We start from the raw sequence: 142,766 nt of genomic DNA, 5'->3' as shown, positions 1-142,766 counted from the left end.
AACAAGCTCTCGAGATTGAATAACCTCTCCTGACATAAACATGTATGTTATACAATTTCTCAACAATAACAATGCTGTGTGTCAAGGTCTCATTTCAGGCTACATTAATGTTTTCTTACCTCTTCTGTGTAGTCTGGTATTATTTATTAGCCATTTAGTTTGCCAATAAGATGTATTGAGTAAATATACATGCAAGTAAAGGACAGGAGCAGTAAAAGTAAATTGAAAGTGTTTTTTACCTGTCATGGGTCCGCATGAAGTCCCACGATTTCTTTGTACCATTCTGCGTAGAAATAAGATGACAATAAAACACCATAAATTAAAAAAAAGTATGATCTCATAGTAATTCTCAAACACTGCTGGGTTCCAGCTGCATCAATCAAAGTGTTTAAAAAGATAAAGAGTGCCTACAGTTTGCAATCAGTGTATTATAACCTGTTTTATTTCATATGACTTGCATGACAAGATATCAAATCCCCTCTCATTTGGTTAACAAGAATATTTGCTGCACAATTAATGTTGTCTTATTGAAAAAAGTGCACCCAATAAAAACATCTGCAGATGCAAAGCAAAAGAAAAGCACCACGAAAAACGTGTTTTCTTTTTATGCCTTGCAATTGCCTCACAATTGCAGAGAGAGATTCCCGATAACTAAACAATAAAACCCTTAAGTGACAGAAGTTGTTGTGTTTGAAAGCCCTGTGGACACATCAGCACATTGGCATAACAGGCAGCTTCACTCTTTCAGTAAATTTCCATCTGTATAATTATGATCAAGCTGCAAAGGAGGTGTGTTACCCACACAAAAGACAGACAAAAATATTTCAGAAATCACAGGGCTTCAATTTATAGCTTGTGACACATGCATTGTCTGGCATGTGACTCTCATCTGTAAAATGATGAGCTAACATCCTGAAAGTTTGGTTTCCTTTCTTTTACATTATTTTCATTAAAAATGGCTGGAAAAGATTTTAGGAGTTTGTTCCGAAATGTATAAAGCCAAATTTGTTCAATGGAAAGCTACATGCTCTAAGCTTTGCTGCTTTTTGAAAATATAAAAACTGGCATATCCACTTCTTTTAGCATGTATTGGCCAATACATGTCATTGCTTCAATCAACTGAATTCCTAAAGCTACATTTAGCTACATGGGTCAAAATGTCAGGATAAGGCTCAAGGTCAACCTGCTTTCTACATACAGCAAGGCCAGTGTAAAGCTAGCATGACCTAATGCTACAATACTCAAGGTGAAATAATACCAAAATGTTTGTCTATTTCCAGCATTTACTCAGCCAATACAGTGGCACTGAAGAATAAGTCGGGCAGATGAAAACAACATTCATCAAAGCTATAATTACATGAGTAATGGAAAACAGCGTTTTTTTCGTCTGTTTTCCGAAAACAGCTGAAAAAGCAGGAGTAACTTCCAAAGAAAAGGTGTGCCAAGCTTATAGGATCATTACCAAGAAGACCTGAGGCCATCATTGCTGCCAAAGGTTGACTTCTTACTTGTCATTTAAATAATTGGTTCATGTACCATCAACAAGCTCTCCCTGTGTGAAATAACCACATTAACCTAGCATATTCCTATCTCTGCATCCAGTGCTGTTTAAATATGGTAAAGTTGGCCTACATTTTCTATGCCTGAAGAAATATGGCCTTGATTCAAATTTAGGCTGCACCTCCTCTCCACCTACGAGCTCTTTCAAACGCAGGGATGACAGTTTTACTAGAACAGGCTTATCCCAGCTACAACACACGGTGTGTTAGTGAGCTGTTTTCAGTACCACCCAAGAAAAAGGGAGGTGGTACGGCTAATTTCACTGATTCAATCAGACAACATAACTGCTGTTGTAGCAACATGATTTGTGGTTAAAGCTGCAATATGGAATTTAAAGATTTCTATCTGAAAGGGAAAAGTTTAATCACAACTACTTGATTGTGTGGAAGTTAATTTCCTTTCAAAGCATGTTCCACAAACAAAATCAGCCCAAAAAAAAAGAAGAAGAAAGAAATGAGAACGGCAAGCTTGGAAGGAAGGAAGAGGCTTTATTTAGCACCCATATTATCAGTTACTCATTTCTTTTTTTTTTTAAAGTTCATTCATTCATTCAGGGTTTCATCTGTAGCGTAGTAACTAAATGGCTGGGGCCTTTCTGTATAGAATTTTCATGTTCTGTGGGTGCTCTGGTTTCCTCCCATATTCCAAATAGATGCAGTTAGTGAGGTTAGGTTAACTGGTTATTCCAAATTGCCCATAGGTATGAATGTGAGCACATGTGGTTCTCTGTCTGTGTTAGCCCTGTGATAAAATGGCGACCTGTCCGGGTGTTCCTTGTGACCCTAAATGGGATAAAGCGGAAGAAAAAAGATGGATGACTGAATGAAAACAATGCCTTAGATCCCAGTCTCTCCATCCTACAAACTGGTCAGTGACTCTCTGGGAACTACAAATCCCTTGAGATAAAATGTATATTCCTTCACCAAATGGCAAGTGACTGCTGGAACTAACCAGGTATAATTAATCATAAAGAGGTATACGGATTTCACCAAAAAACAAACAAACAAACAAACAAACAAAATAGCAATACGACTCAAAACTATGATATTTACAAGACCAAAAAAAACTCACATTTTAGGAGACAGTTCTGTCTTATGTTGATTACTTTTGCTTGATAAATATTTTGAAGACAAGTGAATATCATAATTTGCGCTGTACAATAGCTGTGTTACTACATTACTATCCCCTCTGTAAATCTGCGTCTAAGCAAAGGAACTAAAATGCACATCAACAAAATGCAAGCTACTGCAAGAACACGGCATCCAGCGCATGATGTAAGAGGTCATAGTCACATGACCTTAGCATGAAGCCAAGCCAGGATAATTCTGTTCATGCACCATTAACTGTCCTGATTTGGTGTGAAATGGAAGCATAAAACATTTATGTTCATTTATTTGGCTCCACAAGTAAAAGACTGCCCACTTACATATGCAATTTTACTGCATACTTTTATTTTAAAGCTGAGATAGCAACACTCAGTGATTAACTGAAGGCATTTTCTGTGTCAAATAAGAGAGGAATTCCTGTCAAAAGATCATGAAAGAGTGAAAAAGTCACTGCAATGAAGTCACTCAGAAATGCTGTAAATAAAAATACATTTTTACTCCAATTGCAGTGACTAAAAAAAGAAAAAAAAGATAGAACAATGAGAGTCATACATAATCTCATGTTCAGCCATTATTAAAGGCCTGATATTATGTGATTAAAACACTGCAGACATGCTGCGGGTGTAATTACTCACTAAATCCTTCCATGTCAGAAATTGGTATATGTGTTTTACATGCCATCATATGAAACCAAGCCCTTTCACTTCTCCTTATGAAAGCAAAGCTGGTATGGTGATGGAGTGTGTGATAAATCATTTTGTCATGACTGAGGTAGGGATGCACGTCTCGTAGCTTGTTGCTTTATAAAAATGCTTGGCTCTGGAAAATGCTCTGCTGAGGCGGAGTATTTTTGCCATCACTGAACGTATTACATGGAAATTGCAGGGTATTTGCATAAGTAAATGGTTACAAATGCATGCAGTAGGGCCCCTAAACCCATCCATGTTGTTCAGAACTGAGCCTTTGTCAAACTGAGGCTATACATTGCATTGCTGTACAGCAGACACATTAAAATATACAATAGAGCTATACTTTGAGATAAAATGGCATTTTATAATCCAGTCCTCCAGCTACGGCAGGTTATGGTTAAAGTGGCCCTACAGCCAAGTACAAAAACAAGATCTATCACAGGACCAGAGCCTCTGTGTGAAGGCAGCTGAATAATCTCGAGAACCCCCAGAACAACCTGGTCAACCTCCCGGTACAGAAACACAAAACAAGAAGAATCTGAGCAAGATTTTAAGACAGAGACTGAACCTTCAGAAGAAAACCTTCAGATCTCTTGGAACAAATGCTAAAAGGAGTCAAAAATGCTTAGGTGGTCAATAATGCATCTAAAGGCTTCTGAATTTGCTCAGTGCAGAAGAAATGTGCAGGAAAGGTGCACCATCAGTTCAGAGTAAGCTGCAACTACTATACAGACATTTCTGGTAACAACACAAACTCAAGGTTATGAAACAGTGAGGATAAAAATAACATCCAAGAAGGTCTTTCTATTTAAAAAAGCAAAAAAGAACAAAAGTCATCTGGATTTCAAGATTAAAGAAATACCTTAATGTTGTCAGCAATTTCAGACAGCACCACAAAGAGACTAGCAAACACCTCGAATAGGGTTTGTTTACAGTACATCACCATTAATTGGCCATGATTACTGTTAAAAACACTGTAGATACAACACATTTATCTTCCAGCAGTGACCTACTACATAAGGTAAAACTGCACCGCATGAATGTGTCAGCGCACACACATTCCCTCTTTAGTCTCCTGTCACCACTCACAGATGGCGGGGTTCCCCTCATTACTCAGGCCACTTGCTGAGAGAGGGGAGGCGGGGACAGCTTGAATGGCCCAGGGGAGATGGAGAATCATGGCCGACACAGATTACGACAGAGAGATTAGCCCACGGGGGGAAAGAGAGAGACACAGGCAGAGAAAGAAAGAGAGAGAGCAAGGCAAGCAGAAGCAGGCTACACAGGACCTTGAAATTAATGTGGTCCCTCTGGCTTTGGCCATCCGAAATGACAGGCTCGTACGTGAATGGCTGTTGTAGGGAGGGATGTATGGTCTTGATCTTTTAGGTGCTTAAAGTCTAATAACCATCACACACACACACACACACACCTTCTATGCTGACTATAAAGCAGACAGCTGCAACAAGAATAAAAAAAATTAACTACCATCCTCAAATACAATAGCTCCCTTTGAGTCTCATCATGCGCGCTCCAGTTTTTTTCCTGGTTTCATTTATAGTCTCTCTGTTTGACCCTGCTGTCTCGACAAAGGCAGCAGGACTATCATTACAACGGTCAACGTGTTTTAAAAGTAACAAAAAGCATCTACACGTGCAGGGGGGGGAAAAACCAGCATGTGCAGTTTCTTCTCAAGGACGCAGTTTCCAAGTACAAACTGACTGTGTCCTCCAGTGAAATCCACAGAGAGTATATAAACCTCAAATCAAGGCCAGTATACATCAGTGCCATCACCAAACTGAACTTCAAACCTCCTGCCTGGTCTGTACCATACACACACTGAGCCATATTATTTTATTTAGATACTTCCATTAAAAATGTTCCAAAAGGTACAAACACCACGAACAAGGTTGAGTAGTCCAAGTCAGTGATACGAATTAGCAGACAAGAGGCTAAAGCAGTCACAACCACCGTGTTCCTAACTCTAAGCCTCACCGGACACAAAAGTAGTACCATAAAGCAAGCACAATACGTCATTCTTCTTGAAACAGGAGCTTTACTGACCTCTCAAAATTCCTTATAAAGTGTTGTGAATGTCAACTACTTCAGCTGCTACTGAAGGAAGGGTTGTCTGCCAATCTGTCTCCAGCACTACTGTTTGAAGTTGTATGCCAACTGCAGGAGGCAAGACAGCACTGTTGGTATCAATACTGTTGCAACTGAGTATCCAATAGTAACATTTTTAGTACTGATTAATATTTCAGTATTGATGTATTTTTTTTTTTTGACAACTCTGGTGGATTTTAGTTAGTTTCTGGAACTTATTCACAGGGGAACAAAAACTAGATGCTCTCTCTGGATCAACTAAACTGACCATAGTGCACCAACGTTCTATCTTCTGTCATCATTAGCCTAAATTGAGTCTAAATGAACATAACATAGTGCTTATGTTAAGGACATAGTGTTTTCAGTGAAAGAAAAGTTTCGTAGAGTATCGAAGAAATCAAATACTTTAACGCATTTATCTCATGGCAAACCTGTAAAATCAAATTTTGAAATAATTACAATTGATGGAACCGTTATTCATTAAATCTAGACTGTTTAAACTGTGATAACCCGTGTTGTTATTGTGTTGTGAACAAATAATTTTAATAATTATATCCTCCTGGAACTGTGCCCTTATTTATAAGCAGATAATCACTATGGCAATCAGTTAACTGCTGTGATTCAAGCACGAGCAGATAAATAACCATTCACGTAAGAAAATGTGCGCTTCAAGATCATAAAGATCTCATATTCATTCACTGGCTGAAAGACGCACAAGGTACATAATTCTAGATGAATAATTCAAATCATTATAATGAATAAATAGAAGGTAATTATCTCGCTCTAAGCACCAACTCGTGATTCGCTGTCAGCACGAGGCGACAAACATAAGAGGGGTTTCCCAGAGTCAACAGAGCACAATCACCTGCTTTGGAGAAAGCACCAATAAACACTAATGATGCAGAGAGTCTCTTATGCATGACATTATGTACTTTTGGAGTGTGTTGCTGTGAGTGTGAGTAGATTTCTGTTAATGGCCAATAGCAAAAGCTGAAGATGTACAGATGAACATAAAAGGATTGTGGGAGAGATGCTCCCTCGGCATGACTGAAAAGCCTTTGTGGGGAGTCTCTGAACAGCCCCTCCTGACGTGCAAGGCAGAAATGATGAGAATGAAAGAGAAGGCAGGACAGAGAGAGAAACACAGAGGGTCCACCCGTCATCTCTTTTGTTGTCCATCTGCTGTCTTTAGCCGTTCCACCATCCTCTTGACAGGCTTAACCTTCCCCCTCTGCTGTCACAGGTGTGTACCCCAAATGGGACAAACTCCCAAAAAGAGTACCATGGTACTTGAGTTTTTGGATTACACTGAAAACAACAATACAAAAAAGAAGCTTCCATACATGTAAACCACAATTTGTCACTGCAAGTACCAATTAAAAGCCCTTTTTTCTCATTTGTTTCCAAAACAAAATATACAAAAGAGTCTTTTTTGGCATGTACTAATTACATGAAACAGATGTCATTAACGTGCTCTTATAATCTACTGTGTAAGTAACGCAGCAGCTCCTAAGTTTTAAGAATGAGTTCAGCACCACAGTCACTATCCAGGTTTTACACAACCATATCCATAGCCCAGCAACAGAGAAACTGCACAAATATTTTGAAACCTAAAAATAAATTCATCCTGGACTGCCGCCCGTGTTTGGGTAAGGAAGCACTTCTCACTTTGCAAGGAGACCATCGGGACACAGTCATCACACTTTGCTTTTAGTGGGAGGACAATTTTTATAGTAAATTATTAATGGCTAACCTAAAAAAAGTCAATCAAAGTTCATTGGCGGGGACACTTTCGGAAGCCCAGACCTTCTCATATTTAAGATGCATATATAAAGCAGTGCAGTGAGGTAAACGATGAAAATGAATATCAGATTTTGGTCAGAGATAATCAGCACTGCCTAAATTATTTTACCACCACCTGGATAAGAAGCTAAAGGTGGATAGATCATAGATAGATGCTGGCATGGATGGATGAATAGTGACTAAAACTGCACCCGCAAGCCCCTGAGACACCTATGTCCTTGGATAATAAATATTATCGACCTACAAGACAATTGACTCTGCACAAGAAGCGCTGCAAAAGCAAGGACGTGTTTGAAACGATTAAGTCATATTTACACCTGAATGCTAACTAGGAATAACAAAGTCTAGTTAGAAAAAATGAATCCCATCAACATGAGCATAAACATTTTTCCCCTCTTTTAGGTGACTTGGAGATTAGCACTCGCTATTTCAACCTCACTGAACTGCATTGCATTCATATTCAGAAAAATGTGAGATAACTGTGGCACTATGATCTGAGTCACAGCGTGACTAAATGAATGACTGAATGAATAATTTGTAACTGATAGGAAGAAACAGTGAATATCATTATGGCACTGACAAAGAAACCAAATTTTATTGGGGATGGGAATCAAAACCAGTTCACAAGCTTATCAGTTCATTTCATCAGTGTACGCTACATCTCTCAAAACAATCAAACTCAGAGGAGTAGCTTTCCTTTTGCAAATACTTTTTTTCTCCTGTTTTTTCCCATGTGTTCAGGTGCAGTGAAAGTAACAACTGCAGTGCTTCTAAAAAAGTTAAGTAGGCTTATTTTTTTCCACACCTAAAATTGATGATGAGCCACTAAGAGAGTCCGTAAAAATACCTACAAGCAGAATTAGTAATCACATTAGCAAAAAATATACTGACTTATTTTCTATTCATCCTCACTAAGGAAACTTATTGGGCATGGTCAGTAACAGTCCAATCTTACTGATTACAGTCTTCCTCTTTTCCTCTTACCTGGTAGCTCTATATTCAACATCCTTTGTTCAATATATACTCACTATCCCTCCTCTGCACACCTCCAAACAATCTCAACCTTTCCTCTCTGCATCTCTTAATAATGCTGACTCAAATTGCTTGATAACTGAAAAACCAAATTTAGGTACTCAAAATAACTGGGTAAGCCTTATTAAACTAAAGCGTTTGAATATAAAGGCACATCTACTATGGTTTATATTTAAGACAGGAGCATGACGTTGATACTAACAAAAAGACTTATAGTTATATTTTCTTAATTGAAACTTAATGCAAAAGAGTGATGCTGATCTGAGGTAGGAGCATGTTTCTCTGCACAATGTTCTGTCCATGATCTGCACATTTTTGCAGGTCAATAAAACACAAACACACGCATAACACTTTAAATCCCGAAAGGATATGAAAAGGAAAAACTACTCAGTGTCGCTCAAACACAAGCCTGGGCAACTTAGCTCTCTACACATCTGAACTTTCAAAACCTTCGACCTTACTAGACCCACCAGACTGGGTCACTTTGACAGCTGAGATCAACAAGTCTCGCCTGTCTTTACAGTGCAAATAGCGCGAAAAAAACCCCTCTCTTTTCACGTTAAAAAGACCAACTCGAGCCATCTACATCTCCTCGCTCTAATATAAAGCATGTGCCTCTGTTAAACCATGAAAAAAACCCTCTGCAGTAGCAGCAGGCTACCGTTAGCATGGTAGCTCATAGCTCCCTGTTAGCTTAGCTGTCTCGTAAAACACAGAGGTAACTGCGTTTCAAACCAGACCAAATACAGACCTCTTTAGGTCGTCGTGGTGCATGTAATGCCAATTTTTGCTGTCAGTGATTGTGTTTAAGGTCGGCTTAGCCTTCATGTTATGCTAAAAAAATGAATGGGGGTGGGGGGGGGGTTGGGTTAGCCTACATCATCCAACAGCATCTACTAGCCGTTATTACTCAATAATAACTCACCTGGCTATAGTGCACCCTGAACGGCTTTAGATAGTCAGACTCTGTGCACGGAACCACTTCAATGTTGTTAATCTCTTCCATAGTTTACACTTGGAGCTTAGATTTGGAGGCTCACCGCTGTTGTCTGTCACCCGCACACTAACTGACAGTGAAGGAATGCCTACGGAAGCCGGGAAAGGACATGAGACTTGGCAGTAAGGGAACAACAAAGGGGGGAGTGAAATGAATGGCGTTAAATTTATATAACAATATAAATATATGTGAAATAAAGAAGAAAAGAACAATGTTTTATTGTTGCATCATCTTAGCCCCAGTTATCTTTAAATGATTAGTCTAGATTAACCTAAAGAGCCAAGGACAATGCAATATTGCACACTATACATTCTATGTCACTCACCAGTGCTGCCCATAATACTAGGATAAAGGATGTAGCTATCTTCTGATACCTGTTAGATGGCAAGACAATGTACTTTGTGCAAAGGGAAACGTGGTGGCTGATGACTGAAACCAATGAAAATGCAACAGCCTGCAGTTGTCAGCTTTTCAAAGCCAGCTACAGCAGTCAAACCATCTAAGGCTTCACTCACGCAGGCCTAGAGACTGTTCTGACAGCATCAGTCAAAACCACATGAGGTTCTACCCTATATTGACTGTTCATTTATCCCACCTAATAATACCACTTGGGTCAGTTCAGCACAGAACCCAAGGTTAACAGCGTTAAGTTAACTGCCTTTTGATCTGTGTGGATAGTTTTCCTCTGTGCTGGGTGAATTTTCCTTTTTTCATTACTCAGTCATGGATTTGAGCCCACTTTGATTGGCAGATGTTCTAAGACAGGCAGCTGTAGCTGATATGTGTCTGGAAGACAAACTATTACAGTACTGTTTATGTCTGTCCATCACCTGTACACACTTTTTTCCTTTCTCTTTCTTTTGCTACTTGGGGGATTTTTCCTTATCTAAATCAAGACTGTGAACACAGAGGGTATTTTATGCTGCAAAGATTTCTGTAAAGTCTCTTGAGGCCTTGTGCCTTGTGATATTGGGCCATACAAATAAAAGTTACTTTATCCTGTGAAAGATCACAAGAGACCGAGTGCTATTATCGTAACACAGACACCAATTTATTGCTGTAAATAAACCTGCTGGCAACTTTTGACATGTGAGTAAAATGTGAGCACTTGAATTAAACCCATAAGACATGAAGATAGGCTATGTTATTATAAGTCTTCTACAATTTTACTTGAACAGGTTTGAGCTTGTCATAAAACCCTGATCAGTACTAACAGGCTTCAAATAGGGTAACCAGCTGCTGATTGGACCCATAGCTGTAGCTTTCTACCAGCTATGAGCGGCCATGCAAGCCAGGACATGGTGGTACTCTGCCTTTATTATAAAGCTGGCATTCCGTTAATTCGTTCCCCTTTGCCTGCCTATTAGATGTCTTCACGAGGGAAAGACTTTCTAAAAAAAGGGAAAAAAGGCAAAGTATGCAGGAAAAAAATATTTGGATTGTACCTATATATCTACAAAGATTAAGCTAAGAATTAAACAGAAGAAGGGTTATGCTGTGTGTCAGTCTGCAGTCATGGGTCACATAGGGTTGCCAACCGTCCCTTAAAATACGGAATCGTCCCGTATTTCGAAACAAAAGTACACGTCCCGTATTGAGCTAATAAGGGACGCACTTTGTCCCGTAATACAGTGAGAATCAAAAGTAGTCTATAACTTTTAATGGAATTAACGCTTTGTTTGAAAACATAATTCCCAGCCCCTCTCCTGCTTTGTGACCAATGAGCTGACAGCACACTTATGACAATTCGAGTATGACAATTCAGATTACCGCTCATCTCATTGGTTGAGGAAAGGTCGCTTACGGAGAAAATACCGGAAGACAACCGATGACCACAACAACAAGCATGGCCAACAGGGAAACAAACACCGACACTGCGGTGCAAGTCTCGGACGGCACACTGTGCCTCCATAAAATGAAGGTTATAACAGAAAATCTGTCGCTCGCTCTCTCTGTCTTTCACTCACACAGACACACCACCACATCAACTTTGCTAAATTGCTAATGAAAAACATTGATCAGGCAGCTGTGATTGAGCAGCAGTGTAAATCCAACTATTTTCACGGTTGTTGTGGTCGTGATAATTTTGTGATGCCACATGGAAAAGGCTCGGATGAGCTTTCCAAAGTTCTACAAGTTGTGCCTCCATCGCTTGTGTCCAGATCACACGCTGCACAGCTGTGCTGCAACGTCTTTTTCACCGACGTTTACGTGTTTGCGCGTGAGCAGCTGCGGTGACACCCTCACGAGCGATTGATGATCGGGAGCTGGTCGTGAGGTGTTAATCGCTTCTCGTTACCCCACGTATACTACACGACGCACGATGAAGGCCAAAATCGGGCTGATCACCAAATCGGTCGCACGACTCAAAAATCGGCTCAAAATGGGCCAAAAATCGCACAGTGTGAGCCCAGCATTAGAGTAGCAATGTTTGTTCGCTCAGAGAAAGAAAAAAAAAAAGGCTGCAAAAGTACAGGGAGAAATGGGAAAAGGAAAACACCTGGCTGGAAAAGTGCACTATAAAGCGCACTGCACTGTGTGCCGGCGCACTTTTTCCATAGGCATGCTTCTATTGGTGGGCACATGAAGAACACGAGGGGCATGAAAGCTCGGGGAACCCTTTACCAATTTTTTGTCCGCCAGGCCACGGCAGAAGCAGATATGGTATGTAAACACTGGTTTGTTTTTTTTAAACCCTCTGGTTAAGGTTAATATGGGCATGTGCGGTGAATATCAGGGCTATGTGGCCAGAAGTGTGATAATATAATTTATTTTGTGTAATAAACAACTGCAAGGATAGATGATTACAACAAATAGATCACTAATACATAAAAGTAATACATAGATTAATAATGATGATGACTTAAGATGCGTAATCATGGGAACAAGTGGGTTTACAAACAGGAGCAGCTGATTAGCTTTAGAAAAGCTGAAATAATACCTCAACTGAAGCCAACTGTACTAAATGCACTAAATGTGCACTGTTACAAGAATGATTTTGTTCTATTGTTTTCTATTAATTTATATAATTTTAAGTTAAGTAGGACAGAGTTCTTTTAAAGAAAGATTTACTTATATTCTCAAAAGTTAAGCATGACAGGCTTCTGTTTAAGAAAGAGACCTGTTTTACTGTGTTAATGTTGTCATTGTGAGCTAAAAATAAATGGCTAAATGATCATTTGTTTCCCATATGGTCATATCACAAAGAATATGCATCTGCTTAAATCAAGTTCAAGTCAAATGGTTAAAAAATAATTTCACACACAAAAAAAGAGCTACCACACTGGGAAGGGTGAAGACAACTGGGTTGCCCGGCCCTGGCCACGAGGTGTCCCTTATTTATTTTTCAGGGAGTTGGCAACCCTAGGGTCACATAAAGGTGGCATAGCTATTACCAACAGTCTCAAATTAGTACTGCATTATTCACAGGCCGCAGCATGACTTATGTTATTGTCTGGCATTTTTTGCCAGAGGAAGCTGAAAGTAGTTCACTATTTTAATCTATCTAATGAAAGAGGGTTCCTGTACCTTCATATTTTTATACATGGTCCGTTCATCCATCTATCTTCTTCTCTTTATCCAATGCACGGTGGCAGGCGGGCTGAGCCTATCCTAGCTATCATGGGGCAAGAGGCGGTGCACAACCTGGAATGGTTGCAAATCAGTTCCTGGACTAACATAGAGAGACAGACAACTCTTTGTGTTCAAATATGGCCTTAAATATATTTCATGTACTAAAAATGGCATTGCATATTCTCTTTATGCAAGATTACGCCACTGATTAACACATACTGTAAAAAGTGCAAGGTTGATTTTCAAACTGCTATTAAATAGTCTTCACTGTCTTCATTGGTAAATATAAGCCTTTGAAATGTAACCGCAATGCCCTGAAAAAGTGAGAAAATTTACACTTTAGATTTGAAACATAAAAGAAAGGTTTGGTATTTTATGGGTTTCTGTTGCTCAGACTGGTGCAGAAAGTGCTTTTTGAAAGTCATAGGAACTTTGAAGTCTTATTCATCCTTCTTAAAGTCATTCTGTTATATAACAACAGCCACAGGTCCATTTTGTGTGAACCAGAGGCCAGGTATGCTGTGGCATTTGGGCTACATCTGAACCACAATACTTGCATTGACCCATGACAAGCCTTCTTTACAACATCTGGACCACATCTGGCCCCCCTCAGCATTAGCAAGTGCAGTAAGTGAGTCATTAGTGCCAGAAAGTAACCCAGATTCAGCCAAAATGTGTCCGTTCTCTGGGCCTGGCTATAGCTTTGACTGCTTGATTCACCAGAATGTTAAACTATTGCTTTTACAGCACATTTAGGTACTTGCTAGTCAATTTCCATGCTCCAGCCTTCTGCTTTGAGCTTAGCTATTGGAGTGACCCTTTTGCGGGATGGGGGGACTCTTAAAACCTCCACTCAACTTATTTTTGGATGAAACATGAAGACAAGTCCATCCTCCTCGCTGTGCTGAGTAATGAATAAGAGATAGGCTCTTTCTCACCAACGCTGCCTGTGAGGGCGAGGCAGCATGATGTCACCCTCTCACATCAATAACAGCCTTATAATGGAAAACAATCTGCACAGCTCCAATCTCGATGGGGCTGACTTCCTCCAACAAATGAGCACCAGTCCTCCGCCCACTACACAAGGGCAGGACGTAACACTTTTGCAAACTGATTTACATCTAAATAAATACAGGCCTAGACGAAACAATGTGCGGACCCAAAAGAGAAACCGGCGTCTCTCTGCTGGGCAAGTTCAATTTATATTGCCCAATCCGGCCAAGCTGCAGGGCACGATAAGACGGGAGGGACTGCTGAATTAAAGCATTGTACAGGAGTCACCGCCTCTGGTTTGCTGCCACACTTAGAAAAGTGAACACAAAGGGACTATAGCAAATGACAAAGGGGATAAAATGAGAGTGAAGTCTAAAAAAAGTAAAAAGCACAAAAGTCAACAACCAAGAGTAAGTGCAGCCAGTACTCAACAGTTGTAGAGGTTTCAAGGGAGATTGCAAAGTGACCATAGAAACACAATGTTATACACTTGCAGGGCAACATTGGAAATAATCCATATTTTTATGCCTCCATGCTGGAGAACACTGTTGTAGCAGGCGTTGTATTTTCAGGTCGTTCCTTCACCTGTTTGTATGATACATCTGTCTCACTGAAAGGTATATTCTTGGAGTACCTGAACATCCACGGGAACTCTGAAGTAATAATACTTAGGTGGACAAAAGCCAGGTTTAGGTGTTGTGTATGTGCCTAATTCTAGTTATCATTGTCAGCATGAAAATAGTGAAAAGACTAAAACCATCAATGTGTGAACTGATTTCTCACCAAGCTCATCATCTCTTCACCTGCTCTTACGGAGGACTTAAATTTTAAACATTACATAATTCCCTAATATTATCCTTTAAAATCTTACAGCGGCGTGATTGTTGGTGGCAAAATATCAGAGTATGTCTGGAACTGCAGAACTACTTGGCTGTTCCCACATGATCAGCTCTTGGGTTTATAGAGAAAGGTCCACAATAAAAATATTCAGTTCTCTGGCAGGGTAACTAAAACTGGAAAATATGTTGCTGGTCTGACAAGTGTCAATTTCTGCTGTAATGTAAAAGCACAGCCTTGTATGATTGATTCAGGCTGCTGGTGGTGTGAGCTGGTTAGAAATTCCAATTTTTATATGTTTAAGATATTCTCTGTAATTCCTGCAACTTTCATGGGAACCTAAAACGTTAAATACAACAAGTAGAAAGTTTATCAAAAAATTCAATGGTTTTTTTTTTCAGTTGACATATACAGAACTACTTAAAAAGATATTTATCAGTGCCATATGAACAAAAGACTCCCCCCCTTTCTTAAGTATATTTCCTTCTAGGAAGTGGAAATAAGGGAAGGAAAGAAAACTGAAGTTTGACAATACGCTGTTTTAAGAGGGTCGTTACATGTTTCAGTTAATAAGTACCACTTCACATGCTTATACTGATACTTTCAAGATAAATGGTCAATAGAAAAGACTATTTCACTTCATGTGAACTAACAATACAACAGTGTAAAAAGTCCATACATTTACAAAGAAAAGTCCTGTTTAGCTGTAAAAATATGTAATATTGTTAGATCATAAATGACCCAAAATCTTATCCTAATTTTTATTGCTAATGTTGCTGGATAACTAAATCTTCTCTCATGTTTTGATTTTTTTTCTTCGTTTTTTTAATTGTTTTATATTTCTTTATATTTACTATTGTTTCTTCCTAAAAGGTGAACTTTAATGCCATCACCCAACGATACTACTTCCTCTCTGAGGCCTCATTTGAACATAACCTGCACAAGAGGCCTCCAAAAGTCTTATCAGCTCCTCAGCCAGAACCCGGGGCATCCATAACGTGTTAATTCCATTCTTCCAAGAACATGTGGGTACAGGAGCTTCTCAGTCATGACCAATTATTGTCTGCATGCGGATGATGCAGGCCAGATCTCCTTGGACTATGTACAACTCCAAACCTGGAGCCTGTTGAAGTCATCAAACCTGGTCCTTCTGTCTGTCCATGTAGCTCATCCTACTTAGTATATTTTTATTTTATGGCATATTGATTGAAAATAAAAGTTTGTTAAATTTATGTAGATATGATTCACACCCAATAATATGTAAAAAAAAATAAACCAAAAAAATCAACACGACTTTGTGAAAGCGTTTAATTATTAATAAAATTGCGTTATTCAATGTTAAGAGTAGAACGAAAATCTTTTGGGGCCCATATTTTGAGTCACAATAGTCCAGTTTGTTGTTGTAAAAACTTTCCACTAACCTTTATTTCAAAGGTAAAAGCTCTCCTTTGGTCTATCCATAGCGTAGTTTATCAGTCAGGGTCAAGCAGGGATTTGGGCTGGGGCCTTTGGGAATGCACTTAGCAAAGGTGGCTGCTGCGTCGATGTTAGTGGGCTCAGGGTGTGGGTCAAGATGACCAGTATCCGTCCACCAAGCAGTCTGGACAATCAACCACTGCCGGCCTTGTTCAGGAGAGGCTCCTAAATCCTCCCACACAAGCCTGGATTTCAAAATAGCCCCATGTGTCAAAAGGGCACTCGATAACGCGGCACAGAAATGTGAACTCTGTGTAACAGAGGTGTGTGGGAAGTTGATGAAATGGCGAGGATGGAAAGAGTGACAGAACTGGAGTTTTCACATTGAGACACATTAAACTTTTTCTTGAGACTTAAATGTCAGATTTAAGCAGTGGGCTTTTAGACCCCACGAATTTGTTGTTTTGGTTTATCACTATCATTGTGTTTCTAGCTGCAGCAGGTAGTTGTTTCATGAAGCAAGTTCAGATAGCAAAATAAGGCTGAGGGAGAAAGGCAGAATGAATATTGATTTCATACCTGCAGGATTTATAAACATGCTATTACATCTTGGAAAAGCTTTAACACCACTTAATGTTAAAATTGTAAAATAAAAAAAGTATTGATTATTTCTTATGAAAACATGAAATAATGCTAAATAATAAGCCAAAATAGTTACATCATCAATTCATCTACATTAAAGCAAGCATTCCAAACTGATCACAATTCAGTTTAATTCTCACTGGATTTGGATGGTAAATTTAATAAGGGATTTTGAGACTGTATTTCAGAAAACCTGTGAGTGTGACTGGGAAAAAGTATTTGTATAAAGTACAAATACTTGGTTACTGTACTTAAGCAGAATTATCAGGTATCTTTTTGACAACGTTATACTTTTAAGCCTTACATTTTTACAGAAATATTTGTACTTTCTACTCCATACATTTTCAAAACATTTGGGTTAAGACATATGAGAGAAGTTATTCTTTCAAGCTATTGTGGGCCTTCAAGCATCAAACCAATTTGAGCCTGAACAGTACACAAAACATGAAAGGCAATCCTAATGGTGTATCAATCACCAGGGTTATTGCATACAAAGAGATGAAAGAGATAAAATCCATACAATTTATGCATAATTTATAACCCAACAGTCAGGGATTAAAGTGGGCATCGTTTTTTATGCACAAATGTCCATAAGCTGTAGTCGTGGTATTTCAGCATCCAGCCAGCTCTACAGAAGAGGAGCAAACATAAAGGGGAGCAACACTTTTTAAGTCAAGTCATTTAAAATGCAATGTTTCTATCAGCTCAACAAATATCAGCAAACACTGTGTGCAGTTTGTCCCACAATGTGTTGCTAGCTAAAACTCCAGCTGCTGTATTTCACAAGGAGAGAAGTGAATGTGAGATAACTTCACTCAGAGATGGAGAAAGATGTAAAAAAAAAGAAAAAAAAAGACAGTACTGCTCAGTGGTATTTAATAAACTGAAAATTTAAAGTTTAGATGTAAGCCCTCTTTTGTTAAATCATATCTTGGATCTGAGGTGTGTATTGACTGACTTTGTGTTATTAAAGGTTCCATGCAAATACTCTGCAGTTTAGTGCAGCATAAACAGGTTAGTCTGCTGTACTGTGAGGGATTTAAAGCAAAGAACAGTTTGTTGGACTGGTGCAAAGTGGCTGTGGTGCTTGTGGTCAGGGTTAGGTTACATTAAGTGTAATAGAGATGGATTTGAAATTAAATTGATGACGCTTAGATTTATTCACAGAATTCCACCTACATACCAACTGTATACTGTCTTGTATAAAGACAGTGTGAACAGTAGACCGTCAGTGTAGAGGGTGGAAATTATCCAGGACAACTCTTACAACTGCTTGCAGTTGGGTAAATCCACTGTATCTGTACTTCTATTAAAGAATGTCTGTATTCTTTCCAGACTTTTTGCACTGGCAGTATTAATTTAATCCATTAATGTGAAAACAAACTGTAACAAATTGCCTTGACTGACAGTGTATTGGCAGTCACTCTGACCATAGCTGATCCCATGAGCACTAACCTAGTAGGTTGCATAAAGAAATCCCCTCTGCAAGAACTGATTCCATTGTAATGGCAAGCTTCATCAATCAGGCTCTTATATTTTTAGAAGAAGCTCTCATTGTCGTGTTGCTTTGTTGCCCGTGTGCCCCAGGATGTGTTTCCCTGTACAAGATCAAGATTCCTTCTATGTCATCGTTCTACCAGAGAATAAGCATCTCACCCACAACAATGCTCTCAGTTGTTGGGGCTCCTGATACTTGTTTTTCTTCCGTGAATACAAACAGACCTGAAATGGCAGTTGGATGAAACATACAGATTTAGTTGAACTCAGCTGGAAGTTATCTGATAGATGAGTTAGGATTCCTTTCCATTCATATATCCTTGGAATCTCCCAAGGCCGACCCCAGCACAAAATAATTACTTTAATCACATGAACTTCTGTATCTTAACATACAGCATATTTTAGTGTTTTATTTAATTTTTCTGCACATTACACATAAATTCTCAATGTTTTATTATCACCTTATTACAAATGTTTTTTTCTGACATAAAATTTCAACTTTTCGTGACTAAAGTTTTTGCCTTTTTCTGTTGAATGTTACATTCTTTGCAAGTCAATGCAGAAGTGCCTTAACCCTGCATTTTTTCCAGGGACCAGCAGGGGGCGACACCTGTGGTAGCAAAAAGAAGTGCTCGTTCATTAGAAGCCATTGGAAAAATGATCCTTTTCCTTCTTTGGGCTATGACCTCAGTAAACATTTGCTGAGTTGTTTGTCTCTGTTTTAAGTCTTTTTTTTTTTTTTTTTTAGAAAGAAAACAATGTATGTTCTACAAATTCTGGCTCCAGTTGGAGTCAAATAGGAGGAATAAAACAGGAAATGCTTTAGAGTGGAGCCACTCTCAGATTAACCAATCGTAACAATATGAATATCTCGTGTCCCTCAGTGTCTTAGTCACGCCCACCTCTACTCATTATGGCCATTCAAAACCTTAAGATTCTGACAAAACAACAAAATGCTCAGCTTGTGGCTCCAAGACAGGACTTGTCTAGCTAGTGGATGACGTCATCATTCTTTCATCTTTTATATACAGTCTATATTATATAAAGGCTGTGGTCTAACATTGGATGACTCACTCTGGTCCTATCACATGCCACATCCTGGATTGCAAATATCCCTTTTTTTGTACATTTTACCCCTATTGTAAAATTACCGTTAAATAAAAACAGACTTTTAATTTTCACATTTTTATGAACAATAACCTTTCTAACATTCTCACATAGCAGCGGAGATCTAGGGAAGGTTTATGTTAATACTTTTAATATTTCATTCCTAATGAGATGTTGTATGTCCTCACAGAAGTATAAAAAAAGCAAATCTTTGTACTGGAGGTTCTGTGGTTGCTCAGACTATTGAAGCTTTATACTATGGGACAGCTGCTGTGGCTCCTGTGTTCCCCCGCTGAGAGGGAGCCTATTTTAACAAGCCAGACCTATTGTCTTTTCCTAAGAATGACCAGAGAATGTGGCAACTCCATGGGTCACATAGTCTTTATTTGAGTGTTGATGATTGGGGTGAGGGGCAGGACGTGGCTATGTCTCTGTCATTCTCATCACCATGGGTGCACATGCCATCAGAGCTAATTACCTGCCTGGAAGGATCAATTAGAACGCCCTCTAATGCCCCCTAACAACAATGCCCCCAACCTCAGCTTTGCAGTAGCGCAGGAAGGCTGTGAGTGGGAAGTGGGGAGAGGCTGATGGTGATAACAACAATGCTTAGTAGTAAACTGTGTAGTGACACAGCTCCCTACCATCAACACACTATCGCAGCAGAAAGCCTGCACATATCCCCTGTTGCAAAAACACCTTTAACCCTTTTGTTCATTCCCGTCAACTGGATATACAAAAGTTACATACAATCCTATTCTTGTTACGGAAATTTGGAAAACAGACCTAAATAAAGTGCTTATGTTCTTCATTTTCATGCATGTTTTATTTCTGGACTAGTTCTCCAGTGTGTCTGACAGATGGCTGCATTTAGATCTAAATACAAATAAACGCTCAATGAACTTTTCCATCATCCAAAACCAATTGTATTACCTCAAACCTTCTGTCTTTCTGATGTCAGTGAAGGACACTGATAGGGTTACTAAGGTGAAATACTGCTCCTAGATCAGAGGATAAATAGATTTGAATGAGGCCACATGAGGCCAAATGTTCCACTTTAGAGAATTAGGCCTTTGGTGCAGTGACAACATGCTACCACCTAATTTCATCCAAAATCACAATGTGACTTTATATTTGTCTCCCAGAAAGAAAAAGTGTTTAATCTCATATACCGTGTATCTCATACAAAGATGTGAAACATGTATGCTTAGGTTCACTTGGACCATCTCCAATCAAGCACAATTTTATTTTCTAATGAATTCTTTATAAATCAGTAAACTTTTGTGCGAAGTGTTGTTTTTATGTCTGTGCTTCAGCAAAAAAACGAACCCTTTAAATTTTGGTATAGATCGCGATCACGTTCTAGAAAACTCTAAGAAGGGGCATCACTTAAAAAGCAGCATCATCCTTGGTGGAGGATTTGCCAAGTGTCTAAATGCCCTTCTAGTTCTCACCTTCATGTGGTAATTACTAATTAATCACCTCCAATCTGTCCAAAACATCACTCCGAGGCTTTTAACTTACTCTCATAAATTCTCTCATATCACATCAGTTTTAAAGTGCCTGCACTGGCTTCCGGTCAGCTTTAGGTATCAATTTAAAATTGTGTTTTTTACTTTTAATGGCTCTCATTTATATTCTTGATCTACCCCACCACTTTTCTTCAAGCTGGATCCTTAGTCCGTAGACCTTTTTGTTATTCTACGTATCTGTCTAAAAACTAAGTGGGACTGTACATTCCAAACCTTAGCGCCAAAATTGTGAAACACTGTAAAACTCTTTTTGGAACTTTGTGGTATTTTTGAAAAACTAGCTTAAAACTCATCTATTCAGACATTTGGATAATGTTTTTGTGTTATTGTACTCATGCTTACGTGTTCTTACGTGTTGATTAAAAAACAAAAAAAAGCTCTGTAAAGCACTTTGTGACTGACTTCTTGTTTTAAAAAGCACTGTACTGTAGCTCTAAGACTTTCATAGTATTGAGATATTGAATCCAGTTAATTTTTGGTTTCTTCTTCTTGAGGAGCACATAGGTTTGTGAATTACATTGGTTATGCCTTACTCTTTAAACAAACATCAGGTTAGTATTTAGTGGCAAAGTTGATGGCTTGGTAACTGGTGAGCATTACAGCAGCAGCATCATATCAATTGTATGCTGCTGGTTGATCTGTTGACTCTAGTCTTCTAATGTGTTTAAGTACAAAGGAAAGCCCACTGATCTGAATTATTTACCTTTCAGGTGGTTTAATAAATGTTCAGTTGCTTTTCACCCGAATTTGTCCGTAACCATTATTTCATTTTGGGGGTAACACTGAAATTACAGTGATGAATACCCATGTAAATAATTGTGCAAAGTGGATTATTAGGCACTTTTCAGGAATATCCAACACATAATTATGGACAGTGAAGAAAGGCCATGCTAATAAGATTTAAAACATCAATCAGTCCATCCATTTTCTTAATCAGTTGTCAGTCACATGGGGGCATATCCTGACTGGCACAGGGTGAGCGGTAGGGTACACCGTGAACAGCTTGCCAGTCTGTCACAGGATTTAAAGCAAATTACATAATCATATAAGCAAATAATACATTAAGTCTGGAATCTGTTTTTAACGACTTAATTGCACAGCTAATAAGAAGGTCACATAACTGCAATAAACTGGTAAATACGTTAGAAAGGAAATCTTTTCAAGCAGGAAAGGAAGCAATGACTGAGCCACATTTCTTCTCAGGTATTTGCAAAACAAAAAGAAAACCAAGTGAAATTCAATCACGTAATATAACAAGAGTGACCTTGAGGAAAAACTTTGCTCCTGTTCTCAGTGTTGTATGATAATCTAATGACCGAATGAATCGCTCACACACATAATGAAAAATCCTTCGGTTGATCGATTAAAATCAAATTGAGTTGACCCTCAGGAGGTCAGGAGACCCAAATGTTGCTGTCCTCTATTTGGTTTGACAGCAGCCGTTGTTCCTGGGGGAGGAAGGGAGGACTTCATCTCCCCTTGTGGCTCACTCGAGGGTGACGGTTTGGAAACATCCACTTTGACCCTTGATGTCGGGGCTCGGGGAGTAGACTGTCATTGCCCACCCCCATCCGTCTTCTTAGAGGCTCGTCTCTGGCTGTTTGACCTTTCAGATGAACTCCGGACACTGTCCATGTCAGTCATGTCTTGGCTGAGAACAGAGCCAGGATCAGGCAAGATCCTGGCTCTGTTCCACTTTTTAGCAGCCTTTAGCCTAAACTGGATGCTTCATTAAAAAAAAAAAAAAATGTAGTCAAATTTTGGTAAGATAAGAGTATAGTATGATTTTTTTTTCTCCTTCAAACATGCCTTAAAGCAGCAGTCCCCAACCTTTTTTGCGCCACGGACCGGTTTATGCCCGACATTATTTTCACGGACCGGCCTTAAGGTGTCACGGATAAATACAACAAAATAAAACTAGTATCGGTACCGAAAAAAAGAAGATTTATTCATAACACACCTGAAAAGACCCAGGAAAACAGAGTTAACGATAAAAACGATAACAAAAATAACGCTGAAAACCAATAAAAACCCTGAAAACCATACATTTCACACCTGAGCCTCAACTCTCGCGGCCCGGTACCAAACGACTCACGGACCGGTACCGGTCCGAGGCCCGGGGGTTGGGGACCGCTGCCTTAAAGTATAGGGACACAGTATATAATATAGGTCCATAACCTGCATACTCTATCTACCTACAAACTACATATAACATCTTAAAGGTTTCTTTTATTTCAGGACAAACACTATCATTTGAAATGTGGGACAAAACTTTCTAAATATCTTGATTTTTTTTACTGAACAAAGGCAACAGCTACCAGAGCACCATATATTTCAGACCCATAGTGACCTCCGAAGTCTAACCAAAGTACAGCAGTTGCAGAGGAAGATGCATTTTGATGCCTTATTTGTAGAGCTTTCTTTAGCACATTTAAGCTTGCAGTTCAGCTGTTTTGCAAAAGTCAGTTTTTACCCTATGTCCTTTGCAATGCTTGAGAAATATGTTTAAGAATTAGAAATACTGACCATTTCAAAGACTTATTGAATCATTTGAGGTCATGGAAATTTTAAATTAAGCTTAATGAAGATGGATTATTCTCAGTGGTGTCTACTCACCTGCAATCTAATTTCACATTTTAATTTGTATTATTGATCATAGCACGTGTCACATGTTTCAGCCAATTTAACAGACACCCTGTTTTATTCTTTACTGTGATCCATTTTCAAACAAAGAAAATTGGGTGAAAATGTGGCACAAAATACTCGCACAGCCATTATAATGCAAAGCATGTTTATTTTACAGTTACTGCTGTCTAATAAAAAGGCCTGGAAAGAGAGTATGTGCTTATAATCATTTCAGTATAAACAAAATGAAGCGATACTGATATTTACATGTGGGAGGTTCAGCAAAAACTTCCAACAGGTGATGGGTAATGTCCACCATCTAGAGGCAACTCTGGGAACTGCACCACACCAATAATAGGGTTTTATGCTTTAAACTACAGTGACCATAATCGTGCAGTCAGTAATGCTGGGTTGTTGTTGTTTTGTTTTTTTTAAAGAGTTGGGATTTCAATGTTTGCAAATCCTTTTGCCTCCCAACATAGCTTTCATTTGAGCCAATTCATCTTTTTATTTTTTTGCCCATATTGGGACATTAAAGTCTGCAGAAACAGAACAGATTTGTACAGTGAGAACTGTTTGTGTGTACAGCAAAAAGCAAAACAGCACATCTTTCAAACACCAGAAGAAACAGACTAAGACTCTGTACATTATACTTATTCTTTGATTTGTAAAAGAATTTAAGTTTTTAGTTTTTCCCCTCTATACTGTACAACAGAGTTTAATTACAAACAACTAGAATCAAAATGTGATCCTGGACTCATTCCTGGTCTCAACATAATAACACTTCATGAATCTCTCTGACAGTCTTTGTCAGCAGGTTCTTGGCGGGAGTGAACGAAGCCACAATGTCTTCAATCTGTTGAATCCTAGCAATACACAAAAATGTAAAAATTTAATGTTATACTTGAAGATAATATATTATTCCTTTGACACGGTTACCTTCAATAGTAATATGCTCCGTAAAACAACGTAATTTCTGTCAGTATTCATTAAATAAACAATAGGTTTTTTAAATCTAAATTTCTTGATTTATATTAAAATTTTACTTACGTTGTGCTTCCAATTAAGTTTTTAAAGCTCTCTACTTGCAGGACACAGAAGTGGTTGATGAGAGAGATGCCAAAGACTACCTCAAATTTGGAAAATTTCTTCAGAGTGCTGAAGACAATGCGCACTCTGGAAGAATAATTGAATGTTATACACCTCAGTATTGCAAAATGCAAAACTGCATGCAGATGTGAATGATTTTTTTGGATCAAAAAGTGGAATATTTGTTATTTCTGTGAAGCACTGTAGTTCTTACTTGGTGTCCATGCAGCTGATGTCGAGTATATCCAGCCGTAGCCCTCCCCACAGTTTCAGGAGACGCAGTTCCTCTCCCAGAAGACGACAGCGACTCACCACCAGGCTGACATCATGGAGCAGCTGGGAACAACAGCAGGCAAAATACGTTACCACAGACTGTATAAACAATAAACATACATCTTCTGGGTCTCATCACTTAAGCTAAAACAGAGTAATTTAAACTGGCATTTGTTTTAATGGCCACCAGGGGGCGATCACTGCAGATGCAACAAAAGTATGCGAGAAACAGCCCACAGGCCTGATCTAATTAAACACAGGCACTTTTCTCTAGTGCTTTATCACACGCATTCACATTGGGAGCAACTCGGGGTTAAGTATCTGACCTATTTTACATGAGCCTGTTTCTGTCCTTTGTATGCATCTGGTGTTTATTTACACTTACCTTTGGTACTTGTCTTCTTGTTGGGTATTTCTTTACCCAGCAACTTTCACCTTCAATGTACTCGGAGACCAATTTGTGAACAAGGCGTGCATGGCACTGCGACTTCTCATCTGGTAGGAAACATAATTGCTTTCAGTACATATTCTTCATAGTAAGTGCAATTAAAGGTAGCCAAAGGCCATTAATTTAGCATGGCAGGTAGGATGAAAAGAATAACCATCTAATAACCATCCATCACAGAATGCTTCTTGTACTTATTTTCTTACCATCGAGTTCCAGTTTAAAAGTGATGTGTGTTATTTTCTGCTCAGTGTCGGCATCATTACCTTCAAAAGCAGAAAAACAAAGTTATTAGAGTGTGCCTTAAAAAAAAAAAAAAACCCAAACCAACAAAATTAAGCAAAATCTAAATTTTAATATTGTTCAAGGTTTGCGCAAACACTACTGACTGAGGTGCAACCATGAGTACAAGATATTCACAACTGTTAGAAACTGCTTTAAACTGTATGAGAAAACATGAAAAAAAGAAATACCATTGGCCTTTTCAAACACCAGCTGCAGATGCATGGTCTCATGGAGGAAAGTGAAGACTCTGCAGTTGTCCCTCATTTCTCTGAGCTTCCATTCATTCATCCTGATGTAAACAATGTACAAAACCAGTTTTGCGTTATCATATTTGTTTACAGGACTGGTCTAAAGCTGTAAAAAATGTTCCTGGTACTGACATATCCAGAAGGCCCATATGAATCTCCAGGTTCCTCGTTTCAGCTCGAAGCCTTTTGACTTTACTTGAATTCTGCTTCTTCTGCATCTCTAGTTCAGGTATTTGTCTTTAGCAGGAACAAAGAAAACAAAGAAGAAATAAACGAGACCGCTCAAAACTGGTAATTCTCAACATTCACTGCATAATTCAACGAAGAAGAAGAAAAAAGGATAGTTAATTTTAACCGACCTCTCATTATCAGCCGTCGTCTCAGTGACTCTCTTCATTTCTGTTAAACAAAATGAACCAGTAAAGGCACTTAGGACTTATTCAATTAAACTGACGTAAAATAAAAAACAAATAGATGAAACTGTATTAAGTTACCTTCCTGCAGCGACTTCAGACTTGGTTTGTCTTCAAACCCTTTTTCTTCAACTGCAGCAAATTCTAAATGAAGGAGAATATGTTAGGCTAAAGCAACACATCCAACCTACTTGTGCCCCCAGAGAAGGGTTTGCTAACAGGTCATCATCTTCCATCAAAACTACTGACAACTTTGGAAATGTGCCAGCAACAAAAGCAATCACATAGAGATTTGCGGTGCAGCACCATCTTTGCGATCGATTTCATCTAGCAACAGCCAAACGATAGAGAAATACATATGTTAGTGACTGAAACATTAGTTAATATCTACAAAACGAGCAAACTCTGTGGTATATCACAAACAGGAAAGTCATGTTTTCAAAGTAGCTATACCTGTTTCTAATTCACAAATACAGTCATCCAGAGTTTTTATCATCTCATCTGCTTCCTGAATTCTTCCTCTTAACTTCTGTTGCTCCTCCTGGAAACAAAACCAAAACAAAAAACAAACCCCAAAACAAAACAATGTCAATTTCATTTTGCATTCAAAGAAGTCCCCAATTTTGCATTTTAGTGTTTTTTTCTAAATGTGTGGAAGTTCTTACCAGATTCGCCTGCAAAAGATTTGAGTACAGAACCTCCTTCAGTTCATGTGACTGAACTTTGCTTGTTTTTCTGAAGAAGTTATTTCTCTCCTTTAGTTTAGCACCGAAAGATTTCAGCTGTTGATTCAAACAAACGCCGCATTGGGTGAATTGTGGGAACAGATGCCAAATTCATGTCACACACAAGCGCACAGCAAAGGCCAATAGCTAAATAAAGTTAAATAAAATGCATTGCAATTAAAAAAATATACACTGTAAATTACTTAATGTTCATCCTGCCCAAATAAATGTAAACATATCACATAAAAAAAAAAAACTTTGACTAATACCTTTTTATCTGAAGCATATCTCATGTCCTCCCACAAAGATCTATTGACAGTATTAAGAGGTTTGTTTAGATCCTGCATTCGCACCTTCAGCCTAGAAAGAACAAAACAGACATGTTTTTAAACTTCAATTGTAACGTATGAGATTAAACATAAAAAGAATTGTACAATTTCTAATGAGTTATAATTGTGTTTGTAAGCTACACCCAGTTTTTCCTTGTGATTTTGTCAGTTTACAGCGATACAGCGCAATTCATCTAAACCAGTGGTCCCCAACCCCCGGGCCACGGACCGGTACCAGTCCGTGAGTCGTTTAGTACCGGGCTGTGAGTGTTGAGACTCAGGTGTGAATTTTATGGTTTTCAGGGTTTTTAACGTTAATTTTTAAATTGTTTTTATGGTTACACTCAGTTTCTCTGGGTCTTACCCCGTGTGTTATGAATAAATTTTCTTTTTTTGGTACCGGTACTGGTTTTATTTTGTTGTATTTATCCAGGACACCTTAAAGGCCGGTCCGTGAAAATATTGTCAAACATGGTGCAAAAAAGGTTGGGGACCGCTGATCTAAACCACAAGTTTAGATGAATAAATGTATTTAACTACTTAATGTTTTCAGCATATTTCTGTAGGTTTAATCATGTGTACAGTATATGTTATAAAACTTGAAGTGCACATACCCTTCAACCTTTTCGTTGAGGTTAAAGACATCCGTCTCATAAACCATCTGTTTAGGACGACTGATATGTTGGTCTTTCAGTAAATCCATTGGTGAGGCCTCTGTGTCTGACAAAAACTGAAAAAACAACAAAAAGAAGTCACTATAACATAATATTTTTTTTGTGTATATATAATGGGGAAGTAATTTTTAACACAGAAGATTGACCTACTCTGCCAGGAAGGACACTCTCCCGAGGATTATGGATGACAAAGTCAATGCCGAAGAGTTTAAAGAACTCCAAGACCGTTATGGTGCCATCTTTGAGTTTCTGTAATCAAGGCATCGAATGCAGTCAAATATGAGGCAAGTGCACATTTTCAGATTTCAAATAAATCAATTTTTAAAAATAAAACTTCTTACCATCTGCACATCAACAGCACTGTCTTCAAGCTGAGATTCAAACAAGCTGTGTTTAAAAGCTAAAAAACAAAACCAAAAGAAAACAAAGATATTTAATAATAATAGTGTAAAAGGAAACATTATTTCAATCAGGAATACAAGATCTTAATGATGCCCATCAACGTCAAAGATAAGAACTTACTTGACTCAGATGCAGTTTCACATTTGATGCTGGCTGTGTGATTGCTGGAGGAATCTATTGTCTGTGTAGTCGTACGAGCTGTAGTAATATTACTGTCACACTCTATGACCTCTGACTGCAATGCACAAGAAGAAACAAAACACATGGGATAAAAGAAACCATATTAAAGGTAAATTACGTAAAACAGAGAAAGCTGACCTACCACTTCAACAGTCACACAGGATGTTTTCATTCTCTTTTGATCCTCCACATTAGTTTTATCTTCTGGCAGAAGTCTCTTTTGTCCATGAACAGGGCTAATGACATCTTCTTCAAACACAGTGTTCTCTAAAGGCTCGACCATGTTGAACTCTTGACTTTTCTGAGGACTCCTAGTGTCCAGTGCTTCTGACATATCTTCATAACTACCCAGCTCTTCATCATAAATATCACTAACATCATCATCAAAGTTGTTCAGCTCCTTGGCAACGTTGACGGTGATCGTCTTTGTATGGTCTCCTGAAGATTTCACTCTCTTTGACTCATCAGGTTTGCATTTTTGGGGCAGTTTCGGCTTAAAGCCTCCCAGTGAGATTCTTGACATAAGCTGTTTGGTCTTTGAGCTGAAAGGAGTTGTAGTAATAGCATCACTGGGATGCTCTGCTTCTATAAAACACTGAGCTCGTGCATTGTCTTCAGTGTTTACCAATTCCATTTCAGCTTCTGCCATAGTGACAGGTAACGTTTTATCTTTTGAGTTTTTCCCCAGGTCTTGTTCCAAATGATGCAAAGGTGCAGTGCAGTTATCAGTTACGACTACACTGGGAGCTGCACTTATCATGTGACTCAAACGCCTTACTTTTGACTGAATATCAGCTAAACTGATTCGTCTAGACTTTCGTGAGCACAATGCATCCACATCCTTTCCAGGAACCTTGGGTGAACTTTCCATATCCTGTGATATCAGACAAGCTGTAGTTCTTGGTTCAGGTTCTTCTGTGTTCTCCCTTTCATTTGAGTTAAGAGAATCTGGCACATTCATAATTTCCTGGTCATCAGGATTGGATAACCCCAAATCACCACTCCTCTGTGATGCAATCCCAGTTTGCCGCAAATGGTCTGAATTGTGATCTTGTGTGGAGGACAGGCGCTGAAGGGGGTCATCTGTGCACGTCTGACCCAAAATGCATCCTGTTTGAGCTTCAGTCATATCCATGCTCAAATTGATTTCTGTACAGTCCATCATGGTTGTACTTACTGGCTTCTTTATGAAAGATGAAACCAAACCTGGAGCTTCACTTTCAGTATTCATAGCAGGTTTCTGTGTTTTAAGCTGTATCAGTATGTCCCTTGGGTCAGTAGCTTTTTGAGGGGATGGTATATCATTGTCCTGTGATTTAATATCAGTCCATGGGTCACTTGTGTTTGACAAGTTTTTAAATTCTTGATATAAATCATGTGCTGATGAAGATATGTTTCCACGCAGACCACAGGCTTCACTATTTGATTTCTCTACTTTAAAAGAAAAACCCTGGATTTCCTGGATGGGCAGAACCTTTTGCAATGGTAGAACCAGGTATGGTGCAGAAACACTTGGAATACTTTCAGTGAGGCACTCTGTCATATCCATTGCTCCATCATTTGCATTGAACCTCCCCGTTTTTTCTTCGGAGGTAGGTGGAAAATCCACATTTTGATGTAACTTCTTGTCAAAATCAGTGGCAATCTTTACAGTGTGACTTCGTGTCATATCCATCGCTGCATCATCTGTACTGAACCTCACAGTTTTTTCTACATTGAGAGGTAAACTGTGATCTGACAGCAACTTTACATCGGTGGCAATGTTCACCGTGTGACTTTGTGTCACCTCCATGGCAGCATCATCTGTACCGAACCTCACAGTTTTTTCTCCAAGAGGAGGTAAAAGGTCTGAATTGTGATCTGACTGCAGGTTAAGGTTGGTGGCAATGTTCACCGTGTGACTTTGTGTCACCTCCATGGCAGCATCATCTGTACCGAACCTCACAGTTTTTTCTCCAAGAGGAGGTAAAAGGTCTGAATTGTGATCTGACTGCAGGTTAAGGTTGGTGGCAATGTTCACCGTGTGACTTCGTGTCACCTCCATGGCAGCATCATCTGTACCGAACCTCACAGTTTTTTCTCCAAGAGGAGGTAAAAGGTCTGAATTGTGATCTGACTGCAGGTTTAGGTTGGTGGCAATGTTCACCGTGTGACTTCGTGTCACATCCATGGCAGCATCATCTGTACCGAACCTCACAGTTTTTTCTCCAAGAGGAGGTAAAAGGTCTGAATTGTGATCTGACTGCAGGTTTAGGTTGGTGGCAATGTTCACCGTGTGACTTCGTGTCACCTCCATGGCAGCATCATGTATACTGAACCTCACTGTCTTTTCTCCATTAGCAGGTAAGAGGCCTGTGTCTTGGTGAGACTGCAGTTCTAAATCACTGACAATGTTCACTGTGAGACTTTGTGTAACTTCCATAAGGGCATCATTAACAGGAACCACTGTCTTCTCTTTGCAGTCATTGTCCACATCAAGCTTAACCTGAGAAAGACAGTATAGCAGAGCACATGTGTTCATGAAGATATGTTTCCACACAGACCAGAGGCCTCACTATTTGATTGACTTTTTATGACATCTCAGGTTTGTAGTAAAATTAAAATGTCTTACTGAAACCATATAAACTTGATAAAAATAAAACAAATGCCTTTAATGTAAGCAAATATTGACCAAAATGACCCTGTCTCTTTAAATTTATTTGATCCTTTGTTAAAACAAAGGCATTATTTGGTGCAGCTACCTGAATAAAACTAACCACAAAAAGATCAAGACATGTTTATGCTCACCTGCTGTCTTTGCACCTTTGTGTTTCCAGAAGTCTTCAGGAAGTTTTCTTTACCTTAAGGTGGACATGGTAAAACTGAGTGAGAAACAGCTACCTGACCATAACTTCAATATATAATAATTATTAAAACTTAACTGAGGCACTCTGTACATTTTCTATGTAAAAAAAACAAAACAAACAAAAAAGCCCAATAACTTTGCCGTTTTCATACCTTTACAGCTTGATAATCCAGTTGCTTTACTGTTCTGCCAGTCAGCTTTTCTGACATTACCACTTTGGGCGTGTATGCTTTGCGTGGGAAAATGATCCTGAAGACGGGCATCTGTAGCTGTGCCTGCATCCCCTTCCAAAATGTAGCCAGTTTGAGCTTCAGTCATGTCCATGCTTATGTCTGCTTTGGGACATACTGCATTTCCATTAGAATTCATTTTAGTAATCATAGGATTAATGCTGGAGGAAGCTGTAAGGTTTTTTGACCCTGGATCCAAACTATGTGCTGACAAAGATGTGTTCCTAGGCAGATCACATATTTGACGGTCTTGTTTCTTCTCAGAATTTACTGAATTGGATGCTGAATTACTGGCAGTGTTGGTAGTGAGGCCATAATTCTTATCCATAATACCGTCATCTGGAGTGAATCTTAAAGTTTTCTCTTTAGCAGGTAAAAAGTCAAAATTTTGGTCAGACTGTACTTGCAACTGGTGGATATTTACAGTGTGACTTCGTGTCACATCCATACAGGCATCATCTGCAGAAAATCTCACTGTTTTCTCGCTGTAGTTGTTCTCAATGTCAGGTTTGTTCTGTGGATGGGAAAGGAAATACTTTGAGTATACAGCAAAATATCAACCTTGATTTGGCAATATGTTCTATCTTCCAGACCAGCTAGAACAAGTATTGCGTTGAAAAATAAAAGGGGAAAATATTTAATCTCACCTGATTTTTTAGTGCCTTTGAAGATGAAGCTTCAATGCCTAAATGTGGAAATGGGTAATAAATAAATAGATTAGCTAAAGAAACCAGAACACTGCAAAACTAGTGAAATCATTAATTAATTGGTTGAAAATAAATAAATAAATAAATAAATAAATAAATAAATAAATAAATAAATAAATAAATAAATAAATAAATGAGAATCTGTTTTGGAAAATAAATTTCAGGAAATTAAATACAAAAGCATTCACATGACCTGAAACGAAGATTTAAAGTTTCTGTCATTTCCTTTTTTTATTCTTAAGCTCTGGTAGAGTAACTTTGTATGGATTACAGTTCAGTTTTGCTTTTCCCCCCTCTCTTACAATAGGTCTTGGTTCAGCAATTAAATTCATCTACTGTCTGAAATTGTGTTTAAGCTCCTCCTCACTTTAGATTACCCTTTTCCCCCCTCTCAGAAACAACAGGGTTCGAACAGCACCTTACCTTTATGGTTAGATGATTTGAGTGCTTCACTTATCCGCTGTCCTGAAGTACCATCTGCTTTCTTGAGACAGTGGGTGTACATGTCTTGTGGTGGAAAAAGAAACTGAAAAGGATCGTCCTGCACACCTTCCAAAACGTGGCCAGTTTGAGCTTCTGTCATATCCATGCTTAGTTCAGGACAGATGATAACGGCTTTAAAAGGCTCTCTAACATTTTGAGTGGTATTTAGTGGCAAGTTTTCTTTATCAATATCTGCTGATTTTTCCTCTGGAACCAAGGGACCACAGGCGATGTTTACTGTGTGACACCCAGTCATGTCCATAAACTCGTCATCTGCAGCAAACACTACTGTCTTCTCTCTGCATTCGTTTTTCGCATCAGAGCTCACCTGAAGAACAGAACACAAACAATTACTACATGCCAACCAAAACTTTACTTTGAAATAACAATTATTAGCATTCAAAGACAACATTTTAAATCTATACTATGTTACGAGCAACTAAAGACAAAACCTCCCATGCATGACTTGCTTATATGTTCTATTTCATCTAAAAGCAAAGTTTAAAAAAAAGAAATGCCAAACTTACCTTATGTCTTTGATGAGGAGCAGGTACGAGAGGATTTATCAAGGACACTTTATCTGATAATTAAAAGTGAAATGAAATTAAGGCCATTTGAAATTCCATTCAATTAGCATTAAAACTGATGAAGCATAAAATTCATACAATGCATACAGGGATAATTTCCTTGCTCTAGTATTAGACTTTCATAAAGTTGTGAGCCTAGACAACAAGATATTTATGAAAAATGGTCTACATTAAAGGAACCGTGGCAGAACACAAATTTGTCGTCTCTGCTTGGCATCCCATATTTTCTTCTTATCACTTATAAGCTGATGTATAAATGCTGAAGAGTTGTCCTTTAATTTGAGTGACAGACATAAATGTGATACCTTTTGGGTTGGTTAATCCTGATGCTTTACTGCTCTGCTGCCGTTTCATCTGTGAGTGGGTGTACATGTCTTGAGTAGGAAAAAGACACTGGAAAGGATTATCGTCATCATCACAGACTCCCAGGATGCGACCTGTCTGGGCTTCAGTCATATCCATGCTCACATCATCTTCTGGACAGAGTGCACTCCTGTAGGAGGATTCTCCAGTTTTCCTGGTGTTATGTGGTGTCTTCTCCATCACAGCAGAAACGGACACTGGAACTTGATTTTCTTTATCCAAATTAGGCCTTTGTGTTTTAATCTGGACCAGGGAGCCTTTTGTTTCTTCAGAGGATGCTTCAGCAGGAAGAGTCATCGTTATGTTTACAGCATTAGTGCTCTGGCCACTTGGTTTAGACAGACTTGCAAGGAAGTTTTCAAATCCAGGATCCAAACATGACAATGATGTGCTTACATCGACATTTCTGCCTGTGGATAGTGGTGGGACTGTGGCTTTATCATTTATCATGCGATTTTCTCCAAGAACTGGGAAAATGTCATACTTGTGAAGGGGTATATCTTCAGGTATGTCTGCAGCAATATTTATAGTGTGGCTTTGGGTCATGTCCATGGCTGCATCTTCTGTGGAAAACATCATTGTTTTTTCCCCAAAGTCATCTCCAGTGGCCTAATAAAGGTAAACAACCTTTGGTCAGTTAATGGGAACAACAAATGTTAAGTTAAAATACTTCTGCTATTATTAAGCATTATAATAATGTAATAAATGCAAATATCGACTTCAAATTTACCTTATCCTTTTGTTGGGAAACATGTAGAGGAGCATTCAAAAGAGTTTCCATACCTACATTTGGAGACCTGAATTTAGTAACAGCAATCTCTATAACTATCTAACAGATAATGTGGACAGTACATTGAAAACAATGATCCTACCAATTATTTCACTCCCATCTTCAGTGACTCCCTCTTGCACCCTTGTACAAAAAAATCCAAAGCATTTATGTGAGAGATTTATTTGACTCTTTGTGATAAGACTTGAAATTCACATGACAGGCTGGACCTTAATAGCTCATTTCACCTTACCTATTTTGTGTGGTCGTTGCTCCTGCTGTAGAATAACATACAATATAATTATAAAAATTACAAAAAGTTTTAAAAATTACATTCTTATACATAATACTACATTACATACTTGCTGTTATTATTTCTTGCAAAGGGCTTCGGACAGGGGAGGCATTTTTGACATCCCTATAAAGAGAGAAGCGCTGATTAGGTCAACTTGTGGTTAGGTACTTTTTGTAAAAGGAGCATTTCTTCGTGTCTCACTTAGAAAACAGAAGGACGTCATTAGCAGGGGCAAAACTGACTCGTCTTGAATTCCTCTTTTCCACTGGTTTGACACGTTCCACCTAAGAGGAAAAAGGCTAAATTATATCACCACTTTTTAATTTTTAAACCTTAAGGGTGTCTACTGCCACAGGCAGTTGGAAATCTTATATCAGACTCTCTGTTTACCACATTTTCTTGCTGATCTTGGTCAGGGAACCTGGCTGATTTCCGTGGTGCTTTTAAAATCTGAAAATTACAAGGTGCAAACAGTTTAGTTCATTTGTACAGAAATAAATAAAATCACACCTCTGATTAAGATACTTACCGAGGAAAGGCGGCGCCTTGAAAATCCACTGCCTTCACTGTAACACAAAGCATGAACAATAAAACTATTACATAAATATCACAATACATTTGTTAACATAAGGTGTAAAGTAGGAATGCCTCGATATCAATGTCCTTTTTATTTAATACAGTAATTTCGCACTCACTTATTTTTTGGAGGATCCAGAGGCTCCATCGTCAACTGTACGAATATAAAATAATGCTTTATATAGAAATCATTGTTTCTGCAGTGTCTTCCTGAAGCCCAAAATGTTGCTTAAGAAGCATTTTTAATTTGTCCTGGGTATTTGGGATTAGCAGACATGATAAGTGTAAAAATGAAGCATTATCTTTGGACACAAAAACAATTGTTTCTAAAGTAGTGGCAATGGTTTTATTTGACAATAATTACAATAAATTCACCACTGTTTAACAAAGTTTAAAAGACTTTATTAAGCAGAATGAAATGCTGGGGTAAGACCTTATGAGCTGTACATGAACAAATGCCAACAAACAGTTATTGCTGCTAAGGTGGTTCTGGAAGCTCCTGAATCTCGGTGTGTAGTTGCACAGAGTCCTGTGCAAACTTTCTTTTTCACATGACCGTAAGTTACAACCTTGATTTAAAAAAAATTTGAAAACTTAAAGTTACTACGCCACACCTGTCAGGTGTGCAAAAGTACAAAACCACCACTACACTGTCATTCAATTTACCAAGACCTTATGAACAAATGCAGCTCGATAAATACTGCTAACGTAACTTATTTGAAATAATAAACAAAGCTAGGCAGCGTTCTGCATTTCCCCTTGTAAAAATCATATTTTAAATAGACAAACCGATAACCACTAACTCTGACGTTACTATTAGCTTCCCATTCACGTAATCAAACAAGAAAACAACCGAACACCAAAGAAGCATTACGGCGCTTACCTTGCTATTGTTGATTGTGATGTTGCGGCGTTCTAAGACAAATACGTTTTTTATTATTACTTCTTAACTAACTTGAAACCATTTTCAAGTCGTTTATCTTCAACCACATTGCATACGATACGTAACAATTTTGAAGCTAATGTGAACAAGTCTCGATGCTAACGTCTTGAGTTTTGAATTTAGCCGCCTTCACGCGTGCGCACTGAGGTCCGTCTGTAGCTTAATTTTTATTTAGATAACTGGAGTGTAGTTAACAACAGCCTGTCAATTAAAATGTTAAAACTGATAACTCAGTTTAATTTAAAAAAAATCTTTTGAGGAACACAATTACTGAAAATTTATTTTATTTACACAGGAAATAACGTTAAAACCGGAAATGGTCGCAGAGGGCGGGACGTTTTTAAAAATTGTCAACTGGTATTTGTCTGTTGAGAATTCAGCTTGCATACTTAGTGTCCTTAAAGGTAAGCATTGATATTGTGCTAATTACCTAGATCACATTCAGTAAGCGACTATTATTTAAGTACTGCTTTTTTGATTTGTTGAGTATTGAAGAAACTACGACCGATATCTATTTTTCCATAGAGGTCGGTCGTTTTAACAGAGTTTTATGTGTCAAGCTCCCCTAGAGGGATCTCAGTGAGGCTGCGGTGAAGAAATAAATAAACTTAAATAAAACGCATCGATTTTTGAATTATCTGGTCAGTTTGTCAGACTTCTGATTTAAGTAGTTTAACATGACTGATATCCAGATAGTTTAGAGTTTTATGTAGTCTTTGCTGTCTCCATCAGGGATTGGGGAACTCCAGGCCTCAAGGACCGGTGTCCTGCAGGTTTTGGATGTGTCCTTGATCCAATACATCTGATTCAAATAGCTAAATTACCTCCTCAATATGACTTGAAGTTTTCCAGAGGCCTGGTAATGAAGTAATCATTTGATTCAGTTTGGTACGGAAGCTGCTCTGCCAGCAGCCGTAAATCACTACAGAGGGTGGTGAAGGCAGCAGAGCAGATCACTGGCATGAGGCTTCCTGCCATTCAGGACATTTATCTCCAGCGATGCCTCCGTAAAGCACACAGCATCATCAAGGACCACAGCCACCCAGCACATCAGCTGTTCTCCTTGTTACCATCTGGCAGACGTTACAGGAGCCTGTCTGCTCGGACTACAAGACTTAAAAACAGTTTTTACCACCAAGCCATACGACACCTCAACCACAACACTTAAACACACACAACACAGCACTCAGAAGCTACCCTGCAGCTTCACAAGTACTCTGTTAATCTGCACTGGTCACTCCACTTTATTGTTATTGATATTTATATTTAAAAGTGCAACACTGTAATTTTCTGCTGCTCATTCCTCCCGTCATATTTCTTTTCAAGATTTTCTTATTTAATCACTAGTGTACATATATTTATAGATGCATATATATTAAGATAAGATAAGATAACCTTTATTAGTCCCACATGTGGGAAATTTTTTTCTCTTTTACCATGTCTCTCTAATATTTTGCTCCTTACTATTTTTCTATTTTATTTTATTTTATTATATTTTCTCCCACTGTATCATGCTGCTGAGTGACTGCTGCTCATAAAACACATTTCATTGCAATGTTGATCCTGTGCTAACTTGCATATGACAAATAAAACTGAAACTGATTCAGGTGTGTTGACCCAGGGTGATATCAAAAACCTGCAGGACACTGGTCCTTGAGACCTGGAGTTCCCCACTCCTGGTCTACATTCATTGAAAGTTTATTGTTACATACCTCAGTCGCAAGATTTTAGAGTAGCCTGAATGCGAAACAAACCCAACAACAACCTCTTACAGCAGTTAATTTTATTTTACTGTTATACAACATCTTAGTGAAAAAAAGAAATGAAAACACCCAGGATACAAATACGGTCTTACTGTCTTGTGTTGTTTTTCCCATGCAGGTGCCTTTTATTATTGCTGACATTATACTTTTTAGGAACAGTCATGTCTTCAAAAATTCCAAGAGGTGAGGTGAATTTGAACTTTTCTAGTTATTTCAATGGATTACTTTAATTTTGTTAACAACTGTCATTCTTCCAGGTATACACCCATCTACAGAAACAAAGAAAAACAGTCATAAACAAGAATCCAAAGACACAGCAACTGCACCCACAACAAGCACTGCTGCCCAGAGACCAGATGGTGTCCTTAAACCACATAAAGAAAATGCACCAAGGTAACAAATTATGACCAGGTAGAATGGTCACAGTTGTATGAGAACAATAAAGGTTACCAAGTGCATGCATCTCAATGTTTCCCTAGTGATGTTAGGAGTCAACTGTGGTAACAAAACTGTGCCTGATAATTTCCTGGCTTACCTATTCAGCATCATGTAGTGTAAAGACTATCAAACGTTTGCTAGTAAGCCTAAATGTGTATATTCTCTTAGTACATGCCAGACTTTAGATCTGCTGAATTCTAATTTTGTTTCACTTTTTTGTCTTTTAGGAAAAATGTTGCTCCTAAAGTTCAGAAGGCGTGAGTCTTTCATAATCATTAACATGGGTATTGTTTAAGCCTGTTGGTTTTTGCTTTTTTTCCTAACAACTTTGATGCACATTTTCATAGAGTCTTCACTAGATATGGACAACAAGCAGAGCTCAAAGAGCAAAATCAATGTTTGATTGCTGCCAATGAGGAGCTGGCGAAAAACCTCACAGACACACAGGTATAGAAAGTAATCGCTACCACACATGACTGCCCACTGATGTTTGTGGGCTTTTGGTTTATGCACAGCTCTCTTAAGGTTCCACCATACCATTCAAATCAGGTTGAAGTTGAACTTTTGACTGCTTTGAACAATCTTTTCTTTTTTAGCCATTCTGTTGTAGATGCTGTAGATACTGCTATGCTTTGGATTGTTGTCCTGTTGTATGAACCAGTTTATGCTTCTTTTTTTTCTTTTCTTCAAAATTGTGCTGTCATGAGCTTTATCGTTTAAAATATGATTATTTCAGGCCTACAGAATCTAAGGTGTAGCCCTTGTTTTGATTAGGTTTTGTTTTTGGCACTTAACTGAGCACTAAAACTGGTGCTCGGTTAAGTGCATTTATTAGCAGCACCTGGCTGCTACTTACTCTCTTAATTCCTATTCTTTTCTTTATGCATCTGTCCTCTTTAACATTATCTGGTACAAGTTTATAGGAGAAAATGCAAAAGGGCTACTTCATGGATGGATCTGACACAAAAGACACCAAAAACCCAAGCGGAATAAATGCCATGTTTGGTATCAGCCACAGCTGAACAGCCCTTCTGTGTTATCTTTTTACCATATTCTATTTAATTCTGAATTCATTTTCCTACTACAGCAAAGAGTAGCTAAGCTGGAGCTGCAGTACTGTGACCTTCAAAAAGAGAATGCAGAGGTTCAGAAAAACCTGAAAGACTGCCATGCTCTTCTGATTACTGCCAAAATAGACCCAGGTAGAAAAAATACAAAAATATATTTATCAGTTTCAGTTTCTTCAGTGGTTTCTGTAAGAGACTTAACAGAAATACATCTTTCATTCTTAGTATTGGGCGAAAGAGTTGGAGACACTGCACGGCAGAATGAAAGTCAGAGGAAAGAGGTTATGGTATGTTTATTTGATTTCACTTTACATTATGATATGTTTACACTTGGGTTTTATTCGTTAAACATTTAAGCAAACTTTAAATCATATTCACGCAAATAACCGCAAGCTGGAATATAAAGGAACACCAGAAGCATGCACTTATTAGTTTGTTTCATGCAAAAATAAATGTGCAAATAAACAACAAATATTATAAATGCACCCAATATACATGTATTGTAGACACCCACAGGATTTATATAATCATTTACAGAAACACCAGGTTAAAATATTTACTCCTTGTATTTCAGAGCATCTCTGCAGACCTGCTGAATGAAATAAAGGCCTTTGGTGATATTGCGTCACAGCAACGTGCTCGACTAGAGGTGAGTAAAACTCTGCTCAGTGAAAGTAACAGGTCACTAAAAGTTACGTTTTATTTATTATTTTTAATTATTTTTACAACCTTTAGGAAATCCAGGAAACGATGAGAGGCCTCAAGGAGGCACGAGAACAAATGGTTCAAGAAAGGGAGAACTTTTCCTCTGAAGCAGCTGAACTGGAAAGAGCTCTCAAAGAAGCGGAAGCTCTTCTACTCTGAACATTTTCATTGATTTCTTAATTTAAATTGTGTCCATTTAAAGAGTAAACGTTGTGTATATATATATTTGCAGATATGTATTTCTATGGCAGTGTGAGTGAAACTGAATAAAGAACCATTTCCACACGTTCCACATTCCTTCTTATGTCAGTGTACAAAATTTAATGTCACCCAATTTGTGTTTTTGTTTTGTTTTTTAAGAGGGACTGGCACTTGTATCGAGGCAGTGTGTCTCTTATTCACCCGTTCACACATCAGAAGCAGCAGTTCAAGGCACTCACCTGCTACCAAGTGCAACCTGAGGTACATCCTTTGCCAGGAGATATGGCCAGTTAGTAGTCATGGCTATTATAGTCTTTAGTACTTGACTAGAGCTATAAAACTATTAACAGTTTAAAATGGCTAAAAGAAGGACAAAAGTTTATTATATTCTATTGATTTTTCTCAAACTATCAAAGTTCATTGCTTCCAAGACAAATTAAGACCTTTAACAGTAAAGCCATTTTCTAACATGTATTTACAATATCAACAAACCTAACTGGGACTCTGTGTGTTATTAACTATTAGAGTGTTTTACAGCAGTTTACACTTAACGGTACGGGTCTTCAGTCTCAGTGTGTCTGTTTCTTCAGCTCAGCCAGTTCGAGTAGGGGTTTGTAAAGCTGCTTAGACTGGTTTTATCAGTGATGTTACTGACGCTGCTTGACTTCTCATCAGAGGCTGGAGGTAACATGCGGGAGGTTTTGTAGTAGTAGACGAACAGGAAAAAACCTGGCAAGCAGAGAGACATGGTCAGTAGTGTATAGAGAAAAGGCAATTTGCATGAAGAATATGAAATATTTTTGTTCTTTCAAATAAATATGCACAGTTTTTAATATTAAAAACTGAATTTAATCAATAAAAACATCAAGTGTTATCCTGTGAGTGTTATTATGCAACACGGTTGACTTAGAATGATTGAAAGGTGCTTGCTGGTTGTCAGTACCTTGGAAAGAATTGAGGATGGTGAAAAGGTAGAGCGCGGGGACCTGGAAGACACCATAGGCAAAGAAAGCAAAGCCCCATGTAATGCCCAGCATGAAACACAGGCCCATGACGCTTAAGATGTTTATGCTACTTTGCTCCCCTTTTGCTTTGGCTCCTTTGACATTCCTGAGACAACAGAGCCAGGACATCATGATGATGAAGGTGGTAAAAGTGAAGAGGAAGACCAAAGCATAGTAGCCTATGTTGATGATTAAGTGGACACTGTTGTCTGTTATCCAACACCTTAGAAGGAAAAGACAAGTCAGCTTTTCTGAAATTTAATATGAAATGTAATGGAATAGTAATGGTACGTGATAGTGTAGCAGGCTCACATCATCACTCTATCTGCAGCGTTTCCAGTGTTTTGGTAGCTGATGACTTGTTCACCATATTTCCCAATGCAGAGCAGGACAATCCCAATAACTGAAGGCAGTACTGGAAAAATAAATGGGGAAAAAAATCAGGTGAAACAGCAAGAAGGAAAGAGTGAAACTTTCAAGAAGTCTATAGATGTTCAATTTTTAATTATAACATAAACTTACTCCAGCTGGTAATGGCGATTTTCAGTATGTAGCGACGGATTGCGATTTTCCCTCCTGTATACAGGCTCAGACACAGGTGGAAGGCCTGCGCAGCAAACCAGGTGAAAGTGGCCAGCATAAAATAGTGCATTAGAGCCGCCATGATCTTACAGCCCACACTGTTGTTCAGGTTCGCCACATAGTTATTGACCAGGAAAGTGAGGTTAAGCAGGAACAAGGCACACACAAGGTTGATGAGGATCTTTGTGGCATTAGTGGCCTTGATCCGCCTGTATGGGGAGATGATTAACAGAGAGGAAACAAAGCGTGAAATAATAATGCCCTGTGGGTCTAAATAATTAGCAATCAAGGTATTTGTTGATTTTGGTAATTATTTCATTTTTAATTAATATAAATTGGGAAAAACTGACAAATTCAATATTCTCACATGTGGAGATTCGCTGAATTTAACAGTTTGTAAAAGACTAAAGCCTGCTTAGTCTTTTACAAACTGTTAAATTCAGTCAAAGAAATGTGATGGGCAAGTTGCTTCTGAGAGAAACTTGGTTTTGAATATCAGCAACCACAAAAGGTCAAATTTCCATATTGCAAATACAGTAAAATAAACATGGTTATAGACAGTAAAAGTAGGAGAGATGTTACATACAAATAACTGTTTTAAAGGGAAATTATGATAAAAGTGATATAGCCTCAAACAAAAAGTATAGATGATCATTTCAAGTTACAGTTGAACTTCCCTTTTTAAGCCATTTTAATACAAAGTCCCAAGTTTTCAGAAGCTCAAATTTTAGATTGAAAATTGACTGACAATCAGTTTCACTGCCCAATAAAACCCGTTCCCTTGTTATTTCATGACAAGTAAAGCACACATAATACCTGAAGTTGATTCAAACCCTTGGACTTTATAGCTTTTAAATGTTAACATTTTGTATAGGAGGGCCAAAGAGATGTTAGCATAAGAGAGACGTGCCATTTTTTAGCTGAAAAAACACAATAGACCTATGTGGGAGATAGCAAAAAAAGTTAGGAGTTTGCAAATCTAAAATCTGGTGCTTTCTTAAATAGATGCAATACTCTGCCCCGCTCAGGAACATCAAAAGACCACAGAGGAACACTTCACAAAATCTAACCAAGTAAAGACCACTCTTGAGAAGGTGCGTGGATCACTGTCAAGATCTACAATCCAGAGACATCTTCATGAATGGAAATGGAGACAAGAATCTACACAGCACAACAAGATGCAAACCACTGGTTACATTCAAGAACAAGAAGGCCTGGTCAGCTTTTCCAGAAAGATCCCCAAGAACCTGGTGTGGTGGGATGTGGTTAGCTGCACGAGCAGGGTTCAGGGGACAGTGCCAGGGGAGATTGGCCAACACAGCTGATTTTTATCATCTGTTTAACCTCTTGCAGTAGCTGCTGGGGCCTGGGGAGAAGCAGCATGGACTGAGAACGGACTGCGGAGCAGAGCTGGGCTGAGCAGGAGAGAGCTCCAGAGCAGAACTGAGCGGTCAGCTCTGGACAGTGTGTAAATAAACGTCACCTAAAAGTGCAACTGAGAACTCTGTGTATGCATGTGTGTTGCGCCATGGTCAGCTAAACAGTGTTATATCTGGAATTTACTGGGGAAAAAAAAATCTTCGGCCACACGAAACCAATATTAACTTGTATCAGAATGACGCAAAATGTCACATATTAGTCATGGTGGAGGGGATGCTATGCAACTGGCAAAAAACGCAGGTGGTGCCCGTGTAGGCTAGCCGATGTGTGTCATACATCTACAGAGATGCAGGTAACATGCACCTGCTTTTCTTTAAACAATGCTCATTCATAGAGGGTTGTGTGCTGAGGACTTAGAAATACCCCAGGAAACATGGCAGGTAAGGAAAGTATTATATTTGCATAAGATGTACACTGATACATACTGCTGATATTTCCATTACATAACATCAGGCCCCTGTTGATGAATCTCATTTCCCTGTGGTAAACATTATAACACCTCATCACAGTGTTCCACTGTCCTGGAAAGCAGCCTTATTTACATGAAGCTTCATCACACCAGCTGCCAGAAAAGCACGTCTTTCTAAACAAGATTTAAAAAAAAATTCTGTACAGTGTTTGAGGCTATTGCATCAATAACAATTTTGCTCTATTTTATTCATAAAGATCCCAATCATGTTTTGTTTTTTTCAGGAATATATCACCTAGTTATAGTGAGAGCTGTGAATTAATCTGGTAAAGACTTAGTTGCTTACCCTTAAACAGCAAGACTTTGCTCTTATACCCCTTTGTGCAATAAACATTACATATTAAGGTCCAAATTATTTAAAACCTAAACAATATTTCTATTCACAATTAAGGATTTTGACCTCTGATGATGAATTTTACAGTTTCTCTGTACTGAGTCTCTCTCTTTACAGAGATTTTTAGAGTGATTTTATATCTTCTTCCTGGGATAAGTATTAGAGACCTATACAGCGCAGTACTTATTATATCAGCTAATTTTCAATAGATTTTCTCTGTAAAGCTTATTCTGTTCTTCTGTTGTCATCTGTATTAATGCACACTTTTTCTTTTCTGACTATTATATAGTTAAAATGCTTCAATATTGGGAAAAAAAAGCCCAACTTACTACCTTGAAAGGAAGTGCATGAAGAGGACTATGGCGAGGAAGAACATGGAGAGTCCACAGCCAACTTGGGTGATGATTGTGAGGTTTTTAAAATCAGAATCTGAAATGGTTTCATTAAGAGGAGTCTGCAAAAAGCACAGCAAAGCACATCTCATATGAAAACAGTGCCTCGAACAGAAAGTACAGCCCCAGTAATAGTAGCTAATTAGATAAATGGGCAAAAAATTAAGTCCACAAACTGTGGAAAATGTCTGAATAATATTCCTCAACATAAAATTGTGACCAATTTGATTATCGCCTAAAGAGTCAAATTCAAAATGAGCTCGTATTTCAAAACAGTTTAAAGATTTCTTATGTTTTCTGTGATACATTGTTAATAAAATGTGGGTTTACTAATGATTTATAAATCACGTCATTCTGGTTTTATTTACGGTTTACACAGCATCCCATTTTTTGGAAGTGGGGTTGTACATCATTACAGAAGAAGAAAAACATACCATCAAGATAGCGAAGAATGTCAAATGTGAACACTGACACGTAATGCCATGTTTAGTTACATTTGTCACACAGCCATCACTCGTCCAGTTTGGTTGACTTCCTAAGAGAAATAAAACAAGGAACACAATGACGGCCTAACCATCCATAAGTTCAGTTTGCTCAAGTGTCAGAATTTATCTGCTTGTGTCATTTGTACTGCTGATGAGAAATGGTTTCAAGACTGGTTTAAAATAAAACTTCAACTTCTGTTTCCTGATAAATAATTCCACACATTGAAAGCACCATAAAACTCACACCAAAAACTTTTAGCATGCATCTGTGAGGAAACACACTTTCAAAACCATAAAAGTAATGTGATCAGTTTATGTCCATTTTCTGATTTTTACTTGATACCATGATACAGCTGAATCTTTAAATTGGCCATCAGATACGTGGCCTTTGCAGTGGAAACCATGACCCTGTTGTTGATTTTTACTTTGTTAGTTATTCATGCTATGATGTGGCACTCACCAGAAACTGGGTTTCTGTTTTCATTATCTCTCGCAGTGTTTTCCATGTTAAAACATTTGCATGAGCTTTTTTTTTTTTTAAAGTTCACCACAGCATGTATTATTGTGAATGCAGGCTAAACTGGTCCGATACTGATTCCAGTAAAACCAAAGAAATGTTGAGTTTATTTAGTCATGACAAGTCATGGCAATGTGGTTAGTTTTGTGTTTTTATAACCATCTAACACCAAATCCAGTCTCAGAGAAGTTTGGAAAAAAGAAGACACAACCTCCAGTCTATTAAGTTGTGTTTCTGTACTTAAAGTGTTCTTCTTCTTCTTTCCCAACCTTATTTTGATGTCCCTAAACATGTTTTTTATTAGTTCGGTCTCATCCGGTACTGATTTTTGTTCATTGTCATTCAATTAATATTTTCCACATTTAAAAACTAAAGGTTGGAGTTGTTTCATATTTTTCCATACGATTAATTAATAATACATTGTTAATTAGCATTAAATGCTAACTTGATTAGCTTTAGGATATAAAAACTACTCGGTTAGGGATAGAAAAAAAATCATGCCCTTTTATTCTTGTTTATGCAAATATCTAGTCCCATGGCAGGCATCTAGTGCATTTAAGCATAGAGAGATGACCTGAAACCGAGCATGAGAATGTGGAAGAAAGGTCATTTAAGTGACTTTGAATGTGGCATTGTTGTTGATGTCACGTAGGCCGGTCAGAGTATATATGCAGAAGATCGGCTCTGACAATAAATTCACTTTACTCAAATGGACTCCATAGTCACCAAATCCCAGTCCCATAGGGCACCTTTGGGATGTGGTGAGATGAGATGTGAGATTCACATCATGGATGAACAGCCAAAAAATCGGTAGCAATTGTGTGACGCCAGTGCGAACCAAAATCTCAGGAGAATGTGTCGAGCGACTCGTGGAATCTATGCCATGAAGAAATAAGACTGCTCAAAGCCAGTATTATCAAGACAAAGCGTAACTAATGACATGGCTGATGAGTGTATGCTTCCTACTGAAATACGAGAGTTACAAAATTGTGTTGATTGTCCTGAAAATATGTGTCTACCAATACAAGCAAATACAGTGTTTTTCTGTACATATTTTGGACTTTTACAGAGAGTGGGCTCAGAATTCACTGGCGTCATCATTGAGCTGATCACTTAAGACTGTAACACTTCTCTCTTAAATAATGTAGAGAAGAAACTTTTTGCTCAGCTTTTCTCAGCAATACATAAATAATATGTAACACACAAAACTGTAAATGCCTTATGTCAATGTGCAAATGAAGCAGAGAAGCTACCTTGACCATTCCATGAATGACAAGACGGTATCCCTCTCTGCAAACAAATCAACAGAAAATTAATGAATTTATGCTCTTAAAATGGAAAACAAAATAGAGAAAAAGACCCAAAAGACCCAAACTTTTCACTTACATATGTCATATTCGTAAAAACAATGTTTATTTTGTCTGTGAGGTTGGCGATAGCAGCTCCCATTTCAATGGCTAAAACTTCATTCCCTAAAACAGTACTGTTCTTCTCATCCTGAAAAATCAACTTATGGTCAATCCATCACTGAACATGAAATTTTACATTTGAATTAGCCTGTAGCCCCTTACCTTAGCCATATTAATAAATCGGAAAAGAGCTGCAAATGGGATACTGACGTTTTCAGCGATAGCTTTATCAAAAGCTTCTTTTGGCAGCATAACGGCTCTTGAAAATGTTTTCAAAGTTTCTGTGTTGTCTATAATCTGCAGGAAAGAACACAGAAAGAGTCAGGCTCAGTGCATATTTACCTGGATCTTACTCAAAATACCACAAAAATCTGCAATGTGATGCCCAAGTAAGCGGTAACTTGAACATACTGTAATAACTACATAATAATCTTAACTGTTGTTTTTAGTTGCTGTAACTGTTTCAATTGCACAAAAAAATCTATAATAAAAAGGAAGTCGTAGGATTACAGTACATGCAATTATGGACAAAGGCCCCTTCCAGTTTGTAGGTGTCATGATTTCTAGGTAAATCTTAAATCGAAGCAATGACATTTTGGGAACCCGCTACTGCTGGGATTTTAGTGGAGGAAATGCTAGGACAGAACAATAGAACGTGTAAAAGTCAAAATAAATTTAATTCCACCTACATTTATGCTGTCGTTTGGAGACTGATAAGCAAATAATACTTCTTCTACTTCGTCTTTATGTGTTTCTTTCACCAAAACTCCTTTGACTCCTTCTCCTACAGATATTTCAGCTGAAGATCCATTTATGTTGGCGGCCAAGTTGCTCATGTCATTCATTAGTTTACTGCAGACAGATGTGAGAACATTTCTATATTATACTATAAATGTAAGATGCTGTACGTAAAATCAGTTTTTAAAAAAACATGTTTTACAGTGGGGGGGGTTAAATGTCAAAAACCAAATTAAACTTTTCAGCATTTTCCTTCTGGGGAAAATAATGTAGGAGTTTTTCAAAGCTGCTAGAATGTCTTACACGTAAGTTGTTTTTTGGCAGCAATGTGTGACGCACAGTTTAATTGTATTAGTGAGATATGGAGATCACTTTCAACTCTTCAGTTCAATAGTAAGGTTTACTGATCCTGAGCCCAGTAGGTAGTAGTGCCTAAATCTAAGTAGCAAGTGAAAGCAAAACTAGACAGTGAGTGGAAAATGAGAAAAACCGAGTGGAAAACTCAGATTTAGATCTTCTAGATATAGATCTTCTTAAATAACTCAATAGAAAATAAATGACGAATACATGCAGTATATCATTTGGTAAGTGAGTGTGTCTTACGCGGCATTTGCAGGAATAATTTCTCCTCCTTTTTCAGAAAGTGTTGTATTAAGTACTTTTTTCTCCTCAGGCTTTTTCACTGGATTGTTACAGTTTATACAGTTGGTGGTTGTTGAGTTTATGTCGATTATGTATTCATTCTGGAGATTTGGAGCTGGAAGGTGGAGAATTTAGGTTTAAACTTAAGAACTCAACATTTAACAAAATATAAAGAAAGGTGTTATTTTACTCTCAGCATTTTACTTATATGAATTTTATTTAATCAAATTATGGCGTAATGCAAAGACTCTGTTAGGCAAGATTTGTCCGATTCATTGTGCACTCATCAGGAAAAATGACTATTATGAAAGTGTGATACTTGCCTGCACTTATCTAAACTTACCCATGGTACTGCATTCTTTTTTACCATAGGCAGAGTTTTTACACACCGTGTTTGTATTGATACATCTGATGTGACATAACTCTTCAGCATTATTTTGTCAGATTTTACCACCACAATCAGAGAAAGAAAGGCAGGAGAAAAAAAATTAACATTGCATTCTAATCCTTATTTTCAAGGTTTCAACTTTTAAATGTTTCCTATTAGCTCTGCATTTTATCTTTTCATTGATATGAATTTACCTGTGTCTGTGGTATTGAAGCTACAGTTTTCACCTCGATCTGGATGACAAAAATGTTTGGTTAATTAGATATTTTTTTATTTTATCATTTATCATATTTTATCATTTTTTAATCTTTTTTATTTTAATTTGCTAACAATGCTGAAAAAACAAGAAGTTCAAAAATATAAAATACTGAAGAGTTGTTTTACCTGGAAAGTTAAATTGTGTGTCGTTGCAGAATGTCCCATACAGAACGTACATATGCACATGTTGATCTATATGCCATTTTGAAATGTGAAGTTTCAAAATGTTGCTATTGTTTTTAATTTTTGGCCAAGTGTCCTGAATTGTTCTGGTATAATTTTCTGGTATTAAAAAACAACATACAGATACATTTTTATTTGCTAAAATGCTGATTAGAAAGTCAAATATTGGCAACTAAAACAATATGAAACTAAGCTGGACTCACCCAATTCAATTCCGGTTGTCTCTACAAATACTATGCAATTCTCTTTTGCTGTAAAGGCAAAGAACAGTGTGTGTTTTTAATACATTTAAATCTTTTACATGCCTTAACAACTATAAATCAATATCTAGAAAAAAAAACATTTTCAGAATTTTATTGGATTGACATTTTAACAAGGTCTAAATAAAGTGCATTTACAGGGATGAGGCATCTCACACAGGACAAAACATCCATGTAAATGTGTTGCACTTCATGTTTATCTAAACTTGGAGTTTGTCCCAACATGCTTAAGTAACCTGTTCAAGTTACCTGATTATAACACATCAAAAGGCTCCTTTAAATGAATTAATCTCCATAAAGTCTTGTCGAACCAGGTCTCATATTAAAATGTCAAACCGAAATGTTCGTTATATGTTGCATTTCCAATCAAAGTTCCCAGAAATCTCAATCCCAGTCCAATTAATTTCAACAGGTCAAATCTTTGGCTTTTGTTTAACTTCCTCTTTGTTGGACGGTGATTGCAAAAACAGAGAATCTCATTTCATCGCAACTTGTGAAAAATGAGAAGCAGTTGTAACTGAAACGTGTATTTGACTTACTCTGTCCCCAGTAGTTTGTTGCATTGATATTGCCATAGAAACTATCGACAACAACAAAACTTTTTTTCTGCTTGAAACAGTTTCTGATATCCATGAAATTATTTTTATTGGAATTTCCATTTCTTGAACATTTCTTGAAATTATTTTGATTGGAATTTCCATTTCTTGAACAGTCATGTCCAGAATTGGATGACCCTGAAATAAAAATTGACAAATATTTTTATCGATTTAGTTAACACTGACATTATAGCTACCATAGTTGAACTTGTGATATTCAAAATTTTTGGTCATCTTGTTTCAAAAGTATAATTCATTTAAAGAAAAATGAATTGTGATACACTAGCACTTGCTGAACGTTTAGCTAAGATAACAAATGTCCTGTAAAGATTCAGCAGAATTCATGTACTCACCTGGACCCTGCAAAATGCTCAATAACAAAACCAAAGCAGTCCAACTGAGCCGAGTCATGTTTGGATGGGATGTGAGTCAGGATGTGTGACTCATTCAGTCCTGCAGTTAACATATACCAAGTATTGTTCAAAAGCCATTTTTAAAAAGGAACTTTCAGCCAAAGATGCCCCAAGCATTTCATTTTTTACCTTTCTCTGGCTGAAGTCAAATCATTAGTCAGCAGAGCACCTGGAGAGGAACTGAACCTCTGGCAATGTGCACTTGTTGTCAAACTTTGGGTAGATACCCACTGCACAAATTTTGTCTTGCAAATTCAGTTTCTGAATATGTCATCAGACTTGAGTGTGCTATGCAAAGCAGGCATAGGAACTGTGATGTGCTTGGATGAGGATCCAGGTCTAATTTTGTGAGCTGCACACTGGCTGTTATCATGTTGTGCATACAGCATCATTTTTCCATTGAAGACGTGTTAAAAGCGTAACCTTTCAGGAGGATTTGTTTCCTAAAACTCTCATAAGTGATCATTTCTCATCATTTCAAGCAGATGAAATATGTTCATATTATTTAACAGCTCAGATGCTATCTGTGTTGCCAAGTTTAATGGAAACATAAATAATGTTATTCACAAAAAACTACAATGAGCTAAATTAAAACTCGGAGTAAAGACCCGACTATGGCCTTTAACAACAAAGTGGAGGTTATCAGTTTCAGTGTCAATCTATATTTTTGGAAACAAGTCTGCGTCACAAACAACCTCCCACGTTTTCAAAGGTGTGACATTAAAATCAGTATCACAGTGGGTGGAAAATGAAAGATTTGACCTGTTTTGCTCAGTAAACCACATTTATTGACACAACTATATGAATATTGCAATATGTAGTCCAAATTCTTTGGGCTAAATATTTGGCCTCTGGACACCACCACAGAGAACATTTAGGATGTGATCAAAGCCCTGATTTTTGCCCGTAATTATAAAGGTCTGACAAAAGTATTTCATTAACTGTTAATGAATTACAGCCATTTTTATATATTTCCTCTTATTTTCAGTGCGGCTCAAAAGTAATAAGTGGTTTTATGGCCACGCGAGCTCAGTTTCCTTGTCATTTCATTACAAATGAAGCAGTTAAAATATCTGGAGCTAATTTTTAACTATTAAACTTTTTTTTTAAAGACACGTATACCAACAGTGACACATAAACAAATAACAGGCAAAGTATGTACCTGTTGAGCACATAAGCTCTTGGAAGCACACCGAACACTTCCTGTCCAGCACAAAACAGCACACATGTAGTCAATGTTTAGCCAAATCCCCCTCTATGCCACACACAGAGGAGCGTTTATCAGCAGCTACAATGCAAAGCTTTTTCTTGCATTAATAGATAAACATCAAAATGACTGAAAAGAGCAAATATAAGCTAGAAGACTCTTGCAAACACTCACATGGACAGATATGAAAATGTTATTACACTAAATAAAAGACATATTATTCCATGCATGCACAGTAGAATGCAGATGAGCGACGAAGGGAAGATGTATTCTTCTGGTTCCATAGTGTAGCGGTTATCATGTCTGCTTTACACGCAGAAGGTCCTGGGTTCAACCCCCAGTGGAACCACTTACTTTATAGCAGCTGGACAGTGTAGTGGTAAGATACACGCCTGTTCAATTCCCACCATGCTAAAAACGAGCCCTGGAGAGGCGCAGCCTGCCTGCAGTTCAGGACAGAAGCATTTCGCTATATGTTGTACTGTGTAAGTGACAAATAAAAATTTGTATTTGTAACCGCCTCTCTATCAATAATGAGGACCAATAATAAAATGAATACCATGTTTTAATCAGTAAAACTTGACACTAGTATTTGAGCCTATAAGCTTATCAGCAAAGGTGTTTACTCTTATCACAAAGCAAATGAGCCAAAGGCCATTTTCTCTTTAGTCTTTTATAACCACAGGACTCGTCCCCTGTTGGCAATTTTTTTTTTTAAAAAAGCAGTTTTAAGTAAATTTGGATTGATTTTACCTGAAAGCAAGGGCAATTTTTTTTTAATGTGGTCCATGTTTGAGTTCTAAAACTGGCAAGCTTTATTAGCAAACTGCATCCATAGACTGCATGAGTGCATCACACAGGCATACATCTGTTACTGCCAAGTCACATATAAATTCACAAAAACTATAATCACACTCCTTAGACTGGTTGCACACTTTAGTCAGCCTCTAGTAGATGGTGGCAGAAAGTCTAACACTGAATCGAACTGAGCATCAGATTGGGAAACAAAGGTGATTTAAGTGACTTCAAACATGGCATGGCTGTTGGTCCCAGACAGGCTGGTCAGATTATTCCAGAAACTGTTGATCTGCTAGGATTTCTAACAGAGCTCAGTTCAGTTCATTTTTATTTCAAACATATACGTTCACCAACATTTCATAATATAATTCCATGCAGTTGTAGTTGAAAAGTTGTAGGCAGAAGTATATACTTATTTAGCCCTACCCTCTTAGATTTACGTCTTAATCATTTCCTCATAATCTAAATTTGAACAACAAAAACGTATACAATGCCTTCAACTTAGCACATAACGTCACAAAAATATTTTCTCATATACAATTAAAACTATATTTAGATTTACTGATTTGCAGAAGAAAATAAAAATCACTTTGATTTGATAGGAAGGCAGCAGTAACTGAATTAACCACTGGTTGCAGCAGAAGAGCATCTTTGAACATACAACATATCACACCAAAAACAGACAGGCTACAGCAGCCGGTCGTGTAGTGTGTGGGGAACATTTTCTTGGCACACTAAAGGGCCCTTAGTACCAATCAAGCATTCTTTAAACACCACAGCCGACCTTGGGTATTGTTGCTAACCATGTCCATCTCTTTGTGACCACACTGTAACCATCTTCTAATGACTGCATCCAGCATATTGCAAGGTTTCAGTATTCTCACAATGGTTTCTTGAACATGACTGAGGGTTCACTGTACTCAGATGGCCTCCATAACCACCAGATTTCATTCCAATAGAGCACCTTTAGGATGCAGTGGAACGGGAGAGTCACATCATGGAAAATGATCAGCTGCCAAAAAAGTATTTGCCAAAAGGTGATTGTAGGAATTTAAACTGTTGTTAATGTTGTGACTTTTCCCCCTGTAATCTGTCAAAAAGGGAGAAGGTGCAACAGCCTCATAAATCCAGTTCACTACAGTGCATTTACCAACATAAGCAAAGCTATTAGACATTACAAAAACAAAAGAAATAGAAACATCGGCGTTAGCAAGGATTTGTCCAGTGAGTGTAGTGTCCTAGGTTTTCCTCATGAGGGCAGTATAGGGGTTATTTGAAACAAAGTAAACGAAGAAGTGCATGGCGGAAGGAGTTACAGTAGTCACCCTGATGCGGAGAGCAATAATAAACGGCACTGACACGAGTGAGTAGCAAAAACGCACTGCAGGAGATAAAACGGGGAGGTTTAGTTTCTGTCTGGATTCTTGCGCTTCTCTAATTAATGCATGCATTGATGTTTGTAACCCGCTGGCTCCACAGACAAACTGCTCTGTCTAGGACACTTAATGACAACCAACCCGAAGTGCATTCCTTTTCTCTGTGAACTGTAACACACCAGACACTTGTGTGCTAATTTCACACTCATTAAAAGACATTCACTCTTATATACTTCGCAAATAATCAAGGTTTTCTAGCTACCATCGCATTCCAGTTTGCCAGACTATCCATTGTCCCAGTGTAAAATGCCCAAAGTCAAGCGATGAAACAAAGCTGATGTGTCCCGAATGACAGATGGGACCCCGAAAGTGTTTTTACTCGTAACTTGTGTGGTTTGTTCAGTAACAAGTAAAAGTAAAACAAGCAAAGAAAATTAAATTCGACTATTTTCGAATGGAGGCTGGCTCGATTATGAAAACTGGATAATTAAACTGTTTTTTTTCGCTTGAAAGACAATTATTGATGTTTAAATTGTGTTTGATGTTGAGCTTTGTGATATTAGTTCTTAAATTGTGAATGCACTGTCGAATAATCTCATCATTTTTTTCTTAAGGTTTAGGATATGTCTGCAGGCTGTGTAAGATGGGTGCTAAGCCATGCAGTGAGAACGGTGTGTGGTGGGAGTCCCTTGTATACGCCACCAGCCTTAAGATTTACAATATGCAGCAAAAGATGTAATATCATCGCTGCCTCTTGGAGACAGTCTGCTTTCTCCACTGAAGTACACAATACAGAACAAACTCCAGCCACGCCAAAGAAGAAAAAGCAAGATCCCCGAGCAAATGCCTCGATCAGCAGCATCGGCCGTAAGATCCCTGAGCGTCAGATACAGGTGATAAGTGCAGCTGGTGAGAACCTGGGCGTCATGCACCGTGCAGATGTCATCAGAATGATGGATGAGGAGGGTCTCAAGTTAGTGCTACTCAGTGAGCACAAAGACCCACCAGTCTACCAGTTGATGAGCGGCAAACAGATCCACGAGGAGCAACTAAAAATGCGGGAGAAGAAGAAAGCGAAAGCAGGTAGATGGTTACCAGATGCTTTTCTCATTCCTCTCTATCCTACTGCCTTCAACCCAGACATTATGTTGAAGGATATCTCAGTTCCTAAAATGTATATGAAGGACAGAGGACAGGGGAGGTAAGGCAGAGGAGCTATAATTGAGGATGCTCAGGTGTATCCTTTGCAGAAGTGTTTTCACCTTGAACATATTAACGAGGCATGGCACACAGCCAGTTCTCTCTACTTGCATTCCTTCTTTGTCCTCGCTGGGGAAATAAGGCTCCAGGAGAGGATGTGAGGAAAGGAACTGGGGATGTACAAACTGAGAAATGAGAAAAGAGGCATTACCTAGGTCAGTTTAAGGACGGTTCAAGAAATAAAGAGTTACATTACACCAAAGTCATGCTCTTTGCTTGAAATTGTCATAGACTTTAGAAAAGCACTTTTGGGGTGACAGGTTGACAAGCAGCTGTAAGTCCAAAAATAGTTGTTTTTTTGCTCCAGTTCCTGTGCAGGTGAAGGAGCTCAGCTTTTCAGGTGGCATAGCGTCTCATGACCTCACCACAAAGCTGAAGCAGGTGGAGAGCTGGCTGGAAAAGAAACACCATGTGAAGATCACTCTGCGGGCAGTGCGTCGTGAATCTGCAGTTAACCTGGTGAGGAAGAACGCCTATAAACCTGAGCGAATTCCTTGATTATTCTTTTATTCAGTAAGGGTCTGAGTTGTGACTAATATAACATAACAAATGTATATACATATATGGTTGCAGTGGTTAATCCACCACTATGTCAATTTTCAAATTCATTATTTCACAAAAAAGCAGAGAAATGGGCAAAGCACGCTATTATTTTGATTAAGATGCCAAATTACAATTATTCAATTGTATTGATGAACAAAAAAATTAGTTTTAGAGATTAATTGTTTTGCTTGATTAATTTCTGGCTTCTCAGAGAAGTCCCCTGTGTCGTTTCAAATACAGTAAGGAGCTTATTTAGCAATAAGCTAATGTATTTTTTTTAAATCCCTGTTATTGGTTCAGAAATATTTAGATGTAGGTCTTGCTTAATTACTTAAACAAAACTTTGCACAGCAATTTAGGGCTGTTTATAGCAAAAAAAATTAAAGTAAAATATGAGTAAGTAAAATCCTCAGTAAAAACTCAGTATTGCTCATATTTCAGTAAAAATTACTTTCGCATTTAGGTTTTTTTTTTTTTCTTCCTTAAAAGCTTTTTATGCAGAAACATCTTTGTGTTTTCTTTCCACAGGATGCCACTCTGGAGCAAATCGTGGAACAAATGGAAGTAATGGTGGGATTTGTCTCAAGGCCAAAAGTGATACGTGATGGCCAAGCAGCCGTGTGCATCCTCCGACCGCCTTCAGCAAAGGAACTGTCACAAAAAGGAAAGAACAAGGCTGCAGAAGCACAGCCTGCCAACTCCACTTCAGAGGCCGCTCAGAGTGAAACGTCTCCTGTTGGCAGCACGGACACAACACAAGGGTCCACACAGCACTGATGTGACAGAAATAAAACTTTTTCACAAAAGCAAGTTGGAGTCTGTGCCTAGTGCCACAACTTGTTTCGTCAATCAGACTTTGTAGTTTAAAAGTTTATAACCCAGGGCATGGAGGTCCCACGGGATACAAGACCAGGCTGTCATGTAACCTTTGGCCAAGTAGACACAAACACAAACGTAAAATTGCTTAACAGAGCCACAAAATGACTGTACAGAAAACTGCAAACAACAAAATAACAGTGAAACATAATGAGATACAAACGCACAAAATGTAGACATACACAAAATATTTCATGTAGGCAGCCACCAAAAGGCAAAATGACTAGAAGCACATGTAAAATAAACACAAAAGTGACAAAAAAGACATCAAAAAGAGACACAAAACGATTCAAAACAGATAAAACATAGCTTTAAACACAAGGTAACAACAAGGTAAACACAAGACTTAAAATAGGAGAAAATGTGTATGAATTAAACAATAAAAATGAAAGACCTAATACAGCAAGAAACACTTGCAATAAAAGCAAGATTAAGCAATATGAACAGAGGGCGAAACAAACATAGACAGATAAAAGCAGTGAGAAATGCAGAAATGCAACAGTAAAAAATAATTATACATCTTATTTGTTGGCCTCCATGTGAGGGGGAAGGCTGTTGTTTTATAATTATGAATAAATGGATTAAGGGCATTTTTGAGAGGCTGAAACGTGCAGGTTTTGACTTAAAGTTATGTGTACACTGCAGCGTTCCAGATACGGGATGAATCTGCATCTGGATTCATTTATAAGATCTTCTTGAGCAAATCAACATGTCTTCAATGTTTTCTTATTGTGAAGCTATGACGGGAACTTGAAATTACTTTTTGTAAATGTCTGAGTTTAAAAGTCATTTTAAATTCGCAAAAACTCACTAAAACCATCAACACGACGTGAAGAAATGACTTCATGTCCAAAATCTATATTGAAGTGAGATCAGCTGAAATCAAACTGAGGTCCAGTTGTACCTGTTTCTACCACACGGTAGTGCAGTAAGTCAACGTTGCTTTTGTTTAACCAAGAAATGGTTATTTTATGTTTGAGAGATGGCAGCATGCAGACAGTGTTTGTTGTCAGACGAGAATAGTGTTAAAAAATGGGATATAACTGGTCTGTGTTAACATGACACAGGCCCATGTTACTGAAAAGTGTCCACTGAAACCACTGCCTGCAATTTTCACCTAACATTTGTAGTTATCGCTGGAATATATATATATATATATGTATGTATATATATATATAAAAAACAAAGACCTCCATCATGGCTGCTCCCTGTCAGACATCCTACAAGTCTTCAGTAAAGTCATGAAGAACATAATCCTTTTAAAAGGGAGAAAAAAATATGTGGAAATCGTTGACACAGTGTACATCAGGTTGGTCTCTCAGGATGTAGTGTACAAGTTTTCTAAGATGTTCACAGCTCAGATAGGAACATACTACATGGTAATACCAGACTTATAAACTGATGAATCTGTCATAGAGTAAAAGGTGTACATTTTATTTATGACGTTTTTAATCAAGATAGAACATATTCTTATCAAAAGCTGCTTTAACAAAGAGGAGCACACCAAACCAGCACCAGTGTCTATCTCTCTCAGCTTTATTCAAGATTGTTTTTGGTAAAAAATAAAAGTAAATTTGGCATACAGATACATTCACTCGTCACGGATAAATGTGTTTGCTTGACTGAAATGTCAGTGCAACACTTTCATCAACACTTATCTCTAACCGCAGAGATACTGCCATGGAACTTTTCTCTAACTAGAATCATACATTTCCTATACATTAAAAAAAAACTGAAATCGTGAAATCAAAAGAGAGAACTTAAAAGCCTCCTTAAGGCCCCAAAAAATAAAATCTTTCCTAGATTGTGTTAGAAAAAAACAAACAAACAAAAAGCAGCTCAACTAGCATGCAAGAGCAACATTTGTCAATAAGCCTCAAGAACTTTGTAGGAGGAGAAAGGTTTAACAAAGTGATAGTCCAGGTTGCCGCAGTGGGGGCACTGCTGGACGTTGCTGTACTCGGAGAAATACTGCATCCCGACTCGAACGTCCACCACCGGTTTCCCGCAGTGCTTACAGTTGAGACGGGCCTGAGGACATACAGGACACAGGTCAGCAAACAAGAGGCTGGAAAGAGGCAAGATATCAGCATGGAGGTTCACTCGTGACTCCCTGGGATCTAAGTGTGACAAAATCATGTTAATTCAAGGGTCCAAGAAGCTTTAAATGGGTCTTTAGATGCAAAAAGTGACGGTGAAACTAGATAACAGACTGGATGCACTTTTACTACTATAATACAATCACTATTTTTAGACTAGCGTAGGTTATCTAGCTATTAGGCTCTTCTTCCATGGAACCAGCTTCCAGTGGATTCAGGAGACAAACACCTTTTTGATAAAGCTTATAGTTAGGACAGGCTCAAACCGGCTGCTAGGGGACTTTCCATGATGCAATGAGCATTTCTATTCCCCATGTGTTTACATGCCACTATTTCATGACATTAACGTCAGTCTACTCTCTCCTGTAGTTTGTGTTTTGTATTTTGTCATTCACGGTCTCTCTACGCTCCTGTTTTTCACCTTTTTATTTCGCCTCATGCTCCAATAGTTTGCAGCGGATGGCTGTAGCTCCCTGATCTTGGTTCTGCGGCAGGGTTCTTTCTGTTAAAAAGGGAGTTTTTCGTTTCCTATGTTGCCAAGTTCTTGGTTGTAGGAGATCGTCCAACTTTTGGGGTTTAAAATTGCCTTAACATTTCTAGAGCCTTGGGATAGCTGTTGCTATGAATTGGTAACAAATTAAGTAACAAATTAAGCGCTACAATTAGCAAACAAATGCTGTGGTTTTTTTGCTATTTGGTAGATACTTTGTAGATGCAGGTAATGCAATAAAAATATTATACGCCATATTCCAAATTATGCAAACATCCAGTTTGTCGTTTTCAGTTAAACTTGTGGATGGTATTGTGTCTCAGGGCTCTTTGGATCACTGATATGAATCTCAGACAGCTTTCATAATTAGGTTGCCAGGCAAGCTCAATTAAAGGAAAACTAGCTAAAAAAAGATGTTCCAAATTATTAAGCATACCACAGGTTCCATGCAACATGGGAAAAAAGGATTTCTCTGCTGCAGAAAAGTTTCAAATAGTAGAATGCCTTGGACAAGGTATGAATACATTCAATACGACACAAAAACTTAAGCGATTATTGTACTGTGAAAAACTTTGTGGCTGATTCACAGCACAGACGGGTTAATGAGGAAGGTTTCTGCCCAATGGCGTGTCCAGCGGGGTGGCCTGGGGGGGCACAGGCCACCCCCCAAACCAGACTGGCCACCCCAGGTGCCACCCCAAAGGCAAAACAATAAAATTCAATCAAATATCAAATGTCCGATTATGTTTTCACGGTGACGCTCAGATATCCGAGTGTAAGTGAATGCAGCATCGCTTCTGCGCTATGCGCATCACGTTAGCAAAGGTAGGAGAGCCAAGCGCGAAAGATGGCACTGCAGGAAACAATTTTTCGGTGAAAGAAAATGAGGACAGAATAAATGTCCCGGTAAGTAATATCAAGTTTGTTGAGTTTAGTAAACTTCGGTGAAATTAGAATACCAAGGAAAAAAATAACACTTAAAGAATTATTGCAGCTGTGGAATATTTCAGACAGTATGCTACTGAGGGCAGCTAACATAAGAGTTATGAGTTATAAGATATAATCTAAGTCGTAACATTGCTGTATGGAGCTGCAGATTTGGTTGCAGGTTAACATAGCTGGACTGGCCATCGGGCATACCGGGCATATCCCCAGTGACTTATTTTTTATTTTTTTTGTAATGGCATGAACAATGAGAGGTGGTGGATTGGCCAGATGCAGGTCGATGTGTAGAAATAACTCCGTTGTTTGGTGGTGGCTATGACGGGGCTTCCACAGAGGCAACAGGTGGATGAGGGAAGGGGAGGCAGGAGGAGAGACCCGAAGCAGCCACCAGTCCGAGTGTCAGGTGAACTGAACTTCAGGTAAGAAGTTATGACCTGCAGTCTATCTGGGTCAGATATAAACCAAGTTTAGGTGGAGTTTATTTTCATGTTGCTGACTTTTTACTGTCAGTTGCAATAACTCATACTGCGTTCTAGCCAGTTTGACGGAGTTTTTATACAGCTGGGTGGGTGCTATGATGTTACTGATAGTGAACTTTATTTTATTCATAAGGTTAGTAGAGTTGCCAACGGCTCCTTAAAAAAATGGAATGGTCCCTCATTCAGAGAAAATATTACGCGTTTCGTATTGAGCTGAGAAGAGACGCAGTTTGTCCCAGACTTTAGCTAGAATGGAAAAAAGACACAAAGCTGGAGTTATTCTGTCTTTATGCTGCACAGCTGCCTCTTCTTCTCTCATTCTCTCCCCCTCCCTCTCCTGTTGCTACTTCAATCATGAAACTGATCAATGATCAGCTGATCGGCTTTTCTCTCTTGTTTGTTTATCGCCCACTTTGCGCCAGAAAGAGGAAACCAGCGGATATTGCGCTAAACAACAGCAGCATGTTTAAGCTTGATCAGCTGTTGTTAGAATGTATTTAATATTAATTTCTAGTATCAGCTGATGTTTGCTGGAGCCACAGCTGTAAAGCTGCTGGTCATGATGTCTGTTTAGATATGTGGTGAGAGGGAAACATGAAGATGAAACCAGGAGATGTCCTTACTGAATCATCAGAGCTGAACAGGTGATGGAGAAACAGGTTTACCTTTTAGGTGACATGAATGAGTTGAAGTTATCAACTGTTTCTGAGAGATAAATAACACCAGGATCCTTTTTTATGTAGCTGACAGCTGGTAACTGTGCAGGGGCGGGTCTAGCAAAGTTTTGCCAGGGGGCCAGGTAGGGCATTAACAGGGAAAGGGGGGCACAAAGAAATACTTTTCTTTCTTATTCTCATTTAAAATACCTAGTTTTTATTAAATAATTATCTAAATCTTACAACCAAAGTTTTTATCTGACGTAAAATGTATAGAAATCATACATATACCAACAAGACTGTACATCACTGTCACAACAGCATTTGTTTTCATTCAAAGGCTTTATGGCTTTACTACCTGGTGGGTCGGTCTGTAGTCAAAATGCCCGATTTTCTGTCCCAGTCCAGCCCTGCAGGTTAATACTGGCAGTGTCACCATGCCAGCTGACTGTATTTTATCATCAGCCAGTGTTGTTCTTTATCAATATTACCAAAGTTTACCATAAGGCAGCATAGAAAGTATTTACTTGCTTTCAGGTTTTATTCAAATGTTAGTCTTTTCAGTTGTTTCTCCACTTTTTTCCTGTTTCAAAATCAAACACCAGTTTGTGAGAAGATTATCTTCTTTTTTTAACAGGCAGATAAAGTTTTGCATTGGAACTGGCTAATTTGTCAATTGTTTGTTACAAATGTTCGTATTTTAATTTTCAAAAATGTTTTTGCCCAAAACATATGTGCACTATATGTCAGTAAAAATACTATGCAAATATTGATGTCCTTGAATGCTGAGTAAGCACTGACAAAGCACTGATTGTATCTCTTGTACTTTATCAACGCAGTATCTAAAAACTTTGCACCGTAGTGGTTAAAATCTCATTCTAATAAGAGTTAAAAGTGCATTTGGTTATTAGGTTTACAGGATTATTGAATTATGGTTAAGGGTTGGTAGAATTTTTTTTTAAACATTATCTGCCAATTAAATCTGCCACCCTTCTCCAAATCTGTGCCCCTACCTGGCCCCCCCAACAAAAATTTTCTAGACACGCCACTGTTTCTGCCAGAGAAATTCATCAGATTAAGAGAGCAGCTGTTAAAATGCCATCTCCCACAAGCAGAAATACATCAAGATTCATTTTCAAACAGTCTTCCAAACTAATGGATGTCGTGCAACCCTGGGTTAAGGTTAGGAATCATGGGGAGAGAGCTGGTAGCCCCCTTTAGGATGCCCAAAGGTGTGAAAATGACCTCTGCAAAATACTGGTATGTAGAGTTTCTTCCTATCTTCATGCATGACAATGCACCATCTCATCCTGCAACGAATACCTCTGTGGCACTGGCTGCTCTGGGCATAAAAGGAGAGAAATTCATGCTGTGGCCCCCATCCTCCCCTGACCTCAACCCTATTGAGAACCTCTGGACCATCCTCAAGCAAAAGATCTATGAGGGTGGGAGGTAGTTCACATCAAAACAGCAGCTGTGGGAGGCTATTCTGACATCTTGCAAAGAAATTCAAGCAGGAACTCTCCAAAAACTCACAAGTTCAATGGATGCAGGACTTGTGAAGGTTATATCAAAAAAGGACTTTTGTTTTTGATAGAAATAGCTTTTGGTTTTTAGTAAATGTGACCTCCTAATACTGCAAATTCAACAAATGACCATTTTCAGTTCTTTACAACCAATAAAATTTTTTGAAACTCTATTGTGCATAATAGTTTAGAACAGTGTTTTTTAAGGTTTGTTTTATTTCTGCAAAAACATGGTTATCATTGGGAGGTATGTTCAATAAAATTTGAATTTGCAAAGCCAAAAACAATCCATTTCCACTAAAAAGCAGGTAAGCGGAGCTTCTATTGAGATTATTTAACCCCAGAAAGGAAGATTTAATAATCCAATTTCAAGTCAGACAAACAAAACTTTATATTAACAACGTGGAGTCAGTAGTTCAGAAAATGAGTTATACGTTGTCTGACTTTTTAAATTGGTATTGAATCATTTAACTTTTGTCAGATCGGTGCTAACAGTTATTTTGGTGTCCATGAGCAAATGTTGGCATCTGCAAGTAACATGGTCACAGCTTTGTAGGAGCTGCAGCTGTTTAATCTCTAGATTTGGTTTAGAGCTTTTTTAATTAACTTTTTGGCTCAAAGTGGCAGAGGAGAAAGCTGTAAACACAACACTGAATTGCTATCACCTCATAAATTGATAACTTTAGCAAACACCTGCTTACACACCCAGCAGAGATAAAGCATCATGTCACTGTACCTATTTGTTGTCAGAAATTACTAATACGGGGAAGGTCTTTGGTTTTTGCTCTTATCGCTTTTGTCTGTCATATTACTCTTCTTCTTCTTTTCTATTTATTTCAGTAGCATGCTCTTCTATGCCCCTCAGTGTTTCTACCTGGCAACACGGTGAAGCAGCCAGTATGTCGTAGGTATACATGGTGCCCAGCTGGTGCCAGCTCCCATCCCAGCGTGACTTGCACTTGATGCAGACAATCTTGTGGACGCCCTCTAGACAGTCCACACAGATGGCGTAGAGGTGCATCAGCCGGCCTGTTGAAAGAACCAAAAGGAATAATTAATCATACATAAAAAAATAAAATAAAACAATAAGCCTCCTCAAAAGTCCACTGTCACATCCCTGCAGTATATACAGACCTTTACGTTGCTTCATGAATATTATTCTTTTTCTTGCTCTGGTGTTTTTCCACTCCAATGCATTATACAGAGTCATTTTATTATCGCCGCCAAGGAGGCTTTTTTTTTTTTTTGCAGCATTTGTGATATGATGATAGCTCAAAAAGTTTTCAATTAATTAAAAAAAAAAAACCTTTGGACTGGTGTAGAGTGGGGTCATGTTAACAATACATTCAAATTTTACTTCCATCCACTGAGGTCTTCAGGGTTAACTTAATGATTTATTGGTGAAAATTTGTCAAAAAATCAGAAGTGTATTGTCAACATATAAAAAAGTACCATAAAAAGAGTTCTAATATAATGTTACATTTGACCTCTGACCTCTTCTTCAAGGTCAGTGGATTGTTCTGAAGGCCAAAGGAATAATAATGCTGCACAAAGCTATTTAAAACAATTTTTTACTTTTATTGTTTGTACTGACGATATAAAGGCATATACTGTAGGGGATGATATATGGGGATTCTAATTATTGTGTTATTTTGGACTTCATAAAATGTCTTGTATCTATACAAGACTATACTTGTAATGGCAAACATTTAGAAAATCATACTGGCATAGATTTTAAATATCACATTATAGTTTTCATCCAAATGTCATGTCACATTTGACCTCTGACCTGACTTTTATGTTTGACATCTTCCTTCCTCTTAAAATGACCCCAAAAATTGTTGCATCTTAAAGTCAGTAAGTTAGAAACATAATGTAGAAATATAATATTATATATTGAGCTCAAGTTATTCGCTTAACATTTACAAATCAATATCCATTACCTACTCCTACATAATGTTTGCGTACTCAAAGTAAACACCTGTCACTCTGCCCTTATGTCATTTTTACTGCACTATTCCCTTAAAGGTAAATACAGCCCAGAGAGTGAGCTGTCTTAGCGGAGGCTTGAACTCTCTGAGTGCTTCTTCTTCATGTTTTTGCCACACAGTTCAAGCCTGAGTTATGATTATGTTTTCTGGGGGGTTCTTACTTACTTCTTCTGTTTTAGCTCAAATATAGAAAAGTATCATGGCTAGTATAATTTAACTGAACTCTTTTTTTTTCACATCTGTTGGACAGAAATTAAGCTACTCCTTCACCAACATTTAAATTCTGCCTGACAAAAAGCAGCAAAAATGGAATAAATAAGCCTTTCATACTGATGCATATCAAGGACATACATATCAAAGCTTGGAGGCCAGCACATCAAAGAAGCTTCACGCTGATTTACATTCATGTAGGACTGTGCAGAAGCCAGCAGAAAACCTTTCATGTGTATTCACACAGTGAATATTGGGCTTACTGATGGATCAATTTCTCTTTATATAAGGAAAACACAGTTTGAAAACACTTTAAAGGAGCAGGAATGTATAATTGAGCATCATGATGCACTAATAATTTATTTATAACCACTGAGAATATACATTTTTCATGATTAGCGGCAGTCCTGTTGTCGTACTCTGCGGTAGTCTTAACAAGGCGGTGACCCTGAGCTCTCAGTGCGCTGCCAATTAGGAAAACATGCAAATACACAAAAACAAATGAAGAACTTATTCTCATGAGTTTGAAAACGTAGTACACAACAAGATGATTCACAGATCAGTTTCATTTCCTTTAAAGGTTTAAATATCTTTTTTTACTCTAAATAGTCTGATTGCGTGATGTATTACGACTTTATTACATTTGTTTGCTCACTTTTGAGTTTGACTGCCCAAGTCAGAAGCTTAATCACAATAAGGTCTGTGTAAACTTAAAGGTTTCATTCAATTTGCACCACTAAATAAAAATCTGATAGAAAATGGGTGAGGTTAGAAGCCTCTGTTATACATTTTTCCCTATTCTCCCTGCCCCATGTACAATACACAGGCTGTATATCCTCACCAAATCTGATGTCATTCCCCCCTTTCTCAACTCTCCTGGCGCTATACATTAAAGGCAAAATAAGCTGATGAAACAAATCTTGCGAGGTCCTCTACTTCCGCTATTTTAATCTTCTGTCTATCTTCTAGCCAGGCATTGTAAATACACTTGATTAATTGATGGTTAGCAACCGTGACGACCACTGAAAAAGCAGAAGTTCTGACAGATTGCTGTTCAAAATCAGACCGCTCAATGCTGAGCGAAATTTCAGAAAACTCAAATAATACATCTCAGACTCTTACATGCATGAATATTTACCTCCACAAATTAAGCACAGGCCTCATTCCATGCAGTTAAAACCATGTCTGACCTTGAAGGTGGCACGGCACATCGTACTCAATCTCATCATGGCGTGAAGGGCTGAGGAACAGCGTCCCATCCACCAAAGGAAACTGCTCAAATACAGGCAGCGCCCGGTGGCACAGTGCACAGTTGACCACGTTTCTCTGGCTCGCACTGAGAGCTGACAGGATGAACCTACAGGGTGGCGACACAGTAAGAAGAACCATCATCAAATCACTTGCACTGAAAGTTCAGGCAGTTCTTCTATGTAGGATATCAGCAGAAATGATTGTGGCACTGCATCTCGTGACCTAAATCAACAATCATTTCTTTGTTTTAATCAGTGCATGCAGTCAAAATTCTGCTAAAAACAGTGATAAGCCACTCTGTTTACAGGAGGTACAGAATTATAATAGAGGAAGCATGTATGAGGAAAGAAAACCATATCATAGATCCATTTTAAGAAGCTTTTTTTTCTGAATATGAACGATGAACTGTGCAAAAGTCTCTGGCCACCGCTCGTTTCTTTATATTTTGTTAGGAAGATTGGAAATACACACAGTGATTTAGTGAAAGATGTGCAAACATAAATATGTATTTCAACAGTTTGTACAATTCTATCAAGCTGTCGCCAATCAGACACTTTCAGGATGATGGATCCAGATGGTAGATCAAAATCTGATACAACTATTCAGCATTTATATTTCCATCGCTTTTAACAAGATCCTCACCACCACTTGGTTTTTCCAGATGGCTGTAGACACAGTGTTTCACCTTCGTCCTGACGTCTTCAGTGCATACAAATTCAAATTTGTATTCATCACTCTTGTGAAGTACCTCAGCCTTCTCTGTGTTTTCCTTCCCTAAGAATGGCTTCTTGACAGCCACCATTCCTTTGAGATCATTTCAGATATCCACGTTTTTAGGCCTGTCACTTCTTTTTTTGACCTCATCTTGTCCATTTTCCTCAATATTTTTAGGCACACACTTCACACCATGCTGTGATATGCCAGGTTTTCAGCTAATAGCTGTTTGTTGTACAAAAGTAATACTTTATGCCTATCAAGCTGCGCTATCTTAGAATTTTTTTATAGATTCAAATAAATAAATTGGAACAAATCATGCATTTTTGTGACAGTCTGCTAGTAACAAAGATATAATTTAAAAATTTTGTGTTTCTTAAATCGTCTATTGTGTGTAGACACAACTGGGTCACTGGGCTAGATGCCTATTTTAAATTTGAACAAGTCATAGTTCAGTATTAAGCTTAATGAACAAACAAACAAAAGCCTTTCTCTGAAAAAGATTAGGTCTTATCTAAGGATAAGAGGTGGTTTAAGACTTTTGCACAGTACTGCATGTAAATGTATACATGAATGAGTGCTGTGCAAATGCTGTAATTATATTGCAACTTTAACCGCTGTGTGGTTATATGATGTTATAACTGCAAAATGCTGCAGTTACAATATATTAAATCCACATGTGCCACAAGCAGCTGTGAATGTGACGACCTGCTCTGTGTGCAGCCTGCTCGTTCTTTACCTGTACTAAGCACATGAATATAGGACCTGGCCTGTCTGACAGTGAATCACGTGCATTGCATGGGCACATCTGGTAGGTTTAAAAGTTCTGAGTTTTATTTAGCATTTTGATTAAAAAATATGTTTAAAGTTTCAAGATTTGCATGCAAAATAAACATTTCAGATTGATCACTTTCACCATGTGTTCACTGTGTCGCAAGTTTAGTGTTCAAGAAATGTTGCAAGAAATAGATTTGTTATATTATTTCCCAAAAGCCCTACCTGCGCAGCTCCTCTCCCTGGCCTGCCTGGGCATCATCTTCCATGCGGACGTGGTAGGTGTTGAGCTTGTGGCGCGGGATGTGGGTGAGGAGTTCCGAGAGGTCCAGCCTCCTCAGGAACTGCACCGGGTGAGGGTGGCTACCATCACCCACACTGCCAGAGGTGAGCCGGTGATGAAGCGGGAGGGTAAAGGATAGCTGTAGCGGCAGGACAGACCCTGCATCTAAGTGAGGAGCACCAGCTGCACCGCCAGAGGCTCCCAGGGAGCAGCCTCCGCTCCGACCGAGAGATCCCCCAACCAACAGGTGTTTCCTCTGTGCGTCCATGTGGACGGCTGATTTGAAGAACTCTCCCAGCTGACGGGAACCCCGCATACCTGTTCCCCCACCTCCCGATCCGAGAGCAGCAGTGGGGGAGAAGGTGAAGCCAGTAGGAGGAGACTGTCCCGGGGAGTCACATGGAGATTTCTGAGGAGGCCCAAAAGGTAAAGGCCCTCCTATTGCATATCCCCCTCCTCCTGCTGCTCCACCTCTCTCTGTGGAGTTCTGTCGATCAACTGATTGTCTACGAGGCATCTCCTGACTAGAGGCCCTATTAGCTAGTTTGGCTCCTCCTACAGCCCCTCCAAGTGGTTTGCTTTTCTTGGGCTCTTCAAAAAACCCATCCCCGGATCCTGAAGCCCCTCCGCTGGCTCCAGTCCTGCCTGAGCTCCTTTCCGACGATTTCTTCTTACGCTCATCCTGCATGCGTTTCACCTGGTACCAGTCGGTGTCCTTCTTCAGGTGACCCTGGCCACAGCGGCAGGAGCAGAACCTGAAGGCTAGGTCGTAGCCTTTCTTGGTCCACATGTTTTGTCGGCATTGCTTCTCATTCCAGGACCGCGCACGGCCGATGCAGTTGAACTGGACAAGGATGGAGCTCTCCCACTCGTAGAAACACTGTAGATGCATCCAGTTGCCATAAGGGCAGAGCTCGCTGTTGCAAACAACCCTCTGGCAGTCGTCCTTCTCCAGATCAATGGCACGGCTCAGGCTGCAGCCGAGAGGGGTTGCACACTGGGCCTCTGAATGAACAGAGAGAAAAGAGGAGGGAAAAGAATTTATTTATAACTCAAATTCATAAAAAGTTTAAAAGCTGTGTACAATGTAGATGAAACCAGACCGCAATGATTTGTAAATCTCATAAACCCATATCTTATTCACAACAAAGCATACAAAACATATTGAAGGTTTAAATTGAGACAACAAAAGGTGGGGAAAGTACCAAAGAGAAACCCCTGGAGGAACACAACAGGACAGTAGCAAGACTGGGTATAAAAAGAGCATCTTTGAGAGTTTCTCAGAAGTAAAAGATGGACAGATGTTCACCACTCTGCAAATAAGTGTGTCTACTGTGTCTGGAACAATTTCAGAATGTTCCTCAACATAAAACTGTGACAAGTGTGAACATCTCATAATGTACAGTACTGAGTATTTTCAAAAGATACAGAGAATTTGTAGAAATCTGTGTGTGGAAGAGACGAGGCTGAAAATCAATATTTGATGACCGTAATCTTTGCTAAAAACAACCATGTTTCTGCATTGGCTCAGGAACTACCCCAGAAATCATTATTCAGGGATACAGTTCATCATGCCATCCACAAATGCAGGTTTAACCTCTATTTTGCAAAGAAAGAAGCCAAATGTGAACATCTTTTTTTGCTCATTTTGAGGGTCACCGCACCGGATCATCTTCCTCCAGCTCCCCTTTTCTCAAGCATCTTCTTCTATCACACCAACCTTCTGCATGTCCTCCTTCGCTACATCAATTAATCCTCCTATTTTTCTCCTACCTGGCAGCTCCACATTCAACATCCTTTGTCCAGTATGCTCACTATCCCTCTTCTGCAAACCATCTCAGGCTCGCCTCTCAAGCCAATCTTCAAATGTTATTTTGAAGATTGATATATGACGACATTGATCTACGCCTATCAGATATTTGACAACAAATGTAACCTAGCCAATCAAAATTAGGGTGACTTTGCTCTTTTCAGTCTACAGCCTATTTTATTTCTTTAACTCTTCTAATAAACCTCAAGTACTGCAAACAATAAATCTGTTAATGTAAAATACATAAAATAAAACTAAAATATGAAGATTGGAAATAGCTAAAGTTAAAGATAAATGAATAAAAGTATTAATAAACATTCTGATTTGCTATTTACTGAATTAATATATGTGTAGGCATTATTTATATTATAGAATGTGACATAGTATTTTTGCTCTTTTAATTTCCTCCTTATTTACCTTCACTTTGACTCTCCAGCTTATTCGGTTTTCCATTTAATTTTTCAAATAATTCAATTGTTTTAGTTTGGCACCTTTTGTCCTCCAGAGAAAATTCTAATTACAAGTTAACCATTAAACTACAGCATTGTTTAATCCAGTGGTAACTTTTACTATTCATTTACTGCACAAGAGCCTAAGAAGAAGTCTTCAAATTAAGTAAACAAAACAACAGCAAACCCTAGAAGCTAATTTTACTTTCATAAACTGCACTTATGACGCTTTCAGCTTCTTAAAAGCTTTTTCGGTGTCTCGAATTTTTAGAAACTGAAGAGAGTTGTGGGGTTTTCTTTCGCACAAACTGAATACACCACTTTGGGATTTTTATTATTATTTTTTATTTTATTTTAATCAACCATTATGTGCAGCTGAAATACTAAAGGCAACAATTTATTCATGTCTTCAGCACAAATGCATTTTGGGTGACATTTTCCCTCCGATTCTCCATCCTAAGCTTCATCGCAAACAGACACAACATGGGGTGAAAATGTTAAACGGGTGCTTTCGGTGTCCTTGCTGCCTCTTCTGCATCTATTTATGAAATTCAAGTAGGCCATCCTGTGAGCAGCTCTATTCACAGGATGCCAATTCTCAAATCTGGATGTGAATCAAACAAAATGTGGCCACACGGTCTCTATGAGAGGAGTAGCTCATGATAATACACTGTGTGTGTGTGTGTGCGTGTGTGTGTGTGTGTGTGTGTGTGGGGGGGGGGTAGTTTCCTCCTTCCTTTTCCGGTACAATTGCAGGGCTTTCTTCTTCTTCTTCTTCTTCACTTTCTAACTCACCACACAGCAGAAAACAATCCACTTTTAGCACCGTGTATCACTCTGGTGTCTACAAGTGTGTTCAGGCTTCAGCATCCGCAGAACAAGAGCTTTGCAGAGATTTTGTAACTTCCAGTTAAAGGCATCTTTCATACCATAAACCTAGTCCTAGACTATAAACTTATTTCAGTGAAGGTCTTCAATGAATTTTCTTTTTTAGTGCAGGAACAGGCTTAATCCACATCTGGGGAAACCTGCTGCAAAAGATAGATGACAGCAAAAAGGTAATTTTTTGTTAAAAGGCCCAAACCCCCTCTTGGAACCGCCTACCTTCTGGTTTTGCAAACATGCACTTTACACTCTGAACTAAAAAAAATAAATAAGTGTAATTACTAACTACCTGTACAGTATATACGTTAAGTTTCTCTGATGAGTTACACGGTAAAAATCCCGATTTGTGCTTTGCTTTCCCTTTTAAAAAAGTTAAAGCAGGGCTTTACTTAGTCTTATAACACCATAAGAACAATCTGTTGTCACTGGATGTGTAATGCTGCACTAGCAATACCTGACAGTTAAGATGAGGTTTGCTGTGAAGTGGTTTCCAGTCTCAAGCTTTGTTTAATCTGTACAGTTTGTATGAATGCACGCACCTCCAGCAGCTCCACGTCCGTGTGGACTGCATTTGAACTTGAGTGCGCACACAAGCGGTGAGCTGTCAGTATTACCCTGGAGGAGGAAGGCCACAACCGAAAAACTGTTGTGGACAAGGTGCCCGTCAGGAAAAGACAGCTGAGGCCTGCGAGAGAGCCCGCGATCACTGACGTGCACGTGCAGACAAAGAAATAAAAGAAGGGTCGCGCTGTGTCGTTAACACCTCTTATGGCCACTTTTGACGGCGCTGCGCGTCACATTCACGGGCGATAATCCCTTATATTCCTAGAGGAGTTCCGAGGAGCCGAACTCCATTCATAAATTTCACGATTTCGTATCTCTCCCATCATCCACCTCTGAAGCCAATAACAAACTACGACCACAATCGACTTAAGAAACACCAACAGCCGCTGTCAAGTTCGCCTTAAATCCGACACATTAAGTAACACCTACTACTTCAGCAATATTTCAACTGCTTTGCCGCCTGCTCGGCATTCGTCCTGTGCCCACACAAACCCCGAATGACCTTTAAAAAATAATAGAAAATCAGTTTCCCAACCACGATTTAAGCGCAGTTGAGCAATAGCTACTCCAACAGCTACAATTATGCAAGGCCTGAAATCGTGCTCGACAAATGTGGCCCATGTTTGCCACTATTCACGGAACCGTAATGCCGCACATTTTAAACGAAGTTTGGGCTTGAGCTGCAAGGAACAAGTGGATGGGGGGGGGGGGGGATCGAGACATTTGCACCGTTGCAGTGAACGTATGTCACAGTCGTGCAGACAGACAGACAGGGCTTCCCCCCTGGCAGGAAGGCAGCATCACCAAACTTCACTACATCTGCGTCCGTTTCCTCTCTTACCACTTGAGCGCTCGCTCCTGGGTGCAGCCGCCGCGGCCGCGCCTCCTGTTGTGGCCGCACAGGCTCCATTTTCCTGCTCATCTCCGCTACTGTTCGTGCGTTTGCTTTTCTTTCCCTTGCTGCTCTTCTGGTTGGGCATTTTACAGGATTCGAGTGTCAAGTGTTATTTTCGACCTCTATCAACGGCTCCTGTCAGCGCTGTCTGACATTTCTGTGGACTCCATTTCAGCAGTGGACCCTTGCAGTGCTTTGTTTTTAATGCGGGCTTTTCTCTTTGTGGTGATGCTTTTGGGCCTCTTCTTGCACGGCGGGTTGAATTTAGTGCAGCAGGTCTAAGAAATAAGCTGGTATAACCTTTAGGAGCGAAGGCGTGTCCGTCTCTTGTTTTGATTCCTGCTCTGCTGTTCTCTTCGACCCCCTGACGTCACGGGACCCCGCCCCCTAGTGTTGACCGTCAGCGATTTAGGCTGCGTTTGCGTCCCGTGGGAAAGCTCGGAATTTGCTGCATCTAAAGGCATGTTTCGGTTTTTAGTCAGGTATCAGATTTATTCCCCATACATAGAAAGTTCACAGAAAGGTCTTAGCAAAACAAAGCCTTAAAAGTTACTTCAACTTCACACCATATGATATTATTGTGTGGATGCCCTCAATGGGCATCCACACTATTGAGTTCCTGTTTCTCTTTATTCTTTATTATTCCGGGTGTTTCCGTACACTTTTCGCCGTGGAACTACTCCCACAGTTTTCATCCGATTTTCGCCATTCAAACTTTAAAAAATTCTGCTCTTTCTGCTAATGCCGGCTATGACTTTTGGTGCTCATAACTTCTATACTTTTTGAGATATTGAATTTTTTTTGCAATATTTTTTGCCCATTTCTGCCATATCATCAGTGGCCTCACTGATTTTCCTTGCCGGCTTGACCTGTGTTTTAGCTCAGTGAGATGAGCGTCCGTTCTCAGACTGGGTGGCCCGGGTTCAAATCCCGCTTATGGCAACATTTCTTTCAGTCAATACTTAAACTTTTTTAACTCTTTTCAACACAAATTTAAGCTTTTTCACCCCTTTTCAGCACAATTTTGAGTTTTTTCACCACTTATCCTCTTTTCAGCAGAATTCTTCTGATTGAACTCTTTTCAGCAAAATTTGGAGTTTTTTCTGCTGTTTTCAGCACAAATACCAGCTTTTTCAGCTGTTTTCAGCAAAAACCTCTTTTCAGCAGAATTCTGCTCATTGAACTCTTTTCAGCAGAATTCTGCTCATTCAACTCTTTTCAGCAAAATTTTCAGTTTTTTCTGCTGTTTTCAGAAAAAAACATTTTTCAGCAAAATTCTGCTGATTGAACTCTTTTCAGAAGAAATTTTGCTGATTGAACCCTTTTCAGCAAAATATTCAGAGTTTTCACCTCTTTTCTGCCCAAATTCTGCTTATTCACCTCTTCTGAAACATTTTCAGCCTTTCCACCTCTTATCAGCACAATTCTAAGCCTCTTCTGCTCATTTCAGCACAATTGTCAGTCTCTCCACCTCCTCTTTGTGAGAATTTCTGTGGCGCAGTGAGATGAGAACCTCCCTTGAGTACCAGAAGGGCCAGGTTCGAATCCCGCTCAGGGCAATATTTTTTTTGTTTTTTTTTTTCAACTTTTTCAGCTTTTTTCAGCAGACATCCTCAGCATAAAGGCATCCACACAGCATTTTCGCAGGAAATGCAATTTTTTTCTAGTTATATAATATCTTTCTCTATACTTATTTTACTGTACTGTATTTATTTTTAATTAAAAATTTTTTTAATTTCATTAAGCTATAGTTTTATGTCACATTATATACTATTGCCTTATGTACTCTACCACTTTCTCAAGCCATTTGTTATATACTTGTTATTGTTAATTTAATTTTTTCCCTAATTGTCCTATCATAGCTTACTTAGCCATTATTTATTTTTAAAAACTAAATAAAGAATCTTTTTTTCATATCTTTCTTAAAGGCAAAAGCCTGAATCTGACCATTTCATGGTTATGGTGAATTTCACCAAAATAAGTAAAATAAATAAATAGTTTAAATGTACCATACAGCCCACCTTTCCAGTGTGAAGCCACATGCACAGAAAATAACCCTAAAAACTACAAATTAGCTGCTGTTTCTCAGAATTTGAATGAATTGGTGGGCCAGATTTACATTTGCAAAGAACTATGCTTTAGTTTGACACATGTGGCCGAGTAGTTTAAAAATTAATCAGATTCTTGACTGACTGTGATAGCATTAGTAAATTAATTATGTTATTTCTAAGCTAGGAGAATACGGTAATTTGTTACTTGTCAGTACCTTTGTTATACCTCATTATAAAAGTACTTTTATTTGTCTACAGTGCTGTTATGACAGTGTTCCAGCGTCATCACCCATCCTCAAAATTTCCCCACTTAATGCTTCATTTAAAAAAAATAATTATGCCAATTCGAGATTACAGTTATGGGAAAGTTCATTCTCCAAGTTGCTATTGAAGTGTTCACAACAATAGTAACTATCAGTGCTATCAATAGCATTGTAAATGTATACTTATCTCCATAGATAAGCATAAATGGTGATCATTAAAACACACACACGTTACACAGCCTCTGGTTAACTATTTACATGAAGCGGCAGCCTCAGTTGGCACTAAAGTGAACGATAGAAGAGGATGGGAAGTAATCAGCACCACATACATGTGGGGAAGTATCACTGCCTCATTCAGGATACCTGAATGTGCAGCTTCACAGCAAAACAGTATTCAAGGGTGCAGTAAATGTGTAACTCGCTGAATCTGTATGCCAATATAAGTAATTAAATCAGATAATTTACAACAGGGATGAATGAAAAGATTGATTGAAATGAAGTGAGAATATGTTATCAGCAGGAACCAGACTCCATTCATAAATCAGACAATTTACAGACCTTGCTTGTAGGGTACTGCTCAAAGCTGGTAAAACCTGACTAAAGATGATTTATGAAACAGCAGCCATCATGCTATAATTCAGCTTACAGTCAACACCCCAAGCAACAAATATTTTCATAATGATGCTAATAAGTTTGCCATTACCACAGTATTCTCACACCACACCATAGTGGCCCATAAACCATTACACAATCTTTTATTACAGTGCTTAGATGAGTATCTTCCTCAGTTTAACATCTAGAGTCATAAAACACACAAGGAAACAAACAACAAAGAAGTTTCAAGGCTTCGCATGTAAAGATTTTATTCCTTGGAATGTATTCCACAGTAACACAAACCTCTTGTAGGAATGTGTTATTGCCAATAGAAAACACAGTAATGACACACTTGAACACATCACACAGGCGTCCCACTTGTTCACAGAAATGGCTCGAGGTATTGGCTCGGCAGTGATCATTACGTTCTCCCTCCTGCCAAACGTTCGCTTGTAATTTGCATTTGTGCTTCGAAAGTCACCCGAAAGTCACGCCTGAGCATCAGCAGGATGGCAAGCAGCACGTTTCTGTGATCAGGTTACAGTTTAGTTTCATTCATAATCGAGCTGGATCCATTTGTGCCATTGATACTGAGAAAGAGAGAAATACACATTTCAAGTCAAGCTTAAACAAATACACCTGAATGTAAAATATTTAGCAAGTCTGACACAACAGCAGTGAACGTGACATGGGTCAAAAAAACTAGCAGACCAGGTGTCGTTTCACAAGGCTGATAACCAGCTTCGCATCACGAGAAGCAGAAAAATGTGACTGATAACATGATGGAGGCCTAATTTTAAAACAGAAAAAAAAGGATATGACTTTATTAAAGAGGTGTCAGCTACAAGATGTTACACATTCAAACAGCTTCAAGATTTTCCAAATGTATGGAGGTCCAAAGTGCTCAAAACGATATTAATTTAAATTAAATGACTTAACTAAGATAAATTGTGTTTAAACTTTGTAAACTAAATTTTAGTTTACAAAGGAATTTATCTGTAAAGATTTGCAAATGTAATTTTTCATGGCTGTGTCTTGTCTGTCCATCGACACCACCAGGAAAGAGTGATGCAGTTGTAAAACAAGAACATTGTGAATAATATTTTCCCAAATTTTCAGTCAGAATAAACTCTCTTATTAGTAGAAAGAAGCGGGCTAGCTTACAACCGGATGTGTCTTGCCTTTGCTCCAAATCAAAATGAATAGGAATTACCATTTGATTAATACTCCATGCTGATTTCAAACATCTGTTTTTTGTTTTAAATCAACCATATCAATAGTTATTCAGGAAATTACTTAACTCACAATTTTCTTTTTCTATTAATTTGAACTGCTTTGGGCCTCCATAGTGGGCCAGGAATGGCTGTTGATGATATTTCAGAAAAACTGATAACAAAAATGGCTAAAACAGAATAAATCACCTATAACTGCTGAATTTTGATATAAGAGTGGTCATGCCTGGTCTGCTAAGTTTTGTTTGACCTACAGTACAAAACAGTGCTAAAATTAAAGAAACTAACAAAACTGCAAATGCACCTTTTGTATCTCTAATTTAAGCCGCAGCACGATAGTTAAACAGATTTTGGTTGCTTTGTTTTGGTCCTGAGTCACCTTTAGCATTTGGCACCAATCACCCTGTAATTATACATTAATAAAAACTGCACAAAAAATACATTCGCCATTGCTCATCAGCTATTTCTATGAAAAGGCAATTTTTTGGAGTTTGTTTAGCAGAGAAATTTCACTAATGACTACGTATAAAAAGATGGAATAAAAACGACTTTAGCACATCGCAGTACAAAAAAAAAAGTGGGGTTTTTTGTTGTTTTTTTTTAATGCACTTGAGCTGTCATTTAGTTAGTTTCTATCACGGAGATGTTCTTGAATTTCCAAAAGCCCTGGGCAAATAAGAGGTAGTAGACATGTCTTGTGTAAACAATTACTGGAATGGCCGTTTGGTGGCACAGTTGGAGAGCACACACTACCCTTTGTCTCAGAGCTGGACAAGATTTTAAAGCAGTTACACGCACCAAGTAATGAGGTCGTAACTCCCACTACCAAAGGGAGGATTAGCCTAGTGCAGCTTGGTATCAGTCACAAACAATTAGAGAGAGCAAATGAAAAGTGTACAGTAGTTTGCTAAAGCAGCTAAATCTAGTGAGCATGCTGTCCTGTGGGTCATCTCAGGTTATGATAATAAACTGTAGAGAGGCAAGTGAATGCATTAGCACAAAGTATTATATTCCTGATCTGTGGTCAAAATCACTACTTAATTTGTCACATAGAAAGCAAAAAAAACAAAACAATCCTATGCAGACATGCCAGCTGAGTCTGCCGGTGTACTGTTAGGTCAAATCCGATTGGTTATTGCAGTTCAGTTCAAATACTGAGCCTTGTGAAGGAAAGATCCGCAGCTGCTAGAAGGCTGTCCTATCCCAACACCGGCTTCTCATTCTTGGAGCAGGATGACGTCAACGTTGTCGTGGACGCCCTGCAGAAGCAGCTCCCCCTGGAAATCGATCACCTTCTTCTTCTTGGCGGCCTTCAGGGTGCCCACCAGCGCTTCGAAGATGTTGGCACAACGGTCGTCATTAAACAAGACCCCGAACTTTACGCTACATTTACCGTCAGCGTCTGAAATAAGAGATTTAAACGATCGTTACAGCTTCGGGCAGTCAATTAAAATGACTGTAGCGATTTCAATCTCAATTCAATTTCAAAATAAAATGAAACAACCTAATTTTTTACTCCAATTAAAGTACCAAATCATTTCAATTGATCCCCACAATTACAGACATTCATGCCTATTATGTGTATTTGTAAAATAACTAATGGACACACCTGCATTAACTCAGAGTGGTTTGATCCACTGCCGTGTTTATAGAGGCCACCCTCCACAAACGTGGCAGTGCCACCCTGTTTCCAAAAAACCTTGACACACCCCTGCTGCAAATGGCATAACTCTGAGTTTATTTGTTTCCTGCTTTAGAAGTGGTCAGAACCACAAATCAACACTGGATGACTGCATGATTGTTGTTTATTAAAGCTCATGGGATAATATATCAAAGTACTTCAAGGCAAACCATGTCATTCAGCAATATACAATGACAGTTTTGACTTACTTTTACTGCCGAGTCGCTGGATCTCTTGAACCAGCAAATCAATTTCATGGGAGACGTTCATTGTTGCTGCAGGCGAAACAAAATGCAAATAGTTGCATTAGCTTTAAATCTGACGTCACGGTTTTGAGTGCACTAGACATGAAACTAAACAATTAAACCTGTATTGCACAATTCTGACCCAACTTGTCTATTTACTACTGCAGTGCTTTAGATTATTATGGTTGATTTATAACTCTGCTGCCAGGGCGTTTGGCCAGACTACATAAAACTTGGCTGCCTGTCAGCTCCTACATCGATTTTAAAATCTATTTACTTGTTTTTAAAAGCCCCTGATGGTCTTCTTGCTCCAGTATTCATGTCTCACATCCTCAGTGCGTAGGGTGCAGTATGGATGCTACATCCTGTGAGTAGTTCCAAAGTGCACGACAACACAGCTGAGGAGGCAGATTTTTTAACTTTTACACTCTGAGTCACGAAGCAGTCTGCTGTAGAGAAAGAGAGCAGCTGAAGTGTTGAAATCTTTAAACATCTTCAGCCCAGCTTTTGATTGAATATGGTAAACAGACAATTTATTTCTATTTACACTTTCCTCATTTGATCTAATCTGTAGATTTGTTACATTTGATCTACCTTACATTTTTAAATCAATGAGTAGAGCTTATAGATTATTGTGCATTAAAACACAATGAAGTCTATGCACTGTGATGCATTTTATTTTGTCTAATGTCTTCTATTGTACTTACAGGCCATTTTTTATGTAATTTTAGATCTGTTTTTTTTTTCTTTTTACACGTTGAAAGTCTTACCATTACACATTACCGGTACTTACTTTTTGTCTAATAAACATCCGTGTAGCACTGTAAACAGACATACCTGGTGTCATCTGAACAAAATCTGACTGATTTATTGAGTGATCATCCACCAGTAGAGGAATTTTCTGACTTTGGAAAAACAAGGCTAGATTTAACAGCAAGTGCAGTAATTAAAGTTAAAGAGCTGTATTCCGTCAATAAATATGCGCCAAATTTTCCTTTCTTTTTTTTTTACATTTTAGACAAAAGTCTTAACATTTATTCTAATCATGAAATTGGGATTATCAGAAAGGCGTTTTTTCAATTTTGTTCCTTTTGTGAAGGGTGTTTTGGGAGCTGGGGGACTTTCATTAAAAGAAAACAAACTCAAAGTCCAGTAAACCCATAAATAAATGCAATTTAATTATATATATATCAGACACATATAAAGGCACTCGGTATGAGTACAACATATAAAAGGAGGACTGACTGCAGCAATGCAACAAGCTCCAACACGAGCAGGGCGGACTCATCAATGCGGAAGTAAGGGATTAGCGTTCACGGCTAGCCAAACCTGCTAATAAATACTTCTTGCAGTTGATTTATTTCAGAGATGTGCAGACATTCTCAAGTGCTGAATAATATTAGCAGCTCGGCGATGTTTTACGCGACTTCAGGTGCAAAAGAAAAGACTCCTCTGAGTGGCAGATGTGAGCTCGCCGGTATGATTAGCTTCTAACATCCGACAAATCCTCCGCTGAGAGGGGAGCGAGGAGTTATTCAGACCGATGAACGGTTGGAATAAATGATGGAAAACGATGTAACACAAGCGAATATAACACCGACACAAGGATATGAATTTTACCTGATTACTTGGGCTTGTTTTTGCTTGTAATGAGGTGAGGGACGACTTTCTGATGAATCGGCACCGGTGGAAAATGATGCTGCGTTCAGAGTGCGCTCGGAGAACTCCACCCTTTAGAAATGGAACAACAAAGTGGTGTAAAACGAACGGAGTGAATGTGTTTAATATTCAAAAAATAAGAATATTAAACAGAAGCATGAGATCACTAAGTTATCTTAGTAAGAATATGCATGTAAAGATAATGCAGTGTTAGTGTTTATTTATATAGCACATGTGTGAAGCTCTACAATGTCTCCAGGCAATAAAAATAACAGAACAAAAACTTTACAAACACATAAGATAGAAGTTGTCACACCTGTTTTAAGCCTGTTTTTTTAAGTACACACAGCTGTAATTGACCTGTGGGAGCAATTTAAAGATCTGTACCCGATGTCCTGAGATGTCTTTACCTTAGGATCAAAGTATTCTACAACAAAACACAAGACAACAACAACAACAAAAATCCCTTCACAATAGAGCCCAACCAATATTTTGTTTTGGGAGCCAACACTAGTACTTAGGTCGTAAACAAATCCAGTAATGGTTTATATTCTAAATGAGGTAATTATTAACTCTAGTTCAAAAGCTAGTTCCCTTGAGGACACTCCTTGTATGCTGTAAAGTCACGAAATGTATGCTATTCCCCACAAACTGCAGTTTACAATGTGTATAATGTTCCCCCCATAAATCAGAAGTACAGAAGCTCTTGTCCAACAAGCCACAAATTTCAGACATTTCCGCGATTAACTAATAATTACCTACTCGTAGTGGAATGCTGTGAAAATGTGCAACTGTTTTCATTTACTGGCTTAATTTGAGTAGATGTGACAAATTCCCTACAACATATGAAGGCAACACGAGCGCTCATCTGACTTCATCGTGACACGCTGCCGATAGTTTGATGGGCTGTGGCCCATATAAGGTATTGAAGAGGCAGGAGACCGCGTGTTGTCCTACGTTTCGGCCTCTCCAAACTATTTCTTGCGTCTCCAAGAAACACACAGGTGCTCAGCGAACACAAGTCCCATTGCAACACAGAAAGAGCTTGTTAGAATAGTGTGCTGACTCCAAATGCTGTTACTTTTTGTTCTGCACATTTAACTCTATTCTTCTCCACCCCATCCCTATACCTCTTATGCATGCACTGCAAATAACAAAGCAGTGACTCCATCATCATAGTGTTTAGAACAATGGAAAATATTACATATGTGAAGGATTACTAACCGAGCAAAGGCATAAAAACTCAGAGGGCCCCAAAAAGTTGCAGTTATTCAACAAGTTTATTAAAAATATGTATCAAAATGCAGTTTAATTAACATGTTCTTTATTTTATTTTATGTTTAAAGAGCACTATACAGAACTAGTGAGAAGCAGATCTTTAAAAGGGTTTTTTTCCCCCAAGTAGCTGACTGTTGCAAATGTGTCACCAAGACGTCAAGACGGTTCCAACAAGAACCAGAGTGAAATAAATAGAAAACAATTTATTGTTTTGTTACATAGTTCCAAGAAACGACTTTATGTGTGAAAACATTTCAAATGGCCACACAACTAATCATTGGAGTTAAATGTCAGAATATCAGACACAAAAAAACAACAACAATGGGCGACTTATTTGCGGGGGGGGGGGGGGGGGGGGGCATGTACATCTGTATAGCCACTGCAGTATCAAGTCGCGTCTCTATCAATTATAAACCATGATATGAGTGCAGCTTTTATTTTGGAAATTACTCATCCGGGTCCCCGAGCCCAAGCAAGCTCGCGCTAACTCGGACGTCGCGAAGTGTCAAGCTATCTCATGAGAAACCTGAACTGAGACCGGAAGTGTATAGAGTGTGACTTCGCTATAAAAGAAAACTTCTATTCCATTTTTAGAAAATGCTTTGAGTGTTTGACACCAGTGACAGAACTTGACAATTAATTATCTCATTTATGATTCACTAGTTAAATTGAAACATTTAATGGAAAATCTGAACAGATGTCATTACATCAGATTTTTTTCTTGTCTTTCTTTAAAAGGCTCCCACATGATAAGACTTAGGGAAAGACTGCTCAATTTAATTGTTACCGATTGTAAAAGTTAAATTGGGCGTTTTCCTTTATAAATACAAAGATGCCACAAACATGAGGCCTCGGGCTTAATGTGGAGCACAGATTTACACAGAAATATGCCACAACTTCTGTCATCCATTTGTGGTTTTATCCTAAACAAAAATAACTGCACAAAATTGCATGTTTTGTTTTAATCATAAATATTTTTACATTTGTTATCTGATTCTAAATACCTAGGGTCAAATATCTCCAAGTTTTTTGCAATTGTTACACTTACATGTTTCAGATTAATAAACTATTGTTAATGTCGCACAAAGATAACCTGAGTAAAAATAAAATGCAGTTTTAACATAAATATTTCATTTTTTTTTCCATTCAAAAAGTAATTGCCCCTTAACTTAATAACTGGTTGTGCCACCCTTGGCAGCAAGAACTGCAATCCAAAGTTCGTCATAACTGGCAATGAGGCTTTCACGCCTCTGTGGAGGAATTTTGATCAACTGTTTTGTGCTTGTGTTATAATTCAGCCACACTGAAGGGTTTTTGAGGATTAATGGCCTTTTTAAGGTCATGCCAAAGAATCCCAATCTCAAGTTTAAGTCTGGGCTTTGAGTAGGGCACACCAAAACCCTCATTTTTTTTAATCCATTCAGAAGCAGACTTGCTCAATTGTTTTGGATCATTATCCTGCTGCATAACCCAAGAACTGAACAAACTGATGGTTGGACAATCTCCTTCAGGATTTTTTGGTAAAGAGCAGAATTCCATCACTTACAGTTTGCAGTGTATATTTACTCCTGTTATATTTGTCTAACAAAATGTGTGTGTTGATGTGAAACATTTAAGTTAAGTGTGACAAGGAAGGAGGCAAATACCTTTTCTCATCAACTGGTTGTAACAGGTTTATAAAGAAATAGAAAATAAAAGGGGACTTCAAAAAAGTTCAATTACAGTGAAAATTGTAAAATCAAAATACAGTTCTTATATTCTTTCAAAGGCCTAAAAATGTTGGTACTTTAATGGCAAAACAATAATTTAACTTAAATCACTATGAAAATATTAAAATAGTTGAACTGCAGGCGAAGTGAATACAAAAGTTGTCAAGTGTATAGTTATATGTAGTTTACTCTTCCAGCACAAAATGATATTTTATAAAAAATAACATAAAAAATAATACATGTATACAATCTATAAAACTAGATGCTTCTGAGTGAACGCTATGTTTTTCTTTAATCTGAAGACTCGGACCGGAAGTCTCCTCTTAACTCCGCGTGACTTGACACTGGTGGCAGGAATGGCGGCTATGATCACTGGAGGAAGGAACCAAGAGACCCTGAAACTTTACTTCTGACGGCCCCGCAGAGGAATGTGTTTCTAGTGAAGGGCAGAAACACCCTCCTGTAACGGATTACAGCGAGAAGAAGTGCTGTAACGTGAGATCACGGCGGTAGATGTCCGGGTCGGGGAGGTAGACGCACTTTGCTAGTTAGCCTAACGTTAGTGCCACTGACTTTGATTCAAGGTAGCTGTTAGCCCGCTGCACTACTAGCCAGCTGTTGGCTACTTGGCTTGGCTGGCCCAACAAGTTATTAACTGTGTGAAAGCAACCTTTATTTGAATATTCGAGTTGGGATCGGCTCCTGCTTGGTACACAGTATTAGGGACGTTTACAGAGATTGGGATAAGGCGCGTTGGGAACATCATTACAACAGCTAACCTCAACGTTAGCTCGGCTTAGCTAAGTTGGGATCCTGAAGTCTCGCCCATTTTTTGGATCCTGCCCCAGCCATTGGCTAAGGGCTAATCAACAGCCAACTTGTGTTCTTTTCAGGCTCATTTGGTACTACGATGGAAAGTCTAACGCTGAGTGATGTCGAGCAGAAATATTACTCGGATTTGTTCGTTTACTGTGACACGGACAACACTAAAAAAGTGGCTTCCAACGGGAGAGTTCTTGACCTTTTCCGGGCGGCCCAGCTACCCAGCGAAGTTGTCCTGCAGGTAAGCTAGCGTAACCGTGTTATCATTCAGACTGTGAAGGTGTGCGTGAAACGAAGGGCCATTGGGGGATTTTTGGTAAACTTGGCTGGCAGGCTGACTGTTGGAGCTGTCCTGTCAGCCAGTGTCGTTGTGGTTATTTAGCCCTGGTGCTTAGCAGAGCTGCGCAGCAAGAGAGACACACCTTCTTCTGGCTAATGTTAGCCTTAGCTAAACAGAGTAGGTAGACAACTCACACAATTTATTTCTTTATTGAGTTTTTTTTTTCTCTAACTGACATATTATACATGCAATAAAAGCTGGCATGCCCTCTTCAGTTACCTTTCTGTGGGTATGTGTTGAACTGTGTATCTAACGCACTAAATACTTCTCATTGCTCTTGCTGCCCACTCTTTCCTGTCTTCTCCCTCCATCAACATCTGCCTTTTTTGTTCATTACTGGCTAACATGGTGGAAATGCCTGTGCCTGCACGCCTGTGATCCACAGAAGTGGAGACTTTGTTTATTAACCCTCAAATACGGATTGCCTTCTTGGTCAGATTGCAGAGTGTCCCTGCTCTGACAACTGTGAGTCATGAGTAGCCAGTTAAACTGCAGCAGCCCATTCTTGTGACTCCAGATCTCTCAGCATGGCCAATATTTGCAGTTTGTGAGTCAGCATCCTTTTCAAGGTCAAGAGGGGGGGGGGGGGGGGGGGGGCTGTGTGGTGGGAGAATTAAGGAGCGTTGTAATCCTACCGCTTCCAGAATCTACACTGAGCTCTGTGTTGGCCCGTGAGACACATACTGCTACAGTGTCATGTTGTAACAGGCTGAGAAAAGTCACTGCTGCTTTGTATCCAGTCATACTTGGATAAAGTCCCTCATCGGCAAGAAAAGGATTGCTGGTCAGCTGTGGCAGTTTTTTTTTTTTTTTGAGTGACTCGCAGCACTTAAGGGCACCCTCTTAAACAGTTATCCTCATGTTATAAAATCTTACCAGTAGTACTAATCCTGAGGTTTCAGTTGTTTCTTTTAACCACTTTATCTTTTGTGTGTAGAAGGCCGTTTCATTGTTTTGTAAAGGACTACAAAACATGATAACCAGACTTTTTACGCATAGAACACACTGGACATCTGCTTGTGAACATGGCAGATGAGACCATTCTTAAGGGAACAGTTCATCGGATAATTTAAACAGACACTAAACGATAGCTGTTGTTTATTCTCCTTTTTATTACTTGGATGCTATGTTTGCTTAGAGGAAAAAGCTGCTCTTTCAGATGAATACAATGTTGTTAACTGTTCTCCCTTGTCCTTGTGTGCGTGGGTTTAGATCACAGAGCTATGTGGAGCCACTCGGCTGGGTCACTTCGGTCGGAGCCAGTTCTACATCGCTCTGAAGCTCATCGCCATCGCCCAGTCAGGGCTGCCTCTGAGGGTGGAGAGCCTCAACTCGGGTGAGTCCATAAATCGAAGTGAGTCATTGTCATTGTTGTGCATTGATTTCTAAACAATACCATTACACAATTGTGGTCTAGGTCCTCTCTGAAGTACTTTTAGACTTTGGTTATATAGAGATATACTGTTGTTCTCAGGCTAGTTAAAATGTTTCAGGTTAGAAATGAGTTTCATGAATTTCAGAGACAGCTGTTCTCTTCATCACCAATCAATTACATTTAATGGCAGAGCTATCATTTGTCAATTAGAGTCTTAAAGGTTTTTTGATAAGAAAAAGGTATTTATCTCAGAACTGCATGCATGTGGTGCAGTGTATTTTAAGATTTTCATACAAGCATGTTCTCATGTTTTTTTTAAAGCTGTTTCTTTGTATGTTAGCAGGATTATTTAATACTTTTTTATTTTTTATTTTTATTTTTTACCACATTTGAGTCTTGGGCCATTGTATAAGCGAGTAACTTTTGGGATAGATCCAGATATGGTTAATAGAGCTTTTGGAAGGACTCTTTACATTCATAGACACAAATCAGATTCTTCTTCTTATGCCTGATCCCTGCAGGGCTCCCACCCTATTCCTAATGTCCTTTTTTGTCACACCAAAATTCTGCATGTCCTCTTTCACTACGTCCATGAAAAAACTCCTCTTTGTCTTTTCCTCTTGCTTAGCAGCTCCATAGTTAACATCCTTTGTCGGCTGTATCCACTATCCCTACTCTGCACATGTCCAAACCATCTCAGCCTTACCGCTCTAACTTTGTCCAGACTGCTCAACCTGAGCCGTCCCTCTGATGTACTCATTTCTAATCCTGTCACTCATGAGGAAAAAAGTCTGCCACCTTCATCTCCGTCATAACCGGTCTCACTACCATCCTGTAAACTTTCCAGTTTAACTCTTGGGCCTATCCTTCTGTCACAAATCGCCTCTGACACTCGTCTCTACCCGCTCTGCCCTGACTGGACTCTGTTCTTCACCTCTCTTGTGCGCTGTCTGTCGCTTTAGAGGTTTGACCCCAGGCATTTAAACTCATTCACTCTGTGACTGCCTTTGCTCCTTGCGTCTTCACTATTACGACTGCCTCCCTCTGAAATTAAATGAAAATGGATCAAATTAGAGAATGTATTTATGTAAAGAAAACAAACAATTGCTGTCTGATCCAGAAGAATCCAAAAGGAACTTTTTAGCTTTTGGAGAATCTATTTCATACGCTGGATGTTTGATACATAGGGTGTCTCATAACCCTGTGTTTCTAAAACTGGGAAAATAAACACTGGTACATTAAAAGTAAGCTGTAAAAAGAGAACATTTTAAATGGAAAAATGGCTCATCTTGATTAGTTGATGGGGCAGATGGCATCACATTGCTGATTGGAATAGTATTGGCCATTTATTTGTGTCACCAGATGATTGTAATAGTATGAGCTGTTTCGATGACTTCCCTATTTATCTTAAGTAAACAATGAAGCCGTGGTGGGTTTGACTGCAAAATTGCGCTTTTCTATTTGTCCCTGTTGAGTTCTCTCGAGGAAAAAGAGAAGGAAAAACGCGGCGCACGATGTCACACTCATCCTCTATGCAACATGATCAGTTTGGCCTGAATATATTGCAAAATCGATTTCATAATTTGACAACAATATGAGGAAGCAAACAAGTCACTTCCTTCTAACAAAAGATTTAGGGATGTTTGAGCTCGGTAAACCTCGCCCTCAACTCTCTCTTTGTAAAGTTGGTGCTTTCTCAGAAGTAGACAGTTAATTACAGGATTTGGAAAAAATGTTTAGTTTACTCAGTGCTTTCAGAAAGCTTGAAGTCACCACAGTTGTTCCAAAATATTAAATAGAAAGTTATTTCTGGAGCGGAGGCTTTTGGGGTAATAATACAGGCGTTCAGAAGCAAAGGCGGTGGTTTGGTTTCTGTGTGCTTACTAAAAGACAGAGCGCTGCACATAATAATCCTGTGGTGAAACAATTCTTTTAACCAGACTTAACTTAGAGATATAAGAGGATATTGTTAGTAGGTTTAAAGGAAATTTCAACCTTTTGTTAAAACTGATTATTTTTCTTAAAAGTAGATTCTCATATTCACAATGCTTGAAGCAGCAAACGACTTGTACTTTTGGTGGAGGAAGAAAAAAATGTATGGCAAAAAAAATCCAGATCACTTTCTTCCCACTAGCTAATCAATTTGTTGCTGAGTCACTGAAACCATAGTGGGGTCATATACAACAGGATTAGCTTATTTGGGTGTCTTGGTCTTGGGTCTGTTTGCTTACCCACTCTCTGAGAAAGCCATAAACACCAGTAGAAAGGGTTAGGGTTAACAATATTAGTACCAGTATCAGTTCAGTATCTGCCAATGAGGCTGCCTAAAAACTACAAACCCTGCTTCATTCAACCATAGTTTTGTGGCACACGTTGAATTTTTGAATCAGTTTTTTTTTTTTTTTTTTTTTAAATAACTGTGGAGTTTAGAAAGTCCTGCCTCGCTCGTCTTTACCTCCTTGAGATTGGATTGGTTTGCCTGAGACAGATTTGCATTAGTTTTTTAGCAGAGGTTGACCCAACATAGAAGGGATTAACGTTTGATTTGGTCTGGATCCAGGATTTTTTCAAAGGTGTCTTTAGCATTGTAAGATAGAGCAAACAGAAAAAAATACATTCCCCAAGGGGGAAAAAAAGAAAAACAAAAATGGGCAAGCTACAGTGTGGTAGAAATTTTCAGTCTTAGAGCAGGCATGCTGGCACGGACTGTATTCCTGTGTTTGTTTATCACAGATCTTTGTTTTAAGTCCTCAGCATTAAGAGTTAAGAGACAGCAAACATACACTCGGTGTGGCAGTGTGTTTCATTTTCTATTTGAGGAAACGGCTCTTTCTGAAAGGTATACTGTTGTTCCCATTTTACAGCAGTTACTCTCTTTCCAAACCCTATAAACGTCAGCTGATTGCAGCAGGCACAAGGATTCTGGGAAATCTACGGAGTCAGTAGTCGGTTTTTCTCTCTCGAAAGCCAGAAGCAACTTCTGGACTCTAGTGCACTGAAGTTTTCAGCTGCTGCTGAACAAATATTGAAACTGAATTTAATTTGTGTCTTGACAGTCAAGGATCTACCGTTGCCAAGGTTTGTGGTGGGGAAGAATGAGGCAGAAGCGAGACATGCTGCACTGTACCAAGATCCCGACAGTCAGGGATTGTACCCTGCCCCCGGTACTGCAGTAATACCCAGGCCACCTGGCAGGGGTCACCAGAACAAGAAAGGACATCCCTCATCCACTTCACTTCCTGTCCACGAGGTCATTCAGCCCCTGGCAACTACTATAGAATCACAGGTTGGTAGTAGCAAATGCAAGAATCGATGTTGCAGGGACGATTGTATACAAACTTAATATTTCTTTGAACAACTGAACCCAGTGGTTACTTGGAGATAAGCTGCTGTGTTTCCTGTGTTTTTCCTGTGTATACTTGACAGAGACATTAAAAGGGACACTCAAAGCATCTTGAATTGAAATCTATAGCAGAGCAACAAAGTGGTGGTGGAAATGATAAATTCTTTTCAAAGCCTCCATTTGGGGGAAAAGTCATGAAATTTTTAAGTGATCTTTACCAGATTCGAGTGGTGAATTTCTTTGTCGCTTTTATGTGTCCATGACTCATTGAAATTAAAGTCAATGTTGCTTCAAAGTAACTGCAAATAAGTGTCCAGAGTGGGAAGACTTGCCTCTGGAAGGACTTTGATGTTTGAATACATTCCTTTCTGAAGTTTTCTGCTGCGGACTTAAGTGTGTTGACACGTGTGTCAGTTATTTAGATTTCTTTCGCAAGTTTTAACTTGTATGTGCTGCATAATCATTCACTAGTTCCTTCAGCATCCCTTATCTGTGATGATGCAGATAAGAACTGATTGATGTAGCAGTTATTGGTCTTGGTTTGGATGTGGCGTGTTGAAGATTGACGTCTTGTTGTGTATTAGATGTGATCTAAAGGTTAACGCCCAAAACACTGAACTGTTTTAAAGCAGTAATACTACCACCTTCAAATCATGCTTATTAAAGTTTGCTGATTCCTTATATGTGTACTAAATGTCTTTTTAACTGCTTGTTTATTTCGTCGGTTTGTTTTTTTTTTCTTTTTTTTAATATGTCACCAGCCTGAACCAACGTCCCCAGTGGTCTCCCCTCACCAGTCTCCCCCAACCTCACCTCATTCCTGGAGGAAGCACAAGCGGCAACACAGTGGAGGAAACGCAGAGCGACAACCTGTGGTGGCAGCAACTGGAGCCGTGTGGACGCAGTTCAGAGAACCACAAACAGGTGACCCACTTCTTAATGATAGTTTCTCAAAAGGAGAACTATTCTGCCTATTTCCAACAACATATTTCTAATCTTAGACTCTGCTTGAGTAGCTTTGCATTTGCATTTATTTCCATTCACAGTTCAAAGCAATCCTTATTATTTATACGGATGCAAATCATCCCTTGACCCATCTTCTGATTGGGTGCCCATCGTAAACAGAAGGTCTGAATGCCAGGCACGTGGGGCTTCTGGACTCATCTTGGAAAATGTTCAAATCTTTTCAGATGTTTTATAGACTAAATAATTATTTAAGATGATGATGAGCAAATTTGTTGATAATGAAAATAAGGACAAAGAGAAAGAAAAGTGGCAACAATTTGAGTTAAAATGGCTTTTTTTCTTTCTTTTTTGCCCTCAATAAAGAAAAAAAAGGTAATGCATGTGACAGGGGTTTCACTTGCAAGCACTCACGAGCAGCAGATGATAACAATAACATCTCTAAGGGCAAACAGAAGTGACAGTGTGGTAAAAGTTGCTTTTAGCTTTGACTCCAGTGATAAATTGTCGTTTGTACCACTTCCTGTTGTTTGCAGCGCCTACATGCTGTTAATGATATTTGCTGACACAGACACTTGCTGCAGTTTGTCATTAGGGGACCAAAGTAATTGTGCCTGCTTTTTTTTTGTTTTTTTCCAGCATAAAAAGTAGTTGAGATATTACAAAGAATGGTATGAAAACAAAACTTCTTAATTAACATTACTTGCAAAAACATACTTTCCTGTCCTTCTCCTTTCAGGTCCAGTGGCTGGCGATGGCATGTGGCCGTCCCACTCACCACCTCTTCCAGGTCAGGAGAGTTGGGTCAGTTTTACAGCGGACACACCGCCTTCCAGCACGCTTCCAGCAATGCATCCATCATCAGTCCAGGTACAGCGCTGTTGGTTCGACTCGCTTCCTATTGCAACAGGCTTCATTATACAAGCAAGCTAGAAAGATGCACATCAGCGTTCCATCTTAAATTACAAGGCGCTAGTTGGATGTTGGATACACTACACTGATTCAGTACTTCAGCAGCAATAATGTGAAGTAATGGGTTGCCGTATGATTTTTGTCAATCTCTCACATCATTGTGGCTGAAACTTGGCCCAATGTTGTTAATATTGCTTCAGTTTGAAGTTCATTTATGGGCGGTTCTCCTAAGGCCCCGCCACAACATTTCAGTCAGGTTGAGATCTCGACTTTGCCTGGGCCAGTGCATCGCCATGATTCTTCTCTTTTTCAGCCATTCTAATGTAGATTTGCTGCTCTGCTTGGGATCATTGTCCTGTTGCGTGACCAAGTTTAGGCTGAGCTTTATCTGTCATTGTTCCAGAAGTCTTGCCGTTTGTTCAGATTTCACAAAACAGCATATAGTCCTGTGAAAATCTTCTTTTTCACAATACAGTGAACACCCACTATTTTAAATAAGGGCTCTGATTACGGAAATGAGTTTTTTCATTTTCACCAGTGAAATCCTTGAACTAAACCAAACAGCTATAAGGTGAATCGTGGCCATATATATAAAAAACAAACAAACAAACATTTGATTTGGGTAAAAAAAACAACCCCTAAAAACATAACTACTCAACACTCTTGTGTTGTGTGCGTATTTGGTAGTGTGTAGCCCACAGTTAGTAACAACAATCACCACTTTTGGAGTTTTTGACATTTTGCACTTACTAAGTGAGCTGAGATAAAATTAAGGTCAATCATTGCCAATATAAAAACACTGAAATGCTCAGAAATATTTTGGATCTATTCTATCTTTACCACCATTAGCCAATCACTATGCAGAGATGGGACGAGAAGACAGCAAAGTGAGGCTATAAATTAAAGGACACATGTACACCCTCACAATACAGACCTAGAGAAGGTGATACAGTTCAATAGAGCATTAATAGATCAGCAAGTTACAAGATGACCACACAGAGTATTTTAGCTGGAAAATGTGATGCAAATGTCTGCCATCAGAAACTGCAAACATAAAGCACGAGATATCACAGTAACCACAATCGGGCCTTGAATGTCAGCCAGCATCTTGTATCAGTACTTTATCTGCAAACGCTGCTGCTTGACTGAAACATGAGCAGCTTCTGTGACATTTCTCAGGCAAAGGCCTCTGTACCCACTGTCTAATTATAGGTACACATCATGCCCTCTTTTAGTTTCGTCTTGTCGTTCTGAGCTAACAAGCAAAAAGTCAGTTCTACTTTAGGCTGAAAGTTCTGTAACCATTGTTTTGTTTCAGTTTTGAATATTATTCTTTAAAGGTTTGATTTCTTGTAGTGCCAAGTTTGTATGTATGAGTAGGGGGCCAGGGAGACACGCACTGTACATACTAACAGTGAAGAAGCTGGATTTGCATAGGTTAAAGTGTTATTCTTAATACTTAATTATGCTCGTCTTTCTTAAATGTTTCTGTAAATGGGTTCTCGTAGGAAAGCACAACAATACGAACAGTAGCCTCAGCTGCAACGACCAATGAGATCCAGCGACAGTCCAGCACGTACGATGATCCGTGGAAGATCACAGACGAGCAGAGGCAGTATTACATTAACCAGTTTAAAACAATTCAGCCTGACCTCACTGGCTTCATACCTGGTAGGAACAAAAATACACACACACGTGCTATCAGGATAAAACATGGGTTATTAATAAACTGTGGTTTCTGCGTGTTTCAGGTTCAGCAGCAAAAGAGTTCTTCACTAAATCAAAGCTACCGATTTTAGAATTGTCACATATTTGGTGAGTCACTGCTCTTCTGCTATTTATGGCCTCTGTGTGTGTTTGTGTATCTAAGGGAAATTAAGGGCACCATAAACACGCGTTCATCACCTGAATGGAGTTGATGGCCACATTTAACAGTTTGACATGCGGATATGCTGTAGGTTAGAGCAGGATGGGCATTGATCTTTGCACCAGTGCTCCTTTGTTCTATTGAAAGATCCCTAATTTCATATTTATAAAACTTAATAGGAAGCTGTAGTAAAAGCTTTATTTACTTTTTAGACAAGTGCAGTGTGTGGCAGTTAATCCTAAAAACACCAAGAAGCTTTTCTTTGCTCTTTATCAGAATGTATCATCACTGATCGGACAGCATGTGCAACCTGGATATGGTTAACTGTTAAACTTCAAGACTAATTTTTACTAAAAAAAAATGCCAAACATCAACAAAGACAAAAGGTTTGACCATATGTAGTTGGTGCAAAGAAAATGTGTTTCACCAGTTCTTTGTTAACTCCAAACCAACCTGGCTTTATTTTGCTGATGAGTAAGACGTTTGTGGCTAATCGAGCTCATCAAAAACAAGTTGTCAGTTCCTGTTTATGGGATTATTTCCAAAGAAGCGTGCAGTGTCAGTTGACACAACTTGTTTTGACAGGATTCATAATGACTAGTATCACTAGCTCTAAGCAGCAAACGCGGCATGTAAATGGGCAAGTCGGATAAGATTCAATGTCTGCTGTAATGCCGTATATGATATGATATTCTTACTGTCTAATGTGTGTTTAAAGGGAGCTGTCAGACTTTGATAAAGATGGAGCGCTGACCCTGGATGAATTCTGCGCTGCCTTTCACTTAGTTGTGGCCAGGAAGAATGGCTACGACCTCCCCGAGAAGCTTCCTGAAAGCCTGATGCCAAAGCTGATTGACCTCGATGACTCAGCAGGTGCTCAGGCTTGCCTCTCTCTTCCTCTCTCTGCTGCACCCTTTATTCATTTTCTTATCTCACACCTCATTAGACCTAGGGTAACAGCGCTATTGTGCAAAACCCGCATGTTGGAAGTAGTTAACTGATTTTTGGGCTGAGCTGCACTTTTCAGGACACAGTTTTGTGTTCTCCTGCCCTCTTTTAACTTGACATTGACTCAGTTGCTGATAGCCATAACAAACATGTTTATCAAGTGTTATAATTCAGTGTTGACCTTGTTTTTTACATATCAGGAAAACAGCAGAGAAATAGTCTTTCTTATGTGCTTATGCAATACTCAGAAGCAGAAACGATTGCACTTTGAAGTTTCACGATTTTTGCCATTGATGGTTAAATGTAGTTGGCATTTTGACTGCATGAAAAAAATGTTTTATCTCAAGCTCTTCTCTGAAGTTCATCTTTTTGAAGAATCCCAACCAAAAGTAATGTTGTGTGGATTTTTTTTAGTTTATTTATGTGTATTTAACTCGTGTCTATTTTTTTTTTCCCAGAAGTCCCAGAGCAGACTGCTGATGTTGGATACTCTGCGTCACCAGTAGAGGTGACCCCCAACAAGTCTCCCTCTATGCCTTCGCTCAATCAAGCCTGGCCAGAGATGAACCAGAGCAACGAGGTTCCAACGTGCACGCACCACATGACTATATTTGTCGTTTTTACACATCCTCTAAACTCGAGGCTGTTTGCTTTTGCTCCGTTTGCGTTTGATTCATCTTAATTGCTCAGGGTTAATTAAGTGAGGTTGCTCTCTCTTTATCCATCCATTATAATTCGAGTGCCACGTCATCCTATTCATCATCAAACATATTTTCTGATAATTCAGCACCTCCTCTCTCACTTCTTGAGACTGTGTATGAAAGTCGGCAATGTCCGTTTTGTTTCCACGTCTGCTGATGATGCCGCGTCGGTGTGGCATCACGGCAGAGGCTGAGACTGATGATGTAAATGTGTGATGTCACTGCACTGGCTGACTGACTGACATGTTTTTTCTCACTGTCTGTCTGTCTCCTGCAGCAGTGGGAGACGTTTAGCGAGCGCTCCTCCAGCTCACAAACTCTGACCCAATTTGACTCTAACATTGCACCAGCTGACCCTGTAAGTCAATCACTTAGCATGCATGGTTTCACCATTAATGGACAGACATTAACCCTCTCCAGATCTCTCCTTTTTCTCTCTATCTCTCTCAGGTCCTCGCTGTCTCACTGCCTGCATGATGTTCTTTCAAAGTGCAATTAAGTGCGTCAGCAATAGAAGTGTGTGTTGTGATTTGGCTTGCTCAGTTTCTATTGGACATCACCTTTTTTTTTTTTTTTTTTTTTTTTTTCTTTAGAGTCACATCCACCAATCACATTTTAAGATTGTAAGAGATGCATTTTTCCTCACATGATTAAGAACTAAAGGTTGTGCACAATTCTGTTGTGCATTTACTTTTGAACAGTCAAAGTTCTTCACGTTTATGTATTTTTAATTTTTAAACCGTAAACAAATAATTGTCCCAAAAATAGCTCTGACTTCAAATACGGTTTTATATTGCAGGAGTGTGCATCTGTTTTTAGACTGCTTTTATGTACTCCCATTCTGAGCTGAAACTCAAGATTAAAAACAAAAACAAAACACTTATCAAGCTTAACCTATAAATCTCCCAAAAATTAGATTTATCAAAGTTTTCCATGTTAGTCTTAATTGACCGTTGAATTTTCTGCAGTCAGTTTGTGTATGAATGTAAGGCTAATACAGTTATTTTTAGCCATTTGAATAATTTAGAATTTAAGTAAATGTAACCCCACTGATGTAGGAGTAAAAAAAGCCCCAAATCTCTCTCTGCTGTGGAAAAATCCTGCACCGACAGCAGGCCCAAACAGCTCCACAAATTCTTTTTTTAATTTGTTTTTTGTGGCTAAATTCTCCGCTGCCATCCATGCACCAAATCTTAATGGGTGCATAGGATCTTTGCTGTCCAACTGTGAAGAACACACTCGGAGCGGAAAATAATTTTTGAAACAATAACAGTCTTTTGTTTGTTTTTAGTTGTCGTTAGGATGGGGGGGGGGGGTAATAATTGTATGGGCACGTCTTTTATTTTTATTTATATTTTTAAAAGCTTATTTAGAAAATATGTTTCCAGGTCTTTCACATCTTCTCATTTAAACATGTTTGATGAGATGCTCAGTGAGCATGTCAGCTAAAAGAGTGCCACACAGGTTTTCATGTTGACCCTTCCTCTTCACAGGACCAGCAGCAAAAAGATAAAAATAAAAAAATTACCTATCTTCTTCCTGTCGGTTTGACCCTCTCTGTGTCTCTTTTCCACAGGACACGGCCATCGTTCACCCAGTTCCCATCCGGATGACGCCCAGTAAGATTCACATGCAGGAGATGGAGCTGAAGAGGACTGGCAGTGGTGAGAAACTCTCTGACCTTAAACTGACTGTCCAAATCCTGACTTACAGTTGAATAAATAATAATGATATTGATGCACATGTGCAGCAACAGGCAGACCTCTAAATCTGTTTTTGTGGGCAGCAACGTGAAGGAACTTTAATATGACTGAAACAGAATTATGACCTAATTGCATTAGAAAGCATGCTAGTATGTTCTTTATATACTGAAGAAAAAACATATTGTAACAGGTGGGAAAACATCCAGCTGTGCTAATACAGTCAGCTTACTTTGTGCTTTGCAGAGTGCGCACTATTGGGAAAGTAATAAAAATCCAAAAGGTCACCATTTGAAATGATTCAAAGAGCGCCTCACAGGAGCTTTTATTACTCATATACATGTTTTTGTTTTTCTGCAACTGAGCACGTTTTGTCCAAACTAACAGCCGATTGCTAACATTTAATTTTCCCTGTTGATTGACTGCATTTGCTTCAACACTTTCCCCTGTTTGTGATCTCCCCCTTCCTCCAATATTTAGACCACAATCATCCTACCAGTCCTCTGCTGGCTAAACCTCCAGAACTGTCTGAAGAAGCCAAATTACCCGCCTCCATGAAGTTTGTAGCTGCCAACACTGTAGGTGAGTAAAAGATGAGCTGCTATGGCAGGGAGCTTTACTACGGTGTTCCGAAAACATCATCTGACACATGATGCAGTTATTTATTTGTTTAGCCATTTTAATCCACTTTCTATTTTAAGGACAGACTAGAGCAGGGCGATATGATCAAAAATATTTATCACGATATACATTTGAAAATTTGCGATGACGATATAATTGACACTAGACAAAATACTTTACAACTCCACAACTTTATTAGTGCAAAAAAACCCAGCAATGTATTTTCACTTAAACAAGCAGCTGTTTTTTATGTGCATTAAAGTTATAGAAAACTTTAACAGTGCAAATGCAAATTCCTTGCTGACAGTTTAACCAAAAGGCATTTCCAGTGGAAACTGGCCGACATATCCTCAGCATAACCATGTATAATATCCACAAAACTTAAAAAGAGGTTATACACACACAATACGCGAGCCTCCTGCCTACGATAGTCGTAATGCTTCAACAATCCATCAATCGGTGCGGGTTTATAGCTTAGCAAAGTCGTGCTGAAACATTTGACAGATTGCTGAGCGCCGTGTACGACATAAAATCGTTTCGAGGTCAGTAAACACAACCAGAATTCATACATAAGGCACGCAGGATTATAAGGGGCACTGTCGATTTTCAGAAAAATCAAAGGATTGATTTTAAGTGTGCCGTATTTTCCAAAAAACACGGTAATAACGACGGCCCGCTAGCATGCGCTACCAAAAATAGTGCTTTGTTGTGTATCTGACGGACGAAAGCTAAACCAGTTCCACACCACTGAAGTTGCAGTATTTTTACAAACCAATTCTGGTTCATCCGTTTCATTCAATGATCCACTTTCGCCCTTCTCATTCTCCGCCGTCGCCATGCTTTTTACGCCATGTGTGTATGAAAACAAAGGCACTGCGCATGCGCGTTTTACCCATATTCTATCGCGATATTTCATTTTCTTATCGTTGCCCAACATTATACTGGTATTACCGTGAACGGTATGATATAGCCCAGCCATAGGTTACATCATTAAGAACAAAATTACAGATAGAAATCTGGCAAGCAGTCGATTTAATGACAAAAGAAAACCCTTGATACTTTAAAGTAACATACAAAAATCAAGACTAAAAATAAATAAATAAATAAAAAGTAAGTATTTTTCCCTTATATGTTGGAAGGTGTCTGTGGCTCAGGTGGTAGAGACAGTTGTCTACCAATCCCTGCTCCTCCATACCACATGTCAAAGTACTGAACCCCAAGTTGCCCCAAATGCATCCATTGGCATGTAACTGGGTGAATACAATAGAAAATACTTAAATTTGGTAGAAAGGCACTATCTTAGTACCATTTCACATTTGTCTTTCCTTGGTGGTGCCTTCATAACCTCAGTTCAGCTGCTGATAGTCCAGACTAAGATTCCAATTTTTTGTGGAAGAATTAAAAAAAAAACAAAAAAAAAACTACCATTTTGTTAATTTTCTCATGATTTGTATGCTTGTGGGGTTTTTTTCTTTTCTTTTCATGAAGGTGATGGTTACAGCAGTTCAGACTCTTTCACCTCAGACCAGGAGCCAATCACAAGGCAGAGGTTCGTTCATTTTCTGTCTGTCCTTTCTGACAATTACTGAAAGTGATGCTTTTGGGTTTTTCTACTTCCTCACATTGTTACTCAGTTGGTCATGTTGCAGCTCTGTTCAATGATCAACTCCAGACCTGAACTGTGATGAATCGTGTTGTAAATAAAGCACTGTATCCTGTGTGTAAATCTTTAAACATTAATGTGCTCAGGTCTCAGTCGGGTACGTCCCCAGAGGCTTTGAAGGTGGTAGCCCCGCCTCCCCCTCCACCCCGTCCCCACCCCTCCCACTCTCGCTCCTCATCTCTGGACATGAATCGCACCTTTGCTGCCACGTCTGCCACAGGACAACCCCAACCCTCTACGATAGCTTACCCTCCTGCTGTGCCTCCACGACCGCTTCCCACACAAGTAAGAAAAGTATTTTATGTGTCATTGGCATTATTTGTGATTTTGATACTACGAAAGCTGTCACGACACCCTTTCATCCCTCCCCAGACATCAGTACCACTCACCGGGCATCGCGTAGAGGCGGAGAGTATACCAGGAGGCGCGGCGGTGCTCACCACCACATCCCCACAGCAGATTCCCCAGCAGCCCAACTTTGCAGATTTCAGCCAGTTTCAGGCCTTTGCAGCCTCTGAGCAGCCCTCAAGCCTACCAGAGGTGGACAAACACATCGAGCCAGGACAGGTAGGTCGATCCTGGAGGGTCAGGGTTTGGAAATAGAATGATGCTCCTCTAGACAACATCAGTTCTTCTCAGAGATAGCATTTATAGTCTGGCTTTGTGTATAATATGTTGATGTTAATGTATTGATTCTTTTGATTTTTGAATGTATTTCTTTTGCTCTTTCCCCAAATCCCCAATTGGTTGTTTATTTTAGTTTTCCTTCCCTTTGTTATATAATGTTCTAAACCCACACATTGATTGACAGATTTCATCCATGTTACCGTTTTTTTGTTTTGTTTTTGTTTTTTTTGTCTTCTAGTATTAAATATTAGAGTTCTTATGAAATATTATTGTTGCAAACCATCTGCAATCTGCATCTTTTAATTTCTTAACTGTGGCTGTTGTGTTACATTTGAGTAAACACTTTCACTTTCACATGCATTGTTTGTTTATGTCCGCAGGGGGACAAGCCTTCGGAGGGGGCCGGCCCCTTGAGAACAGTTAAGAGTGACGGCCAAGCTGATGAGAGACCCTCAGCTACAGTCAACTCTGTACGTCTTTGAACTTTAAACTCAATAAGACCAGTGGTTTTTAAACTTTTTGTGTTTGTGTGGAACATCAAGAGGCAATCTGAAATTCATAGGCACACTTGTTTATTAGACTGTGTGAAAGTGAGGTAAACTCTTTGTTGTCCCGTCAGGGAGCCAAAGGCTCCTCCGGCCCCCTGGCTCCTCCCCCCAAACCTGTACGTCGAAGGTTGAAGTCTGAAGACGAGCTGAGGCCGGAGGACGAGCAGCACGGTCCACAGAAATCTAACGTCATAGCCGCCGTCCTGGCCACTCAGCCTTCCATTCCCAGGTGGAGAAACTTGCTTTGGTTGGGGACACTTTACAGGGCGTTGTGTTTATCAGCACTTTAGAAAAAGCATATTTCTCTGTTTGCAGGTCAGTTGGAAAGGATAAAAAGGCGATTCAGGCTTCAATCAGAAGGAACAAGGAGACAAACACTGTTTTGGCACGACTTAACAGTGAGCTCCAGCAGCAGCTGAAGGTATGGAAGACATTAGTAGTGTTTTCTAGTTTTAGCAAACAGACTTTGTTCTCCTTTTAACTCCCGCTTTGCTCACACCTGTTTTCTTTTCCCAGGATCTGCTTGAAGAAAGGATATCTCTAGAAGTCCAGCTGGAGCAGCTCAGACCCTTTTCCCATCTTTAACCTACATATGGAGAGCAACTCTACTGTAGTTCATCTGAATCAAGGCTGTGGCCCTCGTTGTGACTCCTCCCTTCCTCCTCTCCTTTTCCTTCCATCAATCTCGGCTTTTCCCGGAGGCTTCAACCTGCCTCAGGGCATTCCGTTAAAAACTGTCACGCTCAATCACACACTGCTCAATCGTAAACCGGACAGACCTGAGGGCACAGTCTTACCAGTGGGAGGGGATCTTAGAAACTGGCACTTTTCACTTTTTGCTAAAGAGAGGCGAAGGTGAGGAGGATGACGGCAAACTGAGAGGCAGAGCGCTCCAGCTCCAAGTTTGCTCTGAAGATAAAACTGCTGGTGTCTTGATTAAATCACTCTCTGAATGACTGAAGGAGAAACGCGGAGTGTATTTGTCATGTTTGTGTGACTGTTTGTGCATTTGTGTTCCTGGTGGCTGGCACCAGTATGCTTGACTCGGCTGCACCAAACTCCTGCAGAAAATTTAAAAAGGGGGCGAAACAGTTTTCTTTTCGTCTTTTGTGTAAGTGAACTGAGACGACCTATAAAGATTTTAGACCTTCTAATATCGTCTGATGTCACAAACTCGACAGGTTGGGTCTTGTTTATTACACTGAAATTGACATGGAAGAGTAAAGACGGGCAAATTGTGCTTTAAGTGAGCATTATATGCTAAAACTTAGAAGTTTCTGGTTTATAAAAAAAGGTTACATTTTTCCTCTTTTCACTTTTTGATCCGTGCTACTACTGTAGTGCTCTGAAGGCATTTCTTGTTTTTGAATCCTCATGAATGGTCTGTTCTGCTGAACACGTGGCACCCATGGCTGTCCATTATTGTGAAATAATCCAAAGAACACAGATTTTATGGGCTTGCAATGGGACACATGAAGACCGAAGGAAGTCTACAGCACAAATCATCCGTCGGTACATCGGTCAATAAGCAAGTAAGGATAAATTTGTCTTTTTCTAAATGGAGTTTGGTGTAGTCGCCTCTCTATTTGTGAAACATACTGGGCTATCTCCAGACAGGACCTTTTGTGTGTTTGTGTGGGGCTTAATGACTAAACCAACACGGTGAAGGCTTTTTTTTTTTTTTTTTTTTTTTTTTTTTTTTTGGGTGACGCATCCTGTGACATGAACTCAGTCCACCCTTCCTCTCTTACCGCCCCCTTCAAGTCTACATGTAAACATTTGCGTGGTTGATGGCATGATGCAGTGAGTGAAAGTGCCATGTCTTCTGTTTTTTGTTTTTTTTTGTTTTCTATGTGTTACAGTGTTTTGTTTTTTGGGATCGTGGTGACTGAAGGGTTTCACTTTATGCCAAATGACTGAACTTTCACTCTTCTCTTTCACTTCCGCTCGGGCTGTGTTTGAAGAAAAATGCACCACCTTTTCTTTCCCTGAAGTTTTCTTCATTTACTTTCAAACCTAGCTCTGGCTTGACATTTCAGCTTTCTTTCTAACGCTGTGGGTTTTGTTTCCTTTTTTTTCTTTTTTTTTTTCTCTCCCAAACTTTAACTTCACCTTTATGAGTCAAGAACAGACGTTCATATGAAGGGTTTGAAGATATTCCAGCTGTTTGATTGCAGGAAGCGGCGTTTATGAAGAATACATTTGTTGCTGATTGGGGAGAAGTTTGCCTGTGATTTCTCTTCAGCAAACATGTGCACAGATCCAAACTGATGCAGCAGGTAGTGATTTTTGATGATTTAAAAAAAAAAAGAGAGAGAAAACAACAACAAAACAGCTGTTTTCCAATCGGGCAGTCAGCACTATGCAAGAATGGGCGATACATCCTCACAGACCAACTATACCTAAGTGTTTGTCCGATGATAGTAGCAACCATGTGAACAGTATACTCTGGTTTTTGTATCGTAGCTCTTCCAGAACCTCATCTACTGTATGTTTGTGATGTATTTTTGCCTTTTTGTTGTGTTTTTTTGGGGTGGTACTGATGAGCAGTCCACTTCCCCGGGCTCCTGGCTCCAGAGGGAAGTAAACGCCAGATCAGTGTTGTATCAGGGCAGTTTCACCTGAAATCTGTGGGTGTAGATGAAGCTTAACAGGAGACCAGTCAACAGAGTGGGAGACCTGAATGTCCCAACTGCACTTTGAACTGAATCCCCACCTTCCCCCCCCCCTCTTGTTCCCTCACAATTTCTTTTATTTGTTGTCTCTCTTTGCTTACTTTTAATCTGCATGTTGTCTTTCACGTGTATTTAAAAAGATGCTTTAAGATGAAAAAAATGATGAACCACTTGTTTTATTTCTCATGTTTTTGTTTTGTTTTTTTTGTTTTTTTTTGTGCCAGTGTCATAAAATGCCCCGTTTTTGGTCAGTGAATTTTTCTTTTATTAATGATTTATCCTTGTGTTGTTGTTTGGTTTTTTTTTTTTTTTGGTGAAGCATCAGTCTTCTTCTAAAGCCTTACTTCCCCCGACGGCGTTCAGGTTTCCACAGCGGCTGACTGACCTCTCTTCCTTGTTTTATCAAGGCTCGCCTTCTTTTTTTTTTTTCTGCTATTGAGGACGATGATGTAATGTGTGTGTGTGTGTGTGTGTGTGTGTGTGCGCGCGCGCGCATGTTGTTTCCAGACCTGGAACTAGTACCATTTAAAACCCTGTTAGACACCTTCAAGTGGGATTGATTTTATTTTTGCTAGCACAACAGCTCCCTCATCATCCTTTAACCCAAAAGGCAATACAGGCAGGCAGAAACAATCAGTCGGTAATGAAGTCTTTGATGGGATTTTGAATGCTATTCGCTCCCAGATCTGTGTTGTATATTGTATATGATACACACTTTTGGACTCATATGTAAATTTGCATTAATTGCTGACTAACAGCGAAAGAATATTCTATTTAATTCCTTCTCTCTTGGCTGTGGGAACCCTAGATGTTTAACTGCATGGATGTACTGTATCTCTGCAGATTCAACTAGCAGCTGTGTGATTTTTACACAAAAATAAAAAAACGGCACAATATTTTAAAAACTGCTCTCTTTACTCACTAATTTATCTGGAAATGGTTAAAAGAAAATGCACCCAGTCACCAAACAAGTCGTCTCAAACTCTTTATGACCATGCTGGTAGACTTCCCCAGTTAGCCAGCAGGGATGTACATCTGACAATTCTGTCGAGAGTATGTGACGAAATCATGTCTATGTGGAGTAAGACGCTAATTTACTTGAAATTTATCACCCCATGGTTTAATGGTGTTGGGAAGAAAATGGGTTCCATAGTGTAGCCGTTTTTATATATTTGCCTAACAAGAAATTTTGATTTTGGTCAGCGTCACTTGTTTTAAACTTCCGACGATAAAGTATGATCACAGCAAGACTGTAAGATGGATGATTATCTAACAGGGTTATGGAGAGTGCAGCCCATCCCAGCTGTCACAGAGGGAGAGGAGGGGTACACCAAACCTATCGCAGAAACCATTCGCACTCTTACATCCACAGGAACACAATGCTAAGCACTGAAGCATTACGCCACCCCAGTTACTCCAAAAAATATAAAAGCAGACTTTTTGTTAATTATCTGGTTTAGTTCAACTTTGACCTGTGAGGTAGTTTGTTGTAGTCTGTCCACCGGAGCCGTTGATCAATTTCTTATAAGTAAAACACAAACTCAGAATAAGAGTAGACAGGGAAGTGGAATAGGTTAGAGCAGGTTTTATTCAGTTTCTACATATTGCTTCATTTCTAGGTTGTTTTACTGAGCGGCTCAAAGCAATCCTGAACTTCCCAGCTTTGGTCGACGATTTTAATTAAAGCCAATAAATCGCTTTCATCAACTCTATACAGGAAGTATCTGAGCTCTGCAAAAGTAATGATCAAGCCATTAAAGTTACTTCAGTGCTCCAGTTTTCTTCAAATCTTTGCAACCATTCAAAACTTGGTACAATCTTTAATGGAAAAACAATCTTTTTAATCACGTGTGACTGCGGCTGAATGCAAAAAGAATACATTTCAAATTCCACAAAAATAAAACTGCACAAAAAAACGTCGCCTAGTGCCCCCCCCCATGTTGCCTGTAATACAAGTGCGTTTGTTGGAAGTACTATACACATGAGCGGAGCTGTTATCTACTAAATATCTTCTCTTACAGCAGGACTAATGTAACAATATAAACCTCTGAGGTTAAACTGTGTCGTTTGCAAAGGCAGGACTTGAAGAGGAACATTGGGTTAGCGTCAGGGTTTCAGGTGTGTTTTGATGATGAATCCAGAACATTCTGTGGTCAGAAGACAATGCAGGTTCAGGAGTAAATCCAGCTTATTTGACGACACTGTGGAAGAAGAAACAACAGAGATGGAGATCAGAATCTATCACTGATCTGTGAACTGTTATCCACAGGCTGTTAACTGTCACGGAGGGCATTAAATCAATGTCACAACAAGTCAAAGTAGCAGTGCTGGGTTAGGAAAAAGGAAATGAATAAAATCAATCTTTTTGAATCCTAGTCCTCTTCCTAACATTTTTAAATAATCCTTTAATTGATGATTTTCAGCCTGCTGCAGTCCTCTCTGACACTCACACACTGGTTTCCTTGTAGCGATCCAGAGCTTCCTGAGCTACCACCTCAGAGAACTTGGGGTCGTTCCAGGGGATTTCGCTCGGCACGGTGAAGTTCATGGATGGTGAGTCGAAGAGCTTCACGCTCACTTTGGTTTCTCCAGGCTCCTCCTCCCCATCAACCTTCTTCTCGGAGTCCTTGCACATCACCTGTAGCATAAGGAGGTGGGGGTTTTAGCTTTTCAGGGGGTTTCTGTAAGTTGCAGCTGAAACAAATGATTAAAATGACTGATGATAAAGAGAAAAATCGTTTCTGGATCTTTCAGAAGTTGGATAATTTTGCAGGATTTGGTGTTTTTCTTTGTCTTGTAATAGCTGTGGGCAGATACCGGTACTTAGACACCTAACACAAGTTTTTCAGGTGATAAAAATAGAAGTGTTGAAAAGCATAACTATATCTAGATAACAAATTACAACCATAATATTGCATATTTTAAATTAAGGTCAAATGAAGCAACAGTGCTTACCGCCTGAACACTGAAGATGCCGTCGCTGGTGTTGTTCGCGAGAGAAGACACCCAGCCAAACTGACTGTTGAACAAATCCAAGATGGAGGAGGTGTTGAGCATCTGCTCTTCGAACCTCTTCAGGAGGGAGTTGTACTGCTGGGTGAAACGCTCGGCCAAGGCCAGAGCCTCCTCCAGCTCCTCCTTCAGGGGGCCCTCCAGAGGTTTCTTCCCAGAGCAGTCTGTGAGGGAAAAACATCATCGTGGAGCTTGAGTAAAGTTGGAAAATCACTTAACTGCTACATCAGGCTTAAATCAATTAGATAAATGCTGACCCCACCCCCTCTTTTTTTTTTTTTAAAAATTCAACCACTAATGCGGTCTCCTAGTTTGGCACATCTGTTTCTACCTACTACTTTCCAAAAAGTCCTTTAAAAGTAAAGTAAACAATGAAATAAAATACTACTCTGTGCTTGCTGTAATTGAGGAAGAAAGGCAAACTTATCCTCACAAGTACTACACACAAGATGGGGAGTGAGTCATCTCTAAGGCATTAACTCCAAAGCGTTGTCACACATACATGTTTCAATTTCAGAATAGTCTGCAGTTATGCTATAGGCAAGCAGACCCGCTGATATTTAGCAGCTGTGACTATTATATATATGCAAGACTGCACATAATGTGTAGGTATGAATGCACTTGCATGTGCATATGGGCCAGTGGTAGGTCACTGGTAAGTTGGATGAATATTGCTATCATTTATTAGACAGGAAAGAGGGGTAGTTTATGTCTTCCTGCTTCTTTTTGAGCATAAATTTGAGTTACTTATATTCAGACAATAATGCATCGGATTTTTTTTTTTTTATTTATTTTTGCTGAATGCCCATATATTCTTTATTCTTTTAAATGTTTGAAATACATGTAGCTAATTTTGTCCAAACAATTGAGCTACATGACGTTTCTTACCCTCACTTTTGCAACAGTTACTACCATATTTCAACATAAGGCAAAAAGTTCAACCTGCTGGTTGTGGTAAAACTCCTTAACAGGTCACGGTTATTCATCCTCTGCGATCCTACATCTGTACATTCAAGTTTTGTTGGTCTCAATCTCAGATACGCCACATAGACAAACACCTAAAGGAGCTGCTTGGTCATGGAAATTCATGCTACGAAGCTCCGGGTGCACAGTTTATGTGCTGATATTGATGCCAGAGGAGGATTGGAGCTCTGCCTTATTTGCCTCAGCAATTAGCGACCCTGTTCTATAACTTTGTGGCTGAGTTGCTTTGGTTCCTAAACTCTTCCACTTTCCCCCCAGATTTCCCATGATCAACTGTAGGTGGTAATAATGCAAAGTCATTTCCCGAACTGATTTGTTGCAGTAGTGGCATCCAATAATAGCACCACACTCCATTGAATGAGGTCTTTAGAATGAGCCGTTCATTCACAGACTGCATGACTAACTGTTTTACTTTATACAATGTAGCAATGGGACTGAAAAACACCTGAATTACAAGAATAAGAGACACTGCAGACCGTTACTTCTGTCCAGACCGGAGTATTTTAGTTAGGACAACCGTACATAGAGCCTTGATATTATGCCACTGATTTAAAAATGAAAAACAGGGAAACAAAGAGTTCCAGCTGCTTTTCATTGTTTAAAATTGAAACTATAATTTATAGCTAGTTCAAATCAACTAGCTGATGGATCCCTCTGAGCGCAAAAACAAAACAAAGCTCTTTGTATTTTCCAAGAGTCTATAAATAGATGCTTTTGTGTCAGAGCCCAGTTCTGTCCTGCCGTTTAATGGAAGAGTAACAATAGCATCATCGACACAAAGGAAGAGATCACATGATTAAATTACACTCTCTATAAATATTAATTGTGCTGCTCTAATCAAGACATCCCTGGATCATTATTCAGGTCTCAGAGCCTGGCTTCCTGCCAGTCGAATTTGGATGAAAGGCAGTTTGAAGAGGCCCTCATAGCTGTTAAATGGCTTCTTATATAATTTTTTTTTTAAATAATGAAGGATGATGTTTTAATTTATTTTGGTAATATTTCCCATATGCTCCATCTTAACTATTTTTACTCCTGTATCCATGTTAACAGGGGGAATAAAAGGTTTTAGTCAATGAACGAGACACCATCTTACCAATGTGCTGGATTTCTTTGCACTTCTGACACTCGTCGCGGAACTTGAAGCAGCCGGCTGAGTTGCGACGGATCTCTCTGCAGGTCATCCTGCCGTTACCGTAAGGTTTGGTGATGATCACGTCCTCATTTACGTTATCATCTGTGTGAATGACACAAACGCGCGTTATGAACGTTTCATGTGAAAATAAAACCCAACAGTGATGTGCCTCTGCACACGAATTAAATTTTTCTTGTCTGAACGTCACTATTGGTCATGTGACTCCACAGAAACCAGAGGAGATTTGCTTTTTATTTAAGCTAAACCAATTATTACCTAGTAAGTTATTTACCAGCCAATGCAGCAATGCCGTTTACAGCTGCACAGGTATATATTACATCTAAGTTATAGCCACAAAACCTTAATTATGCATTTTCAATTATATCATCATTTTGACAAAAAACGCCTAACAACATGCTAAAATCACAGACCAAACGGTACTCTAATGTCATTAATACAATTTTATGTTTATGGTCTCAAGCTATTACTTGAGACTATAGTCTGATCACGAACCTGTTCACTGAGATCAAAGATCAAGTAAATGGTGGATATATATAGTCACTAAAGGCTTCTATATACCCTGACTACCTTTTGCAACCAGATGAGTTGAACCCCCCCTGCTGGTCATTACAAAGAATGCAACTTAAGGGTCCACAAGCGACGTCCACATTTTATAGACAGTCTGTAGTTAGACTTAAAAGCTCTCAGCACACATTACTTTCATTAAAACGAGGGTTTTTTGAGTTTACAGCATGTGTGATTCTGCAGCCGATAGCTCTCTAGATAGTTTCTGAATAAAAACATTGAACCTGACAGAAAAACCGACCCTCATTGGGAACAGTGTCACTGTCCATGTCCATCATGGAGCCCATGGAACTGAAGAAGTTCCGGCTCATTCCCATCATAGGGGAGAACAAGTTCTGGAAGCCGTGGAAAGGATCGTGGAACAGAGAGCGGATGCTTCTGCCGCGGCGAGCGTACGGCGACAGGAAGTTAGGCAAATAGATCACAGGAGGGCTGTAGTGCACATAATCGGCCACCTGAAAACAACAAATACAGAGACCGAGCTGATGCTGGTACTGATGTAGTGAGTGAGTGTGTTTGCTGTATACTTGTTCAAAGAGGAAGTGGTGCTTAAAGATTTATTCTGCACATAAACAAGCAAAGGTAAACTGTACCTTCATGCTATCTGTGAATATGTTGTCCACGCCGTCGGCCATCTCTGTGTATTTTTCCTCCAGGTTCTTGAACTCTCTGTTCTGCCGTTGTCCTTCTTGCTCCAGGATGTCGATCTTCTCTCCATTGATCCAGATGGAGAAAGGAGATGTTCTATTCAGAACCTCCTCCAGCTGCAGACCGAAGGAGCAGGTATCATTTTGAATCAAACTTAAAATGTCTTTCATGGCTTAATATTTCAGGGGAGAGAAGAAGAATGATGAAGGCGAAAGGATGAAATATGCATAGTGTTGTATCTCCTTTAGTGTCTGACCTGACGTCCCACCAGTCCAGATCCGCTGCTGCAGGTTCGGGAGTAGTATTTCACACAGGTGTTCTTCAGACAAGGCTTGCACTCCTCCCACAGAGCCTTCATGGTCTCGTTACAAACCTCCTCCTCCTTCTCCAGCTTGGCCTCCATCTCCTGAGCTGTACGCATCGCTTCCTATACATTAAAACATCCAACTTTATTCTGGCCCCATCTTTGGTAATAATTATCTCGTCCTTTTGTGTTAAATGTGAGAATCGTCAGTTTAGAGTAAATTCTCTCAGGAAATATGTTCTTATCTGCAGCACGGACAGATTTAAGTGAAAAAAAGAGAACACTTTCTCGCTGTTAAACATTTAAAAACAAAGTCTAAACCTCTGGAACATTAAAAAATTACTTTTCTGTGTGTTGTGGCCCAAAAAACCCAAATCACTAGACATCTTTACTTCACTTATTCCCCTAGAGCATCGCCAACAAAGATACTGTTAAAACATATAGTGCTTAATATTAGTGCTACCTCTTTCTTCTGCTTGGTTTTCTCCAGATCATCCAAAAACCTCTTGTGCTCCTCTGAAGATTTCTGCATCACACTCTTCATTTCCTTCACTCCATTGATGGCATTTTCAATTTGTCTGTCCAGATACTTTTCTCCCTGAATGGAAATCTCTGTAAACCACAAACAACACGCAGAAAATGTTAACTTCCATAAAATGGCCTTGAATGTTACTGATATTACATGACGTCTGTTCTGTTTGTTCTGCTCACTGTCAACTTCTGCTCAGGCGATTATTTTATTCTACATATCCTAAGCGGTCCGGTATGTAGAATCACAGCACAAATGTAACACAGACCTGGACATTTATGCATTATCTTTTAATAATGAATTTAGAATTTAGTCATTAAATTAACCTCAGCACCCTGTCTGTCATCCACAGACTCCAGAGTCTGTAGAGTCCCAGCTGCAGAGTATTTTATCACCCTGGAGGAACCAAAAGACATTTGAAGGGCAGACTAACAGACCACAAATGTGCTCATGCAGATAGAATATCAACTACCCTGTGTCTAGACACAACACGGACCTCCATAACAGTAATGCATGCATATTACAAGCTCTTGGCATTGCACAAATCACAGAAATTTGACAGACAAGGAGATCTGCATGAATACTAAATATCCAGGCCTAATTGAGGGGCCTTTTATTGGTTATTGTTAACACCTTTTTTGTTTATATATTTCCTTTAACTATTTTTTTAATCTTTTATGCTGCTCTTTGACTCAACTTTAACAAATATGCTTGAAAAAAATGACATCATCTTCAATACCTTTAGTTTTATAGCACTAATGGAAGATTCCTATTAGTGGAATACCATGAAAAGAAATCTGTTGCCCTATTAAAAGCTATTTATCTAGATAACCCTAACATTACTTCCGTAACTACCAAGTTGTTAACGTCATCAGATCAATCCTTTCGTGTGAACTGGCCCTTTAAACCCTTTTTTCCACACCCTGCAAACTTACGGTTAAGATCTTCTTTTGTCGGAGGAAGGATACAGCTGGCTGAGGCCACCAGAAGAGCCACCAAGGTCAAAGACTCTTTCGAGCCTTTCCTCTTCATCATCATCATCATCATCATTAGCATCCTCTCTGACTCTTGCAGGGCCAGCAGGTAATGATGTGAATATGATGCCAAAGACCTGGAATGTAAATCAAACACACTTTCAGTCCAAACTGACTCTGGACTGTGAAAAATGTCATTGCACAGACTCCTTATCTCCACCAGAGGGCGATGGAAGCTGGAGAAAAAGCAGGTGGGGAGCTACGCAGTAAAAAATCATCACGTTTGCTCAGCGGTTTTGTGCCCTTACATGGCAACAGCTAAAAATAACCAATCAATAACACTAAATAATTCAAACTGATGAACATCTTATTCGTCCCCAGTTTCAATCATTAAAGGATGTTTTGAGTTCAGATCAGCGTTCTCCTGCGGCAATGACCAAAGTGCCTTTCAGAGGCATTATATAATAGAACAGCAGGCTCTTTCTCTATTTACCCATTTCTTCTCTGACGTGTGCTTGGTCAGCTGCCCGTTCACCCAACAATGACATATTCAGCAGAGGATGTCTGTGGTGTATGACCCCCCACTCACGCTGACATGAGACGGACAAAGACAGAGAAGTTCACCAGTCAGTTGGACCAGGCTTCTCTCCTCTCTGTGCAGCTTTTCCCCAAGCAGCATAAATAATCTCTCCCATGTGGGAGTCTAATCTCTGCTGATTATTTCTGCAGTCAGCAATAATCCTTATTTTCTCTAAAAACACATGGCCACATGCAGCAGTCTAGCTGAACTTTGCTGATTCATTTTGCTGTTTTTCTGGAGCCTTCTGGAGATTAGTCTTTATCAGGATTAGCTCAGTGTTTAACCATCCATAATAACCAAAATTACACACTTACACAATTACACACCATTAGATAATGCGCATGCTTACTTGACACAAAACATAACAGAAAGGAAAAAATCTACTTAGAAGACTTTTTTTTAAAGGCTATTTTTGTTTTGTTTGCAGAACTTGGTGCACACAGTGGAAAGGCTGCCCATTTCTATGGTGATTAAACCGGACGTAGCTTTTGCTGTGGATCAGATTTGGCAGAATTACGACTAAGAATTTTTCAAGACTCTTATGAAGCTCTTCACCCTGATTTAGAGTTTTGATTGAGCAAAAGGGTAGCTACACAGATGCTTTCAGGCTTAAAGAGCTAACTGATCACATAAAAAGCAGACATTGTTTAATAGGAAAGTATAGTGAAAACATTTAAAGAGGGATTCGTTGGTTTCCAAAAATCAAGAAAATCACTGATGTAGAGGATTGCCAATGTCTTCCACAAGATTTGTGAATGGGCAAATCTGTCATGTTGAGACAAGATGAACATCTTTTTCTTTCTTCTAAACTGCTGGAATTAAGATTCAGCCAACGACGCATTTACCCCTCTAGTTCTGTTCTTAATGAGTGTGTCTTCATGCAGACACACTGCAAGCACCAGGTACTTCAGGTGAAGCAAAGCGTTTGCACACCCAGTATAAAAGCACAGGTCTTAGGAGCGTCTTGCTCATCTTCTACAGTGTGTTTTTGTTTGCAGTCGCTCGCCCACAATCTCCTCCTGTTTCTATGGAAACAAGCAGAGTACAGTATGCATACAAATCTGCTGCAACATCCCAAAAACCGTCAAGAACTTTTTCATTGTTTGGTAGTTGATGTTTATATTTCCTGTTCCCTTTATTTATTCAACCCTCTCCTACTGAATGTATTCAATCATCCCACTGAAAGAGGGCCATTCATACCCCTGACTCTGCATGGGTTCAGTCAAATAAGAATATTTAAGATGACCTGCAGATCAGCTTACACACTCTTCCCCAGAATCAGTATGAAAGCTCTCTATCTTTGGAAACTTTTTGGGTCTGCTTGCACTATATGATTAAATGCCTACAGCGAATTAATAATTACTAATCAGAAAAGGTTTATGCCATCTTAAAAGAGTTATATGAACTTTCTGTGTTTTTAAACATACAGCAAACACAGTGAGGTCATCATCCACATAATACTAAACGTCTTGCTTAATTAGAGCATGCCCGGAATTAGAAGGTTTGTAAACACTATTTCCAATCCAGCCTTTTGTAATGAGAGAAAAAACTAATGAGTAAGGCCAGACATTCAGTGAGGGGAAAGAATGAGCAATGCTGACATGAAAAGCACAGAAAAAACAGTGTGAGAGAGAGATGGAGAGAAAGTTAGGCAAATGAAAAGTATTAACAATGCACGGGCCCAGTTGTGTTATTTGCTGAACAACAGCTGCAAGTATCCTGGTTACACAACTGAAATACCAACACTCCTCCTCTCCAGATGTTCCTCTAGAAAGTTCAGCATTACCAGTATGACATCAACGTCTGCTCAGTCTCCCACACGTCACCTTTATTTTCTGGAAGTATTTATTTACCATTGTAAATATTTTATTTGACACTTAGATTACTATTAAAAGACATTTAGTACTGAGAAATGAAATCTTGGCTGCTGAAGAGTAATTTTGTTCATTTTTAAAGCAAACCTCGGCCACTTTAAGCATCGGGAACACAACAAATGTGTTTGTCTGATGTTGTAGTTTATGTTTATAAAATCAGAAAAATACAAAATGTCTTGCTAATTTTGTTTTTTGCATTTTGTTATTGTAACATTTATCTCATACAAATTACACTTTATACTCTAAAATAGCTTACACTACCATAACTTTGTATTTATGACCTTGTTGCCCTACAGTATACTGCTGCACAACTATTCGCACATTTCACTTAAAATGTTTAATATTGTGCAATGATTTAATTAAATTTCTTTCATTTTATTCTACTATTTCTTTATTAAACTAGTGTTACAGTGACAGTGAAATTACCCAGGTATTTCTAAAATATCTTGCCTGATGGATTTGCTCCTTTTGCTTCTGTCCCCCCATTAATGACTTTCCCGGTGCTTAAATAAGAAGAAAAAAATGGACTAATCTGTCAAAAATGGGACACTGGCCTCATTATTTAAAGTGTTTGGGGACTTCTTCACCCATAGGACTTAACTGTCCTATAGGCATGCAGGAGTCAGGGCTATTTCTATTTATAAACCAGAAAATGTAACAATAATGATAAAGATCCAGCAATGCTTTAATAGTTTAACATTTTAAAACCTGCAAACATGCATGTGATTACAGATTTATAATTTAGTTTCACGTTTTTATTATTATTTACGCACCAAGCACTGCGTAAAATGCTGAAGCGTGTTATTGAAGTAAACCACAGCGGGACGTCATACCCCCTAATCCAGTTGTTTTGATCCAGAGATGGAGGTCACACCCATGAGTAAGCAATTTAAACAGCAATCACCTTCAGTCAGCACGACCGCATGAAAGGGAATAACACGACATGGTTTTAATTAATAAGTTAGAAGTGATTTTTACAGTCTGACGTTTTATCTGCAAAACCTGCAAAAATGCAAACGAGGTCTGTTCTGTTTTGTTTAAATATGTTATAGCTTATATAAAAATGTAACCACCACAGTCTGCACACAAAAACACCGACCTGCAAAAAGCAAAGCTCCTCTGACTCACCTCTGTTTGTTTCCTGAGACTCCAGCTCGTCCGAAGCTGCCCCAGGCTCGCTGCTGCTCTTATTTATACCAGCGGATAACGGGGACGGTGCAGACATGTGATGACCGAGCATGCTGCTGCCGCCGCATCCAGCTCTCAAAAGTACCGCAATGTGAACACCAACTTCCTGTAATACGCTTCAAAATAAACCTTTAGAAAACAAAACGAAAATATTTTCATGCAAATTGCTCAGTTCCAGTTTAGGAATTGCAGTTCAGTAATTCTACTTACCTCTTGTAAACCTTTAACAACAAATATGGATAGACTTGCCAAACGTGTTTCCTTCTTTTAAAAACTGAATCATCTGAATAAGTCTGAACAGTGCCTGTTAGAAACCTCCAAAACTAGAAGATTAAGATCATGTAACAACACTACAAAATATAAAAGCACAACATTTCAATAGTTGGCACTGACATCTGCTCTGCTGATTAGAAAAAAAGGCAAAAAAAAGAACAAAATAATAAATAAATTATTGAACAGCAACAATAACAAAAAAGAACAATTAAAACAAACTGATATTTTTAAAATGACGCATTTAGTAAGAAGATAATATTTTTGGGCTGTAACATAAAATTAATAACAAAAACTTTTCACACACACATATATATAGACCTTCATATAATATGTATTTGTATTAAAACTAATACAACAGTAATAACAATATGAGGCTCCTACACCTTTAACGTGGTACAACCCAGAATGAACGAGGGCCCTAAAATAAAATAAAAATCAGGCCAATTAATTATGTTGAGTTTTTTTTGTGTAGAATACCTTTTTTGTAAGATGTAACACACATGCTCAAGATAGTCTTCAATTAATATTTTATAACTGATTATATGTTATTGTGTTCACTAACGCGCTATTTAAATTAAATTCAGATTCATTCATAAATTTGATGTACTTTTCCCCCCACATGCTTCTTCCACAAATTACGGAAAGCAGACTTTTATTTTGACATAAAAAAATGTTTCCTGTCATGGTTGCGTTCAATTGCTTCTGGCTTGACATCAGTGAGAAGACTTTTCCAGAAGTTTTTTGTCATTTATTGGCGCCTCTCAGAGGTGGTGAGCAGACACAGAAACATTTGACTCATCCTGACAGTGACTCAGTATTTAAAACGTTTCTTTATTGGCATTTTACCAAACCACACTGGAAAAACACCGTTTCATAACAACCAACAATAACTGCCTGTAATAAACTACTGAGGATGTAAGCTTCCTAATGGATATACTATTATATAAGTATAAATATAAAAGTACACAATGTAATATTTGGGTTAAATTAGTTTGCTGTATCATTGTATATACAGTGTTTGTGTTTAGTCATAATCACACGATTCTTCTGCAGTACTTTCTCTGCAACAGATGCAGTTCAAAAGGATTTACACTGTTTAAAGAAACAGGATTCCTGATGTTACTAATAAGAATGAATGAGGAATGAATGAATTCAGAAAAAAATGACGTTTGTGCTGATCTTCTGTAAATATATAATGTGGTTGATTTTGCTAAATGAATTTGGGCTGAGTTGAAAAGACTTGAAAAGCTTTGTTTATTTCTATAAGACAGAAAATACTAGTGTAATGTAAGAATGTTACCGGGGGTTATCGTTCTATTTTTTAAAGCTTCACTTAACACAAAGACCCAACAAGGCTGGAGTAGGCTCCTGTTTTGCTGATGACAGTGAGTTTTCAGATAAATTCAAGGACTAAGTGTTATCTTAAAAATAGATAATTCTAAAAAACAAAAGCTCCCAAAACTGAAAAACAGAGCTGCATGTATTTGCTGATCTACAGCTGATGTTTTGCACTTGCATGTTTGTCCCAGGAGAGCAATGTAATACAAACTCTAGTTAAAAAACTCAGAGGTCACCGAGATTGTTTTGACACTAGTCATTCTGCACCTGCTTTCCATAAGTGTGAGAGTGTGAGAAGTGTGAGATTATGGAAATTTGAAACATATGACCCAGGAATGTAGGAAAGTTAAAACAGAAGAATCTGCTCATGAATGCACGTCAAATACAAATGTAGTTACAGTCCTAGTGTCTTTAAACACAATTAATCCTCCTAACAAACAACTTACAAGGGCTTGTGTCATCTCAGGGCACGGATGTTCCAGTAAATCTCATGGACACGCACAAAGACACACAAACACAGCGGGTAAAACACAAATTCTTTTGTTGTGCGTCAGCTGCAGTCATGTCTCTGCAGAGCTGTGATCGGCAGTGTTAGTTAGATGTTAGTCTTTAAACAGCTCTGCAGCTTAAATTGTGTGGTTTAGATCAGTGTAACGCAAGTACAGACTAACCTGTTCGACACTCCTTAGTAAAGTTGTTCATAGAGGCATCCGTGTCCTCTTAGAGTCACAGCAGTTGAGTGGTTTGATCAAACTGGTGTAAAGCTCTTTGGTCAGGCAGGAGTTGTAGTTGGAAAAATACAACTGTATGTAACTAAAATTCATAGATTAGAAACAGCAATAAACACACAGTATACTAAATTCCCATGCTTTTTTGTGACAAAGTGTAAAAGTAAAGTTGCTACACTAGGTGGCACAAACTCCATTCTTATAAGGTCTCCTCCTCCCAGGACTTAAAGTTTGAAGACTTACAGTGAGGGTACTTGACTGGATTGTTTAATGCTTTCCAAACATCATTAGCACACTCGTGGTTACATTTCCAACTTAAAATATTTTACATCTTGACCTTGAAATAATAGAAAAATTCAGATGACAACACACATTTGGCATTTATTTCTTTTTAACCTGTTTATATTAAATATAAACATGTTAAATAGTCTTATATTTAAGCTATTTAATCTGTGAAGTTACAAGCCAGAGCTGGTTATTACGCAAATAGGCACACAATTCTGATGAGATGAGAATATATTGACAGGAAGAGCAGTTTTGATAAACAGTCTTTAAAAACATGCACTATTTTATCTAAGCTCAAGTTCAACACAATATTGTTGGATTATAATATTATTTTATGCCATGTTATACCCCTAATTAAAGATTGTGAATTATGTAGTTTTAGTTTGCATTATTCTCCTGGATTAGAAGAAGGTGATAACTATTGCATTTGTTAAACTGATTTGCATTACATTAGACTGCTGATTTATTGTGAATGAATGATATTGTTTTATGATGCATTATACTGCTGAGTTATAAGAAATACTGTTCGCAGAAAATCATCGCCTTATTTGTCTGATTAGAAGAGAACAGAACATACTGGAGTTTTCTGCCCCATCTCAGCAGGAGCAGATAAACAGGGAGCCAAGGTCGTAGCTTAGGCGCTGTGTGAGAGAAAGCATGTGAATGTTTAGGCTTTAATGATAAGGTGGGGGCCAATAGAGGATATAAGAGTTTGATCAATGCTCCACCATTTTGAGATCTGATGCTGTCTGCGTACGGTGTCCATCTCCCACGCGTGTCATCATTAAAATCATCTTTTGACTCAACCTGGCCGGACCAGTCTTGTTATTGTGGTTTTCCTCTTGTATCCATCTGTTACGTCCCCACTTAAAAGCTAGGCGATGAGGGTGGGGGACAGTAACAGTTAGATCCAGGTGGAATGAAAAGAATGCCAGGCAGAGGTATTTAATATAAAATAGATCTTTATTGTAGGCAAACACCTCAATAATCATATAAATGGCAACAACAAAAGGAGACAGCACCGCTGCTTTAACGAGAAATCAGGGAGGTCAACCCAAAGTGGTAATGACCACTTCAACAAAGAAAGCAACAATAAGGCTTCAACAGAAAGAGACAGCAACGCTGCTAGCAAACAATATCCAGGCAGGCCACACAAACTAGTGAAGGCCGCCGTCACTCATTGGCAATCACTGCTCAGTTAAGCACTACTCACAAAGAGCCACACACCAGAAGGCTGGTCACACACAGCAGGCTGTTCCACACCTAAGCCAGTAGCACACTCTGACCAGCACAGAGGAAATCCACCAGAAACCTCTCCCTCCTCTTCCACACTGCTCTTCTCCAGCTTATATCACCCCTGAGGGTAATTGGTTGTAACGAGAGCAGATGAGCAACAGGTGTGACCTAAAGGAGAAGGCAGGGGCAGAGAGAGACAAGGGGAGGGGCCAGAACGAAGGAAGAGGAGAGGGAGAAGACAACACCACGCCCACACATTCCCACAGCCTCCCAGAATGTAACACCATCCCCAATATTTGAATCCGTAACAATATCTAATCAACCAATCACATAGCAGCGGCTCAGCATGTACACACGCTGGAGATGACCTACTGAAGTTCAAACTGAGCATTAGAATTGGGTAAAAAGTTAATTTAAGAGTTTTGAAAGTGGCATGGTTCTTGGTGCCAAATGCGCTGGTCTGAGTATTTTAACTCCGTCCAACTTGGTACTTGCAAGGTGTAGCGAATGAAGTGTTCTGAACTCTGTTGCAGGTGATGTATTCAGGATAGCACATTCTTCTAGCTGCCTTCTAGGGGTCAACATCGGGGCTCATTGGCCTCCACCTTACTCTCCCAGCGCCATCTTCAAAATTCTTTGTCCAGTATTTCTTCCATCTTTCCTCTACACATGGATAAACCACCTAAGCCTTGTCGCTCTAAATTTGTTGCTCCCGGTCATTCCCCCCAAAGTCTTAGCATCTTCCTCCAGTTCTGCCTCCTGTCTTTTTGTTAGTACCACCATCTCCAAACACTACGTCATCCCTTTACCAGTTCCTCCACTTACTGTCCTTCCTACCCATATTGTGCCCCCAGTGGCTGGTAAGACAAATATAGCAACCAAATTAAACACTGCTGTGCTTAAATTCTTTAAAGAAGTCCTTTGAAAGAACCAAAGCAAAGATCTGGCTCCTCTGAGTGGTGGGCTGACATTAGACAAGGCATGCAGGACATCTGCTGTATGTAACACAACAGTAAGAAAGCAATGACCTCATCCTTCAGAATTCCTGACAATGAGAGGTAACAGAGAGTGAAAGCGAGAGAAATACTATACCAGTGAAACATCATACTCAGGCATTCTGGGAAATGTGTTTTAAATTTACAATTTGTAATTTGTAATAGAAAACCAGGTAAGAAAGGTCGGATGAATTTGTCATCTGCAACTCACATTAAGCCTTTTGGGTTACACATGACCTGCGTGACACTGGTTAATACTTGAACTTTCATTATTTCACCAACTGATTGGTGAACACATCCAGTGAAGCATTTAGCTTCCAGGGAAACATTTTATGGTTTGTGTTGTGTTGCTTGAGCAACCATCTTTGTTTTGGTCAAAAAGTGCCCTGTAATTATTATTGCCACATGAGCTGATGAACACCAAAACAGAGGTAAAAGAAGATTAGCCATACATTTGCTAAGATGTCAAAAACACAACTTCAAACAAATGGAATTGGTTTTAGCCACATACGCATATTTTCAAAAGAGAAGATATTACATTTCAAATTAAGCCTCACACACTGTGGTTTACAGTTTCTCTTTCCTTTCACAAAGGAGTAGACACCAACCAAACCCTGCCCCTACTCAGTTTTTGGCACTAAGTGGCCAAAAACCGATTTTATAGATCAAAATCAGACTTAAATGCAGTTCCTAATTGACTTGTACACTACAGATGATGTGAGATAAACCATCCGCACTCACTGCTGCTTCCTTTGTTTGAGCTGTGTGATGTAGTTCCAAATGCTACAAGGCTGCAAATTTGTTTTTCACAAATTTCACAAACGGGCCTGTCCCGTTTGGCTCTTTTGCCATCAGAATTGTTGTCTAAAGGCAAAGAAAGATGCCCAACGGATTTACTTTACCAAACTGACCATCCCAGCCTTGCCGTAATGGTCCATTTGATTCACCTTTTATTGTTTATTTTATTTTCACTTACTGAATACGGGACAGACTTGACTGGGGGAAAGAAGGGGAGAAAGAAAGAGGGAAAGAGAAACAGCTGAGAAGAGGGACGGGGGAGAAGGGCAAAAGACAAAAACCAACAGAACGGGCAGAGAAAAAAAAAATGCATATATCAATCACCTGGATCACCTGCTGAGAAAGAAAAAAGAAAGCAAGCAGAAGAGAACAAGAGTAATAGAATAAACAACATCACAATGATATATGGGAATATGACAGTAAATACTAAATGTTAAACATTATTGTGCAGCACATAAGATCAACAGAACACAGTGTGCTTTGAGGTAGGAGCCAAAAAGGGTGTAGTTTGTGGGTGTGATCACCCGTGTGTACACCTGTGAGCATGGACGCGCTTGTTTTTTGTTTTTTTAAAAGGTTCCTTCATGTAATAATCTGCTAGAGGGTGTGGGGGGGCCACAGCCCCGTCCTCCAGGGCGTGAAGCAGGTGTGGAGGAGATCAAAACTCCAGACATCCAGAGGCCCCCAGAACACAAGAGACCAAGGAAGACCAACATAGGGGCAGCTGCGCCACTGTCCCGGAAAGAGCTGAGGAGAGTCCCAGATGAGGGCTCACTCAGCAGCCGCGGAGCAGAAGCCAGGGGGAGTTGCAGTGACGCGCCCGTGAGCTCCGCCGGCAGCCAGCTGCGCCTGAGTGACCGAGCCCCAGGCCGAGAGGCCGGGGGCACCCCACCTCCGAAGTGGCCCGAGCGAGCCCCAGGCTCCAGGCCCCGATAAGCGGCCGCCAAGGAGTGAGCCGGTGTGTACCTGGACACAAAGAAGCACCAACGCACCGATGTCTGAGGGGGTCCGCCACTGGCAGGGGAAGTGGTGGTGGGGGGAGATAGGCCTCCAAACCTTGGAGGGCCTGAGATGTCCCCAGAGAGGTGGCGCCTGACACCCAACCTGACATATAGACACAGACATACAGGCACACACAGATACAAACATCCATTCCCACCCTCATGCTCTCATATGCACTTACTCCACACTCAACCAACGTGGAGACAGACATAAAGAGACGCTGTACACACGATCACACTCCCCAAGCGTACTCTACAAACCGGGTCTAGGTGCCCCCGCCCCTGGAGGGGGGAACTGCACCCAGACCCAGGTGGTGTTTCCCTTTTCCCTGCGGTGGGGGGAGGCAGACCGCCCCGACTCCGCAGCAGCAGGAAGGCTCCACACTCCAGACCGCAGTCGGACGGCCAACTCCTCCTCCTCCTAGCCCCCCTGCTCCAGCAGGCCGCAGAGAATGGGGGTGAGAGAAGACTCCGAACCTCCCTCCACCCGCTCATTGTAATGTTGATGCATGTGTGTTCTAAGGTGCATTTAAAACCCAGGAGGGCTTGGAGCTACCTGCCAGAGAGCAGCAGGTAAGCGCATGGTCCCTCCTGCTAGCCCTCAATGTCTACGTGTATTTAAAATTGAGAGGTGGGCAACGATGCCAGGGGTGGGGTGTACACCCTGATGGTACTTTGGACTCCGTGTATCGTGCCCACCCCCAAGATCCTATATGTATGTGTAATGAGAGTGTGAGTAATGTGAATGTCTAAGTTGTGGGATAAAATTGAGGCAGAGGCAGCCAGAAGGGGACAGAGGGGGGGGTAGCCTCCTCTGCACCCTGGTGACATACCCCTACTCCAAGGCCCTGCATGTGTGGGTGGTTGTGGTGGAGCGGGAAGAGGGAGGCAGCTGGAGATGGGGAGGGAAGGAAGGGAGGGGCAAGTGACCCCTCCCTGGGGCCAGCTCCCCCGCTGACCCCAGTAGGCACCCCCATACTCCGCGACCCGCCAGGGAAAGGTGGCCCAGGCCCATCCAGACCGGGGCCCAGTGCAGCAGCGCCGCCCGGCCCCACAGAGCCCGGGACAGTCCACCCAACCCCACCACAGAGAAAACTGCACCCACCCCACCATCCACTCATCTTCCAGACTACATAAGACAATAAACACCCAGGCTGAGATCTTCCTCCACCTCTCCTGTATCTCCCCCTCCTGCAGAGGCAGCTCCTGAGGAGAGGAAAGCTCCTGCAAGATGTGACAATCTCCCCCACCAGTTGAAGAGCCCCCCAGGTGGCTCGACGCACCGGCGGCACCCTGCTCCAGGGCTGGGCCCCCATGCACCCACCCGCCCACAACCCCGGCAACACACCAACCAGGACCCAAGCCCCGGAGGCCCGGTCCGGGTCCCAGCCCAGAGACGGAGCGCCCCCAGAACCTCACGCCCATCCCGGACCCACCCAGGGGCAGCCAGGCTACCAGGTCAGTAACCCACGTCCGTCAGCACAGACCCTCCCCTAGCCCCGCTGCACGCAGCCGCGAGGAAACAGTCACCGGAGAGCCAACAGAGCCCCTAACCGGACATGACTGCTACCCCGGGTTGAGCCCCCCAAGGAAGATGCCTCCGGGGAACCCCCCGACGCCCTAAGCCTGTCCCTACCCCCACACCAATCACAACAGTGAAGGCGGGACCAAACTATGACCCCCCACCCCCACTAGGTGATGGAGCTGATCAAAGGAGCCCAGAGCAATTGATCTGATGTGGTGGCAGAGGCTGTATCAAGACTAATGTAATCTAATAGATAATTTCTATATTGGTTAGAATTAAGATTATTTTTATTTTTCCAGTTCATGAGGACTGTTTTCTTGGCTATGCATAGGGCAGTGAAAACCATATGGGCTATATTCTTTTCTGAAGTGACATTATCTAAGCTGCCCAACAAACACACTAAGGGGGAAGTTGGAATGTTACATTTCAGACACTTCGATAAGTCTTCACATATCTCGCGCCAAAACTTCTGAACTGGTGGACAGAACCAAAGAGCGTGGATATAATTGTCCAGTGAATTGGTTTGGCAGTGTGAGCAGTTGTTGGTAGACGTAAAGCCCATCTTGAACATCCGATGACCTGTATAGTGCACTCTATGTAATATTTTGTATTGAATTAATTGAAGACTGGGATTTCTAATTAGATGAAAGGTTTTTAAGCAAATCTGAGACCAGAAGTTTAGGTCTAAGTTAACTGATAAATCCGCTTCCCATTTTGCAAATTCAACATTTTAACTTCACGCACACCAGCAGCGCTCACGTATGTTCAACTTGTTTTCCTCAGTTTTGATGATTTACCAGCAACTGATCTAGTGTTGCTAAACCAATTATCTGTTGCGTGACCCATAGCAAATGTACTTTACACCCAGTGTGAATATGCGTTAGTTCATACAGGTGTTGACAAAGTGTAGTGTACTGTTGCGTGTGTGTGCCAACTGCTGGGCTGCGGCTGTGTTCACTTGGATAACTACTGAACTGAAACCATCCAGCACTGGAGCCAACCCTCAGTTGGTGCCATGACTTTGAGTATTACAGTATATACACATGCAAGCAGAGAGCTTACTCCGCTGATGTCTAACACAAAATATCATTATCAACAGGCTTAATTGGTCCCACTGGCGTGCTGAATGACCGTGGCTAACAGACCATGGAACTTCAAACATTTGGATGATTCTGGTATCAATTTAGGGAAGAATGTGTTTCTGTGTGGATGGATGTGTGAGTGCGCTGGAATGTGCGTCAACGAAGCTGATTAAAAAACCCCAAAACTGCACAGTGTGATCAAAGCCCGGTGGGTTCATACAATAAATAACCTCATGGAATTCAAGCTTTTTAGAAACTGTAGCATCTTTTACCTTTATACTGATGAAAAAGAGCATTTCCCGGGGCTACATTTTAGACAATGACAATTTGGCAGCACTGAAGTATCCAGATAAGAATATTTACCATAGTAATGACTGCAAAGAATGTCCTTTGGGTTGTTACAGATTTCTGTACTGGAAAGTCCAGTCGTCCATTTTCTTAACTGCTTATCCTGGTGGAGCTTATCCCAGTTGCCACAATTTATATGAAAACATCTTCGTATTATTTTTCTTACCTATTCAACATTCCTTTTCATGTCAGCCATCTCCAGGAGCTATGAGTGTGAATGGCTTTCTGTCTCTCTCTATTAGCCTTGTGATGTACTGGTGACCTTTCCAGAGTGCAGCCTGTCGCTTAGCCCCAGGCTTCATTAGGCTCCAGGTGTCCAGTGGGTCTAAATGTTTACATCTGGAGACTGTGAAGGTCATCAGAGTACAGTGAACTCATTATCATGTTCAAGAAACTAGTTTGAGATGGTTTGAGCTTTGCGATCAGAAAATGACTACACTGTGGTCATAAAGGGGAGTCCATATCTCCCACACCATTGCACAACCAGCAAATGCCTAAACCCAGGCTTGATGGAGCCATGCTTTCATATCATTTTTAGCAAATTCTGACCCTGCGATCTGAACATCACAGCGGAAATCAAGACTCATCAGACCAGGCAATGTTTTTACAATCTTCTATAGTCCAGTTAGAGAGCTTGTGGTAATCGTTGTCTCAGTTTCCTGTTGAGTTACTGTTGCTTTCCTTTTAACTTGAAGCAGTTTGGCTGTTCCCCTCTGATCTCTGGCATCAACAACAAGATATTTTTACCCAGAGAACTGCTGCTCACTGGATGTTTTTTCTCTCACATGGTTCTCGGCAAACCCTAGAGATGGTTGTGAGAGAAAATGTCAGTAAGCAGCAGTCTGAAATACATCTGACACCAATAACCAAGAGCCACTTAAATCACCTTTCTAATGAAGCCAAATGAAGTGGTTCGTGAGTGTATACTTTATCAGTAATAATATCAGCAAGTACACCATAAACAGTTAATAGACCTTCTGTTCTGAACTGCAGCTCAGACTAATTATGTGATGAGACTTTTTCACTTCCTGCCTTTCAAAACTAATACAGTTATCTATTTATTTAACAGTAAACAGCTATATTAAACTGCACAGTGAGTGCAGGAGAGGGAAGACAGAGCGAAAATTGTAAGTCTGACAGACGGCCACTGGAGCTGCCTCGTCAGCTGACTGGCCGGATGTGTGTGTGTGTGTGTGTGTGTGTGTGTGTGTGTGTGTGTGTGTGTGTGTGTGTGTTGGTGCAAAATTTACACCTGCTGTTAGTCTAACTCGCTGGTAGTCAAGGTTAAGGGGAGCAAACTGAGAGGCCTGCAAACTGGTGCCAGGTCTGGATTATGGCCTCGACATGTGTGTTGTAGTGTGTGCACTGGTGTGTTTTCAAAGAAACTATTTTCCTGTCTCACAGGCCAAGGCCACAGATATTCAAGGTGCTCACTCCACAGTGTTCTGACATTTGTTAGCAATTAGCCTCGGCCACAAAACTGACATTCAACAAAACACACGGACCCTCCCTGCCTCTCTCTCCCCCTCCCTTTGCCTTTGCATTCTGTCCTTTTCCCTGTCCCGCCCTCGTTTTTTACTTTCTTTGTTTCCCTCCCATCTCTCTCTCTCTCTCTCTCTCTCTCTCTCTCTCTCTCTCTCTCTCTCTCTCTCTCTCTCTCTCTCTCTCTCTCTCTCTCTCTGCCTCCCTGCCTTCTTGCTTATATCTCTCTTACCAATCTTGTGCTTTCTCTTCATCCTGCCATGCTCCAGTTGTCCCTCCCTCTATAAAGCTACACATGGTTTCTGTCTAAGGAGGTTTAGCTTTATCAGGCTCTGGATGGGGAAGGGATGATGCCAGAGAGCTGCAGGCAAATGTGCAAAAGTTAGATGAGCTTTGATCACCTACCTTCAGCATCGACAATTTTTTCAGAATATTTCCAATAATCCAGATATTGCATAGTTATTTTTTTTCTAAATTTTAACAAAGATTGTTTTATTCTTCACTACACTGGATGTGAATGAACATCTTTTGTGCATGATTTGCTTCTTTTTTTCAAATTTGGAGGTGCTTTTTTTTTCTCACTTTCTCTGGAAATTTGGTCACCACTGGAACGATGCGCATGAATGACCCATTGGTACACTGCTGACTACTTCTGCTTTTCCTTTGCACTTGATTTTGAGAAGAAAAAAAAAAATAGACCGCAACAAGTTGGCAATACTGCAGACGATATCTGGAGCCAGAAATCATGAAAGGTAAAGAGACTTCACCTACAACATTACATCTTAGCATCTAGAAATGCAACTTTGCCCTGTTTCACCAACTTTTGAACATGCAAAAGATCCATCTGATGAAAACGTAGGTGAATTTCCCAGTGTGGAAAACACTTAGAAATGTAGTGAGAAACATTATGTCTCATGGTGAGATGCAGACAGGCACCTGCGCAGGGCACTAGCAATCACATATGCTTCTCATCATCTCTGAAACCTGGCAGTGCAGATCCTGAGAAAGTGCACGTGTGTTGTTGTTGGATGTGACACTTTGATGAGTCATCTTTAAATCTCTGTAATGCGTACATGCGTGCACCACAGCCTGGTCTCATAAAACTTTAGATACTCTCTAGCCATGCCAATCTACCGCAGATTGAATTAATATTCCGCTTAAGATAGGGCGGGTGAAAATATACGAGTTGAATTTGAGTATTTTTACAACAGTCTATGCAAGGAAAACTGCCAACAGCTGTGAAGAAAGCAGAAGTACTTAGATAGTTTCCAGAGATACAGTATGCACAGCAGTCACGTGGGGGAGTGGATACAGAGGGAATGACTGAGCAGGAGTGAGAGGGAGAAGCCAAACAGAACTAACAGCTTGAAAATATGTGGAGATGTCCTCACATATTCATTATCATAACTGATAATTATTTTTTTTTACTTTGAATGATCTCTTTTAACTTTCAAGTTTTATGTTTACCATATAAGAAGAGTATATTTACTGGAAATATCAATCTCTACCTCTAACTGGTACATCGAGCTTAAATGGGGGAGAAGCTGCACATGAACCACAAGGCGACACAGCAAATTAACTCCAAGAACAGTACTCTTCTCAGCCACACAATGCAGGAGGTCTGTTAGTGGTTTCAGTCCAGCCCAGCCAGAACAAAACATGCTGCCTCATACATTCCTTCCAGAATGGAGAGGAGAGGGAGAGTCCAAAAACAAGGAGGTGCAGGGAAAGGAAAAGCAGGCAGACAGGTGTATGGCTGGCAAAGGAAAAGGAAAGAGTGAGCAAAGTGGAGGCCTGAGTGCAATTTTTGCTGTGGAAGCTTTATATAAATTTACAGTCAACGCATCATGAATTTGAAGTGAAAGGAGAACAAGGACACTGAGTATCTGGAAGCTGTGTTGGCTTCTTGTCACTGTATTCAGAGTGCGTTTCCTCATTTGTTTTTACTAGCTTGGATTCATAATCTAAATGTTTCTCCTGGGCATTTTCATGTTTCCACACTAGAGCTGGCAGCACAAAATGTTGACTGTGATGTTGAATCTGCAACTTGATCTTTAATTAAGACCTTAGCAACATTATAAGTTCCAGCTATAACAGTGGCTGTTTGTTTATTTTTCTTCCCTCTTCTCACCACTTTTATGTGCAAACAGAGCTTAATTCTTTCACTGCATCACAGTTCGGATACTTACATTACCGGACTTCGATGAACCATGTGGACTACATACTAAGTTGTTTATGAAAAACCTTTGACAGGGTCATAGCAACTTGTTGAGCCCCTGACTGCACAAAATACTAGATTCTTCTAGTTGTAGTTGACAGTTTAACTCACACAAACACAAACAATGCCAAAACTAAGGTAACGGCAGTGCCCAAATAGAATTTGATACTGAATTTGTCAGACAGACAGCAAAGCCTCCTGCTACTGACTGAAATGTTGCTCTCTTTCCATGCCACACCCAAAACAAAACCAAAAACTCTTGTTTACCGTTTTAGTGTAATTAATTAATAATAGCATTAATTACCTTTATTTCTACATCTCTCAGTATCTCTCACAATCAGAGTTACATGCTGCTTCCTAGAATTGACAAAAAATAGCATTAAAACATTCCAAAATCCATGAAATGAGCTAAAATAAGAACACAAAAGAACAAATTTAAGATGACATCATTTTAAAAAACCAAATACAAATAGATAGATATAGATTTTTTTAGGTTGTTTAATATTAGCTGAAAAAGTTTGTTCCACAGCATTGGGCTTAAAACTGTGAAAACATGGTCCCCCTTTGTTTTAAGCCTGGGCGGTCGAACCTGTAACAGTAACTACAGTAACAGTAGCTCAGTGCAGTTCAGGTGGTAGCGTCACCTACTAACTGGAAGGTCAGGGGTTCAATCCCAGTCTGCGCGAGTGGGTGTGAATTGGTGAATGAGGCAAGTTGTGGAAAAGTGCTGTATAATAACTGGTCTATTTACCATCTTTTGGGTATGTGGCAGTACATGGTGTTAGACATTTTGAGATGGATAAAATGGAGCCATACCATTAACAGATTTAAAAGTAATCAGAAAATCTTAAATTGTTTCTGTAGGGAATGGGAGGCCAGTGTCTTATACACTATAAATGGGAAACTGCTGGATCATTTAGGCATGTATACAGTGAGTTTCAATGGCAATGGTAGATGAAGATAAAAACATAAAATCCTGTGTGCGTTAACAGCAGCTTAATTGACAATGTCAGTAAAAACAGCAAAATATAATAAAGCAAAAACACGACTAGTAAGTGTAGACCTTTATGAACAACAATGTTTTGAGTCTGTTTTTAAATGTTTGCACAGATGCACAGACATATCTGATCTCAACTCAGTGATCACAGTGGTCGAATCTGGAGGAGATGAGGGTGTGAATAAGCTGTCATATTACATGGACCAACTAGTCTGACCTCAGCCATGTTTCTAATCTGTGCAAACAAGACTGGATAAACACACTAGTTGAAACTAAGATGACGATGAAAAAAACACCCAGGTTCAAGCAGGTTAATTTGAATGGATTCTTAGTTATCCAAGGCAAGTAATGTAGCTAATTTAGCTTATTCTGTTAGCTTTGCAGGTAAGTTTTTGGACTCTGAGGTATACTGGATTAATTTTTATGAGTTTTAGTTGAAATCCTTACAGAGATGTTATTATTTAATAGGATTTTGATCCATTACTGTTTTGTTTCTTATGCTGCTGTTGTTTTTAGTCGAGCCAAACAAAGGCATTCAAGTTTTTGTAGTACTAGTTTCTGTGGTGCGGCCTATTTTGATTTGGTACAGTTGAGCAAACACTGGTGTTAATTAGACTCCAGAACAAAAAGAATAAAAAATGAAAAATGATGTCCAAGCTGTCAACTGTACACTTTGGCTAGAAAACCTTTGGAGTGAAAAGATGAAGAAATGATTATAAAATATGAGGGTGAGTAAATACAGAAAGGCTTAGTTGTTGAAGATTGTACATTTCCTTTGGCCTTGCAGTCTTACTGTATAAAACTAACCAGGCCTTTCTTGCTTCTTTTTTTTACTTTCTCAGCCTGGTTTTCCAAAGCAGTTTAATCTAGAAAAAACATCATCCATTTACTGGATGTTAACTGCAAAGATCTTGTGTTTTACTGCCTAACCACAATAAAAGAGTGCTCTATTGAAATGGCCTTTCTATACATTCTGGTTCACAGTTTGCAGCGACACATACCGACCATTTATATTCTTTTGCAGAAACCACGCATTCCAGTCACAGGGCACCTAAATGGCTGAGATGTCAACAAAGCTTTAGAAAGGGACTCATTTTACTTTATGAGTTGTGGTCAAGACCTCCACTCTGATCTGGAGGAGGCCCCATCTCCTAACTCTGGTTCCACTTAAGGCTTGGATTTGCAGGAGGAGGAGATTTTACTGGTCAAAACAGCAGAATGAACCAATGAAGGATGGGAACATGAAAAACTATTATGATGTGGAGTAGGCATCTCTATTTGAACAGAAAATTGGATAATGCAGTGAGTGATGTGGGGAGGTCAGAGGGCATACAGAGCCTGTTATTTACAGAGGATAACATTTTGCACAATGCCTGTAGCGAAAGTAAAGTCCAAAGGGAGAAAAAGGGTGGGTATGGGGTTTGGAAAGTCCAGAGCCCCCTGAGATAAAACCTCAGCAAAGGAACCACAAACTGAAGTGGTGCTGCTTTCACGAACACTAAAAGTCAGAGAGTAAAAGATCAGAACGACATCCTGAGATCTGACTGTTAGACTTCACAAAGTTTCTATATATATTTTAACCTTTCTTCTGCACACTTTTCCCTTAGAAGTATATCAGGGACACAGGAAAGGCTGTTCAAAACTGCTAGTGTTGATATTTGTACATCATCTACACACGAGGGCTTTGACAGCAACAGGAGTTACCTGTGGATGCTTGTCTGCATGACTCAGTAGTTTTTGTCTGTGGCTTTCATGGTAAAGCTACAGCATAAAGCAATGCCCCCAAACCAGTCCACCAAGAGGTGGCTTTCAGAGTTTGGTGTGGAAGTGTAGCTGATCTCTGCTCCATCCAACACCTGTGGGATAAATGGGAATGTAGACTGCGAGACCACTTTGTGTGAACGGGACCAAGAAAAACTTTGCAAGAAGAATGGAGGCTGTTGTAGCAGCAGATGGTTTTTGGCATTTCTGGCTGTGTTTTATAATCTTTATTCCTATTAGTGTTCACACTGAGGACATGAACTATTCATCGCGCACAGAAATACCGAATGTCTCAAATGTCTCACAAAGAATGTCCAAAATATAAATATATTTTGATTGTTTTGTACTTTTATTCTTATTTTTAATCTTGTTGGACACGAAATGTATCTATTTCTATTTCTAGTCCTTGGTTTATGATTGTTTTCTGATTATGATGCATCTTTATGTTGCATATTCTGTCCTTCACATGTTTCCTCTAAAAAAGCAAAGAGTTCAGTGATGTTTGTTTACCTAAACTGTGTAAATCTGTTGTATATAATAAGGTTCACACATTTTTAAACACTTTTTTTAGCTGTTTAACAAAATATACTAACGTCATATAATGAGTATGGGCTTTGCTTTAATTTGAAAGATTGTAAACAAATATTGTATTAACCACCATGCCTTCACAGCCATGGCTCAAAAGACTTATTTTAAATCCTTTGTGAATGAGGTCTTTGAAGTTTGGAATCAGGGGACCACCAAAGAATGGAATTTCTACTATGATGTTTTTCCAGGCCTCTAGTTCTTCTCTCCTAACTCTAACTCCTCATTTTCCATTTCTTTGTTTGTCTTTCTACCTTCAGCTTTCTCTTTTAAGTGAAATCCATTCTTGATCGATTTGAGATCAGTTGATTAACTCCAGCGTCGCTGCATATTTCACCTCCTATCTTTCAAAAATTCCTGGCTTGCTTTTGCTGTATTTGTTGGGTCATTACCAATCTGTGCTGTGGAGCACCATCCAGCTGCAGCCAGCTGAATCTTCCTGATCCTTATCTTAGTTTAATCTGTCTAATGAGCGAATGTTCTGAACTATTTTCTATAGTGAAGTATTGTATTACACACTTTTTTTTAAAAATAGAAAATTGACATGGCTTCCTCCTGGATAAGGCTCGACCACCTTGCTTGACCATGGAAAGCATCCTATGATCATCCACGACCTTGGTCCTCTGTGGACCTCAAACTTTTTATGCAAATAGCCACATTCATCAAATAACTGTGACCTGAATATGTTTTATACGCAAATTGTGCTTTCACATGTCCAAAAATATATATACCTAACTGCATGTACATTAACAATGCTGAAAACTCTGACTACTCTATATCCATGTAAGGTCTGTAACTCTGTTACATAGGTCACAAGCACAGTTACCATATAATCAGGGCCAGCTGCTTTCAAGATAACTTACCTGCCAGGGGGGAAATGCCCAGTTATGTGAAGTATAAATGCACTGGGATCTGAAAGCAATGAGATTTTTATGGGTGTAAAAGTAATCTGCATGTGACCACATCCTCAGGGAGAAAGGTCTAGCCAGAGATCTAACCCCTGACTGCTGCTGAGTATGCCTGGGATGTACTGGAATGAACTGGAGGATGGGGTACCTATGTACAGGTGTCCATTACCACAGCTGTTTAGCAGCATGGATTACCTACATAATACCCTTCAGAAGGTTTTATTGTTTTGGTTGGTTTATTAGATAGAAATCTGTTTTTATTTTCTTCACTTTTATCTTATTACACCTCGCAGCAGTTATCCTAAACCCTGAAGGTGTTATTCTCCCTTAATGATGAAATTTGAACCAGCTGAATCAATGTTGCAAGGGTGCTTTTGAATAATCTGACCTTATCAGTGACAGGAAAACAAAGGGTTGGGTTTTATGTGAGCTGTTTATGCAGATGCTCTGTGTTTGTTTAATTTGGAGGGAAATGCTTTCAGACCATAGGTGGTAGGTTTGTGAAGCACCGCAAATTAATAAGACTGCCTTTCCACTGAACCAAAACATCCTTTTAATATGGCAGGGTTGTGTTGTGCTGCTGTCAGATCAGCTCAGTTCTGGTCTGTGTGTGTGTTGGACACGACAGCTTCCCCACTAATGAGACAGACATAAGAGGGGTTTTTTTCCACTGAGAGAAGCGAAAACACGACTAAAAAAAGGCGCAAGTCAAAGGAAGCAAAGGAGAGTCATACATGTAGGGTTGTTCGATATTTCTTGTTGAATACAGTTTTAGAATTTGAATTTCAACTTCCAGTAACAGACAGTGTGCTGGCATTCAAACATATTTATACCACAAAAGTCCAAAAGAATTCCAGGAATTCAGTTTTCCACCAAGTATGTGCTTTAGTCAGGGTGGGAAGGTCTCTGAACAGGATTTATACCTCTTTTAGACAGACATGAGGGCTCTTCACTAAAACCCCCATTTAAATGTATTACTACTTTTAATTTCACTGTTACAACATGAAGCCAGTTGCAAGATTTTTGAGCAATCCGTAATTTCGTTATGGTTTGTCAGGAAAATGGGAGATAGAATTGCACAAACTCTGTTTTTACCTTATGTTGTAAAGTTCTGAACACAAAGTTCTGAAAATTGCTTGCTGTTTGCAGGGTTAAATTTAGTGTTTTGGCCAACTTAGGTCAGCAGAAGAGACTTCAGAGTCCCAGTTTAACTAGTAGTGGAAATTACAAATTCAACAAATGAGTCATGGCTGAAAGATATGGAGGGGACAAGCTGTTAGGCAACAGTGCTAACCACCGTGTTACTATGTAATGATTTATTTAATGATGTTTTTATTTAACCCATTCTGGCACTTGTGGCCCTCCATACAGCACAGAAATCATGAAATAATTAATTAATTAAAATGGGAAATAATTAACTGAAATAGGGACATCAATAAATGCATCATTAATTAATTAAAATTACCGATAAATAATTAAATGATTTGAATGACACAAATTTAATTTAATTTAACTGATGACATGTTCAATCAATTATTTATTTATAAATATAGTTAATTCACTTTGGCACTTGTGGCCCTCAATACGGGTTTGGTTTTAACTTATAAAGAGCGTTAGAGAAAAAAAAAATACCAGTAAGTGCCAAGTGTTGCAGGTATTTAGTTAAACAAGCACAGGCTGCAGATCACATCGAACACTTCAGTAACAGCTACACATTTGTGAAAGCTAATGAAAAAGATTTTCTGCTGATCAGAGTAGCTGGCCACCAGGTGCAGATTATTATAAAAAGTCTTTCTTGCCACTGTAAGCATGGCCTCAGTCCATATTAACCTGAAGTTCTTTCTCTCACTCTTTCCCCTTTCTACTCCCTCCCCTTTTCTCTGCCTCCACCCATCCTTATGTCAGCCTCAGTGTTTTGTGACTTGTCCACCCAGACCTGACCTCAGCCATTTCAGCACTGACTCACATAAACATTTACCTCATTGCTGCTTTTGCAAGTGTATACTTTCTTCTATCAAAACTTCACTAACATTGTTCTCCAAATAGATCCCATGGTTTAATTTCATTTGACCTAACCTAACATATATTTTCCCTAATTTCATCCAAGCCTTGAATCCCTGTTTGTTTTCTCATTTGTGCCATGTGGAACCAGAACCCAGTCATCTAAGGGCAACTGTGTGTGTCTGCATTACACAGACATTTCTTTTTTTTTTTTTCAACAAAAGTTGTACTAAAACCGTTTCTCTAGTTTAAAAAAAATTAATGTCTTACAGTCCACCATTAGTTTAATTCTCCTGCTGTTTTTTGTCCTATTTTTTCTCACTAGCGGAGGCCAGACCTCGCCTGATGTTGAGATGATCTTGTGGCTAACTGCAGAGACTGATCCATAGCAGAAATTCCCCAACATGTTTTTGCAACACAGAAACATTTAAGGCAGTTTTGACTTATATAACAATGCACAAAAGAGACCAAAGTTATGTTGCACAGTGGAAATCTCAGACCAAACAACTCTTACACCTGCTCATTAGCATGTGGCAAACCTTTCACTAAATGCTGCAACCTCTGACTCTTTTTTCCCACAGCTGTATTGTGCAAAGGAGTAGTTCCTTAAAAACACTGTTTTTTTATAGCTCTAAACATTCATTACATAGTCTAAATAAATGTCCATATCTTTGTCAAAATGTCACAAAAGAAATACTAGACATGCTACGTTGCTGCTGAAGGAAACATTCAGGGACTAATAAGTCACCAACAAAACAGTCAAAGTAATCATTTAATGTCACATTCCAAAAACAATCCATAGAGATGTTTTTCACTCTAAGGATTCCACACGAAGACGGTTAGGATGGAGGTGCGACAAACACAGCTATCATTCAAACAGGAGACTCTCGCTGCAGATGGCTGCTCCTCCCTGAGCCTGGTTCTGCCGGAGGTTTCTTCCTGTTAAAAGGGAGTTTTTGCTTCCCACTGTCGCTAAAGTGCTTGCTCATAGGGGATAATATGATTCTTGGGTGTTTCTCTGTATGTATTATTGTAGGGTCTACCTTACAATACAAATCACCTTGAGATGACTGTTGTTGTGATTTCCAGCTCCTCTTCTTCAGAAACAGTTTCCCCTGTGGTCAGCATGAGTGATTGCTAAACTTCCAGCTCCACACCCACAGTGTCCCAGGTGCAGTTGTATGCTGCACATTTAATAACGTGCAATAAAGCCCCAGCACTTACTTACAGCTATGAAAACGTGAAGTCAAATGCATCTGGGGATTTTTAAGTAATCTAGCTTCATTTGGTTTGTTAGGCACTCTGTGGTCATATCAAGTCATGCTTACTCCAGCCTTTTCCATGACTGTGTGTGATAACAAATTTCTCAGACTCACAAACAAACACATTTTCTCATGCTTTGTACCACCATGGGACTGGTTTGTCCTGAGTGAGCAACAATTCAGAGAAAACATCTAAAAAGAACAAAAACATGCATTTTCTGGGACAGCAGCTTCATGCTGTGTGCACTCGGTACAATGCACACTTCAAGGGAAACAGGGAGGCAGCTGGTTTGTGTGATTTATGAGAGGAGTAATAAAACCTCTTTGTGGCTCCAGAGGAGCTGAATTTCACTCAGCTTCATTTTTTAAACGTCTGCTTTTTGTGTCTCTTTGACAGACAACTATGGTGGATATGAGAACCAGCTTTTCAAAGGTAATGATCAAGCTCTTTTGTTGTCCTTGGTGAAGAGCCATGGATGTGAACCAGTTCATTATGCACGACTGTCAATTTGCCCTCACTTGTATTCACATTCTGTAGACACAAATTTAACATTGAACAGATGCAGGTTTAATTTTCTCCTGAGAAATCAAGCTAACTGGTCTCAGAGACAAGCAAATAAGCCATGTGCTGTATTCATGTTACTTCTTTCTGACTTGTAAAAGCAGTGATATTGACATCCAGATCATAACTACAAGTAGGATTTTTTTAAAGCTCCTGGTAAGAAGCCTCGGAGAAACCTCATTTTTATTGGACAGCATGTATACAAGCTGTCAGAACCCAGTCAGTTAATTTAAGGGTCCCTTGGAATACTGTTTTACCTGCTGGGTTTCTCCACAAATCATGTTGGATATCTTTGGACTAAAAATGGTCTTTCTGCCTATACTGGAGGTTATGTGGCTCTGTTGACATAAACCACATTCACACTGACTGCAAATAGTGGCCTCGAGTAAACTTCTCGGCTGATGTAATTACATCCATAGCCTGTGAGATTTATCATAAGAAACCTATGATTACAGCTCTGTTTAATAACAAGTGTGTGGAAACTAGCCTGTTTAATGGATCAACATTGACTATTCAGATATGAAAACTTATCCATCACCTTTCAACCCTTATGTGCTTCTTTTTAAGCCTTTCTATGACATGGAATGAAGATTTAAAGAATTGAAAATGACATAATGATGAATAAAACTTGTTTTATCTTTTCAACTTCTTTTGTTTGCATTTTCTTTGTTCTTCAGAGGAGGACTTCACTGGAGAGGAGGAGGAAATGCCTTCATTTAGAGGTAAGGGCCACATGAACAAATCTAACAATGAAAAACAGCATCATCTTAGGATGGGCTTTTTTTTTCTTCCCCCAGCAGTGACATATTGTGTACAAATTGTAGGTTTGGTGAGTTTGTTATGTTAAAAAGCTCCAGTCCAGTAATACAGTTTTAAAGTTTGCCTAACGTCAGTCCAATCAATCCATTATTTGTAATTGAAATCGTACCAGTTAAGTTACAATTAACTGAAGCATTTTAGCAAAAATGTTATTCGTAGAGAATAAAATACCAGATGTGAACAATTTTCAAGTTTTATATCAGTTTTAGCTTTGGGACATTATTATTCACTATATACTGACTAAATAGATCAGTTGCATCAGTCGAGTCAATAAATGGCAGAATATTGACAAAAAACCCTCTAAAGTAGCACATTCAGAGATTAAGTGAACATCGTTAGACGATAGAGGCTGAAGAGCACATTTGTTTCTCAGGAGTTGATTGAAAAAAAGAACAAAAAATAATGGAGTTACATTTTCCATGCATATATGAATACAAACACAAATGGAATAGTTGTGTGTCTCTCATATTAACTCTAAGATGATACTGAATAAGTCAGTTTGGTGTTATTCCTGTTGCCCCCAAGCAGGAGAAAATAAATAAAATGAAAAGATTTAAATGTTAAAATCATGTGCTGATGAGCCAAAACATCACGACAGTCCCTGCAGCCGAATCTGATCTGTCCCACTAAGAACTTTGGAGATGATATCTTGGACCAGGGTATTAGCTGTAGATATTTTAAATACTATACATATCAGTTCAACATGTACCTCCAGTATCTGCCAACTAAAGGCTCCAACAAGCCTTACCGTTTTGGAGATGCTTCAGTCTCTGCCTTAGGAACGTGGTTTCTATGTTTTAGCTACTATTGTTTTTGTTTTGTTTAACTAAAGAATCTGGATACTTCTTTTATGAGCGCTTCATTTTACAGTAGCTACAACTAAACGATCAGATCAGAAAATCAATTTTGTTTTTCGTTTGCTAATTTACTCACTTTGTTGACTTTGTTCGTGTGATTTGATCTCCAGGTCGTAGTCGAGGTGGCTGTGTGCGGTGCCAGCAGAGCCATTCTCTTCAACTGGCTGTCAAAATCCTCTATGGATTTGTTGCCTTCCTAATCATAACTGTTGCAGTGCTGGCTTCACTTGGTGAGCTCAACTTGACTTTTGATTTGCTCTAAATGAAAACACAGAGGTCTTCCTCATGCAGAGATTGGTTGGACGCATTCAGCTCTGTGCATTAAAATGAGTGAAAAGCACATCAAATTTCTCTACATACATTTTAGTTGCCTGAATAGTGCACTCCCCAAACTCCCATAGATCAAGTGAATGTGTTCCAGGATTCTGTTGCCCATGTTTTACCTGACAGTTACTCAGCAGCAGCAGGTGCTTTTTACATCAGCATCACTTTTTATTGGGCTTGAAAGCCGTAAATCTTTATGGTTTACAATTGTTCAGGGACATCAGAGGACAGAGTCAGGCAAGAACTGATTCAAAATCCCTCAACACACAGAAGGCTGCATTCAGATACACATCCTAATAAAGCCCAGTTTTGAATTAGGTGTGCCACAAAATGCGTGTGGGCGTTTTGTGTAATTTTTCATTTGCACGTGTGCTGGAAACCTGGACGGAGTGTGCATGTTCATCATCGGCCATCAGCAAGTGGTTTCAGCAAACATTTGGTTGTTAGGAGAAACCACTTTTTTGACCCCTTTATGCTTAATTTCCTTCTTTTTAGACCATTTCTGCACCTAATAATGTTTTTTTTATTTTGCATGTAAAGAAAAGCACACAAATCAGACACCATTCATTTTCAGTGTAGGATTTAAACCACAGTTAGTTAAGAGTTTTAGCAGAATATCAGATGGAAATATGCCTTTGATTTTTCTTTAGTTTTCTCCCTTTATATTTACAAAAATACTATTTTACTGAAGCAAAACTGTTCCCCCAGAAACTGTTCCAAACTCTAAAAAGAGGAAACCTCAAGTATTTCTCTTGTCTCTAATTCATACAGAGCTACACTGAAAATCAAATGCATATTTTACCATTTGTTTTTTTCTACTATAAAGGACAATTAGCTGACTAATTTGACAGCTGATACTGTTGCAAAAGGTTCTCAAATCGCAAAAAGAATAAAAAATATCACTTTTTCCTTTAAAACCTGATCATCAGCAAGTTTAACCACTTCTATAAGGGCAGTTTTGGAAGTTTACTGCATATCTTAACACAATGTTGCAATTTTCCCAGGACTGAATGTCTAAGCAAATTCACCCAAAGTTTAGAGAAGCAGTATCCTGTGCAATAGCCAGAAAGATTGCAAAAGACCCAAGATCTACATCTCAGACTCTACATCCCTCATTTGGTATGTTACATGTTAAAGTTAATGACAACGCAATTAGAAAAAGACTGAAGACGTATGGCTTGTTTGCAAGAGTTGCCAGGAGTCTTGCTATGAGAAATCCAGTTCTTTTTAAAAAGTGCACCACAGCATGGCTTAGCTTTGCAAAATACATTTGAATAACACACACTGACACTGTGTCAACGTCCAGTACAGCTGTGCAGCACCAAAGTACTAAAACTTTAATACCATTGGAAGAAGTCATGCACTTGGCCGCAAATCCCATCCGTGAATATGCACAAGAAGAGAAACAGTAACCTTTGATATTCAATTCCCTGATGAACATCTGTTTTTTAGCAACAGTTTTTTTTCTGCACAAAATATGGACACAGTTTTACCCCTTTATGGAAAAAATAGTTTGGGGAATGAAATGTGTTTTGTCACACTGAAAGCATTATTTTGAAACATATGCCACCAGATGCACACCCCTGCATACCCATAAAAAAAAGATTTACTCATTCACATTCATACATTTAAAATATATTCTGTTGCTTCAACGAATAGAAGAAGCCACAGGCCATGTTCAACTGCACTGCTAGTATGCGCACATGTGGAAGCATTTATATATGCAAACAAACTACAGAACGGCTTCTAATATTGCCCTGGCTCAAAGCTTAGGATGTTAAAAAGCTAACTGTTGCTAAACTGCTGTTAGTCACTTGGGAAATATGTTGAGGGATTATAACCTGACCAGCTGGATAAACCATCATACATAATTAGTGTTTAGGCCAATGAAAACTTTAGGTGTTTTGTTGTCAGGGCTTAAATGACAACTTCCTGTTTTTACTCCTTTAAATATCTCTTATTTCCTGTTAACACCAAGTTACTGCTGTTAATTATTTCCTCCTTACATGATTAAATCTAATGATTTCATTCCCCATTTACCCCAGAGCACTCGGATCGCTCACTGTTATTGTTCCTTTACTTATATATAAGTTATATATATATAAGTACAACTGTTTAAAAATACTTTGAAATATTTATGTGTAATTCTGTGTACTCAGTGTTCAGGAAGGTGGACAGCCTCTCTGAAGAAGAGTCAGCTTACTACAAAAAGATCACAAAGGTCCAGCAAGGAATAGAGGGTAAAGTAACTTTTTTTAATACTCACTTTGATCCTATAAGAACTATGAGAAAATAACAAGGAATAATTGTTTTTTCACAGATAACAAAGTTTTTGCACATTTGTTGAATTGAACTGTTTTACTTACATTCCTACTAACTTCTGGGATTTTATATATTCCTAAAACAGCTTTAATTGTGTTTCAATTTAAAGCATGACAGGAGTTGGCTGTCTGTGAATATTATCACATGGATCAGCACATTTTAACATATTGGAATTCAGGAAGGTTTACCTTACAAGCTTCAGCTGATCGTTTATACATTAGTTTTCTTCTTCTATTCACCTGATTACACATTAGGAACTTGGTTGTGTGGTCAGCTGTCAAATACAGTAATTTAGAGCATCCTGCCTCTTTTCCTGTGCCATCTCACGTCCTTTTTAACTTCCCATCCCAGATGTGAGGACCACATCTAACTGTTCAGGCTGCCTGGATGCAACTCTGTACAGTGAGGAGATCAGTAAACTGAAGAAAGAGTTTGAAGACATTCAGAGAATGATACTGGCACAGGAGCAGGTATGGTGGCCTTCAAAAAAAGCTCAAATAATAAAAGGGGACCAGTAGTTTAAAGCCCAAAGAAAATTTACCACCATTTCTTTCTTCTCCAGGTCCTGGACCAAGCCTCCAAGACCCAGTCGACACTAAAGGATACAAGTAACCGGCTGACACGTGACATCCAAAACCACCTTATGTCAATCAAAGTTCTCAATCAGTCACTGGAAAGATACCTGGATCGGGTGGAGGGCTGGAAGGACGTGGTTGAAGAAACTCAGGAGAAGATAAAAACACTGCTGGAGGATTCGTTTGACATCAAAGCTACAGCGCATCAAGTTAATACAACAGTGGCACACAGGTGAATGAAAAGCTGAGAAAGGACAGATGTGACTAGATCATACACTTAATGGAGCATGCTCAGTGTTCAGATTTATGAATGGAGGAAAGCATTTTGCAACACCAGTAACCTTAAACTATACAGCATCCACAGCCTGCCGGATTATTTCAGTTTTTTCTTAACTCTACGTGTATTCACCTTTAAGGGTGATGCTCATTTATAACTCAGTGTTTTTATTCTTGCACTCTACTAGAGTAGCTTTGCGCGATTCAAGGTTCATAATAATCCTGATTTAGGTTATATTGGGCCTTGGTGCAGTTCTCAATATATCCAAAGTTCTTGTTGGTTGCCCTTGATAAACAAATTATTAGAACATCATGTACATGTGTGCATATGTGTCTGAAATAACTCTATCAGGGATATTTGCCCTTATTATCAACACTGCTGCTAACTCCCATCTTCTGTGATCCCTCTACCTGTTAGTACACAGTGGATAGATGCCCTGCAGAGAAAAGCAGATGAGGATACGTATGTCCTCCATAAATTAACCAGTGACTGGCAGAACTACAGCCGGGTTCTGAGTGCTATCAAGTCCAACACCAGCAGCACAATGCAAACCATGCGCTTCCTACAGAACAACATCGTAGCAGATCACCAAAGGATCGCCATATCCACTGAGCTCTACTATGATCTCACTCACCAGGTTAGTGCATTTGTAAGCTTGATTGTTCTTAGATATTCATAAACAGACTGTGTTAAATAAAAAATCATTAATCATTAATAGAAGAGATATGGTTGTTTACATGGCCATAAATCAGTTAGGAGGAACAGTTATCGGGATTTAAATTGATTCTAAGTTAACTTGTCCTTTGGGGAATCAAATGGTCAAGTTGCAGCTGGACAGTCTAATCTCTTGTAAATCAGTAAATCAAGCAATTTGGGGACGTGTGAGGATAGGATCCAGATTGTTTGGGTGTTTTCTGCAGGTGATGAACTTACAGATGCAGCTAGACAACGTGTCAACATTCACGGACGAACATGAGGAGAACATGCATGACCTTCACTACCATTCAAGGTAACATTCAAAACACTCAATGTCCTTACACTGACTTTCTCATGTTAAGGCTTAATATACTATCAACTTCCTGATTTTTACATTAGTCTGACTTATGTGAAAGTTAAATACTGAAACAAGTGATGTTTACATATCATGAAGTCTATTATATGTGTATATATTTATTTATATACACAGAGAGACATATCATTCCAGCCATCACAAACTTCTGTCCTCTTTAGGTACTATGAGAACCGGACGGGTGAGCGGTTCTCTGCCTTGGATGGTCGCTTGAACTCTATTGAGATGGAAATTGTCTCAATCTCCTCCAGCGTCAATGCTACTGTGAGCCACGTCCAAAGCATGTATAAGTACATCAACACAGAGAGCTCGTCATGCCAGACTCGCCTGGGCAGACACACCGATGAACTGCAGGTTGCAAAAAACACAACAACTATATTGTAGTTTTTGGAGTTATTTCTGGAGACCAAGCGTTTTTCCGAAATGCTGAAACATATTGCAGTTTCCGTCTGGGTCGTACTAGTTGTCCAATACTAACAGCTTTCAGATTTAGAGTCAGCAAGTGAAAATTCTTAAAGTACACACAAAAGACTCCCAGTAGCAAAATGCTTGTTGTAATTTGCATGATCACTTGGGCTAGTGAGTTAGCTTTAAGGTTAGTTAAGCTGATTTTTGATTTGCCACATAAACTTCTAATATTTAGCCCTTCCATTGTTAAATTCCAACTGCTTCTCATTATCTATGCGCCCCCCTCCTCTCTTTTTTTGTGCAGAACTTGAACAACACAGTCTTGCTACTGCTGCACTTAGCTGACACTCTAAGGCAGC

The 142,766-nt window shown here is 39.3% G+C and overlaps 9 protein-coding genes across 12 annotated transcripts in view; 4 read left to right on the top strand and 5 right to left on the bottom strand.

Moving 5' to 3' along the window:
• nudt14 (nudix (nucleoside diphosphate linked moiety X)-type motif 14) overlaps positions 1–9,369 on the bottom strand; it is a 24,834-nt gene extending 15,465 nt beyond the window's left edge. Inside the window, exons 1-2 of the mRNA XM_080883633.1 lie at positions 9,222–9,369; positions 240–283 (exon numbers count right to left, since the gene is read on the bottom strand). Of these exons, the coding sequence (XP_080739759.1) occupies positions 240–283; positions 9,222–9,302 (125 nt within the window). The 5' untranslated portion in view covers positions 9,303–9,369. The remainder of the gene's footprint in view (positions 1–239; positions 284–9,221) is intronic.
• Positions 9,370–23,664: 14,295 nt separating this feature from the next.
• knl1 (kinetochore scaffold 1) lies at positions 23,665–36,513 on the bottom strand. Its single transcript, XM_080881770.1, has 32 exons — positions 36,317–36,513; positions 35,553–35,587; positions 35,387–35,423; positions 35,248–35,307; positions 35,059–35,141; positions 34,925–34,980; positions 34,816–34,840; positions 34,666–34,706; positions 34,524–34,576; positions 33,736–34,402; positions 33,371–33,423; positions 32,784–33,171; positions 32,301–32,338; positions 31,576–32,167; positions 31,366–31,418; positions 28,721–31,063; positions 28,519–28,633; positions 28,338–28,396; positions 28,147–28,245; positions 27,937–28,052; positions 27,263–27,353; positions 26,934–27,050; positions 26,722–26,809; positions 26,350–26,412; positions 26,215–26,254; positions 25,988–26,092; positions 25,796–25,896; positions 25,529–25,588; positions 25,263–25,372; positions 24,819–24,940; positions 24,566–24,691; positions 23,665–24,381 (listed from the first exon to the last, which is right to left on the bottom strand). The coding sequence occupies exons 2-32, from the start codon at positions 35,579–35,581 to the stop codon at positions 24,285–24,287; spliced, it is 6,027 nt and encodes a 2,008-aa protein (XP_080737896.1). The 5' UTR covers positions 35,582–35,587; positions 36,317–36,513; the 3' UTR covers positions 23,665–24,284.
• A 173-nt stretch (positions 36,514–36,686) lies between these two features.
• knstrn (kinetochore localized astrin (SPAG5) binding protein) lies at positions 36,687–41,342 on the top strand. Its single transcript, XM_080883182.1, has 9 exons — positions 36,687–36,780; positions 38,258–38,322; positions 38,397–38,532; positions 38,805–38,834; positions 38,925–39,024; positions 39,665–39,779; positions 39,870–39,931; positions 40,219–40,293; positions 40,380–41,342. Exons 2-9 carry the CDS (start codon positions 38,301–38,303, stop codon positions 40,506–40,508), a joined length of 669 nt encoding a protein of 222 aa, XP_080739308.1. The 5' UTR covers positions 36,687–36,780; positions 38,258–38,300; the 3' UTR covers positions 40,509–41,342.
• A 12,604-nt stretch (positions 41,343–53,946) lies between these two features.
• On the top strand, positions 53,947–56,654 carry mtif3 (mitochondrial translational initiation factor 3). The gene is made up of 4 exons (XM_080883749.1): positions 53,947–54,028; positions 54,656–55,124; positions 55,609–55,760; positions 56,373–56,654. The coding sequence occupies exons 2-4, from the start codon at positions 54,665–54,667 to the stop codon at positions 56,619–56,621; spliced, it is 861 nt and encodes a 286-aa protein (XP_080739875.1). The 5' UTR covers positions 53,947–54,028; positions 54,656–54,664; the 3' UTR covers positions 56,622–56,654.
• A 1,257-nt stretch (positions 56,655–57,911) lies between these two features.
• On the bottom strand, positions 57,912–73,096 carry heca (hdc homolog, cell cycle regulator). Its single transcript, XM_080882712.1, has 5 exons — positions 72,688–73,096; positions 68,081–69,143; positions 66,307–66,473; positions 63,790–63,944; positions 57,912–58,751 (listed from the first exon to the last, which is right to left on the bottom strand). The coding sequence occupies exons 1-5, from the start codon at positions 72,824–72,826 to the stop codon at positions 58,587–58,589; spliced, it is 1,689 nt and encodes a 562-aa protein (XP_080738838.1). The 5' UTR covers positions 72,827–73,096; the 3' UTR covers positions 57,912–58,586.
• Positions 73,097–77,418: 4,322 nt separating this feature from the next.
• On the bottom strand, positions 77,419–80,538 carry abracl (ABRA C-terminal like). The gene is made up of 3 exons (XM_080882031.1): positions 80,428–80,538; positions 78,772–78,837; positions 77,419–78,283 (listed from the first exon to the last, which is right to left on the bottom strand). The coding sequence occupies exons 2-3, from the start codon at positions 78,830–78,832 to the stop codon at positions 78,099–78,101; spliced, it is 246 nt and encodes an 81-aa protein (XP_080738157.1). The 5' UTR covers positions 78,833–78,837; positions 80,428–80,538; the 3' UTR covers positions 77,419–78,098.
• A 3,257-nt stretch (positions 80,539–83,795) lies between these two features.
• reps1 (RALBP1 associated Eps domain containing 1) lies at positions 83,796–102,613 on the top strand. 3 transcript variants are annotated; one of them, XM_080881848.1, is made up of 20 exons: positions 83,796–83,983; positions 84,347–84,516; positions 85,828–85,951; positions 89,047–89,276; positions 90,095–90,257; positions 91,036–91,166; positions 92,717–92,879; positions 92,960–93,023; positions 93,794–93,948; positions 94,482–94,603; positions 95,002–95,082; positions 96,301–96,388; positions 96,905–97,006; positions 98,534–98,594; positions 98,795–98,993; positions 99,081–99,275; positions 99,716–99,805; positions 99,955–100,112; positions 100,199–100,304; positions 100,400–102,613. In XM_080881848.1, the coding sequence occupies exons 2-20, from the start codon at positions 84,364–84,366 to the stop codon at positions 100,466–100,468; spliced, it is 2,454 nt and encodes an 817-aa protein (XP_080737974.1). In that variant the 5' UTR covers positions 83,796–83,983; positions 84,347–84,363; the 3' UTR covers positions 100,469–102,613. The 3 variants fall into 3 exon arrangements, with proteins under 3 accessions (XP_080737974.1, XP_080737973.1, XP_080737975.1); XM_080881847.1 differs by having other exon boundaries at positions 83,796–84,516; XM_080881849.1 differs by lacking the exon at positions 95,002–95,082 and having other exon boundaries at positions 83,796–84,516.
• Positions 102,614–102,746: 133 nt separating this feature from the next.
• clu (clusterin) lies at positions 102,747–114,444 on the bottom strand. Of its 2 annotated transcripts, none has more exons than XM_080881851.1 (10): positions 114,312–114,444; positions 110,691–110,866; positions 109,690–109,838; positions 109,179–109,349; positions 108,868–109,038; positions 108,516–108,729; positions 107,651–107,791; positions 105,514–105,734; positions 105,009–105,196; positions 102,747–104,759 (listed from the first exon to the last, which is right to left on the bottom strand). In XM_080881851.1, exons 2-10 carry the CDS (start codon positions 110,809–110,811, stop codon positions 104,747–104,749), a joined length of 1,389 nt encoding a protein of 462 aa, XP_080737977.1. In that variant the 5' UTR covers positions 110,812–110,866; positions 114,312–114,444; the 3' UTR covers positions 102,747–104,746. The 2 variants fall into 2 exon arrangements, with proteins under 2 accessions (XP_080737977.1, XP_080737978.1); XM_080881852.1 differs by having other exon boundaries at positions 108,522–108,729.
• An 11,272-nt stretch (positions 114,445–125,716) lies between these two features.
• scara3 (scavenger receptor class A, member 3) overlaps positions 125,717–142,766 on the top strand; it is a 19,691-nt gene continuing 2,641 nt past the window's right edge. The window contains exons 1-11 of the mRNA XM_080882054.1: positions 125,717–126,214; positions 135,592–135,627; positions 136,434–136,478; positions 137,543–137,662; positions 139,916–139,996; positions 140,430–140,548; positions 140,641–140,885; positions 141,348–141,567; positions 141,851–141,939; positions 142,161–142,353; positions 142,712–142,766. The exon at positions 142,712–142,766 is cut by the window's right edge and continues 123 nt beyond it. Of these exons, the coding sequence (XP_080738180.1) occupies positions 126,208–126,214; positions 135,592–135,627; positions 136,434–136,478; positions 137,543–137,662; positions 139,916–139,996; positions 140,430–140,548; positions 140,641–140,885; positions 141,348–141,567; positions 141,851–141,939; positions 142,161–142,353; positions 142,712–142,766 (1,210 nt within the window). The 5' untranslated portion in view covers positions 125,717–126,207. The remainder of the gene's footprint in view (positions 126,215–135,591; positions 135,628–136,433; positions 136,479–137,542; positions 137,663–139,915; positions 139,997–140,429; positions 140,549–140,640; positions 140,886–141,347; positions 141,568–141,850; positions 141,940–142,160; positions 142,354–142,711) is intronic.

Source organism: Rhamphochromis sp. 'chilingali' (genome assembly GCF_963969265.1).
Source record: "Rhamphochromis sp. 'chilingali' genome assembly, chromosome: 5".
NCBI lineage: Eukaryota > Metazoa > Chordata > Actinopteri > Cichliformes > Cichlidae > Rhamphochromis > Rhamphochromis sp. 'chilingali'.
This window is presented reverse-complemented; position numbering and strand designations above follow the sequence as displayed.

What these genes read in the sequence shown, in the direction of transcription:
- knstrn (XM_080883182.1), top strand. Translation starts at nt 38,301, where the DNA reads ATGTCTTCAAAAATTCCAAGAG. An exon ending in GCTCCTAAAGTTCAGAAGGC is followed by an intron (nt 38,835 to 38,924) that starts GTGAGTCTTTCA and finishes ACATTTTCATAG; the next exon opens with AGTCTTCACTAGATATGGAC. An exon ending in GTCAGAGGAAAGAGGTTATG is followed by an intron (nt 39,932 to 40,218) that starts GTATGTTTATTT and finishes CTTGTATTTCAG; the next exon opens with AGCATCTCTGCAGACCTGCT.
- mtif3 (XM_080883749.1), top strand. Translation starts at nt 54,665, where the DNA reads ATGTCTGCAGGCTGTGTAAGATGGGTGCTAAGCCATGCAGTGAGAACG. An exon ending in GAAGAAGAAAGCGAAAGCAG is followed by an intron (nt 55,125 to 55,608) that starts GTAGATGGTTAC and finishes TTTTTGCTCCAG; the next exon opens with TTCCTGTGCAGGTGAAGGAG. An exon ending in GTGAATCTGCAGTTAACCTG is followed by an intron (nt 55,761 to 56,372) that starts GTGAGGAAGAAC and finishes TTCTTTCCACAG; the next exon opens with GATGCCACTCTGGAGCAAAT.
- knl1 (XM_080881770.1), bottom strand. Translation starts at nt 35,581, where the DNA reads ATGGAGCCTCTGGATCCTCCAAAAAATAA. An exon ending in CTGGATCCTCCAAAAAATAA is followed by an intron (nt 35,424 to 35,552) that starts GTGAGTGCGAAA and finishes TTTGTGTTACAG; the next exon opens with TGAAGGCAGTGGATTTTCAA. An exon ending in GCAAGAAATAATAACAGCAA is followed by an intron (nt 34,841 to 34,924) that starts GTATGTAATGTA and finishes GTTATTCTACAG; the next exon opens with CAGGAGCAACGACCACACAA.
- heca (XM_080882712.1), bottom strand. Translation starts at nt 72,826, where the DNA reads ATGCCCAACCAGAAGAGCAGCAAGGGAAAGAAAAGCAAACGCACGAAC. An exon ending in CAGGGAGAGGAGCTGCGCAG is followed by an intron (nt 66,474 to 68,080) that starts GTAGGGCTTTTG and finishes GCCACCCTGTAG; the next exon opens with GTTCATCCTGTCAGCTCTCA. An exon ending in TGTGCCGTGCCACCTTCAAG is followed by an intron (nt 63,945 to 66,306) that starts GTCAGACATGGT and finishes TTCTTTCAACAG; the next exon opens with GCCGGCTGATGCACCTCTAC.
- abracl (XM_080882031.1), bottom strand. Translation starts at nt 78,832, where the DNA reads ATGAACGTCTCCCATGAAATTGATTTGCTGGTTCAAGAGATCCAGCGA. An exon ending in CCAGCGACTCGGCAGTAAAA is followed by an intron (nt 78,284 to 78,771) that starts GTAAGTCAAAAC and finishes CTCTTATTTCAG; the next exon opens with ACGCTGACGGTAAATGTAGC.
- clu (XM_080881851.1), bottom strand. Translation starts at nt 110,811, where the DNA reads ATGCTAATGATGATGATGATGATGATGAAGAGGAAAGGCTCGAAAGAG. An exon ending in AAACCAAGCAGAAGAAAGAG is followed by an intron (nt 109,350 to 109,689) that starts GTAGCACTAATA and finishes TTTAATGTATAG; the next exon opens with GAAGCGATGCGTACAGCTCA. An exon ending in GCATCTTCAGTGTTCAGGCG is followed by an intron (nt 105,197 to 105,513) that starts GTAAGCACTGTT and finishes CTTATGCTACAG; the next exon opens with GTGATGTGCAAGGACTCCGA.
- reps1 (XM_080881848.1), top strand. Translation starts at nt 84,364, where the DNA reads ATGGAAAGTCTAACGCTGAGTGATGTCGAGCAGAAATATTACTCGGAT. An exon ending in CACGACCGCTTCCCACACAA is followed by an intron (nt 98,994 to 99,080) that starts GTAAGAAAAGTA and finishes ATCCCTCCCCAG; the next exon opens with ACATCAGTACCACTCACCGG. An exon ending in AGCTCCAGCAGCAGCTGAAG is followed by an intron (nt 100,305 to 100,399) that starts GTATGGAAGACA and finishes TTCTTTTCCCAG; the next exon opens with GATCTGCTTGAAGAAAGGAT.